Here is a 125,103-nt window from a genome sequence, read left to right on the forward strand (position 1 = left end):
TGAGGGAGTTCATCACCACTAGACCTCCCTTACAAGAAATGAGGAAGGAAGTCCTCATACCTGAAACAAAAAGGCAGAGGTTTACAAAGCTTTGAGCAAGGAGATAAATAGACAGCAAAATCAGAAAACTGCAGCTATCTATCAGCACAGGTTAGCAAACACTTAATTATAGCATAAAAGATAAAGGGAAAGAAAGCATCAAAAATAACTATAAACACTTCAATTTGGTCACAAACTCACAACACAAAACAGAATAATTTGTGGCAATAATAACTCAGAGGGGGAAGAAGAAAGAGATGGAACCTGCTTAGGTTAATGGAGATAAGAGGCTATCAGAAAATGGACTATTTCACCTACGCGATCTTTTATACATATCTCCTGGTAACCCCTAAAAAAAAAACCTCAGAGCAGAGCCACAATTCATAAATAAAGAGAAAACTGAGAAAACCTCCACAGAAAACCAGCAAATGAAATGGCAGTCAGAAATACAAGGGAAGAGAAACAATGGAAATATACAACAACCAGAAAACAAGAAATAAAATGGCAGTATTAAGCCCTACTAGATCAATAATCACTCTAAATGTAAATGGATTGAATTCTCCGATCAAAAGACACAGAGTAGCTTCATAGCTTAAAAAAAAGATGCTACAATATGCTGCCTCCATGAAACACATCTCGGCTCTAAAGACAAACATAGGCTCAGAGTGAAGAGATGGAAGATGATACTCTAGCAAATGACAAAAAGAAGAATGCAGGTGTTGCCATACTTATATCAGACAAAGCAGACTTCAAGATAAAAAAGGCAATGAGACACAAAGAGAGGCAGTATATAATGATAAAAGGGACATTCCACCAAGAGGATATAACACTTATAAATATATATGCACCTAACACAGGAGAATCAAAGTATATAGAGCAACTATTAACAGACCTAAAGGTAGAAATTAACAGCAACACAATAATAGTAGGGGACCTCAACACCCCGCTTACATCAATGGATAGATCATCCAGATAGAAAGTCAATGAGGAAATAGTGGATTTAAATGAAATATTAGATCAGATGGACTTAATAGATATATATAGAACATTCCATCCAAAACAGCAGAATACACATTCTTCAGAAGTGCACATGGAACATTCTCAAAAATCAACCATATGTTGGGAAACAAGACAACCCTTGAGAAATTTAAGATTGAAATCATAACAAGCATCTTTTCTGACCACAGTGCTAAGAAACTAGAAATCAACTACAAGAAAAAAGCTGGGAAAGTCACAAATATGTAGAGACTAAACAATGTGTTACTGAACAACCATTGGATCAATGAAGAAATTCAAGGAGAAATCAAAAAATACCTGGAGACAAAGGAAAATGAAAATACAATGTACCAACTCAAAAGATGCAGCAAAAGCAGTTCTAAGAGGGAAATTCATAGCAATGCAGGCCCACCTCGACAAACAAGAAAAGTCTCAAATAAGTAATCTTAAACTACACCTAAAAGAACTAGAAAAAGAAGAATAAACAAAGCCCAAAGTCAGCTGAAGGAGAGAAATAATAAAAATTAGAGCAGAAATAAATGAAATAGAGACTTAAAAAACAGTAGAAAGGATCAGTGAAACTAAGAGCTGGTTCTTTAAGAAGATAAACAAAATTGACAAACCCTTAGCCAGACTCACTAAGAAAAAAAGAGAGAAGGCCCAAATAAATAAAATTAGAAATGAAAGAGGAGAAATTATAACAGATACCACAGGGATACAAAGGATTATAAGAGAATACTATGAAAAACTATATGCCAACAAATTGATAACCTAGAAGAAATGGATAAATTCTTAGACTCATACAACCTCCCAAAACTGAATTAAGAAGATATAGAGAATCTGAACAGACCAATCACAAGTAAAAAGATTGAAACAGTAATCAAAAATCTCCCAAAACACAAAAGTCCAGGACCAAATGGCTTCTCTGGAGAATTCTACCAAATATTCAAAGATTTAATACCTATCCTTCTCAAATTATTCCAAAAAATTGAAGAAGACAGAACAATTCCTAACACATTCTATGAGGCCAACATTACTCTGATACTGAAACCAGGCAAGGACAACACAAAGAAGGAAAATTACAAGCCTATATCACTGATGAACATAGATGCAAAAATCCTCAACAAAATATTGGCAAATCGAACACAGCAATACATTAAAAAGATCATACATCACGATCAAGTGAGATTTATACCAGGGACACAAGAAAATCAATCCACAAATCAATGTGGTACACCACATTAAAAAAATGAGGAATAAAAATCACATGATCATCTCAATAGATATAGAGAAAGCATTTGACAAGATCCAACATCCATTTATGATAAAAATTCTCAATAAAATAGGTATAGAAGGAAAGTACCTCAACATAATAAGGGTCATGTATGACAAACTCACAGCCAACATCATGCTTAATGGTGAACAACTGAAAGCTATCCCTCTGAGAACAGGAACAAGACAAGGTTCCCACTCTCACCACTCCTATTCAACATAGTACTGGAGGTTTTGACCAGAACAGTTAGACAAGAAAAAGAAATAAAAGGGATCCAAATTGGAAAGGAAGAAGTGAAACTCTCACTGTTTGCAGCTGACATGATTCTATATATAGAAAATCCTAAAGAATCCACCAGAAAACTGTTAGAAATAATCAACAACTATAGCAAAGTTGCAAGGTACAAAATCAACTTACAAAAATCAGTTGCATGTCTATACACTAATAACAAACTAGCAGAAAGAGAACTCAAGAATACAATCCCATTTACAATCACAACAAAAAGAATAAAATATCTAGGAATAAATTTAACCAAGGAAGTGAAATACCTATACAATGAAAACCATACGACATTATTGAAAGAAATCGAAGAAGTCATAAAGAAATGGAAACATACTCCATGCTCATGGATTGGAAGAAAAAACATCGTTAAAATGTCCATATTACCTAAAGCAATCTACAGATTCAATGCAATCTCAATCAGAATCCCAATGACATTCTTCCTGAAAATAAAACAAAGAATCCTAAAATTTTCATGGAACAAAAAAAGACCCCAAATAGCCAAAGAAAGCCTGAAAAAAAAAGAACAAAGCTGGAGGCATCACAATCCCCGACTTCAAAATATACTACAAAGCTATAGTAATCAAAACAGCATGATACTGGTATAAAAACAGACACACAGATCAACGGAACAGAATTGAAAGCCCAGAAATAAGATCACACATCTATGGACAGCTAGACAAGGGAGCCAAGAACATACAATGGAGAAAGGAAAGTCTCTGTAATAAATTGTATTGGGAAAACTGGACAGCCACTCACAAAAGAATGAAAGTAGACCATTGTCTTATACCATACACAAAAATTAGTTCAAAATGGATTAAAGACTTGAAGGTAAGACCTGAAGCCATAAAACTCCTAGAAGAAAATATAGGCAGTACACTCTTTGACATTGGTCTTAGCAGCATCTTTTCAAATGCCATGTCTACTCAGGCATGGGAAACAAGAGAAATAATAAACAAATGGGACTACACCAGACTGAAATGTTTCTGCAAGGCAAAGGAAATCATGAACAAAATAAAAAGAAAACCTTAACACCTGAGAGAAGATATTTGCAAATCATATACCTGACAAGGGTTTAATTTCCAAAATATACAAAGAACTCATACAACTCAGCAACAAAAAAACGAACAAGTCAATCAAAAAATGGGCAGAGGATATGAACAGACATTTTTCCAAAAAAGATATACAGATGGCCAACAGGCACATGAAAAGATATTCAACATCACTAATTATTAGGGAATGCAAGTGAAAACTACAATGAGATATCACCTTACAACTGTCAGAATGGCTATAATTATGAAAACAAAAAATAACAAATGTTGGAAAGGATGAGGAGAAAAGGGAACGCTCATACATTGTTTGTGGGAGTGAAACTGGTGCAGCTACTATGGAAAACAATATGGAGATTTCTCAAAAAATTAAAAATAGGAACACTATACGATCCAGATATCCCACTACTGGGTATTTATCTGAAGAACTTGAAATCAACAATTCAAAGAGATTTATTCACCCCAATGTTCATTGCAGCATTATTCACAACAGCCAAGATGTGGAAGCAACCCAAGTGCCCATCAACTGATGAATGGATAAAGAAGATGTAGTGTATATACATATATAGTGAAATACTCCTCAGCCATAAAAAAGACAAAATCGTCCTATTTGCAACAACATGGATGGATTGAGGGTATGATGTTAAGTGAAATTAGCCAGACAGAGAAAGACAAACGCCACATGATTTCACTCATATATAAAAGATAAGCAAACACATGGATAAAAAGAACAGAATAGTGGTTACCAGAGGAGAAGGGGGTTGGAGGGTGGGCAAAAGAGGTAAAGGGGCACAAATATATGGAGACAAATAAAACTTAGACCATTGGTGGTGAGCACAATGCAATCTATACAGAAACTGATAAATAATAACGTACACCTGAAATTACATAGTGTTATAAACCATTATGACTTCAATAAAATAATTGAAAAAATAAATAAAAGTTAGTTTGTGAAAACAAAATAATTCTGTGCATCAGCAATAACCAAATATAAAATCTTACAGGAAAATACTCAAAAAATACAAATACAGAGATATAAACTTCACAAAAGATGTATAAGAACTGAATGAAAGAAATTATAAAATGTTATTGAAGGACATAAAAAATGTGACAGTGCCATGGTTATGGATGAAAAGACTCAAAACTAGAAATATGTCAAATTTCCCCTTTATGCATCCATAAATGTAACACAATTCAAATAAAATTCTTAATAGCATTTTTTAAAATAAGAATATAAATGACAACTGAAGGGCTGTCTAATGCTCCAAGCACCAGAAGAAAGAGAAAATACATGTATTAGATGAGCTTCGTTCAGGCCTGAGGTGTAGTGCCGTTGGCTCTGAGTTCAGTGTTAATGAATCAACGGTACATATTAAATAAGGTGTCTTTAAACAGAAACACGCTGAAAACAAGGTTACGTATTGATCAGCTGACAAAAATGTTGTGACTACAGGCTCACAGGAACCTGTAATTCCCCTAGGAGCAAAGGTTCAATATTTGCTAATTCAGCATTCCTGGTGACTTTATAGAGCGCGACTACTGTGAATAACGAGAATTGACTGTAATCTCCCGAGTTCAAACCTTGTTTGTCACAAGACATGACTTGAGGTGCTAGTGAAATAAAACTATAGAGTCCAAGGTTTGAATTGGTCAAAATGGTCATTTCTTGCAGCATCCCTGCCGCTCCTCCCTCCTACACAGGTCTGCCACTTTGGTCCAAATCGAAACCCCTTGGAAACAGAGGTCTAGATGGGAACGCACTCATTTAACCAAACCACAACCCACGCTTTCTGGGGACCACATGTCTAGGAGAGCAGTCTTTTTTCCCTCCAATTAGAAAACAAAACAAAACTGAACTTGAAAGCTACAGCTCATCTATTCTACAGTATTAGTATGAAATGGGAAGAAGAAAACCACAGACAGCCCCTCCCAGAGTGGAAAGGAGGGTAGCCCTTGGCTAAGACTTTAATTGAGCCTTTATGTGGTAATTTCAAAGCTTTTCAAAGTCAGTCTTTGCAGACCTAAGGGAGCAGTTATTAGGAGGAAGTGCTGTTTCTTATTCCCAGTGGACCCAGGTGCACAGTCTGAAGGGGGAGGTTGAGACAAAAGAAGGGAGCCATTGATCTTCCACATAAAAATGTGGAGTTTAATTCCATTGAGGGGACACGGTTTTAAAAATTATGCGGCATGAAGGAAAATGTTATTCTGCCTCCTTCTGGGTTTTAACTGTCTCTGACAATTATCATTTGTCCTTGGAGAGAGAAAGAAAGAGGAGGGAGGGAGGAAGGGAGAGAGAGAGAAATATAGCCACATGCTTTCCGCATGATTCAACAGCCACTCACTGGAAAATGTGAAGGATGAAGAGGTGTGCCTGCAAAATATGCAGATGGGTAGAAGATCTGGAAGGAAGAGCTCATCCTGGGCTGTGCTGTGGGACCTGGAATGTCCAAAGCTACCTGTCACTGCCCTTCCGGAGCCCCCACGACATTCTCATAGATGGAGCTCCTCGGTAACAGGGAAAGTACTGCGAAGGGGAGAGGGGTAGATCCTGGGTGAGACAAATCTCTTGGGTAGACAATGAAGTTTCTAAAAAGGTGGGAGTCAGGGAGGGTCCCACAATGAGAATTTAAGAGAAGTTGGTGCTCCCTTTTAAGGCAAGAACAATGTCTGCTCTCGTTCCTTCCATTCAACCTATACTAGAAGTCAGCATAATAAGACAAAGAAAAAAGCATTATAAGAATTAAAAAAGAATGCCATTGTCATTATTTGCAGATAATATGATTATCTACACAGAAAGTCCAAAAGAATCTAGTAAAAACTAATAGAACTGGGGCCAGCCCCATGGCCAAGTGGTTAAGTTAGCACACTCTGCTTCAGTGGCCCAGGGATTCGCTAGTTCGGATCCTGGGCTCGAACCTAGCACCGCTCATCAGGCCATGCTGAGGCAGCGTCCCACATGCCGCAACTACAATGACCCACAACTAAAATACACAGCTATGTACTGGAGGACTTTGGGGAGAAGAAGGAAAAATAAAAAATTTTAAAAAAACTAAACTAAACTGATAGAACTAATAAGAGACTACGGCAAGATAGTTGCCTACAAGATCCAGAAACAAAAATCAATAGCAAACCTGACAGGTTTGTCCCAAAATTCAAGCCAAGTCTCCTTTTTGAAGAAAGAACTTATTCTACCAGAGAGTAATATTTATTACAAAGCCAGAGTAATTAAAAGAGTTAGGTATTCAGGGAAGGGATAGAAAAACAGACCGATGAAATAGAATATAAAGACCCAGATACATATATATATATATATATATATATATATATGGGAATTGGCAAAATCAAGTTTTCTTCAAAATGTGGAAGTTAAGGCTCAAGAGCTAATTTAATCTCAGTTGTAGAGGAAAAAATGACTTTTACACACTTGACTTTTTTCACTGAAGGCTTACACCTCCTACCTACCTCCTAGCACCTCTATTGTGGAGGCGCTGAAAGGGATAAAGGGACAAGACAGAAAAGGAAATGTGGCCTGACCCCCTTCAGCCCTGTGCTGATGCCTAGAGAGAGGCAGCAACATCCGGGAGGTGTGGGGAGTAGGGTGTCCAGACATTCCTGGGTCAGCAGCAGCAAAGGGAGCAGAGGTGGCAATGGGAGCCACGATGCCCTGGTTACTGCCAGGTGGATATTTCCTGAAGGACTGGAGAGAAACTCCCCTGACATGAGGCCCGGAGGCTGGGAGGCTGGCCCATGGATGACTCTACCCAAGTCCAGTCAAATATCATGTATTACAACAGAATTCCTCTACTGTGCATAACATGCCAGCAACTGACTTCCTAAGCATATTCTGCAATGGCCCTTCCTGTGCCAGAGACACTGCTTTTAAGTGTCTTTATCATAATAATCCTTTCCTTCCCCTACCAGCACTAATGAGCCAGCCAAAGCTGCATAGCTTGTAAGCTGTGATTCTGCCACCATACATTTATCACCAGCTGTTTTGTGCCCATCCCTGCCTACCCCTGGTCTCATCCTTCCTCAGGTTCCTCTAAGACCATGAGAGTAACCCTCAGCTTCCCTGCCTTCATCCATATTACCTACTCCAGTGTCTCTGGTGGAACTGGCTCTCTCTCATGACTCTCAGCTTATTGGCTGGTTCTGGTCTCATGCCCAGCTCTAAACACTCCACCCCATTGGGACTGAGCCTTGCTGGATCAGAAAGATTCCCTGGAGTGAAGATGCAACTTTGCCCCCAGTGTGAATATCTCTACTGCCCAAAGACCCCTGCCTCCTCCCCTCACCAGAGGATGTCTCCCAGGTTTCAGCACCAGCACAGACTAGTAACAATGACCTGTAATTTAGTCACACGTGACCCAGCTCTACTATTCATCTTGATCCCTGGGTCCTGCCCCCATATCTCCCAGGTTTATTCCACCTCCTTCTCCTCTCTAACCTGTACCCCTGCTGCCTCAAAAAACCAGTCCCAGGCCAGCCCCAGTGATCTAGTGGTTAAGTTCAACATGCTCCACTTTGGCGGCCCAGGTTTGCTTCCCAGGAACAGAACCACACCACTCGTCTATCAGTAGCCATGCTGTGGTGGTGACTCACATGGAGGAACTGGAAGGACTCACAACTAGAATATAGAGCTATGTAGTGGGGCTTTGGGGAGGGGGAAAAAAGAGAGAAGAAGATTGGCAACAGATGTTAGCTCAGGGCGAATCTTTCCCAGCAAAAGAAAAAAACTTATCCTACCCAAATTAGCATCCTTGGTGCCTTTACTCTTTCCCCCGGTGCCAGTCAGGGTCTTAGTAGGAAATGAATTCAACTCAGCTGGTTCAAATGAGAAGACTTTATGAAGGAGTTATTTACAGAGGTGTGGGTGGGGCTAAGGTAGCAACGAGAGGTGCCTGGACTCCCAGGGACTAACAGCAGTGGGCAGCTTTATGGCCCTTAGGACTGGAGAGCAAAGGAAGGAAATAGTGACGCAGGAGCCACCATGGAGGGGCCGCTCCTAGAGGGATGAAGCAACTGTCAAAGCAGGGGGCAGGGATAGTATTCTCTGAACTCTCTCTCCTGCTGCCCTCCAGTCTCAGGTGCCTCCCAAACATCAAACCCAACCAGAATCCAGCTGGCATGTGAGTTCAAAAAATTCCATCCATAGCATTACTCTCTGAGCACAGAGCACAGCAGAGAATACAAACAGCACAAGCAGCTTCTACCTCTCATGTCAGGCCCTTCATTTCTCCTGCAGCTGTGACAGCTTCAACTCTATCACACCCAGACTTGGCCTCTCATGGCCTCCTGGAAGGGGAGTTTCTCTGAAGTCCTCCACGAAGTTTCCACCTGACAGTAACCAAAGCATCATGGCTCCCACGATGCTATTCCAACTACCCAGCTGTGAGTGAGACCATGACTCTGACTTTCTCCCATTCCTGGCGGGGTAGAGGACCCCTGATACTTCTCTGATGTCAGGAGTTACGGGGAACTAATGGAGAGAAGACAGGGAGGTCATGTCTCCCACCAGGGAGCTCCCAGTAGAGATGCAGGCAGGCGGGACAGAAGCAAAAGGGAGGAAGACCACAGGACTAAAAAGCTCAAGCCAGGACCCTTTGGTCTGATCGCTTGGGACAGTAGATGGAGATGGTCCCTCCTCTCCTTCCAGGGGGTGCCCAACAAAGAACAGAATGGCTCAGGCAGCCCTGATTGGGGGGGGGGGGGCACTTCAGACCATATAACCAAGCCCATTCCAAGTTCAACCCTTCATGCTATCCAGACCAGGGACAGATTCCCAAGCCCGACTTGGACACATACAATTTTCCTGCCCTGACTTAGCATGTGTCTCCCTACCTGCTTCTCATATTCTTAGTTCCTTCCTCTCCTTTCTCTCCAGGTTTATTTATGTCCTCCTCATCACTTTTTGTTGTCACCTAGTCCCAATTTCATGTTCTTTGCCAACTTTTAGTGACTTTTAAAAATATGGTTGCCATAACAACTCTTGCAAAAATCATGGGCTGGCTGCATTATTTAGCGGTTGGCATGTCCCACCTTGGAACGACATCCTGGCAGAACAGGGTGTGGGCTTCTATTTTATATTAACACTGAGATTCAGGGACCAGAACCAGCACACTCACTGCCAGCAGGCAGGCACATACATTAGCTCATTTAACCCTTCAACTACCCTCTGAGGTATGAACCACTATCAGTCCCATTTTGTAGATGAAGAAACTAAGGCTCAGAGAGGTTAAGTAACTTGCCCCAGGTCATGCTGTTAGTGAGGGTCAGAAGTGGGACAGGAGCCCAGATCTGTCTGAGTCTAAAACACATGCTCTTAACCAGTAAGTTAAGAGTCTTCTGTATAAATCACTTCAAAGATCCCAAAGTGAAGACACAAACCCGGGAGACTGTGATGCCGGACCTCTAGGAGGCCCTGCTCCTGGCATCCACCCTCTCCCTCCATGAGAGCTCTGGGGTCCTTTCTACAGAATAATTCTGCTTCTGGGTCAGCGCTAGTTGAAGCTGATGTTCCCCTGATGCTCTTCCTTCCTGAGAACCTGGAGTGTTAACCAGAATGTCCTCCTGGGGTTCAATACCGAGTTGCCCCACTATTATAATCAGATCAGAATCTGACCCTGAGAGCAGAGTTCAGGTTAAATGGTCAATTAAAAAATAAGAAGTTCCTTAATGAGTTAGATGATTAATTAAGGAGAAACTAGCAAGAGAGTGGGGGAAGCAGGAAACTGAAGGGGAAGAAGCCAAGTAGGGGGATCATTTCAAGTGGGACCCCAGGATCAGCCGGATCCCATGGGCAGCTCTGAAGCATATATTTCACCTCAGACTTTGTCCACCTTGGGGACCTGTCCTTGGCTAGGTAGGGAGGAGTTTGGGGAAGAGCACGGAACTCCCAGGGCCCCTTAGCTCTATTTAGGGCAAGGCAGATCTACCACCCAAGACAATCTTCCAGAAGGCACAGGTGCCAGCATTCACAGCAAAGCACACAGCACCTAGGGGATGCACATGGAGAGCAGGGCAAAAGGGACCTCCAGGGACTTGGGCAGCACAAGAACAGTGTCCATGACACACACCAGTTCCTCTCCTAAAACCAAGAGCCAATAGTGTTCTACTTCTGGCAACAGACGTCTTCACCCTCCTGATGCCGTCGCTGTGTCCTTCCAGGCAGCTCTGAGGATGTGCTGCTTTGTTTTCCAGCCCTGGAGTGAGCTTTGTCTGCCCCCTCTCAGTTAGTTCTCTCTCTGTCCTGCCAAATGCTCATGACCCTAGAGTGAGGGACAAAAGAAGCATTTGAGGGGATGCACTTTTCTCTCCTCTTACTCCAGTCATTTTTCTGGCTTCCCCTCAGATTCTGTACAGATCTGCCCCTCCCCCTTGTCTTATGTTTCAGAACAAGACTGACTGACTGAATAGCTAGGGCTGTGCAGAGCAGCCTCTCAAATGGGGTGACCTGAGCCTCCAACAGCTCAGGGAGAATCCGGTCATGGCTGGGCCTATTCAAGTTCAACTCAATGGCCTCCCGTTGTGTCTTTGTTCCCTTGTGCCAGCCTGCTGTATTCAAGGAACAGAGGAAAGAACTTTTGCTGTCTCCAGGGAGTGAGGAGGGATGGGGCCAGGTCATTCTGAGAGAGGTAGACTGAGACAGAAATGGGGCAGGGCCTTGAACTATTCCTCATCCACCTGCTGTCACTGTCATTACAGAAGTTGTTTCCACACTACAAAATGGAAAAAGCATGGTAGTTAGTACTTAAGCTGTTTCTTGCATTATTTAGGGCAGTTTGGGATCTCTCATTCATCCCTCAACACACACACACACACATGGCCCTGACTGGGTACAGAATGGCCAAATGACCAGAGGCTCCTGTCCTGCTTGCAATCTGAAGCTAAACCCGTGATGTTGAATGGCCCATAGAACCCCCAGCCTCTCATTTTCTAAGTAGGGAAATCAGGCCCAGAGAGGGCAAATTGTCCTGTGCCAGGTCACTGAACCTGTTGGTAGCAGACTACAGTCTAGAACCCACGGCTCTTGGTCCCCAGTCTGAGGTCTTCATACTGGGCCCTCTGCCCTCCCACCTCTCCATGAGACTAGCTGCAGAAACTCAACAGCAGGATCCAGCTGGGTCCAGCCTGCTGGGGTGAGGAAAGATTGGTGAAGGAAGAGCCTCTTGAAAACCTGAGAGAAGTGTCTCATGGTCTTTCTTGGGCCAGAGAGATCCCGTCCCAGGTAGGGCTGCCAGATTTACAAATTAAAATACAGGATGACCAGTTAACTTTGAATTTCAGATAAACAATGAATAATATTTTGGAGTAATGATGTCCAAATATTCCAACTCTATCTGGCAACCCTATTCCCCAAGGTTTGGATGGGAGGCAGGAACACCGTAACTGCCATGGACCCTTCCTCATTTCCCTGTGGGTAAGAGCTCTCCATGCTCTGACCAGCAAATTGAATTTGTCCTGTTTTCTACATTTAGTTCTGGTCTGAATTCAACAGAGCACCAGGGAGCAAGACTGGGAAAGTCAGAAAATACAGATTCCAAAACATTTAACCCACACAACCTCTTTGCTATCTGAATTTCTGAGAATGAGAAATAGACTTGTCATACTGGAAGCTCTACCCATCAGGGGTGCCCCTCTAAGAAAGATGCCAGCAGATTACCCTAAAAGTAGGTAGATGCTCCATATATATTTCTTGAATAAGTGAATGAGCAAACTAGGCCCAGAGTAGGGTGTCAGGAAGCCCAACCTTTGAGAGACAGTGCCGCCATCTTGAACTGAGACCCCCTCTTCTCTTCCAACCCAGGCCTGAGCCATCTTTCAGGCGAGCTCCTGGATGTCAGGTGTCTGGCTCACTCATTCAGGACCCCTAGGGCCTATCTCAATGCTAGGCACAAAGTAAGAAGCCAACTAAAAGTTGAATGAATGAATGAAGGGCAGATCTGATCACAAGGATTTCAGGAATCCAAGAAACTAGCAGCTCTCTGGGATTTGGAGTGCGCAATGACAGGAATCCTTTATCACCAATCCTGAATCCATTCATTCATTCAATATTAAATATGCTGAGCTTGTTGAGATCCAAACAGGAAACAGCTTCATTTATCCATTTTCCTTTAAAATTGCTTGGTCTTTATACCTAGAAAACATCTCAGGCAGATCAACCACCTTCAGTAACAAGAACAGCCTCATTTTGATACTGACTCGTTTAGCTGTTGAAAAGCTAAGTCCAGTTTAGTACAAATCAAAACTCGAATCTCAGATGCAATTCTGAGCCTCAATTCTCCTGGCAGCTCCAACCTAAACTGTGGCTTGAGGCCTAGCAATGAGGAAAGGGTCCATCAGCTGTTCTGCCTGTCCTTCACTTCCTCCCTCTAATAGGACAAAGCAGGAGAAGGAGGGATTAGAGAAAATGGGAAAGCCTCCATTTACTTAACCAGTGCTGTTAATGGTTGTCCCTTGGTCATACAGGTCTTCTGTACATGGCAGACTCTCAATCTTGCACCTGGTGGAGTGCATTGGTGGGTTCTTTGGAAGTATCTACACAAGCCTCCATACTGTATAGTTCTTTGATGTGGACAATGTACTCTCTGCATAACCTGCATGCCTCCTCCTTTCTCCTTATGTGCCCAACCGGTTCATCCCAAACCTTCTTCCTGCTGGAGTCCCCTCAGCTCTTGGGAGCACTCCCATCAAGACTACTTAAACCTGGTGGTGTCCATAGTATCCATTCACCTGCCCTTGCTCCCTCAAATGCAGGGAGTGCCATCTGCCTGCTGAAGCCCTCGCTCCTCACCCTGCCATCAGAGGCAGTGCCAACTAACATTCCACCTTTAGCATGACCTGGTAAGACGTGGGCTCCAGTCCCTGTTTCACATAAGTCCCCCAGATCCATTTTCTCCCAAGAATTCTCACCTCTCTCCTTCTTCATAGCTTCTCCGAGATTGGACTACAAGATTCTGCATCTCAGTAGACCACCAGCAAGGAAGTAAGAGGCTTGGTGAGAAGAGTGTGGAAGAAACATGGAGAGAAGAGAGGAAACACCACAGAAGCTCCCACTAGGCTGAGCTCTCCTTTCCCAATGACTCCCCAATAATCATTTCAAATAGATAGTCTTCTCATAAAGACTAGAGGGAGACAAGGGTTTGATGGCCATTGGACTTGTTCCAATATTTTCCAGTAAGTCTGTCTAGCACCTCTCCTTGGAATGGAGGTGAACACATCTTGCATGGTCCATTTGGTACCTCTTTCTGGGAAATGAGGGTAAATTTCACCTACTATCCTCATCTTTAAGGCTTCACTAAAATTCCATGACATCAAGTAAATCTCCTTCCACTTTCTATTAAAGTCCATTCATTCATTCATCCATCCATCTATTTATTCATTCAACATAGTCTTAGAAAGTCCATTATTGAGTGTAGCAGGGAGAGACCTGACTTAAGGAATCTAAATGGAAGATCTTACTGGGAGAGGGCATCTGGTTCTGAGACCAAACTTAACCATCAGTAACAATGGGCTTTAAAAACAAAAATGAAACAAAACAGTGTGATCAATGGCCACTTTAATTTATGTAAAGTCTGACTCTAGGGGCATGAACACCACCCTATGTTCTAAAGTTCGCACACTCGGAGTATTGGGTTTCATTTGGAAGACCACATCTCCATGATTGATGTTGATAAACTAGAGTTGGTTGTCAGAAGTAGCTACACAGGAAGGGTCTGAAAACTGTGCTCTAGGAAGAAGGAGCAGGAGAGTTCACCCAAGAAAAGAGGAGGCCAAAGGGAGAAGTGAAAATAGCAGCTGAATTATATGAACAGTAACCACACATGTGGGGTGTAATCTCCAGGAGTAGAACTACAAAGAATGAGAGAAGATTCCCTGGAGTACAGATTTGAGTTATGCATATTAAATCACCTCCTAATATTCAGAATCATCTAATTATTTGCACAGCCTGCCCACGAAGTGTGAACTAAGAACCGGTTGACCATCTGTCAGGGAGTTGTGTAGGAAGTTTCTCTACTACAGTGGTCTTCAGACAGCACTTGTAGAACATGTTAAAAAATAGAGATCTCTGGGCCCCACTCCAGGCTTGAAATCAGAACTTCTGGCAGTGGGGCCTGGGTGTCTGTAAGCTTCAATAGGCTCCACTGGTGATTCTGACGGGCCGACTAGGACTGAGAACCAGAGCTCTGTGGTGTAGGGAGCCACACTACGGCCATTGCCAACTCCCAGATTGGACGGTTTTAAGAAATATTTGGTAAGAAGTAAATTGGGGTTTCCTAACTTAAAATAATGGACTGAACACACAAATTATCTCCTAACCCTCCCCAAATCCTACCCAAAGAACAACAAAAAGCCTTTTTAAAAAAGCATAAACCGGAGCTGGCCCAGTGGCACAGTGATTGTTTGCGCACTCCACTTCAGCAGATACCAGACATAGATGGGGGTAGGATGTACCATCTTGAAAACTGGAAAATAAGCAAAAATCTGTCTACTTCCTGAACGTTGACACCCCAACCCTCTTCTTCCTCTTGTCCCCTGAATTCTGCTGACTAGGGTTATATCCTTGGAGCTGGATAGATTTTCTTCTCTTGAAACTGGCCCAATCCAAAGAGGAAAGACCTAAAGACACCGACATGGAGTTCCCCTACCAAAACGGCCCAGCTGGATCACTCATCAGTGCGATCCAAAGGTAGACAAGTGCTACCCATGTGCACAGAGCTTCCTATTGATTTTAGTAAACAGCACTTCAAGGCAAGCAGACAACCAAACATCCGAGGAAAGCCACTGACAGAGACAAAAACAATAATTAGAAAAAAGTAACTTCGAAGGGAGAAATATATATATAATACATATTATAAATATATATACATTACATATTAAAATATATTATTTTATATAAATATATAACATAAATTAATATATAACATGCTACATATAAATATGATATATATGGCAATTCCATTCCTCCTATACATGTGCACCAGGAGACATAAATAGAAAGTTCAAAGTAAAATTGAGTAAGTCGCAGGGGACACACTTTTCACCTATAAGTCTTGCCTGTGAATTCCTCTGCCTGGAAGACAAGTAAGTTTTCAAGTTCTGGCTCTGCACTTCATGTTTCCATCTGAAGTGGTTTCTCACAACCAGGGTTCCAGTGGTCAGCCCATTCAACCACAAAAGGGGTTATATGGGGGGGTTGGGGTGGGGGCACTGGGGAGGGAAGCTTTTTTTTTTTTTTTTTATTAATGTTATGATAGATTACAAGCTTGTGAGATTTCAGTTGTACATTTTTGTTAGTCATGTTGTGGGTACACCACTTCCCCCTTCGTACCCTCCCCCCACCCCCCCTTTTCCCTGGTAACCACCGATCAGATCTCCTTCTCAATATACTAATTTCCACCTATGAGTGGAGTCATATAGAGATCGTCTTTCTCTGACTGACTTATTTCGCTTAACATAATGCCCTCGAGGTCCATCCACGTTGTTGTGAATGGGCCAATTTCGTCTTTTTTTATGGCTGAGTAGTATTCCATTGTGTATATATACCACATCTTCTTTACCCAGTCATCAGTTTCTGGGCATGTAGGCTGGTTCCACGTCTTGGCTATTGTAAATAATGCTGCGATGAACATAGGGGTGCAACGGACTCTTGAGATATCTGTTATCAGGTTCTTAGGATAGATACCCAGTAATGGGATGGCTGGGTCATAGGGTATTTCTATTTTTAACTTTTTGAGAAATCTCCATACTGTTTTCCATAGTGGCTGTACCAGTTTGCATTCCCACCAACAGTGTATGAGGGTTCCTCTTTCTCCACGGGAGGGAAGCTTTTAAAGCCAGCTTGTTAAAAGAGCACCTGGAAGCTTTACATGATGGGGTTCAGCTTTGTTTCCAAAAACAAACCAGAAGTTTAATCCAAAATTGCACTCTTGGGTGTTTATTTGTACCAGGTCTTTCACAAAGTTTTCAGGACCTCAACTGCTATATGGGGAGACAGTAATTCCAAGATATAAACAAGACCTCCCCTGTCCCCTTTCCCTCCATCGTACCTGTGACCTGTGCTCAGCCCTGTCAGGTGTACATCCCACCCTCGCTGCCCTCGCCAGCTCTGTGACACCACATAAGCACTCCCCCACCCCTATCCCTGCCAACCCCAAGCACCTAAATGCACGCATTAGGAGAATCTTCAGGTGGGTGGGAGTAGGGGTGGGGGAGGGAATCCTGAATTGACTCAGTGGAAATCTGAAATGACTAAAAAATTCTTCAAGTAACTACATTTGCCTGAAAATGACTGGATTAAGTTTTATGTATTCAGTTGGGAAGGGGGCCTGTCTTGGTTTGGGCTACCCCAGAAGCAGACCCCGAGGCAGAAATTTAAGTGCAAGAGGCTTATCTGGGCAGTGGTCTCAAGAAATGCTGGTAAGGGAGTGAGGCAGGGAGACAGAGAAGGGAAGGCCGCTCATAAAGAGTGTATTGAACAGGTTACTGCTGTGAGCAACTGAGCTTAACCTGAGAGACATCTGGGAGCCTGCGTGGAACACCCCTGGAGTTCTCACCCACCATTAATGGGAACGAGGAAGCGGGGTCAGTCATTGGTTGGATCTGCTCCCTGAGCAACTCCCTCATCCTCCTAGCCTGCTCTACCCTTCAGGAGTGACCAGAGAAAGCCCCCAGGGAAACAGATGCAGTAGGAAGCCATGAAGTTAGCCTGTACTGGAACAATGAATGCTAAGGGGATATGCGGGGGCCATCAACAGTGTCTGCTACAGAGGCTCAAGGTGACTAAGTTTATTTTTAGAAAGCAAATGAAATTGCAATTTTGCACTTCTGAGTTCTGTGGCCTTGAAAAATAGTTTTAGGTTCACAGCAAAATTCAGCACAAAATACAGCGAGTTCACATATACCTCCTGCCCCCACACATGGATAGCCTCTCCCATTATCAATACCCCTCACCAGGGCGGTACATTTGTTACAACTGATGAACCTACATTGATACATCATTATCACTCCAAGTTCATAGTTTATAATAAGGTTCATGCTTGTGTTGTACCTTCTGTGGGTTTGGACAAATGTATAATGACTTGTATCCACCATTATGGCATCATACAGAATAGTTTCACTGCCCTAAAAATCCTCTTACTCCTCTCTCCCTCTCCCCAACCCCTGGCAACCACCGATCTTTTTACTGTCTCCACAGTTTTGCCTTTTCCAGAATGTCATACAGTTGGAGCCATACAGTACATAGCCTTTTCAGATTAGCTTCTTTCACTTAGTAACATGCATTTAAGTTTCCTCCATGTCCTTTCATGACTTGATAGCTCATTTCTTTTTAGCGCTGAATAATATTCCGTTGTCTGGATGTACCACAGTTTATCTGTTCACCTACTGAAGAGCATCTAGGTTGCTTCTACATTTTAATAATTATGAATATTAAGCTGCTGTAAACATCCATGTGCAGATTTTTTGTGGATGTAAGTTTTCAACTCCTTTGGGTAAATATCAAGGAGCACAATTGCTAGACTCTATGGTAAGAGTGTGTTTAGTTTTGTAAGAAATCCCCAAAGTGTCTTTCAAAGTGGCTGTACCATTCTGCATTCCCACCAGCAATGCATGAGGGTTCCAGTTGCTCCACATCCTCACCAGCATTTGGTGTTGTCAGTGCTCTGGATTTGGGCCATTCTAATAGGTGTGGGGTGCTATTTAATTAATTTTGTAACAGTTTTTTAAAATTAATTTTTAATGTAATTACAATTAAAAAAATGTTTTCTGGCATTAAATGTCTCCTCCTTAAGGGAAGGAGAAAGTTGGCCTCTGTCCTGATGCTTCCGCATAAGAATCTAATTTCAGAAGGGCACGTTAAGCCTAAGGGGTCTGTGGGAAGGGGCAGGAAGCATACCCTCCTTCCACAGCAGTTGGCTCCACCTTCTGGCCTCACTCCCCTTTCTTCCTCCCCTCCATCCTTCCCTTCTCCAACTGCCACTCGGGGGTTAACATTTACAGAACACTGACTATGTGCCAGACTCAACAGACATTAGATGTACACTTATATTATTAACCCAGAACATTCAAAATGTTTGAAAACAACTTTAAATAGAAACTGAATATATTTTAAGTGTATCTGGGAAAGGGAATGGCTTCATAATGAGACAGTGAAAACAGATGCCATAGGGAGAGAGTGCCCAGCAGACAATTTAGCAACAGGATTCCATTCCACAGTCCTCTACTGTTTGTAAGCGACATCAAGCCACTGACACTAATGCGTTTGACCAACTAGGAAGTGGCAGTGTTAACACAAACAATCATCTACTGCCCAGGAAGCTTCCCTGACTCATGAATCCCAAAAGCCTGGAAAGTTCACTGGTGGGTAAGTGGGGTTAATTCACCAGCTCCCCAAATGGATATGCACAGTACAGGAAAGGGGAGCAAGATCAGATTAATCTTCAACTTGATAATTCTCTCAACTTTAACAATAATGAGTGTGAGAAAAGAAATTCAAGAATGTATACATGGGGGGCCGGCCCGGTGGCACAACGGTTAAGTGCACACGTTCTGCTTCTCGGCGGCCCAGGGTTCGCAGGTTCGGATCCCAGGTGTGGACATGGCACCGCTTGGTACGCCATGCTGTGGTAGGCATCCCACATATAAAGTAGAGGAAGATGGGCACGGATGTTAGCTCAGGGCCAGGCTTCCTCAGCAAAAAAGAGGAGGACTGGCAGTAGTTAGCTCAGGGCTAATCTTCCTCAAAAAAAAAGAACATATACGTGGTTATGCATATAGAAACAGACACATATATGGAGTGTTCTTCAGCAATGATTTTACAATACTAGGATCACATTATACATTTTCTACATCTAGATTTCCTCGCTCAACTATATTTCGGAAAATACCTTCAAGTAATCGATGTAACTCTGATATACTCTTTTAATGGCTGCAAAATATTCCATGGTGTAATTATACCATATTCAAGCATGCCTCCATTTGTGGGCACTTTCTTTATTCCCAATTTCTTTTAGTACAACAAACAATGTTGTCATAAACATCTCTGTACCAATGTCCTTTCGTACAGACTGCTGGTTTTAGTTCATAAGATGGATTTCTAGGAGGGAATTGCTGGGGCAAAGGTAGATATATTTCAGTAAAGTGCACAATTCTTAAGTGCATGGGCCAATGAATTTTTAAAGGATATGTATCTTTCTTTAATTGTAATACACAGACGTCGCCAGATTGCTGTTTAGAATTCACATTTCCGCAGTAACAAGTGAAGGTGCCTTTGCCCTCACATCCCTGCCAGTCATGTTTTCTTCCAACCTGATGGGTATAAGGTGATACTTGTTTCTTTAATTTGCATTTCCCTGGCTGTTGGTGACTTTGAGAGTCTTGTCCCATAGAAGTTGACCATTTGAATTTGCTCTTCTGTGAACCATCTCTTCAAATATTTTCCCATTTTTTTCTTTGGGTCATTGACCTTTTCCTTGTGAATTTGTATATTAACAATATTAACTCTGTCATCTGCATTACTGATACTTTTCCCAACCTACCATTTATCTACTAACTTTGTCTATGGTTCCTTTTTTCCATAGAAGGCTGTTAACAACAGTTAAGGATGTGGAGCGATGTGGGTAAAAACATGAGAAGGAAGAAGTTAAAAAGAAGCAAGTTAAAAAGAAGAAAAAAAGACAGACAGTGTCAAGATGGTGGCATAGGTAGACTCTGAACTCACCTTCTCCCATGGACACAATAAATTTACAACTACTCTTGGAACAATTACCCCTGAGAGAGAACTGAAAACTGGATAAAAAGAATCCCCACAACAAGGGACAGTGCTGACTGAGGTGGAAGAGGCAGAAATTCTTTTCAGGAGAAAAAAAGCCACCTTTAGCAATGACACTTCCTGGCTGGCTAGGAGCAATCTTAAGGTATGAAGCCTTCCCTGGAGGAGTAGGGGATCTGAGCAGGGGAGCATTACCACAATAAGCAGTTTTGGACTCAGCACAACTGAGATAAGTGTCATAATATCTGGCTTTGCTGGCTATTAACTACAATGGGGAATACCCCCAGAAAAACTATCAGACATAAGGAGGATAAAAGCCTGCTTTTAAAGGGCCCATACATAAAAAATTCACCTGTTTCAGAAAGCAACCTAAAATCACCAAAATTAAAGGTGCACAGTCCTTTGGTGAAAAGAGACTCACTTGATGGGCTCTGGGTGCTTCTCAGTGAGAGGTGAGACCTCCCCAGGAACTAAGACATTGATGGTAGCCATAATTGTGACCTAGTACAGGCATGCTGACACAGACACTGTCAGATGCCATTGGAGTTCCTCCCCTGGCCTGTTAGTGTGGGGGTCTAGAGCACTGATTTAATCCAGCTCAGACAGGGCACACACACAGCCCATTCTAGGGACTATCCCCACCCAACAGCAAGCCCTTGGGCAACTTGTGGGCCCCTATAGGCAGGGTGCCTGGAAACTCTGCAACTGGGCAAGTGGGTCCACCTCTGCAGGGCAGGGTATGTGCAAGGAGTGGGCCTACTTTGGCAGAGTGTGTGGGGCCTCTGCAGAGGGGCTACTGGGTCCACTTCAGTGGGTCAGGACACACACATGGGGCAGGATTGTGTTGTCAGGATGTGTGGCCCTGTGGGCAGTGGGGCTTGTCAGCTGCAGCAGACTTGTGCTTCTCTAACAGCCACATAGGGGATCAGCCTCACCTTCCAAATCCTGAAACAATTGGTTGCTCCCATGCCTGGGCCAGCCCCAATCAGCCCCAATACTGAGAGAGCTGACAACAGCCTTGCAGTCTGGAGGGCTACAGAAATTGTAAGCCTCTGAGTCTAGCAACCAGCCATGCTGGGGGCCTACTCACTTAACAGAAAAACTGCAACAGGAATGTGCTATTAGACCTTGCAGCCAACTGTGCTAGGGCTCCCCATGCCTGATAAAGTGACTGGAGGGACCGTAGCAGCCACACGCAGCTGAGCATTATAACCAGTTGGCCAGGGGGACAGCCTAGCCACCCTGGGCACCTGCAGCAAGAGCAACTCTACCACTACAGAAGGATACTCGTAGCCCACACAGGGGACACTCTTGGAACATTTGGAACTGGTGATGACAGGGAAGCACACTGCTGGCCCTCATAAGGCACCTCTTATATAAGGCCACCTCTCCAAGATCAGGAGATGTAGGTGACCTACCTGATACATAGATATAAGCACAGAGAAAGAGGAAAAATGAGGAGACAATGGAATACATTCCAGGTAAGAGAATAGGATGAAACCCCAGAAAAGGAACTAAATGAAACAGAGATAGACCATCTACCTAACAAAGAGTACAAATGACTAGTCATAAGGATGCTCACTGACCTTGGGAGAAGAATGGATGAACTCAGTGAGAACTTCAACAAAGAATTGGAAAATATAAGGAAGAACCAATAAGAAATGAATAATACAATACTAGAAGTGAAAAATTCTCTAGAGTGACTCAATAGCAGAGTAGATGATACAGAAGAATGAATCAGTGAGCTGGAAGACAAGAGTAAATCACCCAAGCTGAACAGATTAAAGAAAAAAGAATTAAAAAGAATGAGGACAGTCTAAAGGACCTCTGTGACAACATCAAGTGCACTAACATTCATATTATAGGTGTCCCAGAAGGAGAAGAGAGAAACAAAAGGGCAGAGAATCTACTTGAAGAAATAATAGCTGAAAACTTTCCTAACCTAGGGAAGGAAACAGACATCCAGATGCATGAAGTACAGAGAGCACCAAACAAGGTAAACCCAAAGAGGCCCACACCAAGGCACATTATAATTAAAATGTCAAGAATTAAAGATAGAGAGAATCCTAAAAGCAGCAAAAGAAAGGCAACAAGTTACATACAAAGGAAACGCCATAAGGCTTTCAGCTGACTTCTCAGTAGAAACCTTACAGGCTAGAAGGAAGTGGCATAATATAATTAAAGTGCTAAAAGGAAAAAACCTGCAGCCAAGGACACTCTACCTGGTAAGGTTAGCATTCAGAATGGAAGGAAAGATAGAGTTTCCAAGACAAGCAAAAACTTAAGGAGTTTAATACCAAGAAACCAGCCTTCTAAGAAATGCTGAAGGGACTTATTTAGGTGGAAAAGAGAAGACCACAAATAGGAATAATAAAATTGGAAGAAAAAAAAGGCAATAAAAGCACTGGTAAGGGCAAATATTCAGTAATGGTAGGAGATCAATCCCCTATGAAGCTAATATGAAGGTCAAAAGACAAAAGCACTGAAATTATCTATTTCTGTGATAAAATGGTAATGAATACACATACACACAAAAAAATAGGTTAGTTATGATACCAAAACCATAAAATGTGGTAGGAGGGAGTAAAAGAGTAGAGCTTTTATCAAAGGTCAAACTAAAGAGACCATCAATTTAGTATAGTTTGCTATATATATAGGTTATTATATATGAACCTCATGGTAATCACAAACCAGAAACCTATAACAAATACACAAAAAATTAAGAGAAAGGAACCCAAACATAATACTAAAGAAAGCCATCAAACCACAAGGCAAGAGAGCAAGAGAAGAAGAAAGGAACAGAGGAGAACTACTAAAACACTCAGAAAAAAAGAAACAAAATGGTAATAAGTACATTCTTATCAATAGCTACTTTAAATGTCAATGGACCAAACACTTCAATCAAAAGACATAGGATGGCTCACTGGATGACAAAAACCAAGACCCATATATATGCTGCATACAAGAGACACACTTTAGACCTAAAGACACTCACAAACTGAAAGTTAAGCGGTGGAAAAAGATACTCCATGCAAATAGCAATCAAAAGAAAGCTGGGGTAGCAATACTTATATCAGACAAAATAGACTTTAAAACAAAAACTGTAACAAGAGACAAAGAAGGGCACTACATAATGCTAAAGGGAACAATCCAACAAGAGGATATAACACTTATAAATATCTATGCACCCAATATAGCAGCACCTAAATATATAAAGCAATTATTAACAGACATAAAAGGAGAAATAGACAGTAATACAATAATAATAGGGGACTTTAACACTCCACTTGCACCAATGGATAGATCATCCAAACAGAAGATCAATGAGGAAACATTGACCTTAAATGACACATTAGACTAGATGGACTTAGTAGCTATATACAGAACATTCCATCCAAAAACTCAGAATACACATTCTTTTCAAATGCACATGGAACATTCTTCAAGATAGAGTACATACTAGGCTACAAAACAAGTCTCAATAAATTTAAGAAGATCGAAATAATACCAAACATCTTTTCTGATCACAATAGTATGAAACTAGAAATCAACTATAGAAAGAAAATTGGAAAAGCCACAAATACGTGGAGATTAGACAAAATGCTACTGAACAACGATTGGGCCAATGAAGAAATTAAAGGAGAAATCAAAAAATACCTAGATACAAATGAAAATCGAAAAACAACATGCCAAAATTTGTGGGATACAGCAAAAGCGGTTCTAAGAGGGAAGTTTATAGTAGTACAGGCCTACCTCAACACACAAAAAAATCTCAAATAAACAATCTAAGGGTGCACCTAAAGGAACTGGAAGAAGAAGAACAAACAAAGCCCAAAATCAGTAGAAGGAAGGAAATAATAAAAGAGCAGAAATAAATGAAATAGGGACTTTTATAAAAAAAATAGAGAAAATCAATGAAACTAAGAGCTGGTTCTTTGAAAAGATAAAACAAAAAACAGAAACCTTTAGCTAGACTCACCAAGAAAAAAAGAAAGATGACTCAAATAAATAAAGTCAGAAATGAAACAGGAGAAATTACAACAGACACCTCAGAAATACAAAATATTATAAAAGAATACTATGAAAAGCTATACACCAATAAATTGGATAATCTAGAAGAAATGGGTAAATTCTTAGAATCATACAACCCTCCAAAACTGAATCAAGAAGATATAGAGAATTTTCATAGAACAATCACCAGTAAGGAGACCAAAACAGTAATCAAAAACCTCCCAAAAAATCAAAGTCCATGGGGCTGGCCCCGTGGCTGAGTGGTTAAGTTCGCGCGCTCCGCTGCAGGCGGCCCAGTGTTTCGTTAGTTCGAATCCTGGGCACAGACAAGGCACTGCTCATCAGACCACGCTGAGGCAGCGTCCCACATGCCACAACTAGAAGAACCCACAACGAAGAATACACAACTATGTACCGGGGGGCTTTGGGGAGAAAAAGGAAAAAATAAAATCTTTAAAAAAAAAAAAATCGGAGAAGATCCAAGATGGCGCCGTGAGTAGTCCTCTTTGTCTCTCCCCCTTCGAGTCTACAATTATTTGGACACTTATCGCTTGACAAAGGATATCCAGACAGCATCTCAGGACGTCTGAGAGACCCACGTGACTATACATCGGAAGGCGGATGGACTTTCCTCCGGGAGGATGTGGAAATAGGTGAAAACTCTCCAACCCCGACGAGCAGCCTAGTACCCGCAAGCGGCTTTCTTCCAACGGACGCCCCCAGAGGATCTACACACATCTAGGGCAGGAGCGAGCACACAACAGAGGAGCGACGGTGGAAACAGGTGACCAGAACCCTACCTAAACCCCCCGCAATTACTCCTAAACGCAGAGGGAAACTTTGGAGTTGCACACCTGAGCCCGCGGGGAGAGTCTCTCCCCGCCATTGGCGGGGAGTCCCCGCCGGGGGTTCGCGGTGCCCGGAGGGTCCCAGAGAGAGTCGCTGAGGGTACGGAGGTCTCCCAGCTGCCGTTGCCCGCCCCGTGGGACTAGGGATTGTTGGAGATCTCGGAGAGGACCGGGGCTGGGGGAAGTTTCAAAGGCCGGCTCTGTGACCTGGACGGGAAGCGCCAAAGTTCTGCCCAGGCAGCAGACAAAACTCTCTGTCTGCCATTAGCAGAGGGGCCATGCCGAGCATTCACGGCTCCGGGAGAGGCCCGGAGAGAATCCCAGAGGGCGGGGCGACCCCCAGCTGCCGTTGCCCGCCCCGTGGGACTAGGGATAGCTGGAGATCTCGGAGAGGACTGGGGCTGGGGGAAGTTTCAAAGGCCAGCTCTGCGACCCGGACGGGAAGCGCCGGAGTTCCGCCCGGGAAGCAGACAAAACTCTCTGTCTGCCATTAGCAGAGGGGTCACGCCGAGCATTCACGGCTCCGGGAGAGGCCTGGAGAGAATCCCAGAGGGCGGGGCAACCCCCAGCTCCCGTTGCCCACCCCGTGGGTCTAGGGATAGCCGGAGATCTCGGAGAGGACTGGGGCTGGGGGGAGTTCCAGAGACCCAGCTTCGTAGCCTAGGGGGAAACCCTACAGGCTCACAGCAGCCTTAGGGAAAGCCTCTGCACAGCACCAGTAGAAGGCACCCAGCCGCCAGCCACAAGGCTGGAAGACCCCAGGGCAAAAGCAGCATAGCTAGGTGAACTAACCACAGACTGTAGAAGATGCCAATAGCTCTCCTGCGACCCATAGAGGACAAGTGAGATTTGGTGGGTGCCGACAGCAACGGAGCGACAAATATAAGTGATCCCACCCCTGGCCGCTGGAAAAGCCCATAACACCATTGCAGACCCCAAGGAGAGAGCACATCTAGGTGGGCTGCAACAGTAGGCACCAGCAGCCTGAAGCCCCCCTGTGACGGCCCCCACAGCAGAGGAGGGAATCCAAAGGGCCACTGTGGCTACGAGGAGGGGCCCAGGCCCAGTTAGCAACTGCGGACAGGGTTCCTGGTTGGTGCAGTATAAACAGCTGCTCCCCCACCACAGCAGCTGAAACAAGTGAAAGGAGCAACTAAACTCTATCTCCATGCGGAGGCACAAATCAACAACATCAAGCAATATGAAAAAATACATTAAATCTCCAGAACAGAAAGAAAGTAACAAATACACAGAAAACAATCCCAAAGAAAATGAGATATATAACCTAAATGATGATGACTTCAAAACAGCCATCATTAAAATTCTCAATGAGTTAAGAGAGAGTTCTGACCGTCAACTCAACGAGTTCAGGAGCTATGTCACAAAAGAGTTTGATACGATAAAGAAGAACCAAACAGAAATATTGGAAATGAAGAACACAATAGAGGAGATTAAGAAAAATCTAGATGCTCTGAACAGTAGGGCCGATAATATGGAGGAAAGAATTAGCAATTTGGAAGATGGCAATATAGAATTGCTGCAGGCAGAGGAGGAGAGAGAAGCAAGACTAAAAAGAAATGAAGAAACTCTCCGAGAATTATCAGACACAATTAGGAGATGTAACATAAGGATTATAGGTATACCAGAGGGAGAAGAGAAGGGGAAAGGGGCAGAAAACCTATTCAAAGAAATAATGGCTGAGAACTTCCCAAATCTGGTGAGGGAGATGGATCTTCAGGTGACAGAAGCCAATAGATCTCCAAACTTTATCAATGCAAGAAGACCAACTCCACGCCATATAGTAGTGAAGCTAGCAAAAGTCAACGACAAGGAGAAAATACTAAGGACAGCCAGGCAAAAGAAACTAACCTACAAAGGAACCCCCATCAGGCTATCAGCAGATTTCTCAGCAGAAACTTTACAGGCTAGAAGAGAGTGGAATGATATATTCAAAAATCTGAAGGACAAAAATCTACAGCCGAGAATTCTCTACCCAGCGAAAATATCCTTCAAATACGATGGAGAAATAAAAACTTTCGCAGATAGACAAAAATTAAGGGAGTTCATTGCCACAAAACCTCCTCTTCAGGAAATCCTCAGGAAAACCCTCATTCCTGAAAAATCCAAAAAAGGAAAGGGGCTACAAAACCAAGAGCAAAGGAGATAAGTAGAAGGACAACAACAGAGAGTAGCAGCTCTACATCAGAACAGATTAAACCATGGGACGAGAAACAAAGGAAACTGAAGAAAAGCGGAAAACAAGACACAAAATGGTAGTGGTAGGCCCCCACATCTCAATAATCACTCTAAATGTAAATGGATTGAACTCCCCAATCAAAAGACACAGAGTGGCAGGATGGATCAAAGAACAAGATCCAACAATATGCTGCCTCCAGGAAACACACCTCAGCCCCAAAGACAAACACAGACTCAGAGTGAAGGGATGGAGAACAATACTCCAAGCTAATAATGAACAAAAGAAAGCAGGTGTCACTATACTAATATCAGACAAGGTAGATTTCAAAGCAAAACAGATAAAGAAAGATAAAGAGGGACAGTATATAATGATAAAAGGGACTCTCCACCAAGAAGACATAACACTTATAAATATATACGCACCCAACACAGGAGCACCAAAATTTGTAAAGCAACTCTTAATAGAACTAAAAGAAGACATCAACAACAATACAATAATAGTAGGGGACCTCAACACACCATTAACACCAATGGACAGAACATCCAGACAGAAAATCAACAAGGAAATAATAGAATTAAATGAAAAAATAGACCAGATGGACTTAATAGATATATATAGAACACTTCATCCAAAAACAGCAGGTTACACATTCTTCTCAAGTGCACATGGAACATTCTCAAGGATTGACCATATTTTGGGAACCAAAGCAAACATCAATAAATACAAGAGAGTTGAAATAATATCAAGCATCTTTTCTGATCATAATGCTATTAAACTAGAAATCAACTACAAGAAAAAAGCAGAGAAAGGTGCAAAAATGTGGAGACTAAACAACACGCTTCTCAACAAACAATGGATCATTGAAGAAATTAAAGAAGAAATCAAATTTTATCTGGAGACTAATGAAAATGAGAACACGACATACCAAAACATTTGGGATGCAGCAAAAGCAGTCCTAAGAGGGAAATTCATCGCAATACAGGCCCACCTCACTAAACAAGAAAAAGCTCACATAAGCAACCTCAAACGACACCTAACAGAACTAGAAAAAGAAGAACAAACAAAGCCCAGAGTCAGTAGAAGGAGGGAAATAATAAAAATAAGAGCAGAAATAAACGATATTGAAACAAAAAAGACAATAGAAAGGATCAATGAAACAAAGAGTTGGTTCTTCGAAAGAATTAACAAAATTGACAAACCCCTAGCCAGACTCACCAAGAAAAGAAGAGAGAAATCGCAAATTAATAAAATTAGGAATGACAGAGGAGAAATCACAACAGATACCAATGAAATACAAGAGATCATAAAAGAATACTATGAAAAACTATATGCCAACAAATTGAACAACCTGGAAGAAATGGACAAATTCCTAGACTCCTACAATCTCCCCAAACTGAATCAGGAAGAAATGGAGAATCTGAATAGGCCAATCACAAGTAAGGAAAAAGAAACGGTAATCAAAAACCTCCCCAAAAATAAGAGTCCAGGACCAGACGGCTTCTCTGGAGAATTCTACCAAACATTCAAAGAAGACTTAATACCTATTCTCCTCAAACTGTTCCAGAAAATTGAGAAAGATGGAGAACTCCCTAACACATTCTATGAAGCCAACATCACCCTGATCCCCAAACCTGACAAGGACAACACAAAGAAGGAGAACTACAGGCCGATATCACTGATGAACATAGATGCAAAAATCCTCAACAAAATTTTGGCAAACCGATTACAGCAATACATCAAAAAGATTATACACCATGATCAAGTGGGATTTATACCAGGGACACAGGGATGGTTCAACATCCGCAAGTCAATCAACGTGATACACTATATCAACAAAATGAAAAACAAAAACCACATGATCATCTCAATAGATGCAGAGAAAGCATTCGACAAGATCCAACACCCATTTATGATAAAAACCCTCAGTAAAATGGGTATAGAAGGAAAGTACCTCAACATAATAAAGGCCATATATGATAGACCCGCAGCCAACATCATACTCAATGGACAAAAACTGAAAGCCATCCCTCTGAGGACAGGAACAAGACAAGGGTGCCCACTTTCACCACTCGTATTCAACATAGTACTGGAGGTGCTGGCCAGAGCAATTCGGCAGGAAAAAGAAATAAAAGGAATCCAAATAGGTAATGAAGAAGTAAAGCTCTCGTTGTTTGCAGACGACATGATCTTATATATAGAAAACCCCAAAGAATCCACAGAAAAACTATTAGAAATAATCAACAACTACAGCAAAGTAGCAGGGTATAAAATTAACGTGCATAAATCAGTAGCATTTCTATACACTAACAATGAACTAACAGAAAAAGAACTCAAGAACTCAATCCCATTCACAATCACAACGAAAAGAATAAAATACCTTGGGATAAACTTAACCAAGGAAGTGAAGGATCTATACAATGAAAACTACAAGACTTTCTTGAAAGAAATTGACGATGACATAAAGAGATGGAAAGACATTCCTTGCACATGGATTGGAAGAATAAACATAGTTAAAATGTCCATACTACCTAAAGCAATCTACAGATTCAATGCTATCCCAATCAGAATCCCAAGAACATTCTTCACAGATATTGAACAAACAATCCTAAAATTCATATGGGGCAACAAAAGACCGCAAATTGCTAAAGCAATCCTGAGCAAGAAAAACAAAGCCAGCGGAATCACAATCCCCGATTTCAAAACATACTACAAAGCTACAGTGATCAAAACAGCATGGTACTGGTACAAAAACAGGTCCACAGATCAATGGAACAGAATTGAAAGCCCAGAGATAAAACCACACATCTATGGACAGCTAATCTTCGACAAAGGAGCAGAGGGCCTACAATGGAGAAAAGAAAGTCTCTTCAACAAATGGTGCTGGGAAAACTGGACAGCCACATGCAAAAGATTGAAAATTGACCAGTCTTTTTCACCACACACCAAAATAAACTCAAAATGGATCAAAGACCTAAAGATTAGGCCTGAGACAATAATTCTTTTGGAAGAGAATATAGGCAGTACACTCTTTGACATCAGTTTCAAAAGAATCTTTTAGGATACTGTAACTCCTCAGTTGAGGGAAACAATAGAAAGAATAAACAAATGGGACTTCATCAGACTAAAGAGCTTCTTCAAGGCAAGGGAAAACAGGATTGAAACAAAAAAACAGCTCACTAATTGGGAAAAAATATTCACAAGCCACTTATCCAACAAAGGGTTAATCTCCATAATATACAAAGAACTCACACGGCTTAACAGCAAAAAAACAAACAACCCGATCAAAAAATGGGCAGAGGACATGAACAGACATTTCTCAAAAGAAGATATGAATATGGCCAATAGACACATGAAAAGATGTTCATCATTGCTAATCATCAGGGAAATGCAAATCAAAACTACACTAAGATATCACCTTACACCCGTTAGATTGGCAAAAACATCCAAAACCAAGAGTGACAAATGTTGGAGAGGTTGTGGAGAAAAAGGAACCCTCATACACTGTTGGTGGGAATGCAAACTGGTACAACCACTATGGAAAACAGTATGGAGATTTCCGAAAAAGTTAAAAATAGAAATACCCTATGACCCAGCCATCCCATTACTGGGTATCTATCCTAAGAACCTGATATCAGAAATCTCAAGAGTCCGTTGCACCCCTATGTTCATCGCAGCATTATTTACAATAGCCAAGACGTGGAACCAGCCTACATGCCCAGAAACTGATGATTGGATAAAGAAGATGTGGTATATATACACAATGGAATACTACTCAGCCATAAAAAAAGACAAAATTGGCCCATTCACAACAACGTGGATGGACCTCGAGGGTATTATGTTAAGCGAAATAAGCCAGTCAGACAAAGACGAACTCTATATGACTCCACTCATAGGTGGAACTTAGTATATTGATATGGAGATCTGATCGGTGGTTACCAGGGAAAAGGGGGAGTGGGGGGAGGGCACAGAGGGGGAAGTGGTGTACCCACAACATGACTAACAAAAATGTACAACTGAAATCTCACAAGGTTGTAATATATCATAACATCAATAAAAAAAAAAAATCAAAGTCCAGGACAAGATGGCTTCCCTGGTGAATTCTACCAAACATTCAAAGCAGACTTAATAACTATACTTCTCAAACTCTTCCAAAAAATTAAAGAGGAGAGGAAACTTCCTAACTCATTCTACAAAGCCAAAATTACCCTGATACCAAAACCAGACAAGGACAACACAAAAAAAGAAAATTACAGGCCAATATCACCGATGAACATTGATGCAAAAATCCTCAACGAAGTACTAGCAAATCGAATATAACAATACCTTAAAAAGATCATACACCAACATCAAATGTGATTTATTCCAGGATGTAGGGATGGTTCAACATCCCCAAATCAATCAATGTGATACACCACATTAACAAAATGAAGAGGGGCCAGCCCTGTGGCTGTGTGGTTAAGTTCATATGCTCTGCTTTGGCGGCCCAGGGTTCACCAGTTCAGATCCTGGGCATGGACCTACACACCGCTCATCAAGCTATGCCATGGGAGCATCCCACACAGAAGAACTAGAATGACTTACAACTAGGATAGACAACTACGTATTGGGGTTTGGGTGAGAAAAAAAAGGAGAAAGATTGGCAACAGATGTTAGTTCAGGGCCAATCTTCCTCACCCCCCCCCCCCGCCCCCCAAAAAAACCCATAAAACAAATGGTCTTGGCTGGTAGCAGTTAAGTTCATGCACCCTGCTTCAGCCACCCAGAGTTTGCCAGTTCAGATCCCAGGCACAGACCTATGCACTGCCTATCAAGCCACGCTGTGGCAGACATCCCACTTATAAAGTAGAGGAAGATGGGCATGGATGTTAGTTCAGGGGAAGATTGGTGGCAGATGTTAGCTCAGAGCTAATCTTCCTCAAAAAAAATTACTTTGCAATTGATTTAAAAAAAACAAAATGAAGAATAAAAATCACATGATCATCTCAATAGATGCAGAGAAAGCATTTGACAAGATACAGCATCCATTTATGATAGAAACTCTGAATGAAATGGGTGTAGAAGGAAAGTACCTCAACATAATAAAGGCCATATATAACAAACCCTCAGCTAATATCATTCCCAGTGGAGAAAAACTAAAAGCTATCCCTCTAAGAAGAGGAACCAGACGGGATGCCCACTGTCACCACTCTTATTTAACATAGGCTTGGAAGTCCTAACCAGAGGAATCAGGCAAGAAAAAGAAAGAAAAGAGATCCAAATTAGAAAGGAAGCAGTGAAACTGTCACTATTTGCAGATGACATGATTTTATATATAGAAAACCCTAAAGAATCCACCAAAAATCTTCCAGAAAATATAAATGAATTCAGTAAAGTTGCAGCATATAAAATCAACATACAAAAATCAGTAGCGTTTCTATACGCTAACAATGAAGTAGCGGAGAGAGAAATTAAGAATACGATCCCATTTACAATCGCAACAAAAAAAAATAAAATACCTAGGAATAAACTTAACCAAAGAGGTGAAAGATCTGTACACTGAACAGTATAAAACATTGTTGAAAGAAATTGAAGACACAAAGAAATGAAAAGATACTCTGTGTTCTTCAATTGGAAGAATTAACATAGTTAAAATGTCCATACTTCCTAAAGTAATCTACAGATTCAATGCAATCCCTATCAAATTTCCAATGACATTTTTCACAGAAATAGAATAAAGAATCCTAAAAAGTATATGGAACAACAAAAGACCCCAAATAGGGGGTCAGAGTTTTTATCATAAATGCATAAAAGACTGCATTTGAAGTAAACTCTGTGCATTTATGTAAAATTATGTATAGGTTTAAAGAAATTAAATACAAAGATAAAAATATTTTATAAAGAGATATTGGATCTTTTTTCTTTTTAATTAAACTTTTTATTTTGAGATCATTGTAAGATTCACATGCACTTTCAAGAAATAATATAGAGAGATTCAATACACCTTTTATCCTGTTTACTCCAATAATAACATTTTGCAAAACTATAGTAAAATGTCACAAACAGGATATTAACATTGATACAGTCAACATACGGAACATTTCCATCACCACAAGGATCCCTCATGCTGCGCTTTTATAACCACACCCACTTCCCTCCCAACCTCACCCCCTTGTTAATCCCTGGCAGCCACTAATCTGTTCTCCACTTCCATAATTTTCTCATTTCAAGAATGTTATATAAATGGAATTATACAGTGTGTAACTTTTTAGACCTGGTTTTTTTCACTTGGCATAATTTTCTGGAGATCCTTCCAGGTTGTTGCATGCATTGATTGTCATCCCTTTTTAGTGCTGAGTAGTGCTCCATGGTGTGGATGCCCCATGGCTTGTTTAGCTAGTCACCCATTGAAGGACATCTGGGTTGTTTCCAGTGTTGGACTATTACAAATAAAGCTGCTATGAACATTCGTGTACAGGTTCTTGTGTGAACATGCTTTCATTTCTCTGAGATAAATGCCCAGGAGTGCAATTGCTGGGTCATATGGTAGTCACATATTTACATTTTAAGAAACTGCCAAACTGTTTTCCAGAGTGGCTGTACCATTTTACGTTCCCAACAGCAATGTCTGAGCGATCTAATTTTTCTGAATCCTCAGCAGTAAAATTTGGTGTCATCACAATTTATTTTAAGCATTCTGACAGGTGTACAGTGATCTCTATTGTGGTTTAGGCATAATTTGGGAGTTAGAGTCCCAAGCCATCATGGGCTCATGCAGCTCCATCCCCATCTAGCCTCCCTGATCAGCCCGGCATTCACACAGGGGCCCAGCCAGGCCAGGGACACAGCTGCTCCCTACAGCACGGTGGCTAGGAATTGCAGGTGCCTGTCTTGTCTCTCTGTAGGGGGCTGGAGGTGGGGTGGGGAGTGTTGTCACTCCTTAACACCTTCTTTCTCCTGTGTACTTGAAGACGAGGTGGATCACACTCGTTACACTTCCAGTTAACCAGAGCTCCTTCAAGATTAAAGAAAACGAAAATCTGAAAAATACATTACACGTTTCCCTGATTCTCGACATTTTATTGAGGACTCAAGATCACACGTGCTCATGTATGCCATAAATATTTCTTGTGGTCTTTTGTACAAAACTAAGGCACTAGTATGAAGCATAGTATAGTGTAATGGTTAAGATAACAGTGGAGGGAGTCTGACCCCATGGCACAGCGATTAAGTTTGGCACATTCTGCTGCAGTGGCCCAGGTTCACGGGCTCAGATTCCGCGTGCGGACCTACATCACTCGTCAGCCGCACTCTGGCAGCGACCCACATATAAAGTAGAGGAAGACTGGCACAGATGTTAGTTCAGGGCTAATCTCCCTCACCGAAAAAAATAAATAAATAACCTTGGAGTGCCAATGGAGGCCAGACTGCTTAGGTTTAAAGCCTTAATTCCGACCTTCCAGCATATGGCCTTGGACAAAGTACCTAACCTCTCAGTGCCTCAGTTTCCCCTTGGCTCATGGCATGGAGGCAAGGATTACATTGGGATAATTCTTATGAAGAATCTAGTACAGTGCCTGGCACGTAGTAGGACTCAGCAAATATTAACTACTATGATCACCATTTTTTGGGCGCTTACTCTGTGCAAAGTATGGTTTTAGCAGATTTACTTAGTTTATCTCTTTTAATTCTCACATTGAATCCAAGGAGTAGATGCCAAATTTTCATAAAAGATGGAACTGAATCTTAGGGAGATTCCTCTATGTGCTGGACGTTGTGTTAGGTGATGCAAAGAGGGGGAATAAGATACTCTCAATGCTGACAAGTTTGCGGATGAGACAGAAAGAGAAAAAAGCAATGATCATCAGAGTCATGGGTGAGTGGGACTGAAAGTATAGAGCACAAAGTCTATTAAGAGGTCACGGAGCCATTTATCAACCAACCCATCCCTTCCTCCTCTTGCAAAGGCCCCCAATGACACATCTTAAGTTTGCTTTAGAGAAACAGACCTGTGCTTCTGTTTCTGGCCCTTCTAGTCTGTTCCATCAGTCTAGTTTTCTCTCCTTGTGGCAATACCACACTACCTTAATGACTCCCACCTTTTAATAAGTCTTGATATCTAGTAAAGCAGGACCTCACCACTACCTTGATCTTCTCTGTCAAAAGTATCTTGGCTATTCTTGGCTCTTTACTCTTCTGTATAAATTTTCAAATCAGCTTGTTGGGTTCCAGGATAACTTTTTTGAAATTTTACCTGGAATTACATTGTATTTATAGCTTGATTCAGGAGAAATTGACACCTTTATGGTATTGCATCTCCCTCGTCATAAACATGGCAATTCTCTGCATTTATTTAAATATTCCTTAATATCTTTCAATAAAATGTTATCACTTTTCCCATAGTAAATCTTGCTCTGACAAGTGAAAATTCTGAGTTTACATGGAAAGTCTCATCGTAATTTCCAAAGTGCTTATACAGTTAGCACTGATTTTTATTAGTAATTGGCTGCTGCTATAGGACTTGCAGAAGAGCTCTTCAGTCTAAGTTCTCATCGGTGAGGAGCAAAGGCTGGGAGGAAACATCACCCTCAAGAGGTTTTTTAATTAGTTAATTTTCTCATCCACTAGCTTAAGAGGAAAAGAAAACGCTCACTGTTTAGGCACTGCTCCAGGATTTAAATAGTTCTTAAAAGTTATATTCTTCCACTTTTCCAACAGACGCTTAGACTCCACATGCTTGGCGCCATGCTGGAGGCTACCAGGGAGCAGGTGAGAAGTATATTGTAGTTGGTCCCTGTCCTTCTAGAACTTATAATGACCCTATAGAGACAAGTCACTACTTATGCTAAATTCCACAGCCCAGAGCTTCAAGCATCCCAACCACTGATTTCAATTTGTTCTTCCCATTTGACCCAAGGCAAAGTGATGACAAAGCCTAAAAATATGGTTTTTCTTTGGTAAAGGAAATCATGAACAAAATGAAAAGACAACCCACCAACTGGGAGAAAATATTTGCAAGTATATCTGACAAGGAGTTAATATATATACATATATATATATATATATATCTGACAAGGAGTTAATTTCTAAAATATATAAAGAACTCATACAACTCAACAACAACAAAATGAACAACCTGATCAAAAAATGAGCAGAGGATATGAACAGACATTTTCCCAAAGAAGATAAACACATGGCCAACAGGCACATGAAAAGGTGTTAAACATCACTAATTGTTGGGGAAATGCAAATCAAAACTACAATGAGATATCACCTCCCACCCATCAGAATGGCTATAATTAGCAAGACAAGAAATAACAAGTGTTGCAGAGGATGTGGAGAAAAGGAAATCCTCATACTCTGCTGGTGGGAATGCACACTGGTGCAGCCCCTATGGAAAACAGTGATCCAGCTATTCCATCACTGAGTATTTGTCCAAAGAACATGAAATCACTAATTCAAAAAGATATATGCACCCCTATGTTCATCACAGCATTATTCACAATAGCCAAGATATGGAAGCAACTCAAGTGCCCAAGAAAGGATGAAGGGAAAAAGAAGATATGGTATATATATACAATGGAATACCACTCAGTCATAAAAAAAAAAAAAGATGAAATTGTGCCACTTGAGACAACATGGATGGACCTTGAGGGTATTATGCTAAACGAAATAAATCAGACAGAGAAGGCAATTACTGTATGATTTCACTTATATGTGGAAGATAAACAGACAAACACATAGATAAGGAAAACAGATTAGTGGTTACCAGAGGAGAAGGGGGTGGGGTAGGAAGAAAGGGGTAAAGGGGTGATGGTTAAAAACTGGACTGTTGGTGGTGAACACAATGCAGTCTATATAGAAACTGAAATATAGTGATGTACACCTGAAATTTATACAAGGTTGTAATCCAGTATGACCTCAATAAAATAATTTAAATATATATATATATATGGTTCTTCTTTATCTCCACAATGTACTTTCAAAGAAACTTTTGCTGTCTGCACTTCTTTTTCATGGAACCAGTGGTTTCCCTTCTTCAATCATCCTCTCCATCATAGAGAAGGAGATGAGGATCTCCTCAATTTACTGATTGCTTTTTTCCTTAGCATGGATGAGTTTCTTGTTTTATGTCAGGTAGTATTTCTATCATAGGCCTTTTATCTCTAATTGGGGAACAGAAGAATTTGTTTGCTGTTAAAAGAATTTTATGCCAGCATTTGAGGAGACATTTTTTGAAGGAAGGGGTTTAACAAAGGAGAAGAGAGAACATGAAATCTAGCAGCCATGTGCAGCCCTGAGGAGGAAAAGAATGAAGCTATCCCACTGGCACTGAAGAAATAATAAGCCTAGAGGATGGGCTCAAGGAAGAGGGACGCACATCCCCCTGCCTGCAACTTCTCAAAGGAAAAATAATCTGAAACTATGAGATATGATAAAACAGATGAAAAGTATATTGCATACACATTTTGTAGGCAGGTAAATTGTGAAACATAACGGAAACTTACATTTCCATTCTGCAATAAAATAGAACTTATAAACTTTCCACCAAGGTAGAAAAGAAAATGTGAGACCTCAGCCACCTACATTCTTCAGATTATGCCATCTCTACATTCTGCACCAACTTACTTCTCCATATTGACACATGAGCAGTTCATTGCTAGGATCACACATCTCATATTTCCCTTCTGTCACTAGACATTTTAGGCATGTTTGGCTGTCTTTCTTTCTAGTGCTGCACTGCCAAGACAGTAGCCATTAGCCACATGTGCCTAATTAAATTTTATTTAATTTAAATTAAGCAAAATTTAAAATTCATTTCCTCAGTCACACTAGCCACTTTGCAATTGCTCAGCAGCTACGTGTGGCCAGTGTCTACTTATCGGCACAGATATAGAACATTTCCTTCATCACAGAAAGCTCTACTGTACAGTGTTGCTCTTGATAATTGGAAAAACTTGACAATTGGATTAGAAAGTCTTATCTTTCCTCCCTGACTCCTCTCCTCCCTCCCTGCACCCTCCCTTTCTTCCACAGCCTCTTCTTACCTCTGGCTCAGAATTCCTGGCAGAGATCGGACACGATTCTCCAGAGTTTGAGTGTGAAGCAACTCCTGACCTCTACAGCAATGACATCAAACTTGATATACAAGCACCCCATCAGTAAAAATACTTGAACTGCGGGGGCCGGCCCTGTGGCAGAGTGGCTAAGTTCGCACTCTCCGCTTCGGCAGCCCAGGGTTTCGCAGGTTCGGATCCTGGGCGCGGACATGGCACTGCTCACTTAGGCCATGTTGAGACGGCATCCCATATACCACAACTAGAAGGACCCACAACTAAGATATACAACTGGTACTTGGGGAATTTGGGGAGAAAAAGCAGAAAAAAAATACTTGAGCTCCAATCAAAGGAAATTTTAAAAGGATGAATTAAATATGAAATAAATATTTGATAAACATTTTTATAAATTTACTCATTAATAGGTCGATAGTTTATTATAAGGAATAGTTCTCATTAAGATAGCATCATATACGTTTATTATTGGTATTTTGAATTAAACATAATTCAATCTACTTTAATTTTTTTTCAATCTTGATTTAACATTTGGGATAATACAACTTGAAGGTCTGTTTCTTTCAACACCTGCTTTTGATTACTGTCGTAACTGAATACGACTTCTCACAAAAAGCAGATGTGGGAAGGACACCATTGGATGTGCTCTCCTAAAGCCTGAGACTCATTTTTCCACCTCTTCCACCACCAACTATGCAAAGATTCTTGTTGACACGTGGTGAGTGAACCACTGTGTTCCCTGACGTTCTTGCAGACTCAGCTGTGTTCTTATCTATTTAACAGTGTTTCAGTTCAACACCTACTGAAATATTTCATTTGGAAGCTTTTAAAGAGCTTGACAGTTCTGTTCCTAAGGTTTCCCCCCCCCCATTTTTTATTGTGGTAAAAAACACAAAACATAAAAATTACCATCTTAATCATTTTCAAGCATATAGTTCAGTAGTGTTAAGTATTTCATTGTGTGAACAGATCTCCAGAACTTTTTCATCTTGCCAGTATGAAACTCTAGACCCATTAAACAACTCCACTCCTCTTTTCCCCCTCTCCCCTGCCCTTGATAATCACCATTCTACTTTCTGTCTCTACAAATTTTACTACTTTATTTATTTATATTTTTTTTTGCTGAGGAAGATTTGCTCTGAGCTAACATCTGCTACCAGGCTTCCTCTTTTAGTATGTGAGCCACCACCACAGCACGGCCACTGACAGACAAGTGGTGTAGGTCGTGCCTGGGAACCAAACCTGGGCTGCTGAAGCAGAGAGAGCCGAACTTAACCACTAGGCCACCAGGGCTAGCCCAAATTTTACTACTTTACATACCTCATATAAGTGGAATCATACAATATTTTTCTTTTGGTCACTTGCTTATTTTACTTAGCATAAGTCCTCGAGGTTCATCCATGTTGTAATATGTGTCAGGATTTCCTTCCTTTTCAAGGCTGAATAATATTCCATTGTATGTGTATACCACATTTTGTTTATCCATTCAACTGTTGATGGATATTTGGGTGTGCAAATATCTATTGGAGATTCTGGTTTCAATTCTTTTGGATATACACTCAGAAGTCGGATTGCTGGATCATATGATAATTCTATTTTTAATTTTTTGAAGAAAGTCCATGTTGTTTTTGATAGCAGTTGCATTAGTTTACAATCCCACCAACAGTGCACTAAGGTTCTAATTTCTCCACATTCTTACCAATACTTGTTATTTTCTGTTGTTGTCGTTGTTATTGTTTTTAAAGGTTGGCCCTGAGCTAACATCTGTTGCCAATCTTCTTTCTTTTTTCTTCTTCTCCCCAAAGCCCCCCAGTACATAATTGTATACTCTAACTGTAGGTCCTTCTAGTTCTACTATGTGGGACACCGCCCCAGCATGGCTTGATGAGTGGTGCTAAGACTGCACCCAGGATCCAAACCAACAAAACCCTGGGCCACCAAAGCAGAGCACGTGAACTTAACCACTGGGCCATGGGGCCGGCCCTGTTCTTGTTGTTTTTATAGTAGCCATCCTAATGAGTGTGAGGTGATTTCTCATTGTGGTTTTGATTTGCATTTATCTGATGATTCGTGATGTTGAGCATCTTTGAATACACTTGTGGGCCATTACTATATCATCTTTAGAGAGATATCTATTCAAGTCCTTTGCCCATTTTTTAATTGGGTTATTTGAATTTTTGTTGTTGAGTTGTAGGAGTTCTTTATATATTCTGCATATTAACCCTTTATCAGATATATGATTTGCAGATATTTTCTCCCATTCCGTAGGTTGCCTTTTCACTCTGTCAATTGTGTCCTTTGATGCACAAAAGTTTTTAAGTTTGATGTAGTCTCATTTGTCTATTTTTGCTTTTGTTGCCTGTGCTTTTGCTGTCATATCCAAGAAATCATTGCCAAGTCCAATGTCATGAGCTTTTCCCCTGTGTTTTCTTCTAGGAAAGTTTTATAGTTTTAGATCTTAAGTTTAGATCATTAATCAATTTTGGGTTAACTTTTGTATATGGTGTAACTAAGGGTCCAACTTCATTCTCTTGCCTATGGAAATTCAGTTTTCCCAACACCATTATTGAAGAGCCTATCCTTTCCCCAAGGTCTTGACATCCTTTTTGAACATCATTTGACCATATACACAAGGGTTTGTTTCTGGGCTGTCTATGCTATTCTATTGTTCTATTTGTCTGTGTTTATGTCAGAACCACACTCTTTTGATTACTGTAGCTCTGTAATATGTTTTGGGGTTTTTTTGGGGGGGGGCAGAGATCAGCCCTGAGCTAACATCTGCTGCCATTCCTCCTCTTTTTGCTGAAGAAAAGTCGCCCTGAGCTAACATCCATGCTCATCTTCCTCTACATTTTTTTTTTTATATGTGGGATGCCTACTACAGCATGGCTTGCCAAGCAGTGCCATGTCCACACCCGGGATCTGAACCGGCGAACCCCAGGCCACCAAAGCGAGACATGAGCACTTAACCTCTGCACCACTGGACCAGCCCCTGTAATATGTTTTGAAGTTTGTAATATGTTTTGAAATCAAGAAGTGTGAGTTCTCCAACTTTGTTCTTTTTCAAAACTGTTTCAGTTAATTGGGGTCTTTTGAGATCCTATATGAATTGAGGGTAAATTTTTCTATTTCTACAATAAATGCCATTGAGATTTTGACAGGGATTGCACTGAATCTTTAGATTGCATTGGGTAGCATTGACATCTTAACAATGTTAAATCTTCCAATCCATGAACACAAGATCTCTTTCCACTTATTTCTGTCTTCCTTAATTTCTTTCAATAATGTTTTATAGTTTTAAGCATAGAAATCTTTCACTTCCTTGGTTAAGTTTATTCCTAAGTATTTTATTACTTTTAATGCTATTGTAAATGGAATTGTTTTCTTAATTTCCTTTTCAGATTATTTATTGTTTTTCCCAATTTTTTTTTCCTTTTTCTCCCTAAAGTCCCCCAGCACATAGTTGTGTATTCTAGTTGTGGGTCCTTCTAGTTGTAGCACGTGGGACACTGCCTCAGCGTGGCCTGAGGAGCAGTGCCAGGTCCACAGGCAGGATCCGAACCGGCGAAACCCTGGGCTGCCAAAGTAGAGCACGCAAACTTAAACCACTCCGCCACGGGGCCGGCCCCCTCAATTTTTTTTTAACTATGGCAGGAGGAAAGTTGGCAGGTGACCCACTTGTGTTTCTTTTGTCAATAAAATGATATAACAATTGAAACTTTCAAAATGTTCTCTCCATATATTCCATTCCAAAAAATATTTGCTTTCTTCCTCAACGCTGAAACATCGTTCGTTTCCAACTTGATGATACAGATTGTGTTTGTTTATTGATTTTCATTTATTATAAAAATTTTTATTATGAACATTTTCATACACACAGAAAAGTAGAAAGAAATGGTATAATGCTCTGCATTACACCCATTACCTAGACTTAACCATTCTTAACATTTTGCCAGATTTGCTTCATATAACTTCTTGCCAAAGTATTTGTAATAAATTACAGGCCATGACATTTTACCTCATAATATTTTCATATGCATCTCTAAGAATAAGGATTTTTCCTACATAACCACTATGCCATTATCATACCTAACAAAATGAACAGTAATTCCTTTATATCATCTAGTACCCACTTCATATTCAAATTTCCCCCTTTGTCACCAAAATGTCTTTTGCAGTTGGTCCATCTGAGCCAAGATCCACACAAGGACCATACATTGCATTTGGCTGTTAGGTCTCTCAAGTCTCTTAATCCAAAGGCAGCTGGGCAGCACTGAGGTCAGGAACATGTCTGGACAAGGCTGTGTGAGCCTCGGGAGGCAGAGGGGACACGGAAGGCTGTGTTCAGGGCTGAGGGTACTGAGACCTGTAATATTGCATATCATGAACTCCCAGAGTGAGGAGGTGCTCCTGTCTCTAGTGCAGAACTTATTACGCAAGTCTGGAGCCAGAGAGACAGTTAGGCTTCCAGAAGCTCCAATAGGTTCCTCATTCAGTCTGATGCTGTCACCTGACACTGTGTAGCTCTGGGAGGTTTAGTGCGCAAGTTTATACCTCTGCACGGCTCAGTTAATGTTCCTAATCTCTTTGCAGTGAATTCTGGCTATGCCAACCTCCTTCCCCATCCACGAGATCAGAGAATCTTGCTGATTTACCTGTCCAAGTTTGTTTCTTGGCTTTCTGCCAACCTGAGCCCTCCACTGTCCTTTGTCAATTTTGTTGATAGTCATTTGCCTTCTCAGGAGAGGCTCCCAAATTTGAAACATTTATCTTGTTTTAAAGGAAAACTATGCAATTTGTCTTTAAGTTAGAAGCTCTTTTACAGACTTTGCCACCAGATAACCAGTGAACTCCTGTGTCGCCAAATGATTTTCATGCTCATCCTTTTAAAAATATCCTCATTCGGCGAGCTACGTCAACGGGGCATTTCTGATTGCCACCTCTTTTCTGCAACATGTAGGCACTGATACAAGGGAGGATGCATTTTTTTTATGGGATGCTCAATGTCCTCACCCCCAAATCCCTTCTGTTCCCCTCCGACATCAAAGCAGATAATTCTTGGTGGCTACAGGTTTTTAACTTTTACTTCCTATCAAACTCCGGATTTCTTCAAAAAGCTGTTACTGTTGATATTATTATCTAGTTCATCTTTCCTTTCATGGCTCATTTAAAAATAGCTCTTGCATTTTCTTACTTACAGAGTCTAACAAGCGTAAGCTGAGACACATTAGGAACATCTATCTGCACTTTTATCAAACTGTATTGCAAATTTCCCACCTGTGTAATTTGTTTTGCTGCTTTCCAAATCTCCAGATATATTTTCTAGGTCTCTTCCACACATTTTCTGACCAAGGACTGCATTTTAATTTTGCGACCGTATTGTTTCCATATAGAAACAATCATTCTTTCAATCATTTTTATTCTGGTTGGATGAGACAATGTTTTACACAATGGCATATAGCTTTTCTTTTACTCTTTTTTTTTTTTTGGTGAGGAAGATTGACCCTGAGCTAACATCTGTTGCCAATCTTCTTTTTGCTTGAGAAAGATTGTCCCTGAGCTCACGTCCATGCCAGTCTTCCTCTACTTTGTATGTGGGATGCCACCACAGCATGGCTTGATGAGCAGTGTGTAGGTCCACGCCCAGGATCCAAACTCACGAACCCCAGGCGGTGGAAGTGGAGCATGCAAATGTAACCAGTACACCACGGGGCGACACCTTCATCTTCTACTCTTAAATAAGAAATATCAAAAGAGGTTTTCTAAGTAATCATCACTAATTTTAATGAAATTCTGTCAAGTGCTGAATGAGGTTTCCCATGACTTCGAAAACAAAACAATGAAAAAGTGTAAAGCTTTGGATTAGAGCCCACCCTGTTCCAGTATGACCTCATCCTAATTACATCTGCAAAGACCCTATTTCCAAGTAAGGTCATCTACTGAGGTGCCAGAGGTTGGGACTTCAATATATCTTTGAGGGACACAATTCAACCTATCACAGAGCTCTAAATAGTTGTCAGAGGAATGACTCCCAGTTCTAAAGTCCTATATGTCTATAAATGAGATGAACGATGTGAAATGCTGTCAGAGCAAGAAGCTACACATGTGAGAGCCCAGTGGCTATGCCTTGGGACCGTTGGTGCAAACAAAGTCAACTGGAGATATCATTCTGACATCTGGCTCTGCCGTCAGATTTGACTCCATTTGGACCCAAACAGGCTGGGTTCTGGCTACTGTTAAATCCAAATGTGGACTCGCATCCTCTAGCCACCGGAGTGCTCTGTTCAAGGAGATTTCCTCCCACCTATAAAAAGAACCGATGTTCATCATAAAAGCCCAGCGCCCCTGCAGAGTCAGGGGGTATCTTCCGAATCATCCAAGAACAACTGAATTATCTTCTGAAGAGTGTTCTTGTTAAGTGCATTTGAGTGATTTCTTTGAAATTCATAGTCTCAGGTTAAGTTCCTTCAAAGTGGAGGATGAGACAGGATTTGGGTGCACAAGATTGATTGAGGCTGACTCTCAGGAGAAGGGGCATGACAGCAACCGGAAGAGGCAGGGGAAGGAGCAGAGCAAGATGTGGTCTCAGCTGGAGTCTAGCATCAGCCGAGTCCACGGGGAGCTCTGGAGCATGAACTGTACCACAGAGGTGGTCTCATCTTAAGGCACTGGGCTTGGCCCTTTGTACCCCCATATCAGTCAGTCGTTAGCTGTGGGCTGCCAAAGGAGAGGGGGGATAACTTCCCAGGCAAGGAAGCTCCTGGACAAGGAAAATTCTGCACAGGAGGGGGCAACTGTGAGCCATTAGCTGCCAACACTCCTAACAGCTAAAAGATGAGTCCCCTGGATCATAAAGGGCATCTGACATTCTGTACAGTTGGTGATGGACACAGGGAAGATAAAGAATATGTGCCTGGCTATAGTGACTGTTACGGGCTGAATTGTGTCTCCCCTCTGCCCACCAAACTCGTATGTTAAAGTCCTAACCCCTACTACCTCAGAATGTGACGGTATTTGGAAATCGAGTCTTTAAAGAGGTAATTAAGGTTGACTGACATCATTGAGTGGGCCTTAATCCGATACGACTGGTGTCCTTATAGGAAGAGGAGATTAGGACACAGACATGCAGAGGAAAGGCCATATGAAGACACAGGGAGAAGACAGCTATCTACAAGCCAAGGAGAAAGGCCTGGGAAGATACCAACCCTGCTGACACCTTGATCTTAGACTTCTAGTCTACAGAACTGTGAGAAAACAAACTTCTGTTGTTTAAACGACCCAGTCTGCGGTACTTTGTTATGGTAAATTAATACAGTCACCTATATTCATTAGCTCTCCAAAGGCCAGGATATCTGGTTGGCCTGGAAATCTCATCTCCCAATCCTGCTAGAAAACACTGACCATGGTGTTTCATTATTCCCAACGTCCAGAGGCCACCAATAAAAACAAATTCATCTAATACTCTACATCTGTGGAACCATACTTACATTCAAGCATCTCATTGGTGTATTTCCCACACCCAGATCAGCGTGGTTTATACAGCCAGGAGCAGGTTTTGTTTTGCTAAGAATTATAAATGTGAGAACTCCTGCATTAGGGTGGGTTGGATAACAGAGGGAGAGAAAAGCTATTAGACCAGGCGTGCTCATTGTCTTCTGTTTATAGAACATCTTTACCCTGCAATGGTGTCAGGGGATACTAAAACATCATGGATGGATGAGGCTTTATAACAACACAATCTTACCCAGAGACTTATTGATGGTTGGATTATGATGGAGAAGCACTCAAACAGCTATGCATCTCTGCTGTGTTGTGTGGGGGAAACGTATAGTGCTCTGGTTTTACCATCTTCTTCTAAACGACTGGCAATGAGCTGCACTGTGGTAAGGGAATGCTGTAGGTTTGGGTACGTGTCACCGTTTATGGAAATAAAGCTAATTCTTAACTACCTTTTCCATAATGGGAACAAAGAGCTGAGGAGACTGGAATTCCCACAGAGGCAATTTCAATTCCTTTCCTCTCCCTTCCCCAGACCCTTAAAGTAAAAAACAATGTTAGCTCCCAGAGTTTCTTCAGTTTTGTATCTTCTGTCCATTGACTGGTGGAAATGCCAATGAAGAGGTAGGGTGGCAGGCTCCAGAGGATGCAGGAGAGAATGGGGAGTTATGTATCACAAATTAGATCGTTCAATTCTCATTTCACCCTAAGCCTGAGCTTCAGAGCTTGATTAGGGCCAGTGGCTCAATGACTCTGGCATTCAGCCCCAGAAGCCTCAGCCAGACTTCCTGACCTCTCCGTCCTGTTCATGGGTCCTTGGATACAGCCTTCTGAAGCAGCTGCTCTACTGTCACCCGGATGTAATCCCTATAGCTGTTCAGTCTTCTCCCTTAACTCAGCGGGATTTAGGGGGTGGTTTTGCTTCCCAAGGGACATCTGACAATGTGTGGAGACATTATTGATTGTCACACTGTGGGGAACAGGTGTGTTGTTACTAGTATCTAGTGTATATAGGCCAGGAGTGCTGCTAAATATCCTACAATGCATAAGACAGCTCCACACACACATAACAGAATTATCTGGACCAAAATGTCAGTAGTGTTGAGGTTGAGAAACCCCCTGCTCCAGCCTCTTATCCTGCCTGGACATACAACATCCATTGATGTGTCTATCCACCCAGTTTATAAATACTCAACCAAACACCTCGTCTATGCCTGGAACTATACCATGTGCTTTCAAACACATGTGGAGCAAGAATGAAAAAGTTTTAAACCATAGCTTGGTAATGAATAAGGGCAATAATTCAGAGACTGATTTTACTTGTAGATGTGGAGGAATGCTGTGTGAGACAGATGGGCTGGGCTAGCTGGGACGGCTGCTCAACATGTGTTGGCTGGGCTCTCTCGTGCGTTGCAGTCAGCTCATGGTCAATGATCTCACTTGAATTTCTGCCAGATGACTGACTATTGGCAGGGACAATAAAGGTCTCTTTATCAGAGCATGTGTTGCTCATCCTTTAGTAAGCTCATTCACACAGTGGTGGTCATAGGATTCCCAAGAGCAAGTTTCATCGTGCAAGCACTTTTCAAGCTTCTGTTTACAATGCAAAGCAAGTCACATGGCCAAGCCCAATTTCAAGGTGTAAGAAATGAACTCCACCTCCTGACAGGAGAAGCTACAAAGTCACATTGCCAAGGAGCGTGGATACAAGGAGAGGAAGAATTGGAGTTATTTTTGCAATCAATCCACAGAGAGTGACTCATTAATCTTCCCTTTGGTTCCTCTCCAAGACCAAACACTGGGTTCTTCCCACTGGTCTTGGTTAATAACCATTTCTCAATTTCACCTTACTTAAACCTCACCCCAGTCCCATGTGGGGCGCCCAGGCAAGCTTGGTTTTGTTGTTGTCATTTTTACTTTATAAATGCAAAACTTGAGGCTCAGCAAGATAGAGCTGTAGCCCAAGGTCAAAAACTAGTAAGTGACAGAAGTAGACATTAATAATAACCATCATGTGTTAAGTGACCACCAGACGTTAGGCACTGGACCATGGACTTTCTTAATCCTCACAACAATCCTCTCATGGATCTTACTTTATAGATGAGTAAAGCAAAGCTCAGAGAGTTTCAGTAACTTGCTCAAAGTTACGCAATACATAGGCCTGAGACTCTAATCTAGGACTTAAATGCAGAATTTTCTGATGCCTAAACAAGTGATATCTCAATGTAACAGGGTCATTGTAAAAACTGGCTGAGCTCTTGTTGGACCATTAAGTGGTTCCATCTCTGTGGTAGTGTCACCGGTGCATGCCGTAAGCAGCCCTAAGGAAGTTTAAAAGTGCTTACCACTTCCCCAAGGTTGTTCTCCAGAACTATGTTGCAAAGAGAAACCAGCGTCAATCGGCCTGAACCAGATCGAGCCCCACCACAAGGGCAGCGCTGGCACAGACGGCCCAGAGGTGACCAAGAGATGCCCTTTACTTCATTTTAATACTATAAGCTCTGCCCTAGGAGAAGCCTAGGCCTTATTGGCATAACATGCAATGTATGCGAGAGCATGTCTTCAGACCCACCTCTACACGTGAGGATAAAACTTCCCTTTTAAATATTCATTCCCGAACCGAAGTAAAAGACACCTGCTTCCCTCTGTTAGGAGAGCCACGGCTTTGGAAACGATTCCACTTGGTCTCACCCTGCTTTGTGTGATAACTACTTCCGGTGGAAGCTCTGATTTTTAACTCGCCAGGAAGCAAACCCACTTCAGTTCGGTAACAGGAGAGCAGGGCAATGCTGTAGTTAGCTGGGGCTATCTCTGAACGGAAAGCCGTTTCCCCACTGTCTAAGCTGACACACAGGACAGTGAAGAGCAAGGCCCACCACAACCGTGGCCAGTGATGTGGTCTGACAGGACACCCAGGGCACACTGCTGTGTCTTTGTGGGGACAGAGGCTCAGAGGGAGGAGCCTAGGCCTCGGGCCTACCGACCTTTCAGGAGCACCCCGCCCTTTGACCAGCACCCCCAGCTTAGGTGAAGCATGTTAGTATGAACGGTGGAGCCCCACCTGAGGTTGAAGGAGAGGCAGCTGGGAGAAGGAGGAGTTTTACTCAAACTGTGTCAATACTCACAGAAACAGGAGGAAAGACAGTATTATTTTTCTTGATAAAGTTTCTATTTACAAAAAAACATATGGTCAGTGTAAAACACTGTGAAAACACATAAATAGTATCTTTCCCAAAATTCCAAATTATCCTTCTTCTAATGTGCCTATTAGAATATGGCCATGTCTACTCTCCCCGTGTGTTTGTATATATGATTTAAATATGTAAATAATTTACATGCATGTGCAATACAAGCATGTGTCATGTATATGGGAGTAGTTTACAAATGCATTTATAATGTATATCTGCCTACATAATTTCTCAAAATGAGGACCTCTTGTACATTCTGCTTTGCAGTCTGCAATCTATCGTGAGCACTTACCCCTGTAAATCAATATTCTTTAGAACATGACCGTAAGGGCCATGAAGTAATCCATCATAGGGTCACAATTTGATCGCCTGGCTGGATCCCAGGGTTGTTTATTTAAGTGGACAGACTTACAGTTAGTTGAGGTTTGGGGTTTTCCTTCCTTCTCTTTGAGGCAGAGAGTTGGTCTGGGGTGGCCAAACGGAGATGAGGACTGAGAAGGAAAGCAGACACCTCTCCAGTTTGCACCCCTTCCCTGTGCCTTCTTCTCCTTCGGCTCCACCGGGGGCCTGTGGTCCCTGACTTCATGAGAAACGCTTGGGGAAGCACGGAGTGGTGGTAGCGCCTTACATCTCTCAAGGCTCTGTAGAGCACGATGTTGCGTGAGATTGCGGAATGCATTATTTATTTTCAAATCCGCCTTCTCCCCAGGCAGGCAATTCAGCATCTCCACAGTCTGTCCATGCTGCTAGTCCAGCCAAGGACATGGAAGCTAACATTTGTATGCTAGATATTCAAGAATAATTATACCTTCAAGTGTATGCTTGTGGGGGATTGGCAATTTGAGGCTATATGTCAATTTTTTAAATAATAAGACCTAGAGTCCTCATCCTTTCTCTTTTAGAGAAAGTCCAGGAAGAAGGAACATTATTTTCTTGTACAATTTGTCTGTATCTCTGCTTGTCATTCCTGTGGCCACAGAGGCTGTCTTACCCCAAATTCTCTGTGAATGAACAGCGCTTGGCAGTTGTGGTTTCCAGTCTTCTTAGTATACCTCGAGCTCACTTTTTCTCATAGTGTCAGGAGTAATGAGGAAAATGCATTTTTTAACCACTTGCAGTTTGAGCAAGAGCTCAAACTCAAAGAAGTAAGCAAAATGTGCAGGAGGAGACCTATTGTTTTTTTAGTGAAGCATCTTGATAGGTGGGGTTGGTAGAGAGAGTAAAGATCCCCAGGGGCATAACTTAGGTGAGAGGGGAGAGGATAAAGAACAGTTAAATCACTCTGCATAATAATGTCAGAGTTGCTTGCTGAGGCCCGGGGGAAAAAAAGACTGGAGATTGTGGGAGGATGGGGTCTGTACCACAATGACTCGAGAGGGAGGCGGACCCATGGAGGAAATGCATGAAGTACTGAGTTCCCTTAAGACAGCAGGTGCAGTGGGTGACTGAGCAGAAGTCAGGGCACAGCGTCTCAGGTGGCTTCCCCAGAAGCTGACCCTGGGACAAGGAGTTGAATACAAGCAGGTTCTTAGGGAGGTGATCCCAGGAAACACTGGTAAGGGGAATAGGGTGACGGATATAGGGATGACAAGAAGTGGTAATGAGCAGGACACCACTGTGGGCTCAGTCTTGCTGGGAGACAGCTCAGAACACACCTCAGAGTTAGCACACCAGAGGGGCAGCCGGACCAAGTTATCTATCCACCAGCTCTCATTCAACATCGGCTGAGGGCCACTCGGGGACACCTCCTCCCCAGAACTTCCAACCTCCATCACTGTGGCGAGAAAACCCTCAGGCAGAAAGGCACAGGAGGCTGCAGCGGAATGCAGTCAGCATGTCCTGGAATGGTGAGTGCCAGGAGTTAGGCTATATGGTGTCTGCGGTAGGCAGCTGAGACTAGGATTCACCAGATAGAGGCTTTAATTACCCTGATAATATAGTCTGTGTGAAGATTGGCCACATGAAGGTGAAAATTTAAAAGAAAAATCTAAGATTTAGGAGACTAAATTTAGGATTTAGAAAGCTCAGATCATCCAGTTCAAACCCATTACTTTACAGGAAACCATAGCCCAGAGGATCTCACGGCATATTTTGCCCACACAGGGAGATAGAGGCAGGAAATTAGGCAGGAGACCAAAACATCTAGCCTTCCACGCATCTGGGAATCTAAGAGAGAGGTGATCCCAGTGGCCACTTAGGGTGACTGTTGATAAATTCATAGAATGAGCACTTCCAGGTCCCCATTCTTCACATGTATTCACTTAATGAGTATTTGCAGGGGGACTAAGTGTGGCCCAGGCACTGCTCTAAGTGATGGGGACACAACAGTGAACAAAGCAGGCAAAATCCTTGCCCTCAGGAATTGTACCTTCAAGAGGGAGAGACAGACAACAATTGAAGACATAAGTAAAATATGTAGTATGTTAGATAGGGACAAACACTAAGGGAAAAAAATAAAGCAGGAAAGGGAGTGGGAGTGACTGGGGGTGTAGGTGTATGCATTGTTAGATGGGTAGCCTGATAGATCCTGCTAAGAAGGAGACATTTGAGAAAAGACCTGAAGGAGGTGAAAGGGCCATGTAGACATCTGGGGTAAGGGCAATCCAGGCAGAGGGAAGAGCGTGTGCAAAGGCCCTGAGGTGGGACATGCTTGGAAAAGCATGCTATTCCAGGGGGCAGCATGGTTGGTACAGAGTGAATGAAGGGGACATGAGGAGGAAATGAAGCCAGATCATACAGACATTGTAAGGACTCTGGCTTTTACTGGGTGAGATGAGAGCCCTGCTCTGGGCTGAAGAGGGACAGGATCTGAGTGAGCTGGGTCACTCTGGCAGCTATGTTGAAAGTAGACTGAAGACAGGGACAGGGACAGAAGAAGAGAAACCAGTTAGGAAGGTGGCACCATAATCTAGGTGTCAGAGGATAGCAAGGGGTAAGAAGAGATCAAATGAAAAGTATATCATTTGTGCCAGCAGTGATGTTACAAATATCCATGTCATAAAACCTAAATGATAAAAGAGAGCTGGACATGGACACTGCCTGTGTGAGGTGTGGGCTTGGAGAGGCAGGAGTGTCCAGTCACTCGGCCAGCACCTCACTCCTTCCTCCTGGTTCCTTTTCTCATGGCAAAGACCCTCTTTGAACTTTCACTGTTTTCCCCAAGGAGGGTCCATTCCCATTACGTGCCTAAAGCTGAGTTCAGGCTGCAACTTTCCCCTAACTTTCCTTTGCTATTGCTATTTTGAAGTAGAAGATGTTCTTAAAGACAACAGATGTGACTTCCCACTTAGTTCTTCTTATGTTAACAGTTAAATGTCCTCAAAAGGGCCAGTGTGTATTTGGACTGATGAGGGAAGAAACAGCTCCCAGAACTAATTATGACTCATCATTCTATCCACACTGAATGCCAATGCACTGCCTTTATTATACCTGACGGTTTCCCTAATGACATACTATGGACATAAATCTAAATTCACTTTTCCTATTTAGCACTTCCATTAAGTCATGTTAGAAAGAGAGACATCCATCAGAAAAAGACACTTCCTCCAGAAATGGCTCCTTGCAGGACGCAGGACTTGGTGAATGTTAACTGTTCTGTATCTTGGCACCCATCATCTGGCACCCTTGTGTAACACACAATCTGTGCCATAGCACTCAGCAGGCTGAGCCCACATGAGCCAGGTATCAATAAATCAATGTCAGCCAATTATCCAGACACCTCATGCATGAATTCCTGGAAAAGATTGCCACCCCCAATCCATACCTTCTGCAGGAGTTGCATGAGCTAGGTACAAGCTATTTAAAATGACAGAATAGTTGAATGAAATATCAGGAATTAGTGGAATATTTTGGAGCTTGAACTACCATGGAAATTCTTTTGCTATTGTTTATAAGTTGTTGTGAGGCTCTCAAACCGTGAACTCCCACAAGCAGCAATGGCATCCTTTATGTCAAGACTGTCTTCGTGGCCTCCCAGTCATTGCCTTGGGTCCAGTGGCCCATGTCTTCCCTAAAAGCTGTTGTAGCAGATGATGTGAGTGCCCCACCCACATCCCCTTGGCCCTCACCATTCCTGCGCATGCAACGGCTTCCTTTAGCAAGTGCTTGTGACTCATTGCCCGAGAGCTACCTCTGGGTGCAGGAATGTTCTCAGCCCACTGGTGGGATGTGCTGGAGGATTTTATGCCCCCAGAAGCTCTCCTCAGCCAGTGACAAAGCAGGTTAGAGGAATTTCCTCACCTCTCAATGCTGACAACTCTGAGGAATGTGCTCTTTATAGTCTCCCAAGTTTCTGCAAGGGGATTAATACCCAGTTGTCCCCAGCTGCAACCTGCTCATTAACACACACTTCTCTGTCTTACCTTGCCACGCCACTGCAGGGTTGTCCTGAGCTCACTTCCAAATAAACTCCTTGTCTCAGGGTCTGCTTCCGGAGAACCACAAGCTAAAGCAGCTGCTTAATGGATTAGTTAAGTTGATTCTTCCTTTAATTTTTCAACTCTAATTCTTCAGACTCCAGTGTAGACAGGAAGTAATTTTCACAGAGGAATTTAACATATGCAAATGACATTCAAATCAATCCCACTCAGTGGGCAGAATAAGAACTACTGTTATTTCTACAAACCTAATTATGCTGACACCCACCAAATGCCAGAAAAAGAGAGACTGTCAAAACAAAGATAACAGAAACAAACCCAGCAAAGGAATTATCCTTGGCCAGTGTAATCAACTCCCAGATGAATAAGACGACGAAGTGTTCATTTCCAAAGTGGGGAGAGAGAAAGAGATGTTTCAGCTGTTTTCCCTCTGAAACATCCTCCACGACCTTCGCCCAGTTCTGTTCCCATTCCCTGGAATCTTTCCCCATCTCCCTAACAACCTCTGTCCTATACTAAAGAGTGAGATTCTTAGGAGGAAGCAATGGCACCCTGTCTATCTTTTGGGCAAGGCTCACATCTAAGACTTCTTCTTGATTCCTTTCCCTCACTACCCTGCATCCAATTCATCAGCAATTCCATGGGTCCCACCTACAAAATATATCCCAAGGGTCCAACACCTCTCCCTTTCCAGCCCAACCACCCTGGTCCAAGCCGCCATCAGCACTCCCACCTGGACTACTGCAGTAGCCGCTTACCTGGCCACGTCTGCTTTGGCAGTTTTGATAGTTTGTGTCTTTCTAGGAATTTGTCCATTTCATTTATTTAATTTGCTAGCATACAGTTATTCATAATTTTCTTTTATAGCCCTTTTATTTCTGTAAAGTTGGTAGTGATATCCCCTCTTTCATTCCTGATTTTAGTAATTTGAGTCTTCTCTCCTTTTTCTTGGTCAATCTATCTAAAGGTTTGTCAATTCTGCTGATCTTTTCAAAGAACAAAACTTTTGGGTTAGTGATTTTTTCCATTGTTCTTCTGTTCTCTATTTCATTAATTTCCTCTCTAATCTTCATTATTTCCTTCCTTCTACATGTTTTTGCTCTAGTTTGCTCTTCTTTTGCTAGTATCTTAAGGTGGAATTCTTTTTTTTTTTTGAGGAACATTGGCCCTGAGCTAATATCTGCTGCCAATCCTCCTCTTTTTGCTAAGGAAGACTGGCCCTGAGCTAACATCCGTGCCCATCTCCCTCTACTTTATATGTGGGACAACTGCCACAGCATGGCTTGCCAAGCAGTGCCGTGTCTGCACCCGGGATCCGAAGCAGTGAACCCCGGGCCGCCAAAGCGAAACGTGTGAACTTAACCGCTGTGCCACCAGGCTGGCCCCTGTAATTTTTTTTTTTTTTTTTTGAGGAAGATTAGCCCTGAGCTAACTGCTGCCAATCCTCCTCTTTTTGGTAAGGAAGACTGGCCCTAAGCTAACATCACGCCCATCTTCCTCTACTTTTTTATATGTGGGACACCTACCACAGCATGGTGTGCCAAGTGGTACCATGTCCACACCCAGGATCCAAACCGGTGAACCCCAGGCCACCGAAGCAGAATGTGCGCACTTAACCACTGTGCCACTGGGCCAGGCCTGGAATTCTTTTTTAATGTACGCATTTACAGCTATAAATTTTCCTCTAAGCACTGCTTTACCTTCATCCCTCACATTTTGGTTTGTCATGTTTTCATTTTCATTAATCTCAAACTATTTTCTAATCTCCTTTGTGGTTTCCTCTCTAAATAACACATTGGTTATTTAGGAGTGTGTTGTGTAATTTTCACATATTTGTGAACTTGCCAAATTTCCTTCTGTTACATTGTGGTTAGAGAACATACTTTGTGTAATTTCAATTCCCTTAAATTTATTGAGACTTGTTTTATTCCTAGTACCTTGTCTGACCTGGAGCACATTCCATGTATACTTGAAAAGAATGTGTACTCTGCCGTTTCTGGGTGGAATATACATGTCTGTTGAGTCTAGCTGGTTTATGGTGTTGTTCAAGTCTTTTATTTCCTTGTGGATCTTGTGCCTAGCTGTTCTATCCCTTATTGAAAATGGAGTATTGAAGTCTCCAACTAGTAGTGTTCAATTGTCTATTTTCTCCCTTCAATTATGTCAGTTTTTGCTTTATGTAATTTTGGGCTCTAGTGTTAGGTGAATACATATTATCATTGTTATACCTTCCTGATGCGTTGACTCTCTTATCATTATAAAATGGTCCCCTTTATCTAACATTTTTTATTTTAAAGTATTTTGAGTGATATTAATATCACCACTCCAACTTTCTTAGGGTTGCTGTCTCCATGATATATTTTTTCCCATCCTTTCACGTTTAACCTATTGTATCTTTGAATCTAAAGTTTGTCTCCTGTAGAGAACATATATTTGGATCATGTTTTTTAATCCAGTCTGACAATTGCTGTCTTTTTATTCGATTTTATAATCCATCCATATTTAATGTTATTATTGATATAGATGGATTTACATTTGCCATTTTATTTTGTGCGTGTGTGTGTGACAGGAAAATCTGCCCTGAACTAATATCTGTTGCCAATCCTCTTTTTTTTTTTGGCTTGAGGAAGATTAGCCCTGAGCTAACATCTGTGCCAATCTTCCTCTGCTTTGTATGTGGGATGCCTCCACAGAATGGCTGATGAGTGGAGCAGGCTCACATCTGGGATCCAAACTCATGAACCCCAGGCCACCAAAGCAAAGCACATGGAACTTTAACCACTTGGCCATGAGGCCAGTCCCCCATTTTACCTTTTCTTTTCTATATGTCCCATATCTTTTTTATCTTCTGTTCCTCCTTTCCTGCTCTCTTTTATATTATGTAAATATTTTCAGAGTAATATCATAATTCCTTTATTTCTTTCACTATATTTTTGAGTTACTTTCTTAGCAGTTGCTCTAGGGCTTACAATAGATATCTTAACTTGTCAGAGGTACTCACTCTTTAGCACACCAGGTATTGGATTTCTTTTCTTCTGTCTCAAACTTCCTCATCCCCTTCTAGCTTTAAAGGACCACCTCCCAAATAAACTGCATGCACTCAGATCCCCTTAGAACCTAAGAGAAATCCAACCTAAGATGAAAGGTTAAGCTCAAGAAGGTTGATGCCACCTCTCACCCTCCCGCAAACTAACGGGAAAGAAGAAAGTTAGGAGTTTCTATTTTTCCCGACTTCAGGTGGGGCCACAGCACATGCTGAACATGGAGAAAGCAGACAGAGTTATTTTCACATGCTAAACATTTCTGAAAGAACTGGATCATTCCATATCTTGTTATGGGAAGACAGACTTCTGCTGCTGTGTCTCGGCAGGTGCAATACTTGTGCATGGACAGGTTTGTATCCTGTGCCTCAGGCCACGCCAGAAAAATAACTATTGAGTTTTCTATATTTGGGGCCAGCCAGCTATAGCCCTAACCCTTCTCGGAGAGGCTGGGCATCAAAGGGGTGCTGCCCTGAGACACAAGTAGCCACCATCACTCCTTTTTAAATATATAGCTAAAAATGAATCACGCTCTGACTTTCAAACATAGCATCAGCACTCTGCCACCTTATAATCAAGTGCCACTGGCCAGATTTTTAATTGAGGCCTCAGGCTTCAAATAATTTTGGAGACAGTTTGATAACAAAGCAAGAAAGAGTTCTTGCCAAGTGGCATCTGATTTAGGGGCCAGGACCTGTGATTTATTGGGATCCTTGACAATACACTTGACCAACTGAGTAAACCCTTATGAGCCTCAAATTCATAATCTATGAAACAGGTAGAATAATATTTAGCTCACAGGGAAGTTATGAGGATTAAAGGAAATGATGCAAATAAAGGGTCAGGCACAACACTTGTTCCATGGAAAGCTTCCCTAAATGTCATTGACGATTAGCTAGTAATAACCCTTCCCACGTTGTTGTAATGGTCCGTTTTAAGTGTCTGCCTCTCCTACTACCTAGGGCAGAGAATGATTTATTTGTCCTTGCATATTTTTTTTGGTGAATAAATGAAAGAATAATCCCAGGCCACTGAGTTTTTTCTGACTCCTTTCAATACTTGAGGCCCAAGGCCCACAGTATAAAGAAAGGGAAGGGAAAGGAGAGAAGGGCGGGGAGGGGAGGGAAAGAAGGAGAAAGAACTATCTCCGAGCCCAGTGGATGATTAGGCTGAGGCTCTGGACAGCAACTTGTCCATTCCCTAACTGCCGCTGGTTATGTCCACAGGTGCCACCACCCCTCTCGTACCCACAGGACCCCAAAAGAATCTCAATCGTCACCAATTGACAGTTTCACAATCTAAGCACTTTGGTAACAGAAATCAGTTGTCAGTGACACAGAGAAGACCTGTTTTTCCTCTCCCACTCCATCCCCATTCCCCAACCTCCAAACCTCCTCTCCTAATCAAGGCTGATGTCAGCAAGGCAAAGGAGAAATATCAATTATTACAGGGGAGACAGGCTTTCTGGGGATATTCAGCAAGATAACAGCAGGGCGACTGAGGGAGGTAACCCACCACCCAGGGAAAGCCTACGGCCAGGTTTAAAAGCTCTTCTCTTAAAAAAAGAAAGAAAGAGAAAACAATATGCAGGCTTAATTATAAACTTCATTAGAACTAGAACCAGGTCTGGCTATCATCGTATCCCTCAAGGTACCTAATACAGTAGCCTTTTAGTCTAATTTGCCAATTTTTTCTTTTATAGTTAGCGCTTTTGTATCCTGTTCAAGAATCTTCGCCTACTCCAAGTCATGAAGGTGGTCTCCTATGTTTTCTTCAAAAGCTTTATTGTTTTATCTTTCACATTTAGACCTACAATCCATGTGGAATTGATTTTTTTGGTATGGTGTACAGTAATCTTTTCACATGGATATCTAATTGATGCAGCACATTTACTGAAAAGACCACCCATTCCCCAAGGCACTATCACCTTTGTCATAAATCAAGTGGCCATGTACGTAGGTCAGTTTCCCTGCTCTTAATTCTTTCACTTTATTTATCAGTTTTAAAATTACCACAGAGGTTGCTGGTTGGTTCATCTTTATGTAACTGGTATTTAATATCAAGATACTGTTTCTTTAGAAAAGACCGGGTAAATGCTTGATTCTTTCTCTTTATTTACTAGTGATAGAAATAAACTTGGTTTACTAGCATCCTCCCGTGGTGATCAATTGAGTTTTTTAAGTATCACTATGAATTCATGTATTTAAACAAAATTGATATGTTTCAATCAATTGCAGTTATTATCCCTATTGATGTTCAAAATGTCCCATCTTTGGGAGCCTCTTCTTGCTGGATCTGAGGCCTTTTGATATGACTCTCTTGTCTTTTTTAGCCCCCTTGCTCTCTGGTATGTTTGCAGCAGTAGATAACAGACAGGTAGAGAGCCCTTGGTCAGAGGAAAATTCCACAAGGTTGACTGGTGGCTAGAGAGAGTTTAGTGTGAGCAGCAGCTTATGTACAACAGATATGTTCTGGACAGGGAGGGCCAGACCCAAGACTAACTCCCACCCGCAACGGGACCATCTTGGGGATGACACAGGCGAAGCACACAGATGAGGAAGAAAAGGTGGGGACACGGAAACAATAATAGCTAATATTTATGAAAACTTACTGTGTGCCAGAAGCCAAGCTAAGCTCTTTACAATACTAACTCATTTAATCCTTACACCAACACCACGAGTGGGCACTGTTACTATCCCTACTTTTCAGATGAGGAAACTGAAGCATGGAGAGGCTAAATAACTTGCCCAAAGCTGCAAGGTCACCTAGCCAGTAAATGATGGAGTCAAGAATCAAATTCAAGCACCCTCCAAACCAAAAGGGAAAAGAAGACAAGCCACTCCTCCTCCTTCATGGATTTGCTACGGATGGCTGTGGAGGGCGATTCCAGCACCAGGTGGGAATCTGCACAATGCCGTGACATGCTCAGCCAGCATTCCAGTGTGAAGTTTAGTCCCAACTGGCCTTGGGGTGCCAAGGTAAGTAAACAGCTCAGTTATAACTTCAGTTTCACACCCCTTCATTCCCAATAGCACCCTCCCTTCTCTGTGACGCAGCCTCACTGGCCAGCCCTGCCTCTACCTTCACTGCAGCATCAGTGCCAGCTCCTTACCCTGCATCCCCCAGAAGTTCACTGTCAGACTAAGGGGTAATATCACAAAGAAAAGTTTCTGACAAGTGATTGGCAGGTGCTGGACAAGTGCTTTGCTTATCTTCTCAATTATCCGCATTTTAGACAGACCTGGAGAGTATGATGCTAAGTAAGCCAGACAGAGACAAATACCACATGATCTCATTTATACATGGAATCTAAAAAGAATCAAGCTCACAGATACAGAGAACAGATTGATGATTGCCAGAGGTGGGGCTGGGGATCAGGCAGAAAGGGTGAAATGGGTCAAAAGGTACAAACTCCCAGCTATAAAATAAATAAGTCATGGGGATGCAATGTACAGCATGATGACTACAGTTAATAATACTGTATTGTATATTTGAAAGCTGCTGAGATAATAGATCTTAAAAGTTCTCATCACAAGAAAGAAAGGATTCTGTTACTATGTGTGGTGACGGGTGTTAACCAGACTTATAGTGGTGATTGTTTCACAATATATACAAATATCAAATCATTAGGTTGTATACCTGAAACAAATATAACATTGTATGTCAATTACACCTCAATAAAAAAAAATCATCCCCATTTTTAGAGGAGGCAACCGAGCAGTTGAGTGTTTTGTTCAATGTCACAAAGCTAATGACCACTGGGCCAGGATTCCACCCAAGCATGTCACGCCAAAGCCCTGTGTCTCGCTTTGTGACCCACTGCTGCCCTCTGCTGGGCACGTAACAGCATTGCCCTGCAGTGCTGGGTACCACATTTTACATGGGCTTCCAGCACACAGCATGCTGAGCGATTCCATCTGATGAGGGATGGGTCAGGGGGAGGAGGTAGGGAGGGTAGTTCTGGTTCCCAAATCCACTGCAGAGCCCCTTAAATTGCGTCAGACAAAAGTATATGTATTATTTTGTTATGTAGGGCATTATTGGGATAATCGGTGAAATTTGAGTAAGATTACATAACTGTAAAGGGACATCATGTCTACAACTTTCAAACTCAGAAAAAAAGTGTGTTTGTGTATAGAGAAATTAAATTTAGTAAAATGCTAACATCTGTGGAATTTGAAGTTTGTGGAGGATTCTTTATATTATTTTTATAATTTTTTTCTAAATATGAAATTATTTCAAATAAAAAGTTAAACAATTGCACTTTCAGGACGCCACATACCACGGCTCTCCTGGGACACTCTCTGGTAACCAGTGGAGTCCCTAGGAGACTGTAGATTTATTATCCATGGGGCTCCCTCCTTGGCTTTTCTTCATGACAACAATCACAACCACCATAGTAGGTACCTGGACCCTTGAGACAACAGGAGGAAGAAGCTACCTCGTGGGCAGTAACTACTAGGGGTCTTCAGTTCCCATAGGACCCCATGTGCACCCCTCCAATGAATACACATATTCACAACTACAGGCAATGATGGGGCCCCCCAGGAAGGATAAACTTGTGTGTGTCCAGACACTGGTCGGCATAGCGAAAGGGCTGGAAGGCATTCCTCACGAGGAAGAGTGAAGAGAACAAGATGAAGAGCTGGGGAAGACAAGGCTAGGTGGCGAGGAGAGGAGCTAGCGTGGGGCGCCTGAGAAACACTATAGACATTCATCAGGCAAAAGAGAAGCAGACTGTGAGATGTGGGAAGACAAACACTGGATGGAGGTCCTGGGAGGCACACGTCCTTCTACACCGTGGCCTGAGGTGTGGAGCATCACTCGACTGACTACACCAGAAGGCTCACCTCAGGACACCGAGGCTCCCCAATGGGGACGCTCTAGCAGAGCACAGTGACCACTTGTGGGGTGGGGAGAGGGAGTTGAGGGAGGCGCAGTGTCTGAGAAGAGATGGACTCACTGGAGGGAATCTGAACCACTGGTTCTCAACCTTGGCTGCATGTTGGAACCACCCAGGAAATATTTTTTAAAACACCAGTGCCTGAGTCCCACTCCCAGAGATTTTGATGCGCCTGGTCCGGGTGCTGCCTGGGCACTGAGATGTTTCTTAAGTTCCTCAGGTGATTCTAACATCCAGCCAAGTTTGAGAATCACTGACTTAGAACGCACTGCCTCAGCGGCTCTTTGAATCTCAGAGAAATCGGGACCACGTGGACAAGATCAGAGGGCCCCTCTTTGCTGCAGGAACACCTACCATTCTCGGTCAGAGATCCGAGTTTACTCTGAACCTGTCCTCCGTCTGATGGACGTGCTTTTGACCCTAACAATGTGCGGAAGCTTCTTGTTAAAATAGAGAAGAGACATTAGGGAAGCAGTGGCACAGTTTTACTCCATTTGGAGTCCCCTGGGTTTTGGTTGATTTTGGAACTGGTGATGTCCTTTGGTAAATATGAGAAGGTGATGGGGTCTTTTTGGTTTTTTGGTGAGGAAGATTATCACTGAGCTAACACCTGTGCCAATCTTCCTTTATTTATAACAAATCTGAACTTTGACCTAAGGCCACGGGAAGACACTGAAGGGTTCCAAGCAGAGAAGGCTCACCCCAGCTATAGTGTAAGGAGTGGACAAACAGAGGTGGCCCAGCTCAGGGAGATGACAGGCAGTCGGGACGAATCTGAAGGGTATTTAGAAGGTAGAACAGGCAGGCCTTGGTTACAGAACACGGGGCTGGGGCAAGGGTAGGAAAAGGGCCGGGGTTTGGATTTGCCCATGCAAAGTCCACATGAAGAGGCCTCGCAGGCCCGTGTGGATTAGGGACATGGATTTGGGAATCATGGAGGTACATGTGGTAACCGGAGCCCTGACAGTGGTGAGAACGCCCAAGAGAGAATTCAACGGGGGAAAGAGGGCCTTGGGCAGAATGACACCACCTCAGGGCCGGGCCAGAGAAAGGCAGCTGAGGAGGAGCAGCCAAGGAAGCAGGAGGAAGGTCAGGAGGGCAGGCTGCGAAGGCCAAGGGCAGAGGGTGCCTCTAGGAGCAGGGAGTAGTTGGCAGCATCCTGGGCAGTGACGCTGATTCCACACCACCCACCTGCACATCTCACCCCAAGTGAGCACTCCCATCAAAAACCACACGGGATCTAGAATTTCATAGATGTTTATTTGTGTAGTGGGCACATTCAGGTATATAAATAAGGTGAGTACTTGCCAATGTACAGTATACCATGTTCTGACACTGCATTGAAGAAGAATCTATATGTATTGCTCAACACCAATCAGACAATGAACAGAGAAAGGCCAGCTGTGGCAAAAACACATGGATTTAGTGAGACGCCAAGTCGGATAAAGGACAGAGCAGTAGCACACAGGCACACACATTTCTGGGGAGGCCCCAAGGACTGTCACAGGGGCTCCACACACACCCAACAGCTGCTCCATGGTCAGCGACGTCCGAGGGTGGGAAAACTGAATATCAATACCCAGCTTATCAGTGAGAGGCTACAGTCACGTGATACATTCTGAGAAATGTGTCATTGGGCGATTTCATCGTTGTGCGAACATCACAGAGTGTACTTACACAAACCTAGATGGTAAGGCCTACTACGCACCTAGGCTATATGGTACTAATCTCATGGGACGGCCATCATATATGCAGTCTGTCGTTGACCAAAATGTTATGCAGGACATGACTGTACTGAATCTCACTGTGTCCATCCACACGGAGGGAGAGCACAGAAACTGACCTGGGCCTGCCCATCACAGAGGGGACAGGGCAAACACAGGGCTGACCTCTGGGCGGCACAAACACTGGCAGCGATGGGCTACATGTGACACCTGGCACTCCCCACGGGGGACAGGGAGGCCATTTTTATGTCTGGGGAACTTTCCCATTAAACAGATCCTGAGAGTGGACAGAATTGAGGAGGAAGTTAACAGCTGTGCCTGACTCACCCACCACCACCAGTGTCCCCAAGAATCTTCAGCAGAGGGGCCTCCTATCCGTTTGATCTTCCCCTCCTGTTTTGGAAAGTATTAAACATCAATAAAAATTAAAACCTGGTATCAGCATCAAGTCTAGAAGATAATTCATAATCCAGGAGCTTTGAGTCTCCATGATGGGCTTCTGAGCCCAACTGCTGGTCCCCACACCCACGAGAGACACAGGCTGGCCTCTGGCAATTGGCCCCCACCTGCAGGACTCCTGGCACCTCCCTTCCCATGTTTCTCCCGCTGCTGCCCCCACAGCTTCTTGACAGTCCTCTGGCTGGACAATAAATCACTGCATCCTGCCCCTGCCTTGTTCTCTTGGCTCCAAATCCTTTGGTTTTCTTGACCTTGACGTCTGCTCAGCTCTTCCCTTCTGTAAACGGTCCCCAGATACCCAGCCAGTGTGACGGGAGGCAGCCACCAGGTGCTGTGTGTGGAGGATTTAAATGAAACAGCACACGAAGGACACCCTTATAAGAACATGTGTGCACGTTCTGCCCGCTAGAAAACATTCTTAACCCCTTTCCAGGCTGGTGTTCCTTGGCACAAAGCCAGCAAAACCAGCACATGAACCTGATGGAGGTAGGAAACAGGTGTTCCAGCAGCCAAGACAGAGAGAGTAATGTGTCACCGGGTGGCTAAACCCTCTGGGCGCTAGACAGGGAAGCCCTCAGGAGGCTCCAAAGAGCCAGGCGGGGCCCAACGCCTGGGAGAGCAGGAAAGGGCATTTTCAGCCCCATGCCCAGAGGGCCCGCGCCCTGAGTTTGGAGCCTTTCTCTCCACAGTTAAAAAGCTGCCTGGTCCATTAGGTGCAACAATGAGGGAGGAAGTCCAGGCCTGGCACACGCTGACTCCAGAAGGGCGAGAGGGCAAGCCCAGGGTCGGTCACAGTGGCTGCACAACCATGTGCTCCTGATCCTGCCACTGTCACTCATCCATTAACTGAAGGGGAGACCACTATTGAAACACAAAGGGCCCTAGGTCTGGTCATCACTCCCCACTAACACCCAGGAAACAGTCCACAGTCAAGCCGGTAGCCCTAAGTTATTATGATTCCACTGGCTTGAGTCTCAGGGATCCTCTCTGTCAACACCATTCCTTCAAAGTGACGAACGCTCCACCTCACACACACCCCCCATCTCCATTTGGAAAACCAAGACATTTCCCATGGAATCCCACACCCATTCTCCCTTCCTTCGTGAGTCACCCGTGATCTTTTCCTCTCCTAGAAGCCAACAGAGACGCCCCACATCATCTTTCCTCCAGTGCTCACTCGCCTGTCTCCTGGTAATACTTTCAGGAAGGCATGAAACACAGGCCCCTGACCTGTTTGGCTGGAAGGGTGTGGGCGGAGCTCTTAGGCGTGCTGTCCATATAATCTAGCAAAGGCTCCTCGTCCCCACTCTGCTCGGCCGCTGAGATGTCCACCTGTCAGGGAACTGCTGCGGGTTCCTGAGCTGTGTGCATAGAGCACACAGCCCTTGGCCAGAGGGGGAAGTGGGGTCCAGAGCGAGTCACAGATAGGCCCTCACTGCCCACGGAGTGGAGGCACCACCGGGCAAGAGGTCAGGGCTGCCGTCCCCACGGAAAGTGCAAACCAGGGGTGGCAGGAAGTGTGCAAGACATCAGGCAAACCATTCCCACTAAGAACGGAGAATTTCACAACATCCTCACGTCCTCTTTCCTTCTGCCAGGCTGGTCTTCTCAACCAAGTTCAAGCACCCAGACACTGCAGGTGGGTGCTAAGGTTGGGCTGCTCCTCTCAGGAGGGTGGTGTGGTCACCTTCTAGACCCTGAACCCCAGGCTGTGTGCAGGGCAGGTGGCAGTGCCGTGGCTGAGAACCTGGTCTCCAACATTACACCAACTTGGGTTCAAACCATCAGCTGAGATCAACCAAAATAACTCCATTTATTAAGCGCTTACTGTGTGCCAGGCACTGTGCTAACTGCTTACGTGTGTTATCTCATAAAACCCTCACAATGTTCCTTTGGGGAAGTGCTATTATCCGACTCAACTGGGCCTAAGTTGCACATGGTAACCTGCCCAGACCTTGGACTATTTGAGCCTAACGTCATCTTCTTAACCACAGTGCTCAGCCTGTCATGGTGCCTCAGTTTCCTCATCTATAAAATGGAGATGATAATACCTAATCAAAGATTGTTTTCCATGGGCCAGCCCCGTGGCTAAGTGGTTAGGTTAGCGCACTCTGCTTCAGCGGCCCGGGGTTTCACTGGTTCGAATCCTGGGTGGAGACATGGCACCATGTCCATGTCCACTCATCGAGCCATGCTGAGGTGACATCCCACATGCCACAACTAGAGGGACCCACAACTAAAAATACACACAGTTACGTACCAGGGGGCTTTGGGAGAAAAAGGAAAAATTAAAAATCTTTAAAAAAAAAAGATTGTTTTCCGGATTAAAAGAAATAATGTATATAAACCCTTAGCACTGTGCCTAGCACATATTAAGCACTATTACTATTACTGCAATTATTAATAAACACACTGCTGGTAACTTACTGGCTCAAGAATGAAAAGGAAAGGAGCCTCAGCAGATAGGCCATCGGTGGAGGTGGGTGGGAGAGGGGACAGGATTTTCAAACAGCCAACAGATTTGAAACACACTGGCCATAAAATCCTAGATGTCACATGTCTCTCCCTCTATTCTCATACATCATCCACATGCTCTAAAAACCCCAACACGTTAGCATCCAAAGTATGTCTCCCAAACTACCCTCGCAGCTGAGATCTCTTTGCCTTTGAAAACATACAAACAGGTAAAGCCTTACTCAATGGAGAGGCAGCCCCCTGTAAGAACAGCAGCCTACCCACCTGAGAGCCCAGTAAGGTCACTGTTGGTCAACCTGAAGGGGGTGGGACAGTACTGGGAGGAACAGAAAGACGGGGCCATTTTCAACTGATACAGGCAGTCGGCAGCTGGGACTCTGTTCCTCACTGAGAATGGGGCCCACCTTCTGTAGGGGAATGTGGATGAGCTGAGGAGATGAGCCTAGAAGAGGCCTTTAAATTAGCCTCTTTCATCACCATTGGTCCAAACCCCAGCACCCTACGTAGGTCATGCCACAAGGCCCCCACCCAACAAGGGAAACCAGATGAGGAAGTGGGAGCTGTTAATCTCTTTAAAAACTGGAAGCTGGGGCAACTCTGTGGAGGGTGATCAAGGGAAAAGGAAGGATGTTTTGGCCAAGACAAGGAGAGAGAAAGGCTCTGCCCAAGAATCAGCCCCTCTCTTCAGGGAGCTGCTGGTCTGTTCCACTGCTCTTCTGGAGCCCCTGCTACAGAGAAGCACAGGGAGAGTCTGCCCACGGTTCGCTGTCTCGTGACATATCTCCGACAGCCACTTGGACATGCCCCTCTTCACCTTTCCTCCCCACCCTGACTACGGAAGAACGGGAACCCTGGGTCCAAGGATGCCACCCTCCCCACTCCACTCCACCCTTTTCTCAGCACATGATCACAAGGTGGGCACAGATGGGAGTTACCCCAAAAGACAAAAGGCAAGAATGCCTAAGGTATTAGCGACACAGGAAGAAGTTTCAGCAATGACCTAACACATTTGGTAGAATAATGAAAATCTACTCCCTTGGAAACTGACCCTGGGCAGGCTTCTTGTGGAGAAAGGCCACTGCTGTAGTTTTGGGAGAAGGTTTGCTGTTTGCCCTGAGTCACTCACAGTCTCCCCCAACCACCTGCATCCACAGCAGGGCTGCTCCTAAGCCTGCTGGGGACTCACTGACAGCCTGAGGATCTGAACTCAAGGATCCACTCACATCAGCCTTGAGCCAACTCAGCAACTAGCTTAGACTCAAATCACAGAGTCTGTTTAGTCTCACTTATAATATACTTTTGGAATCTTCTTGCATAATATAAATCAAGTTACAGGCTAAGAAGCGCAGCAGGAAAAAGTACATACCATAAAAATGGTTTCAAAGTCCACCTGTGTAAGGTTAAAAGTTACATTTCACCGCTTCTGAAACACTAGCCTCAAACATACATTATAGAATTGTACAACACTAAGAGTAAATACATTTTAAATGTAGTTATATTACAGCTACTAAAATGCTCAGAATATGAAACAGGCAAAAAATAATAAACATAAAGCCCAGGCTGCCCTAGGGGGTTTCACTTTCAGGAGTAAAACACAAATGTACTTTTTCAATGCTGAGAGCAGTTAAGGGGGTGGCCTGCGCACACCAAGGGAAAAGACTGGGGTGCCCTCTGAGCAGTCATGAGCAGGGCCCACAGAGAGGATACCTTGGCTCAGCCCACTGCAGACACTCCCTGGTTTCTGTGACACTCTCGCTCATCAGCTCCTTATGTCACCAGTTATGAGCTAATGGCAACTTAAGCTCCAGCCTGGTACCCAGGTCAGGCCTCCTAAGCTTGAGGGAAGGAACGCTGCAAAATTCCAGGAGCGCTCACGCCACTTCCTCAAAGGCGAGTGGGCGTGGGGACGATCCAGTCCCTGTCCTGGTGTGTGGAGCACAAGACAGAGTCGGTCTTGACTGCACCACGTGACCCTGGGGAAGCTCTCTACCCTCGCTGGCCCTCAGCTTCCTCACCGGGAAGGTGCTGAGGACTCTCACCCGAGGTACCTCAGAAGGCTGTTGTGAGAACGGATAGGATTCAAATTGGAAAACACAACAAAAATCTCTAATTCAGGACTGCATGGTATTTAGGAACACAAAAACAAGCGGGAAACAAAACCACGCGTGGCAGTGAGAAACTGAATTCACGACAAGTTTCAGTTTCAGTCGCATTTTATTGCTCACACAAAAAAAATGGATCTGAAGCCAGTTATGCTGTTCATTGAGATCTGCACAGGCGTATGTTCACACAGTCGCTTGAATCTTATCTGTATGGTGAAATATCTTCAGTAAATGGGAGAAAGAAAACCATTGTGCTATAGAGACAACAGGTGGTGTGCCCTCCGGGCTACTCAACGAGGAAATTCCTTATTTCACCAGAAAGCATGTGGGGAAATCAGAAGAAAATAAACTCAAGCTGACCCTCTGGGCTTCTTGCTAGCAGCTCTGATGCGCACCCAGCTGCAGTTTCCCAGGACCCCCATCAGTGACCACTTCTACAAAGGGATGCGCCAGGTTCCCTGATCCCAAAGGCAGCCCTATTCAAGAGTGGCTCTCTGCTGCTGGGCCCTAGCAACCAAGGACCCCACCATATGCCCACAATGGGGCACCAGAGAAATGAGGCACCCTTCTGTCTCTGGTTTGGGGAACCAATCATTCTTTAACAAGAAAACTAAATGCGTTCATATTCACCTTCACTGTGGCTGAGATTCTCACTCACCTTAAGGACAAGCATATAGAAAAGGCCTGAAAGCGCCTGCTTTTTGGGTGCCCAGGACACAACTCAACACCCACAGCAGCCTCTGCTGACATGAACTTGCTCAGCCAGAATCACAGAATCCTGGAATTCGAAAACGGCTCAGAACGTGAGGACCCAGAGAGTGATGCGTCCTGCCCAGGGTCACACAGCCATGACTAAAACCCCCGTGCAAAAACAGGTTTTGTTTTTAAAGGGGCCTTGGGCCTGAAAAAGAAAACGCATGTGCTAAAATGGAAGGAAAAGCTCAGAAGGTGCCTCAGTGCTGCCTGCACGTGGAGGTCCCACAGTCACTGTCAGCTGAAACGTCGAGAGGGGTCTGCCTTGCGCTGGACGCTCGGTGGTCTGTGCTGACCGCGGGCTTTCAGGGTGGCGGGAAGGCTGATATAAACAGACACAAAGCAAACCAGCACCACACCGAGATGCTGAAGCAAACCATTACCCCCTCATTTGGCAACAAGAACCACCATGGCACAGAATAATTTAACACATTTGGGCACCAAGTTCTCTCTCCCGTCCTCCCTGACTTGTCCCGACAAAGAACTTGTCTTCCCACAGTCAACCTCACTCCTGTAATTAGGAAGGGAAAAAAATAAATCACAGTTTAAAAGAAAAAAGGTCCCCTAGTAAAATACAAACTACATTGAAACTGGTCACATTATATAAAAAGTATGCATTTAATCTTTATAATAGTCAAATCTCTAGCTGGGTTAGGATTTCCAGAGTTTAAAGCAGGACTTTGTGGTTTCAGTGAAGAAGTCATGGTACACTTGAAATCACTATAAGAAATAAGTGATTTTTAACACACACAGAGACACACTTGCCTTAACAGTAATATATATACAACACAGCAGCTACACGGGTGGTCGGTCAGGCAAGGGGTGCGGGAACCAGAAGCCCTCTGCTCGCCGCCTAATGGGAAAGCCCCCAGGAGGGATTCAGCAGCAACAAGTGTACAGCACAAACGTGAACAGCACTGTCCCTGAAAAGACATGGTGAGCTGGACTGCCCTGTAGGAGCCACCTGAGCCTAAAACCCGCGGGAAAGGGCTTGGTCACAGTACGTGCTACTGCATACACTTCTAATAATACAGTGTGGGCTTTTTTTCCCCAGACTATTATAAATAACTTTTCGTGCTTTCTGAAGAAAATAAAAACTGAAACCTTCTCTCAGTGTGTGATGAAGTAAGGTGAACCACATCATAAAACCGAGCTTGTGCTCCACAGGATTCCATGTGGGTAGGATGCTTATCTGATTAACAAGCCTTGTCATTCCAGCCGGGAGAAGGCAACCCTCCTGCAGCTCCAAGGCAGGGATGACCGAGAAACCCAGGTGGAAGCTCTCCAGCAGTAAAGACATCCAAGCCATACTCCTCTTCCCTGCTGGGGGCGGTCACAGAGACAGGCGGGGCCCCTGAACTGGACGGACACAGAAGCACGACCACTCTCTGCTCGAGCCCAGAAACAGTTCACTTGATGGCAGCTAGAAGCGCCAAGCAGATGCTCCCGAGCTGGGCAACACTGTCTTCTAGGCTGTCAAAAACTTCTGTTTAAAAAACCCAACGGTTTTACTGCCATGACTTCTTTCCAACTCAAAGCTATAGTTTACTCACAACCCAAATCATAAGCACATAGACTGTATATACAGATTTTTTTTAAACCCACAAATAAAGGGAAAAAAAAAAAGACAGTGAGTTGAAGCCTTGTCATTGTCTAGTCACACCAGCTGGGCTTGCCTTGGAGCCCTGCCCCTCGCTCGGTCCTGCTCTCCCGGCCCGGGGTGGCCCCTACTCATCCTCGGCAGCAGCCGTCAGCATCCCCTTGTCGGTCAGGTGGGACTTAAGCGTGTTGAAGATGTGGAGCTGCTGATCTGGCCGCAAGGTCAGGAACTGCTGAATGAGCTTGCTCGGATTCGGGCCCCTGGAAGAGAATATGAAGAAACAGCACTGAGTGGGGGACTTCTAGGACCTGGTTATCCAAGAGGCTGCTCCCCCTCTGGATTCTCTACTAACAGAGGGCAGGGGGCCCTCAGAGAATCCATAAACAGTAGCAAGTGAAAACTGCATTCTTATTTGGGACGGTTTTCACTCAAACAGAGAAAGCTAAAATTCTAGATTTTCACCATACTTAAAACTCCACCTACTTGGTTCAGATGGAAAGGCACTGTACCTGATAAAACTGGCGATGTACACATTGACAAAGGTGGCCATTAGATACTGGCAGTCAAAGCGATCCATGATGCCCCCATGGCCAGGAATGGTGTTGGCAAAGTCCTGTTAGAGGTAGGGAGGGACTGGTGAACCTGGGCTCAGCCAAGACCAAACCCTGACCTGTGGTCCCAACTCACATCCAGCTACTATCCTGAGTAGCTGAGGGCAACAGAAAGAGAGAAGTAAGCACTGGCCCAAATGATAAGCCTATAATAGGACACAATCCTACTAAATTATAAAATCTTTCTCTGGAAGAAAGATGCAAGATATATTAACAAACTGAAAATCCAACTATTGAATTTTCTTGAAACATGGTATTTTCATTTAACCTGCCTCCATTACTTGCATGGAAGAAAAGCACACGTTAATAGTCAGGGTTTATAGCCTGGTATTTTGAAGCAGGTGGTGGCTGATGGGGCAGGACAGGAAGAAGGCAGAAGATGGGTGAAGAGGCGCCTGGCTGGGAGACAATGAGAGGAACAGAGAAAAGGGTTTTCCTACTTTGATTTTAAAGGCTCGTTTGAATCCACTTGCGAAGAATCCTCCAAAAGGGCCGATGAGGGAGGCAAAGGTGGAGAGGGCAATACTGTGAATCTGGAAGGGGTACATCCGGACTATTTTCTGAGAACAAAGGAAGGAAAAGTCAAGATGCCTACAAGCCAAGCCTCATTACTTGTTAACATAAATAGCTCTTTAAGAACTATATTTTCCCCAAGAAAACAAAATTAGTAAGAAGACTGGATTTTTTATTTTACAAATCTCTAATGTCTGGCTTAAGAGAAGACATTAAGATATTCTGCCTTCTTGGGGGGACAGCCCCATGGCCAAGTGGTTAAGTTCGTGTACTCTGCTTTGGCAGCCCCGGGTTCGCCAGGTTTGGATCCTGGGTGCAGACCTACACACCGCTCATCAAGCCATGCTGTGGTGGCTTCCCACATATAAGAGCTGGAATGACTTAAAACTAGGATATACAACTATGTACTAGGGATTTGGGGAGAAAAAAAGCGGGGGAAGATTGGCAACAGATGTTAGCTCAGGGCCAATCTTCCTCACTGAAAACGAAAAAAAAGCATGTTAAAAAAAGATATTTTGCATTCAGTCTGCTGTGATATGTTGCTTTAGCTGAAGTCTATGAATAAACTCCAGCCTTATATAGATATATCACTGAAAAAAAAGACTATCTTAGTGCTGTCTCTTCAGAGAATTGTGGGTATTATTCTTTGACACAACACCAGAACTTGACAAGTGGTAGTTTCTTAAAAATCTGGTGCAATGTGGAATCTGAAATCCCATCAATAAACTTTTTGTACTCTTACATTAAACCCCATTGGTCTATCTTGGACTTGGAATGGATCTTTTACCCATGCACAACTGTGCAACACCATGCATATTTAGAAAATACCAGTTCACTGAGTTATGTAAATCTTCCAAATGTAGACACATTTCGCTCTACAATGTCAAAACATCCTATGTTAAAATCACCACAGATCTCCTCCGAAAAGCCTGTGGGTGTTAGGAAGCTGTCAAGCTCACAGCGGCAGGTGTATGCTTTCCAAAATTCTAATTTTCATTTGAAAGTCCAATTCCTCACTGATAACAATTACTGTCAGTTGTTTTCCTTGAAGTGACAAGCTCACTTTGTTCATTTTCAAGAAAAATGTCTGCCAAATATCCAAGTCTGAAAAACTACAGTTTGTCAGTTCTTTTCAAGCAAAAATTATGTTCCTGCAAAAAAGCAGCTAGTTCAGCTCGAAACTAAAACAAGTGTACGTACGCTCTCCCTTTAGGGGATACTGGACTTCAGTATTTAGCACAAGCATTTTAAGCATACTTTCCATTTTGGTACACAGAGTATTAGAAAGGTGTGTATTCAAGAGTCAAGATTCAGTAAAATTAATAATAGTACTATTTTATCAAAGATACTCTTAAGAGGAACTGGCTGATTTTACTGCATGTGTGTGGCACAAAGAATCCAATGACTTAGTCCACTTTGGTGCCACTGTCCTCACTCACACCAAGGTGCCAGCAGGTTTACCCACCACAGCTTTTGCACCATTGTGGCAAATGTTGACAAAGTGGAAAAGGCAAATGACATCACCGGGGAGGGAAGAACGTAGTCTTTTGAGGGAAAGCAGTGGGGGGTGCGGGACTCTTTCTTTGTAGTCATTATCCAACTAAGGACAGTTCACCCCATGTGAGTGGCACATACCCAGCCAATGATTGACTGAATCACCCCAGGAATGACATACTCCTGCAGGCGAAACAGGTCCGAGGGCTCACAGTCCACAGTGAAGCTGTTGGTGTCATTGTTGTACTCCACGGGGCAGACAAAGCATCTGTACCCAGACATCACATAGGAGAGCTGAGGATGAAGAACACAGAGATGCATGAGGGAGAAAAGTTCCAGCCATCCTGCCTGGGTGGCAGACACCTGGGTTGGCCACATCCCTATGCACTAAATCAGAGGCTTAGCTTCACCACATGTGTATTTTCCCTGACTTTGGGGGGAAAAAATACAGAGGTTCATAGCCCACTGAGGTCTCAGACATACTTGCCCCAACACCCAGGTCCTGAATAAATCTAGGAAAGACCTGAAGGAACTTGAGCAAAGAACTACAAGAAGTTTCCCCCATTTGGGGGAGCTAGGGTCCGATTTTCTGGGATCTCTTAACTTAGTGCTAACTGGAGGCAGGTGGGGAGAGTGGTAGACTGAGAGGCAGACAGCCGGGAGGAAGAAGGCTGAAGAGCAATCAAGTAGGGGGGTCAGCAATGAAGGACAGCTGGACAACGCTGAGGCAGGAGAGGCTGGCCTGAGGGTCAGAAGCAGGGAATGGTACTCTAGAAAAGGCTGGAAGATCATCCACCTCCAGGAAGGGCACACATAGGAGAAAATCTCAGCTGAGTGGCAAATCTCACCTCGCCTCTTACTCTCAGGTGCCAATCACCCAGACCTTGAAATATGAAATGCCTGGACAAGAATGCTACCTGTGAGTGTCGCCAGGACTTGGCATGAGAGGAGTGGAAGGTGCACACAGCCCCTGCTCCTCAACTGCCAAGACCTGCTTGAAAACTGGCAGATAAAGGACAGGTGGTGCTGCCTGTGCCAGTTACAGAGCACACCATGCTCATGCCCCTGTGCAGGGCAAGAGTACCATTCAGCAGGACAGAGTCCTTGGCCTCGGGCGACATGCTCTCTAGCCCTGGACAGGCTTTGAAGGGGGGTGTGAGGCCTCTGTCCACTCCCCCACCCACCAGGAGCCACCACCTACCAGAAGGCCAAAGACCACAGTAGCAAAGAAGCCCCCAATGAAGCCTTCCCAAGTCTTCTTCGGGGACAGCTGTGGACAGAGAGCAAGCTCTTAGCAAAGTGCATTTTGATAACGCTGGTTTTGGGAACAATGATTGCTTGTTAAAAACCTTTCTACTATTAAAAACAACCTCATTCTGTTAACTACTTCACCTTCTAAAAGACCCCATGCTTGGTTTCCTTGTTCCCTGCCTGATACCCCTCAGTGTCCTCTCTCTTTCAATTGGTATTCATGTAATTTAATAATGTTATGAAACAGTATCCTAATCAAATGACAACACCCAAATTCAGATCAAAGCCCCAAAAGTGTGCCTGTACAACCTATAAAAATATTTTCTCTATTAGCTCTTTTTTTCCTATTAGTAGGTGTCAACGTCTCCCTTTGGCTTTTCTCTTGAAACTGATTTACCGCCAGCCTTTCTCCAGGATGACATGAAGATGTACACACCAGCTAGATCTCCTCTCTGCTCCCAAGATGCTCTCCTCGTACCAAATGCACCACCCTTCCCTCACGGTGCTACTTCATCGTAGGGGACCCATTTACCTTGATGAGTGGGGTCCGACCAAAGAAGAAGCCAAACATATAGGCCATGATGTCATTACAGATGACACAAGAAATGGGGACAATGAACCTAGGAAATAAACCAAGTAAGAATCAACTCTACCATGATGCTAATGCCTCAGAAGTCCACAAAACAATGCCATTCATAAATTCTAGTACCAACATAACCCACAGAGTACTCATTACCCACTAAAGAATAAAAGAAATGAAATACCATATGAGCCATACCTAGTACCTGGCACACAGCAGGCCTTCAAATGTTTACTGAATGACTACTGAATAAATGGAGGTGTATTTTATAAAATGTCATTTGTCCTTTTTACATTATAAAGCAATATATGCACACGATAATACAAATTTAAACTGTAAAGGAAAGAAAAAAATTAAGTTTTTCTTGTTTTTCCCATCCCTATCTCTCCATTCTCCAAAATAACTATTTTTAATTATTTCTGACTTTTCTTCTTCTAGTAGTTATGGCCATAACTGTAAATGATATATTTTATGTCTATTTCATGGTTTACCTCCTTTTTTTTTTTTTTTTTTACTGTTTATTACTAGCTCAAGTGAGCCCTGCCTTTTGCCAGGATCACACTGAGAGCAAACCCATCATACACACAGCTAGATTTCTACTCTGCACCCCCCTGCTGGTCTGCTCATCCCCACCACGCAAAGGGTAACAGTTCCCACATTTGGACCATCTCTCTCCTCTCCTCACACTCCACTCTGGGACAGTCACTTGTTTTGTAATTTCCTCTATTACGGTTTAACACCATATACATGAATTTCGATTTCCTGCCCCATCAAGGATAGGCAATATTTTCTGACTTCCTGTTTGCTCAGGGAGAAATTTAGAGCAGTTGTATCTCCCAAGCCCTTCACGATATTTCTTCGTTGAGGCTTCTAGCACATCTTGTCTACTCTGCAACTATAATTAAGTCTTGTAGGTTGAGTCTGAAAACCAATAACTAGAGATTTTAATACGATTCACTGTAGAACCAAGTCGTTCGTCCGGCCCTCTGGATAAGGCCTTCTTTAACATGAGCTCCTTTAGAATTACCTAATAAAAACTCTGAAAGAAAGGGAAGGAGCTGTGTGCCTCCCAGACCTGGATCATTGTTTTAAACAGTAATAATGCCTAAGGCTAACATTTATAGAGCTAGCCTCTGTTCTAAGCACTTTGCATACATTTTTTTTACATAAAAATTTATCGTAATTTACATACATAATCTATTCCTCAGGAGGATATCTGGAAACACAGGCACAGTCTGAGGGTCTCAACTACAATATTTTAGTATGTCTCCCTTATACACACTAGGCTATGCCTTCACATTTTCACTAAGATCATCCCGCTTCTTCAGTCAGCCTGCCGACTTCTATTAATGCTGACAGATTTCCTGTTGAAACCTGCATTTCTGGAATAAAATCTACTAAGTAACAGTATATCACTCTTTTGACTCATTGCCAGATTCTATTTTCTAATTCTTTATTTAGAATGGTTTACCTATAATCGTAAAAGAAATCAGTTTATCACTCTTGTTTCTCCTTCCCTATGCCTATCGGCTTTAGTATTAAGGGTGAGATAAAACTGAGCTATTATCTCTGGTCATTTCTTTCACCAGGTGTGGATTCTTATGTAATTTTCAAAGTTCTTGTACAGTTACTGATCTATTCAAGTTTTCTTCTTCATAACTTTTAGCAGTTTACATTTTGCCAGGAAATCATGACTCTTCCTCTAGGTTTGCAAATTTGTTGCCACACAGTTGCCTGTCTTTGATTCTTTAAATATCCCTGGATCTATTAGTCTAAAACAGTGGTTCTCAAAGTTTAGGTCCTGCCCAGCAGGAGCAGCTGAGAATGTACTAGAAATTCAAACCCTCAGGCACCACCCCAGATCTAAAGAAGCAGAAACTTCAGTAGTGGGGCATGGCAATCTGTGTTGTAACCAGCCCTGCAGGGGATTCTGATGTGGCTCAAAGGGAGAAGCACTGTCTCAGAAGGTAAGGCAAGTGTTCTCAGGCCCTCTGTACGTGAGACACACCCACAAAATAAAAGGGAAAACCCCCCTCACTGACATCACTCACCAGATCATTCCTTCAAATAGGTTGTGGATGACAAGATGGGACTGGGTTACAACGATCAGTAATGTCACATGGGTCCAGCCAAACTGCAAAAGAAAAAGAAGAAACTTTACCTATCAGTTTACCTTGAAAGGAACTTCAAATAACAGTCAATACCAAATACAAAACTGCTGAGAAACAGATAGGAAAGCTATCTGCTTCTGGACCTGTCTTCTTGGAAGTGAAAAGATACATAACAGGCCCCTGGGAGTAACTCTGTCCCCCAGCTACAGTTCCCATCAAAAGTAGGGCGCACATGGCCCAGCCATGAGTGAGTGAGTCTTTCTGTGCTCTGAGAGCCTGGGTACTTCTCATTTTTTAGTAAGTATGTACAGAGTGCTTAGGGCACTCAGCGAGTGAATGTTTTCCAGTTGAGGGGACGATGTAGCAAGTTGGGTATCTGCGGGCAATGCCTGAAGCTGCACCTGGAGCCTTACCTGGAGGGCACCTTCAGGTCCCAGTGGAGAGACTGCTTATGGTGTAAATGAAGCAACAGTGATTGGGGAGGCGGAGGCAGAGCCACCAAACTCAAACGGGCCCTCCTCCTTCCTGCTCTAGGCTCTAGATGCACACAGAGCAGACTGCATTCCGGAAGTCTTAATTTATCACGAAAAGGACGAGAGCCCTGTTGAGCTTCGGCAGAACCACTTTTAAGGCAAGAACCCCGGCGCGCGTGGCTTCCCTTACCATGTAGAACTGCAGGCGGTAATGCTTCTTGACCAGGCTCAGTACGAACATGCAGAACCCTAGTTCGAGGAGGGCGGGGGAGAAAGAGCCAAATGAATCACATTCTGCCTGAGTGTCTGTCCTAGTCATTTCCTTTAGCTGTGCTAAGTTGTCCTTTGGCTAATTTCCTGGCAGCAGTTAACCAGGGCACAATTCCAAAGCCAGGGGGAGAAAAACCAGTAGTTGCTCAGATAGCAGTCAGAAGGAAACAAGGACTCCTTCAAGACAATCAGAGGAATGCAGTATTTTAAACTCTTGCAGATGACACTCAGTTTAGGCCACTGTTCACCACAGAGGAATGTTTTGACCCTGGAGCAGAGGCCAGCAAACAATGGTCAGGCCAGCTGCCTGCTTTTATAAATAAAATTTTACTGGAACATAGCCATGCCCATTTGTTTACAGATTGTCTAGGGTTCCTCTTGTGCTACAAGGGCAGAATTGAGGAGTTGCAACAGAGGCCCTATGGCCCCCAAAGCCTAAGATATTTATTACCTGTACTTTTAGGAAAATGTCTGCCGGCCCCTGTACGCCTGTCCTAGAGAATAGGTCTGGTGGAATGGGGAGCTGCCTGGTATGGGGTCAAGGCCACCCTTGCATCTCTCTCATACTGACCCAGATGGTGACAAATCTGCAGGGCCCCCACTTCTCCAGGAGGAAAGGGACTTTTACCCAGAAGCATGTGGGGCCCCTCAAAAGCAGTCCTTCCAGAAGAGAGTACGTCGCCGATCCAGACCCCCCACCTCCCTCTGTTGGGGGCTGCTCTCAGGGTCTGAAGCAAGCTCTCTGAATATCCTCAATGGCAGCAGGCCCCTGGCAGTGGATTTTGTATTTTAATAGCCAGGTGGCATTCACAGAGCCAAGTACTGCCATCAAGCTTACCAAAAGTAGGCCAGACAAATTTAGGTCAGAATAAATTTCTCCCGTGCCTCAAACTGGCTTTGAATGCAATTTGAAAAACACCAGCACTGCTAAAACTAGTGTACAGTCTTCACTGAGCCTAGACGGACACAGCACCTTACTGTGTCTGATTTAATCCTCATAGTGACTCTGCAATTTTAGCTCCAGATTACAAAAGAGCTAACTGAGACTCAGAAAGATCAAGCTCCCAGCCCCTCTGAGGTCAGACTCTTTAAACCCAAATCAGGAAAATTTCCACCACACTGCAGTGACCCCTCAAAGATGGCCACTTGTTTTTATACATAAATTCAGGGGTGGTTTTTGTTTCGGTCACACCGCAGAATCTCTGCCAACAGGAGAGTCAGGACAGGGCCATGCTGCGCTGTCCTCCAACGGAGGCTGGAACACAGGGCTGGTGGCACAGACTGTAGTCCCTACACTCACAAAGCCCCTCAGGCTCATTTCTCTTAGCAAAGAGCTGCTACAGCTCACATTAGGCAGAGCCCTCAGCTCTGCTCCCCTGCAAGGTCGGAGTTCAACACCATCAAAACTTTACATTAACCAAGAAATCCCCCCGCGCCTACTCAGCAGACACACAAAAACAAGACAGACGGAAGAACTGGTGAACCGCTGAACGCGTACCTGTTAAATAGAGAGTAAAGGAAATGAACCGGTGGTATTTACTGAGAATCCGCAAGGGCTCCTCTCTCTGGACCAGAGTGAAGAAGTAATCCGTCACTGTTTCACCATAGAAGAAGTAATTTACACACAGTAGAAAGTACCTGTAAATGAGCACACGTCACTGCCAGGTAAGCACACGTGGCCTCTTTACAGCGAGGCCGTCAGAAAACCCCGAGGGAAGGGTCAGAGAAGCAGTCCACTTGACCCCCGAGACCCCCGGAGCAGCTTGCAGAGAGACAAGCAGACCCGGCTCCCTGTTCTTTGGTGACACTGTAGGTGAGAACTTTATCCAGAACCTTGTGGCAGCTTTCACTCACTCCATTTATCACGAACTTGGGACTCAGTTTTTGCCACTGTTGTAGAGTTTCCATACTTAACCTAAGAATGCCCAAACCATAAGATAACCCTGCAAAATACGCCATGTCCTGCCTCCCCGGTCTTATTTCCACTCACCCCAACAGGAACCCTGCACACCTATCAAAATCTCTTACTCCGGCTTTGCCGCCTGTCTGCTTCGCTCCTGTCGTCTCCCTGCCTGGAGCATCTTCTACGCTCACCCACTTCTTCCCACATGGCTCTGACACATAAATCTTCCACTAGCACTAACTCCTCACTGTTCATATCCTCTCTCCTCACCTGGAGCTCAGGGAAGGGAGAAGCCACAGCTCACAGACCTTTGTGGCCTCCGTGGTGCTTCGGCATATAGGGCAAGCAGCAGCCACGCCAACACTCACCAAGGGTCCCGAGATAGGGAAGAGAGTGGAGACCTTGTCTCTCTGTCTCTTTTTTGTTTTGATTGTGGAAGTTCAAGAACCCCCATACTTCCTGTTACATAAAAACACTTCCTTTGGACACTGACCACGGTCAGGGTTCAGACACCGTGAGCGTGTTAACAAAATCTGAAACACTGCTTTCAAGCTATGGAACAGCCACAAGAGAGCCCTACATTTAACCCAGGTGGCAAGCACAGGCCCATGAGGAGATGCGAGGCAGTTTGTGCCACTGGGCAATGGGGAAGCACCTCTGGAAAGGATGTGTCCAGCCCAAATCTGAGCACATCAGCTCCCTTCGCCACGACCAAGTTGCTGGGGCCCAAAACATTACTCTCCAGCCTAGTGAGCCATGGAATCAAGCCCCAAGTCCTGGCACAGCAGGTGAGAAGGGGCCATATTTGCCCCAAGACGCCCCAGCACTGGGCTGAGCTCTGCTCACGCATCACCACCTGAGGACAGTGTGGCCAATAAAGCAGAGTCTCAGATCGGGAAGGGGTCTCAGACACCATCTGCGCTACGGGTTTTGATTTTGTTTTTGCTTTAAGACAACCAAGCCCTTTCCCAGGGGCGGGAAAAAGCAGAGCTTCCCTCAGGAGCTGGGATCTTACATGTTCAGTCGCACTCCTGCCCACTCAGGCACCCGAGGCACCTCCAAGGAGCTAGGGCTCCAACATCACAGTTTGAAAACAACTAAGTCTTAACCATCTGTTTAAGGATGAGGAAACCAAGTTCCAGAGATAGCAACACCAGCACTGACAACTCCCAGACAACTGCCGTGGGATGTTGGGATATGAAAAATATGCTCATCTAGAAAAGGGGGGCCACTGTGCAAAGTCTAAGGAATTCAAATACCGAGGCAAACATGGTCACAGATGCAGCCAGTCTGGCCTATGAAATACTCACGTCTCAAAGGTGCTGTGCAAGTCTGTGGCCATCACTCCGCCCGACCCACCACCACTGTAAATACCTACCACAAACACTTAACATCCAAATCTGTTAAGGGTCCCGGTGGGGCTAGAGAGCTTACCAGCTGAGGGTCCTGAACCAGGGCAGGTCATAGGAGTGGTAGACATTGTAGCCAATAGTGATAATCTCATGGAAACACTTAATCTGAACACACATCACCTGCAGGACACAAAAGAATTAGAACACTTGCTAACGCCCCACTTCTTACGATCTTTGGGAACAGAAACCAAGAGGCCTGGGCCCTCAAGAAAAACTATTATATTTAAGAAAAATGTCAGTGCTACAATGATTCTGCTCTCTTTCTCCTATCTCTCTCACACCATCCCACAATGGCAATGTAGCCCTGTGTGTCACATGGAATAGATCCAATTTTTCACAATAAATATACACTCCCAAAGTTTCAATTAACTTTTTATTCTAGAACCTCCCAGGACTCGATCAGTCTCTTCCCCTTTTGACTTTGAACAGAAATACCTGAAAAGCCCCAAATTACTTTGCTCAGCAGTCAGCTGTCAGTCATCTGGCCCTGTCCACAACAGTGGGAAGACTGCGAGAGAGCACGGCAGGCTGGGACTGCTTAATCAAAGTCCTAAGCCCATGAGTGAGGCCCCAGGAAAACAAGATGCAAAACTCAGAGTCACAAAGAGTCATGGCCCGGGTCACAGTTTAATCAAACAGTTGAAATAATAAAATCAGTTTTTAAAATGAAGAGAAATCTTTAACCACACAGAATGGCTATAGAAACATCCCTCCAGTCGGCTAATGAAAGGTGAGAAGTCACAGATATTCTAAGGCGGAAGTATTCTGAGGAGCCTGGACCCCAAATGATTCCCAGAACCAATCCAATAGCTGGCACTCAAGATGACCAATCCTGCAGGAAAAACCGAAGGCAGAACTAAAATAGCATGCAAACGGCACTTACGATTATCATTAAAACCAATGGTCCCAGGTAGATGATGACGAAGAAAAATGCAATCATGGCCAAAGTCAGGATGCCTCTCACCCACCAGTTCTTCCATCTAAGTTAGAGAGAGAGGAGGGGAAGGAGAGAACACGTTAAGGGCCCAGAAAGAACGGACGCACAAATCCCGAGGGGCAGGGCTCTTCCTGGGATGAGAAGAGCCCTGAGGTCGACCCTTCCCACAGCACCTCCTTCACCCTGACGCAGGCACTAGTCACACGCTGGCGGGAGTGGGGTCACTACAGCCATCACCTCACCCACACAAAACTCAGCAGCTGCTCCAAGGCCTACAGAAAAAGATACCCAGCTTATGTCTTAATGAAGGAATCAGGCAACAAACCCCAAGGGAAATGTAGCACCATCTACATGGATGGCTTCTGTGGCCATCTCTATCTGAAGAAAAACGGATGCACATTCTTCCTGCAGCAGAATCCCACACTCTCTTCCTCTGCATCGTTATGGTGATAAGAATATTAGACAATAATAATAACAGCTATCACAAATATGCACCAGGCACTTTTATAAGGACTTCACGTCTATTAATTCCTTCAACTCTCAACACCACCAGCTTGCACAGATAAGGCAATGGACACACAGGTCATAGAGAAGTGGTGAAGCTGGGATCTGAACGCTAGGAGTCTGGATCCAGAACCCACACCCTCAATCACTGCACAACACAGCTTTTCAAAGGGACACATGTGTGTGGAAGGCACACATAAGAATGCTTTTAGATAGCGTGTTCAGGTCTTTTAGTTTGTATTTTTAATCTACCCACATAGCTGGTATTGGAGGCACCAGAGTCTCAAGGGACCAAAATTTTAACCCTAGAGTCACCCAAGCTGAAATGATTCTCAATTCTTCCAGAAGAATTTAAGGAATGTTCACAATGGATGTGTGTGGGAGAGGGAAAACTAAACTTTGAACTAGAAAGTTGGGCTCGTCAGTGAGAAGCAGCCCACTCATTAGTCACAAACCCCAAGGACCATTTCTCTTCACGACTGTGTCAGTGACTTCACCCAGCACACCTTCGTCCACACTTTCATCCTCCTTGGCCCGCGCCTCTCGGCCCAGCCTAGAGCCCCTCAAGGGCCAGATCCTCGCAGGCTGTGCTCGTAGTTGCTGTCAAGCATTAGGTGACACTCAGTGGAGCCCGGGCGGAGGCAGGGGAGACAGCGGCTGCTGCTGCAAGTGGGCAGGTCTGCCCCGCACACTTTAAGAGACCGCGGGCTCTCCGAGGGCTCTGGGTCTCCCGCGGCACTTGGTCCCACTGCAAGACCCCCAACAAGTACCTGCATCATTAAGCCAGGTTACCTTGAAGACAAGCTGGAGAAGGCCCTGTTGAGGACCTCTGGGGTATCGTCTGCAGGGATTAGTGGGGGAGAAGCTTCTGCTCGGCTCTCACTGTCTGATGCAGTCTCTCCATCTACCTTTGCTTCTGACTCCGACTCCTACACCGCAGAAAAACAGAAGAGGAAGAGGTCAAAAATGCTGAGCAGGTTACTGTACATGCCTGCCACAAGAGATCTGTGAGAAAAGACTCCAAACAGGCCTGAGGACCTGGCACAGTCAGGTGACAGAACAGATGGGACTCACAGTGGTCCAACACTGTTCTGACTTGTGCCACAGTGGCCAGCTCTCCCGTGTGCATCTGCACCACGGGAGGATGAGGACCAGCCATGATCTGCTCAATCCTCCTTGCCTTACAAGGGAGCCAAGGAGGCAACAGTCCAGAAGAGTAAGAAAGGGTCTGCTCTGTATCCAAAGAATGGAAAAGGGGGCTGTGGCTGGATTTCATCGGGGGCTCATTCCTGACCCTGCCCTTGCTGCAGGTATCCCAGGCTTATAGCCTATAAAGGTTCGCCTGTAGGCACCCAGGAAGATTCATCCACCTCTGAAAACCCCTTTCCACCAGCACCTAAAGCATACAGCAAGCAGTCCCTGCTCTGCCACAACCTGCCGTGGACTCAGAGCCACCAGTAGCTCTGGCCAGGCTCTCTCAGGGAAAGCTGGGTGTACAGACTATTGCCCCCCAGTGGACTCCCCAAAGTCTACAGTGTCACTTCCAGACCTTACAAGAGCACCCCATGAGGAGGCCAGCCCCAGTTAGTGTGGGAGCCACATAGTACCGCTCACTCAAGTCAATGCTTCACCAGCACTGGGGTGCCTCTATCCTTTCCTTGCCACCAGGCCTGGGCGTTAGCAGACCCTGCGATATCACTCACAGGGCTGCCATCCAGGCCCCAGCCAGGTAAGGATGCCTGCAGGAACTCACCCTGCTCCCCAGCCTGTGTGAGGGGACCAGAGACACACCAGCCACAGGCTCTCGATCTGAAGTACCAAGGAGCAGGCTGCTCTGAATCCTAGGGACCATCCTACTACTCAGTGTTTGTTTACTTCCCAGGAGAATTTAGAATAGTTGCTGTGAGAAGAGGTAGAGGAGAAATCAAATCACTCAGAATTAGACAGAGTAACAGTAACAGTATTTGCGGAGCCCCTCACAGTTTTAAGAGCATCTCCCATAACCGTGAACCGCAGAGCAGTTCTGGGAGGAAGACAGGAAGATAGATCCCTGTTTACATCAGTGAGCAAACAGGGGCTCTGACAAGCGCAGTGGTTGGCCCCAAATCCCCTGTTCACCCAGGTCTTCTGACTTCATTGTGTTCATCCCACTACATTTCCTTTTAGTTAAGTATCCTGGAAACCATTTTACTTTCAGTAAGAAATTGAGAAGGAAATAAACTAGAAATGGCAAAAGGATGTTTTACCACATCTTTAAAGATTTATCTATGTGTGCAAACACAGAAACAGTTATATCTTTTAAGTTGAACTAACAATTTGAATTTCCATAACAAATATATGAAATTGAGCACCTTTTGATACGTTTATTGGCCATCTGGATATCTTCTTCTTCGGTGAAGTGTCTGTCAAGTCCCTGGCCAGTTTTCTACTGAGTTTTCTGCCTTCCTTTTTATTATTTGAGGGAGTTTTCATACCTTCCAGATGCAAGTACTTCGTGTCACGAATACGTCCCCCCAGCCTTCTCTAACCCCACCCCTACCCTAGTCATTCCCTCTCCTAACACTCAGATCTTCTTCTCAACACTGGCCACAGTGAGGACTTAGGGGCAGATTTTTAAAATTGTCTGCTGCTCCCTAAAGACGGGAACCATGACACCTTGTTCTCATGACATCCCCATGCCTACCATACAGCAAAATACTTACTAATGGATGGAAGGATGGATGGAGGGAGGAAGTGAGGAATTAATTCCAGGTGTGGTAAAGAGATACCCAGCCCTGCCCTCATGGAGACAGCAATTTCTAAATTAACTCACCACTGTGATAACACCACAAACAGAGGGTCTTAACTAGCGCAAGATTGCTGATACAAAGAGAGAGGAGGCTTTAGTAAAGAACCTAAAGAGCTGGCCTCGTCAGTCTGATCTGAGGGAAAGATGATGGGTCACTGCTCCTTACTTTGCCACAGCTGAGCCAGGGGGCTGTGGACAAGTCACCAAGTGCCAGAAAGGGTCCTCTTTACCTGTGGGGGTTCCCTGAACAGACCCAACCAAACTCCCACCCAGGGCTGTGTCCTATTCCACAGCCCCAAGAGGTTCTGAAACACAGCAACGCCTCCAGGACTATCCCTCTCCACTGAGACTGAATGAAGACCCAGGCATGCAGAACGGCTTTCCATTCTTTAACAGCAATACCCGCACTCCATCAGCAACCATCAGTGACCCGAGGTAACGATGCTGCGAGATTATCTAGATCTGACCCTAAACCACATGGCTGCAACATGCAAGCACCTGGGCCCTACGGAGGCCTCCTACAGCTGCTCTCCAGGAGCATCTAGAAGCCACAGGGACTGAGATGGAGCACAGCAGGAGGGAGGGCACCTGCACGCACGAGCACACACATACACACCACACACAGAAGGCCCAGCACCAGGTTATTTTTAACTTATCCATCCTGTCGTCAAGGAGACTCACAAAGGTTGCTGGTTCCCCAGGCAGAGAAGGACAGGAAGGAGCCCAGGCAGAGCCCCCGCAGAGGACAGGGAGCTCAGCTCTGTCCTGAGTCTCTGCACCTTCTTGGCCTTTTACGAATCATAGCCCAGCACTATCTGGCTCCTCTCCTTCCTTGCTAGGAAACAGGGAAGTGAAGAGAGGTATCCTGAAGCAGAAAGCAGCAAAAGAGAACTGTCACAAAGACACTGTGACTGTTGCTACCAAAACATCAGGGGACCTGGGATGAAAAACTAAGAAATGAAGTAAACACCCTGAAGGAACAAGCCTGAAGGAGCTTAACCAAAAGTCAGAGGGGCCAAGCCTGTTCATTGGTGTGCTCCTCCAGGGGATGGCGGGACAGGCAGATGTCAAGGAAGACTTTCTGCAGGAGGAGGCAGCAGCCAGTCAGGGAAGGCAGGGCCCAGGTCCCCACTCTCATCACACTCAGCGCAGGCCTCCATTCTCTGGCCTTCCAGTGGAGAAAGGATCCCTTCTCTCTGATGGTTGGTGGGACGACCAAATGCAACCTCAAAGAAAGTCTATGAAAACATTAAAGGGACTACACACCCCTACCCCTCAGAAGCCTGACCACAGCACACAGGACAGGAGCATGAGAACCTTAAGGCACCCTCCCAAGGAAGATGGAGTGGGGAAAGAAGGGTGGTCATCAGGCCTTGTTGGGCCTGTGTGCTGACCAATTATGGGAGCTCAGCATCTGCCTACCTTGCTTCCTCTTTCACACCTTCCGTTCATCCAACGGGCAGCCCCAACTCAAAATGATCACTTACCAAAACTACATGAAAAGTGGAGGTCTGAAACATGAAGGCAACAGCACAAACCAGTGCTCTCTGAAGTGGGATGTATGCAATGCAAATCACTGAGGTGTGGGAGAAATATTAGAACTTATTTCTATTTCTCTCATTCATATGTTCTTTCTTGTGCATGCTTTATAATGGACCTATCAGTACGTGTGAACTGACAGTACATGTAAATTTATAAATTAGTAAATTTGTGCAAGCTGGGGCACATGGTTAAAACATCACATACCTGTCGGACATGGTGTTGTGTCAGCAGCCGTGGGCTTCTTGTTTCCCACTGCACTGAGCAGTGCCTGGATTACAGCAGGCACCCAAAGATTTGTTGCACTAACGAGCTAATTAATTCCATGGACCTACCATGGACCAAAGTGTCTGGACTGCACCGAGAGTATGACAGAGCCCACTCTGATTTCCAGCTCATGTGCAAGGACCCATGTCCCTGCCTCCACAGTGGCCCTCGAAGCAGGACCAGACTAGTGCCCACTCCAGCGCCCTCCCTGCTGGGTGGTGAGTGTGAGGGCCCAGCTTAGAAGCTCTAGGACCAGCTCAGGGCAGAGGGAAGAGGCTGCCTTTCCTCTTCAAGCCATCTCAGCCCAGCTCCCAGGCATCTTTCCTTCCTTCCGTTTCAAGTCGAGGGCCCAGATCAGAGATTGAGTGGAGCAGACTCTGTCTCTCAGATTCTCTCTCAGTCACCGCCCATCCTCTCACAGTCCCTTAGCCATTTCCCAAGGGAGCTGTCACGCTGCTATAAACAGGAAACAAGAGTGTTGCTTTAAAAGGAAGGAAAAATAAAAGCTCCCTCTGAGGCTTCCTTCCTTCTGGTTCCCTTAGACCCTATCGGGGAAGGCGAAGCACTTAGGGTGATGGACAGTGTCCTGGGTTACCAAGGGCTCAGGTAAGACCTGTGGACATTTCTGGAGAAACTTCTGCTCGAAAGGCTTCCCCTAACAGCCTTCAGGGCCCCTCGCCTCACCAAAACTCCCCAGAAGCCAACCCCAGCACCAAGCTGGGGCTGAGAACAGCACGGAAGCCTCCCTTCAACAGAAGCAAGAGAAGGCAGCGAGGGAGGGCCAAAGTGAGCAGCAGCGTGGGAGGGGAAGGTCCCTGTGGTCGAGGCCTGGCTCCTCATGGCCTGGGGAGGGGCCTGGCTCTGTCAGAATAGCAGCTGTAGAACTTATTTTCACTGTGATTCTCTGAGTGGAAAACTCAACCTCTTCCCACTCCTTAATCTCAGCATTTCCTGAAGGCCTGACTTGGGCTTACAAAAGTTCACTGGACAGCATCTGTTTGAGGCTCCCTTTCAGTCACCAGTTGGTGTCAGGGGCCCACCCTCTGACCTCAATATTTCTTAAGACTCTGCAGTGACATTCACAGGTGACAATGTCAGAACTTGACCAAAAAAAGTGTGGCCGTGGCCTGACTGGACAGGAGCACTTAGCACTGTGTCAACCTGGCTCCAGGCAGATAGGGCTCACCCCACAACCCATTTCTTTACCAGATGCCAAGTCACTTTTGTACCTCGCTAAAGAAAATATAGTAATACAATCATGCATCACTTAATGATGGGGATACATTCTGAGAAATGCGTTGTTAGGAAATTTCGTTGTTGTGCGAACTTCACAGACTGTACTTACACAAACCTAGATGGTACAGCCCACTACACACCTAGGCTATAAGGTACTAATTTTACGGGACCACCATCATACATGCAGTTGTAGGGGAGGAAGACATTTCCTCTATCCAAAGTGGGTTCGTCTGGCCGGAGAACGAATTAAATTCACATGAGACAGAATAGCAAGAGAAAATTAAACAAAGCTTTATGAGGAACCATGGCCCGGGGCCTTTCTTCCCGAAGGAGGCAAGGGCACCGAAGAAGTGGGGTGCACAGAGTGGTTATATACCCCCAAACAGGGTGTTTCACATGTGATCGAAATGTCCCTCCCACAATAGTCACAAGATTGCCCTGTGGCACAGCGCTTGATGGACACAGCAGATTGTGGGTCTGCTATCTCGGAGGGCGAAGCAGGAGGCAATTCTATTGTCTGGAGCTGGGCGGTCAAAGGTGAGCACAGCAATCAGTTCCTAGCCTAAGGAAAGATGCTTAATCCTGAAGGAAATGCCAACGTTGAGAGGGGAGGGAAGTCAGTTACAGGAGGTTACCAGACAAGACAATAAACAAATGCAGATTTAAGTCCTTGCCTTACCCATTCATTAAGAGTTTCTAGAGATATCTTTACAGATGGAGAGTTTCCTTACAATGTAAATGTCTCTTACAAAGGGTAAGTAAATTCTATTTTTCAGAGCCTCCTTCCCTGTCCCAGTTTATCAAAAGCAATCAGCCTCAAATAATCCTCATGACAAAGAGACATACCTTGGGGTGGCCAATTCCAGGCCCCGACACAGTCCATTGTTGACCAAAACATCCTTATGATGTTTTGCGCATGACCGTATCTGTTCATGTTTGCCTCAGAGGAGCTAAAAACTAGGCAAAGAAAAGAAGTGGTACCAACTACTAGGCTTTTCTTCTCTTTCTCATTACCAAGGAAATTTCATTAAAAGGTAGTGCTCAATGCACTGGCTGGTCATGCTTCCAAGAACTGTCCTTCCCACTGGCACTCAGATTCAAAAGTTTCATTTACTGAGTGACTCCATAACTTGCACAAACTATTTTTTGCACTGCTTTAGATGCAAATTACAAACCTGTCCTGGAGGAAAGTCATTAGACTGAGTACCTTTCTGGTACATATGGTGCCTGCCATCTTTTTAATCAAGTCCTGTGGCAACTGTGAGGGCAATCGACTCCCCCACTGACAGACACATCCCCAGGAGAGAAATTACCAGTGACAGGCTTATCCTGTCAGGGACTTATGTGTTCCCCTCACTGAAAAAGCCAAGTAGGCTGTCATCTAAGTTCCTAGTGAGAAAAGACACACATGTATGTATATATGTTTATACGTCCGTGTGCAGTGTTAGGAATAACAAAGAAAATATTTCTAGCTTTTTCTAATGCTAACCCCATTTGACAAGGTCAATCGTCTGAACAAAGGATCAAATAGGAGGAGGAGCCCTACTCTGAAAGTTTAGAATCATCCTCAATATGACCACACCCTGTCTTCAAAAGTTTCCTACCAATAATGCGACCTACAGAAAATGTGTTCAGCTCCACTGGAGGTGGACTGTTTCCTTAAAGCACCCCCACAGGTGACTGCACTCCACACCAAAGTGCTCCAGAGAAAAGGTACAAAGAGGGGCATATATATGTGTGCGTGTGTGGTAGATTCCACTTTTTAGAACCTAACTCTGGCCATGAGCAATTTCACCTCCAGACGATATTTACAAAGGGCCACAGGGGCCTTTGCAGCTGAAAGGACAACCATTCCCAAGACAGGGCACTGGGAGACAACCGTGTGCTCGCCATCCCCTTTCCTCCCACCTCCTCTGAAACCTCACTCCACTGATCTCTCTCCTCCTCTCCGTCCTCCCACCTTCCCCACACCACAGGCCCTTCTTACAACCATTTAAGCAGGCTCAACAATAAAAAGCTTTTGACAGCCCATCCAACCAATGCACTTTCTTCCCCACTGCACGGGTGAACCTTTGGGAAGAGCTGTGGACACCCCATCCCCCTCCCTGACTGTGCAACATTCTTCAAGCCACAGCAGGCCACTTTCACGCCCAGCCATTCCACTAAAGCGCTCTCCTGGGTCAACAATGACCTAATCACTAAACCTGTGACTCTCAGTTCTCATCTCGCTCAGCCTCATAGCAGCTTTTGATGCTTTATCGGGAAACACTCTTCCTTTGGTTTCCGAGAAGCACATCCTCCTGCGTCTCTGGCCAGCCCTTCTTTCGCCTGCCTTCTCCTTGGCAACTTCTTTCTCGACCTGTCCTTTGGGGGTTGTGCAGGGTTTCATCCTAGGCTCTTTTGTTTCTCTACTACCCACTCTCCTTGAGTAATCTCATTCACTCTGATGCCTCTAACTCCCTCTTCTTGAGCTTCAGACCCATCTAGCCAATTGTACTAGATGTCTCCCCTTGGATGTCCCATATACATCCGAAATTCTCCATGTGTCCAAAACCAACTTCACTCCCTTTCCCCTGAATTCTCCAGAGAGAAATGTGGCCATCACCCTCACTGGCTCCTCCCCCAGAACTATCTATCATCATGTCTGTTCATGCGACCTCCAAAATGGCTTTCAGCTCCATCTACTCATTCCCATTAATTCCAGCCAACATCACCCCTCCTCCTCTGGGTAACTGCAACAGCCCAACCCGACACCTCGCCTCCAGCCTTGAGTCACTCCTACCTCCACTCTACTCCTTACACTGCACCAAGAAGGACCTTCCAGAAAGAAAATCCGACCACATCACTCCCTGTCCTGAACTCCTTCCAGAGCTCCATGGACTACATGAAGACCATTTTCCCACCTCTGGTAATCTGAAGGAGAGACTACACTCCAGGATAGGTCTAAACTTTTTTAAATCGTGTACAAGCCCTTCTGGGATCAGGGTCTTGTCTACCCTTCCAGCCTCATCTCTCACAGCCGTTCTGAACTACAGTCAGTTCCTAGAATGAGTTGGATTTTCTCACCTTTAAGCCTTTTGCTCATTCTGTTCCTACCTAAAACAGTCTTCTCAGACACAACTCTCTTCTGGCCAATTCTAATTTATCCCTTGAATCTCCGCTAAGAGATCCCTTTCTCTCCAAACCTTCTACCACTGCCTGTGTGTCCAAGTGGCCCCCTGTCCTTCCCCAAGTGTTCCCCACACTGTATGAGCTCCTCCTGAAGACCACATCTGTCAGGGGCAGGGGGAATGGGGAACCATGTCGACTTCCTCATGTTCTAGCATGGTGCCTAGAACAGAGAAGACAGTAAGTAGGTCTCACCACATCCGCATAAGCAGCCACAGCCCACCATTCCAAGAGGATCCAGGATTTACTGGATTGGTAGAAAGCTGGGCAACACAGAGCTTAGTTCAGCAGTTCGACATTTTCTGCACTCTTAAGACCACTATACAATGCATCCAGGGTTGAAGCTGGTTGTCCACTGTCCACCTCCTCTTCTTTCTCAGACATTGTAACAGAAGCCCTGATTTTTATTTACTTATTTTTTTTGAGGAAAATTGGCTATGAGCTAACGACTGCCAATCCTCTTCTTTTTGCTGAGGAAGACTGGCCCTGAGCTAACATCCGTGCCCACCTTCCTCTACTTTATATGTGGGACACCTACCACAGCATGGTTTGCCGAGTGGTGTCATGTCCGCACCCGCGATCCGAACCGGTGAACCCCGGGCCGCAGAGAAGCAGAACGTGCAAACTTAACCACTGCGCCACCAGGCAGGCTCCAGAGCCCTGATTTTTATCTGGGCTTAGAACCAAGACTACATTTTCCAATTCTGGCTGATGAGACGTTAGCAGAAGCGTTGTGTGCAATTCTACCATTCTTCCTTCCTGCTGACTGGAATATGGACAAGCTAGCTGGAGTTCCAACAACCATCTTGGCCTTGCGGTGAAAAACCACCTATTAAGAATGACTAAGCAACAAGAAGGAAGGAGTAGACCATGAGGCAGAAACTACCTACAGAGGAGGACTCCACAAGACAAAAGCAGTATGGGCCCTGGACTGCCTATTACATGAGAAAGAAAAGTGCTTCTGTTTTGGAGGGACACTGTATTTCTGGGTTTTCTGTCATTTGTGGCCAAATGTATCCTAAATGATACAAGGGATTCCAAAAAGCACAGGATTTGTGGTAAAGGTATGTCTGAGAAAGAGTTCAGAAAAGAGGAAGGCTGCCTGAATACAAGGCTCTCTAATTCATACAGACCCCACTGGATTGGGTCGCAAGCTCCTTGAAACTGCCAATGTCATACACTAAACCAAGAGTTCGGGTGACACAGAATAAACAGGAATTCTCCTTTCTCTCAACACTCTCTCCCATCTTCCCTGTTAAGGCCTCCCTCTGGACTCAATGCATCTGTTTACTAAAAGAACAAGTGTACCACTCTAATCTAGTACCAGCCATCATCACAAGACATTATTTAATTCGGGATAGAGACTACCAGAGGTGGAAAAATCACCTCTGTCTCTTGGGAGGCTCTGCCCACGGTCCAGATCTTCTGAACCATGTTCTGATGATTTCACTTGTTTTTCCATTGTCCTCCAGGGTCAGAGCCAAGACACCAAAAATTAGAAGCCATGCTGCAATCCAACAGGTCCTCGTATCATGAGGCATCTCTTTCTAGGGAAAATGAGTCATCAGCCTTACTGGAACAGAAAGCAATTTTTTTTTTTAAGTTTCCTCTTTACTAGAATAAGCTTCTTCCAAAAAACAGAGTATGTCAAATATTGCCAAAAGATCTAAAAAGACGGGAAAGAAAAATATATTTGCAATCTCAAAACTGAGCTCAAGGGTGCTCCCTAGACCTCTGCCAGGAAGTGGAACCAGGACCAGCTGCTGGGTTCCCTTATCTGATGAGCCCCTCAATCAGAAATCACCACCCAGTACCTGCCTCAGTGTCACCCATCTCCGACAGTGCTTTCTACAGATTTTACTAGACAAGGGAAGTGAACAGGAGAACTGACGTGCCCGGGTCTCACGCCCCAATCTCCCTGCCCCTGTAGATGAAGAAGCAACCCGAGCTGGCTACTGTGCAGGAAGATTATACTGTCACTTTTTCGGTATTCCTGGTTCATAAAATAGATTCTAATATTTCTTCCTTGAGGAACAGGAAATTAACAGTGTTCTCAATTGTAAAACTGGCATATTAGCTGGAAAAGTTATGAGAGCAACAATGCAAAATAGCTTTCCTTTCCTTGATAAATTAAGCATGCCTGGGAAAAGATGAAATAGGAAAATGAGAAAGCCATTTAAGAAATAAAAGACTCCTATTGACCAAAGATAGGTCAATTTCAGCACTAAAATAAATAATAAACTAAAAGTAATTTAAACACAAGTATATGAAAGTCTGTGAATTCATAATGGTAACTGTAAGAAGCCACATGGGCCACCTTTGAAGGTTTCTGGGATACAAGAGCATTTTTTTGAAAATCAATAATTAAGAGGAAAGAGTGTTTATCACACCCTTTCTGTACAATGAGTACAAGAGAATTAATTAAACTATTCCCCGTGTTTGAAAACTTCCTTTAATAAAACCTTTTTTTTAAAAAAAAAAAAAGGAGGGCATGGTCAGCTGAACTGCAAATGACTTTCAGATATCCAGTACCTCAGAGGGGAAAAATCAGTGCGATGTCCCAGGCTCTGGGGACAACAATGAAGCTAAAACTTGTAACACATGAAGTAAGTAACACAGCCTCCATGCTGCCAAATCAGATGGACTTTCCACTCTTCATCTTAGAGGACCTCTTGGCAATATCAGACCTAGTTAACCGTTTCCTCCTTGAAACATTCTTCTCTCAGCTTCACGATACATACTTTCTTTCCAGGTTCTCATTCGACCTGACTGACTGCTCTTTCTCAATCTCCTGTGCTATTTTCACTCTACCTGACCTCGACATGTTGGAATGGCCCTGGGCTCAATTCTGGACCCAATATGCTCTCTCCCTAAGTATTACCATCCAGCCCCTTGGCTTCAGTTACCAATTCCATGCCAATGACTCCGACATTTCTATCTCCAACTCCAACCTCTTCTCCAGTGTCAAACCCTTATTTCCAACTACTTCTGACATCTCCACCAGAAAGTTCTCACAGGTATCTCAAATATAATGTATCTACACAGAACTTCTGATGTTACCCACAAAACTATTGGTCCTAAAGTCTTGCCTACCTGGCCAGTTGATGGCACCACAATCTGTATCCCACATAAGCCCAAAATCTGGGAGTCATGCTTAATTGCTCTCTTGTTTTCCCCCAGGCACTGGACACTGCAGTTGCCTCCTCCTGAAAGCCATTCCACTCCTCCTCCATGGTGTGCAGGAGCCTGCACAGGCTAATTATTTTAACCCCACCCCCTTTCCACAGTGACAGGTTCACAAACAGGCATTAAACCCCAGCCTAAGACCATGGGCACCATGACTGTTCGAAGTAGGCACTTGGCATAAGATGGTCCAATGAAATGAGAGCTCCAGCATGTGGTTAGATGGCTGCAGAGAGAGACACTTGAGCTCTCTTTCCCCCATGAGCCTGAGGAGAAAGGGAACAATGGGAGCAGCACAGCCCCAGGTGCTACTGGCACTGAGGTGGACCTCGATGGGAGTGTAGGATGACACCAACGCCTGAAAGCAGAGTGGAGGGATGACAGAGAATGGTTTAAGCCAATCTATCTTCTCAATCACTAGGCACCTCCCACCCCCCATCATCTCTCACCTGCATTGGTCTCCTAATTGCTCCTTCCACCTGCCATTCTCCTCAAAAATAGCCAGTGATCTTTCTAAAATGTCTATCAGTCCACGCATCTCCCCCATTTAAAACCCTTTAATGACCTTTCACTGCCTTAGGATGACTTAGCAAGTCCCAGCTTACCTCTCCCCTCATTCTCCACACCCCAGGGATCTCCAGGGAGGACAGACCCACAGCCACAGTGGCCTTTCTGCTGTCCCTCAATACACTGAGCTCACTCCTGACTCAGGAAAGTTTTCACTGCTCAACCAGCCACCTCCCTCAGTCTCCACGCAGACATCCTCTCCTCAGAGGGTTTTTCCGACCACCCTACTTAAAAGAACGGCCCAAGTCCACCTCCATCATTCCCTCTCCCCTTAGGCTGCTTTCTTTTCTTTATCGCGCTTACCAACGCCTGAAACTTATTATCAATATCAACTTTGAAGGAGGGTGCTAGGGGAATTCATACGGCTCCACCCTCATCTGGTCCTGATAAACATTTTTCTTAAAATAATACACATTCCTTAATGACAACTGGGACATGCATCTTTAAAACCTCCTACAGTCCCACTACCCGAAATAGTTAACCTTCTGATGTATTTCACGCCAGTCTTTTTCTACGTATCCATGTTTTTTTGTGGGGGGATAACAGTTGTTACCACACTGCACACCCAATTCCTGTGTTGCTTCCTATTCACCTCTATCATCAATGACTTAAGATGAAGCTACTGACGGCACACTAATAAAACACGCAGGTGACACATAGCTCACAAAGATAAAGACAGAAAAATAAAAAAATGTCAATGTGCTAGAAAGATGGGCCAATTACACAGATATAAAATTAGACAGCAGTTAACACAAGATTTTAACCACCAGTTCAGAAGCACAAATTAAGGGAGACATAGCTTAACAGTAAAATACACACACAGAGACTTAGGACTTTAGTTGATAATCATAGTTCACAGTTCGAATAACAGAAAAAACTAGCACAATTTGGGGGCCGGTCTGGTGGCGCAGCAGTTAAGTTTGCACATTCCACTTTGGCGGCCTGGGGTTCGCCAGTTCGAAGCCCGGGTGTGGACACGGCTCTGCTTGGCAAACCATGCTGTGGTAGGCACCCCACATATAAAGTAGAGGAAGATGGGCAGGGACCTTAGCTCAGGGCCAGTCTTCCCCAGCAAAAATAGGAGGATTGGCAGCAGATGTTAGCTCAGGGCTAATCTTCCTCAAAAAAAAAAAAAAACCCTAACACAATCTGTTCAAAACAAGACAACATGCCCAAAATGGAGTCATTTATGCTAAGCCCCACGTCACCAACCACAACTTGATTTAATTACAGTTTCGGCTCTCCCAGAAATGGAATATTAAACCAGTCAGTCAGGAGTAAGTAACTTGATCTGCACTAGTTAGGTGATCTGCCTGATAGACCCGTCATCCCCCCTAAAGAAAAGTAATCTTGCAATAACCAACGCACATGACCTTGTTCCGGCTCCCTTCAGCCTATAAAAGCCTTTCATTTTGTACATTTCCTCAGAGCTCCTTTCTATCTGCTAAATTAGATGCTGCCCAATTCATGAATTGTTGAATAAAGCCAAGGAAACATTTGAATTTTACCTGCTGAATTTATTTTTTCAAATCTTAGGCTATATTAACACAGGTATGGTCCTGCTCTAGTTAGCACTGGTCAGACCTCACCTAGGGGCAAATATGGCCACAACAGTGCTTAAAATAGGAAAGACAAAAAGAGCAAGATCTTACTTAACAGAAACAGATGAAAAAGCCAGAGGGGCTGAGCCTGGGGACACCCAGGGAGTGAACCTGCATCGCTGCAGTGCTAAAAAAGTAAAAAACAAGTTTATGTCCCTAACCAGGGGAAATTATTAGGCAAATTATGGTAAATCGACTTTCTGTGCAGCTATTAACAAGACAAGTATAAAGACCACGCAGCAACATGAAAAAGGCAGAATACAAAACCACGGCCGTACTGGGTTTCAGCTACAAAAAGCACGAAGACAGCTGACGTGCGTGTCAGTTATCAGTGTCAGTTATCAATCTACTGCCTCTGGGACTGCTTCCTTGGTGACACTGCCGGGCTGGGTCAATCCTGATCTGCTAGACATCTAGTATTTTATTACCCAGCTTCAGTTCCCCTTTCTGTGATAAAAGTGCCTTAAAGTTGCTTTTGGGTAATCCTCTCCTCCCCTACCAGGAGCAGGCAGGTAATTTAGACCTAATTAGTCAGAGCACTGTACTCCCTTGACCACAACCACGGGGTCAGAGGTGGACATACCTCCCAGTTACAGCAATTCCCCGTACGTCTTCTGGAGCCCCCAGGAATAAGGCATGACCTTACCCACGGGCCTTTCACCTGCTGAAGAACATCTTGCTACCAGGTGAAGCCTAGAAATGAAGCCAACATGAAGGAGATCCAAGAGATGGAGGGAGACCAAGGCTTGGTGCCATTTGAGCCCCTAGATTAAACTAGGCCTGAAGCTAGAATTCTCTTGCTCTTTAAGTTACCTGCGCTAATGGATTCCTTTCTCCCTTTTAATCAAGTTTGAATAGCTTCCTGCATTTACAACTAAAATAGTCTTAGTTTTCTTCCTCTCCCGGCACATATTCTGTCTTCTTCCTCTGCTCACGTCCTAAATGCCAGAGCTCCCCAAGGTTGTTATTTCTACACTGCACTCGTTGATGAGTGATCCACTGCCATCAGCCTCTATTCTATGGACCCACCTGCTCTATGTCCTCTCCCCCAAGCTACAGCACTACATTGCAACCTGCCAACAAGACACCTCGATGTCCAACCAGCACCTCAAACTCAGCAGGTCCAAAACTAATCACCTCCTTTCCCACCCACACCAGCTCTTCCTCCTGTTTTCCTTCAAGACCCTAATCTACAAGAGATGTGTCCCATGGGGAACACTGATCCTCATCACCGTCTCCAAATCCCCAGCCCTATACGTCATCAGTTCTCACAGTGTGATCCTGTCACTACAGCGTCTCTCCTTATGCCCATTCTCACTGCCAGCAGCCTTGCTGGAGTCTGCACATCAACCCTTCTCTACTACAAGAGCCTCTCAATTGGTTCCTCCACTAATTACTCCCCTCTCTAACTTACTCCTCACAAAGGTGCAGACTAATCTTCATAAAGCACAGCTCGGATTACACTCCTCTTCCCCCCATTTTTGTCTAGTGAATTAAAGACAAAGTGCCTCCCACTGCAGGTCCTCCACACTCTGCACACACTATACACTCCAGCCAAGCACAACCACCCACTGGCCCTGATTATACCCACCCTTCCCTCTTCTCCCCCTTGGCTCTCAGCCTTTTCTCCTCCCTGTTCCTCCTCCTTAGAAGCACTAAGACTCCTCAAGGAAAGTCTCCCCTGATTCCCGTCTATAGCAGATAGGAAAAAAAAAAAAAGCCCCCTCCCCAAAATAAATTAACTTCCTAGGAATCTGTGAATACTACATTATGTGGCAAAAGACATATTACCTTATACGGCAAAGATGTAAGTTAAGGATCTTGAAAGGAGGAGTTTATTCTGGATTTCCACTCAGGCCATAAATGTAATCACATGTATCTTAGTCCTTATAAGAGAAAGGCAGAGGGAGATCTGAGACAGCCAGACACAGAAGAAGGCAACGTGAAGACAGAGCAGAGACGCAGCTACAAGTCAAGGAATGCCAAGTCACCAGAAGCTGGAAAGAGGCAAGGCATGGATTCTCTCCTAGGGCCTCTGAAAGGAGGGCAGTCCTGCCAGCTCCTGGACTTCAGCCCTCCAGCCTCCAAAGCTATGAGAGGAATTTTCTGTTGTTTTAAGCCAGCCAGTTTGTGACAATTTGTTAGAACAGCCCCAGGAAACTCACACGCCCTCCTGTTCCCCAACTTCAGCTCTCTTCCAAGAAATCTCCCACAGCACGTTACATGTCCCCACACCCACTGCCACCATTTGCTGTGCTTTGTATTTACGTGAAGAGGGCACAATCTAATTTAGATTTAGATTTCAAACTCATCAAAAGCGAAGACTGTCCTAATCATCTTTGTTTACCTTCAGAGCTCCTTGTCTAGAATCTGGTAAAAGCTCAATGAGAGTTTTTTAACTCACTGAATTTTAATCAACTTCATCAACCTTTATCTACAAGGCCTAGAAAAATGGTTGCCAGCATTTGTGTGGGGAAGACATCCTAGAACTACAATCATTCAAACGCAACTAATGACTAAAAGGCTGCATCTTCAGCCCTTCCCAATGGTGAAAATGACTGGGGGGCGGGGAGCCCCTAGGAGACACCCATAAAACCCAGAGTGGTAATGAGCTTATTTCCGGACAGCAACTAATGTGTTGCCATGAATAATGGAATAAGTAGACAGAAACCTTTTAGAGCCCTAAATGATTCAATCCTGCCCTACAGAATGTGTAGATCTGTGCAATTTCCATTCATTTCCTGTGAATAATGGGAAATGCTCCAGGCAGAGTCAGAACACATCTGTCCTTTGGGCCAATTGGACTGCAAACCGGAAGACCCCTTCCAATGCTAACACTGCAAATGCTACCCTCATATTTAAAAACCCCTGCTCTAGTCCTCTCCATAACATCACTGCCACCTGAAATTATTACACACTTGTCTGTCTCCCACACTGGAACATAAACCCCATGTGGAAGGGATTTGATTCACTGCTGTATCCCTCAGCCTCCAACAATGCCTGGCATATAGATGAGCCTCAATGTTTTTCACAAAGGGAGGGAGGGAGGGAGGGAAGACGACAAGGAATTCAGTCAAGCAGTTCTCCACTTCTGAGTCTGTAGGTTAAAATGTTAGGCATAAATATCACATCACAAAAGCCAGCCACTTTGCACAAAATGTCCCCATCTCACCACGTTTAACATGGATGTGCAGGTTCCATACGAGGAATGAATGTGAAATTCTTCCTCAGAATGTCATAAAGATGAGCCTTCAAGCATCCAGGAGAAAAGAGGTAGATAGTAGAATGAGAAGAAATTTCAAGCAGTTTTGGACTGCTTTCACCTCCAGCATTCTTGCAAAAAAGGAAATACTTGCCTCTTGCATCTTGGACTCTAGAAGCTGAGCTCCCTGACAAATTGGATTCTGCTCCAAGGAAAGAGAGGCAGATGCATCAACCAAAAAAGAAATTACAGGACTGGCCCGGTGGTGCAGCAGTTAAGTTTGCACGTTCTGCTTGTCAGCGGCCCAGGATTTGCCGGTTCGGATCCCGGGTGTGGACATGGTACCACTTGGCAAACCATGCTGTGGTAGGCATCCCACATATAAAGTAGAGGAAGATGGGCATGGATGTTAGCTCAAGGCCAGTCTTCCTCAGCAAAAAGAGAAGGATTGGCAGTAGTTAGTGATGCATGGTCGGTGAGCCGAGGAGTCAAAAGAAAGATTTCTTGGACTCTCAAGATGTGGCAGTAGTGCTCTTTTATTTTGAGAATAGTGTGGAATAGCATGGGGACAGGACCCACGGGCAGGAGGAGCTGCTGCTGCCCCGGCTACTGCTGCAAACATGGGTGGAGAGTAAGGCTAAATTTAAGGCATAGGTATGTGAGCCATCTCTTCACAAGACAAAGGAAAGAACATGTAAAAAGGTTAAAATGGTATCAGTGCAGGTGGGGTCTGCCCATTGGGTGGTCCCACAACTTTTAGATAAGAATCAAATGGGATTAAGTAAAGGCCAGAAGCCACCACCCTAAATCAGTTACATGAGGTTGCCAGACAGTAACCAATTTAAGTTCTTGCCTTCCCCATTAAGAGTTTCTAGAGATAAGGCCAGCCCCCTTCTTCCTGGCACAGAGAGGGAGGCATCCTTACAGATAGAGGCTTCCCTTACAAATGTAAATGTTTCTCAGCAAAGGGCAAGCAAACTCCGGTCCTCGGAGCCTGCTTCTCATCTGCAGTTTTAAAATTAACCAGCCTAAAATCCTCATCAGTTAGCTCTGGGCTAATTTTCCTCAAAATAAAAAAAAAAGAAGAAATTACTCACCATCTTAATAACAAATCCAACAGTCATGGCCACTCAATCTTCACGTTCAACAGCCTGGCTATTGTCTTCACCCAACTCCGTCAGAGCTGAGGGTTGAGGTTTAATGAATCGAATAAACTCAAACACCTCCGTTATCTGGTATCAACAAAAAACCCACTAATCCATAGTGAAATTTCTAGGTAACCAAAACTTAGCTGCTTCAGCTATAAAAAACAGCTTCTTTTAAACATTTGGGGTAGCAAATCTTCCACCCAAATATTACTACGCACCTCTGCAACAAGGACACTTAAACAAGATATTACCCTATATTTTTGCTGTTGTTAAAAAACAAAGTTCAAGTAAGTAAATTTTAAAGCTCTTATTGGCTTTATTCGATGACTCATGAATCGTGGAGCATCCAATCTAGCAGACAAAACAGAGCTCAGAGGAACTGTACCAAACGAAAGACTTTTATAGGCAGAAGAAAGCAAGAACAAGGAAGTTCCATGAGGCTAAAAATAAAGCAGATTGGTTACTGCAAGGTTGTTTTCCTTTAGGGGATGACAGGAGTCTATCAGGCAGATTACCTGCTTAGTGCTGATCATGTGATTCCTGGTTGACTAGTTTCAGATTCCATTTCTGGAAGAGTCTCAGTTTGGTGCCGTAGGGCTTAGCATAAGCAACTCCATTCTGGGCCTGTTGTCCCATTGGTAACATCTTGAATTTCCACTGCTCTTCTGCAGGTGCAGGCCTCAGCAGCGAAGGAGTGAGGAGGCTGTCTGCCCCAATAATACAGACCCTGTGCTTCAGTGCTCAGGTTTGACTCCTCGAGTTTATCCTCCCTCACTGTCAGGCCACTTGCTATGGGTATACCTGCCTCAAGGGCATTTCCAAGTACCTCTCTCCCAGAGAACTCTATCAAGGGTGGAGAACTCAGGAGGCCAAGGCTCTTTGAACTAGGCCTGAGCTAGGGATGGACAGAGCCAGTGAACAGTTCACAGCCCGAGAGGGCTCTCAGGCTGAACGCCCAGTCAAGGACGTCTGGACGTGGACTGCAGGACATCGGCCCCAGCATTCTCAGAACATTTACTTCGAGAGGTCCTGGCTAGGAGCAACAACCTCTCAACCAGAAAGGCTTGAGGATGGCGAGGCAGCTCAGCACTTGGGTCCTGCAGGTAGGTACTCCGGAGCCTGAGGGAGACACGAGGTGGGAAGAAATCTATCCACAGGCAAAGCCTACGGGCAGGGAAAGGCATGCAAGTCAGCACAGTGCTTTGTGGGATGAGGGTGGGGAGCTATGCATGGCAGTCCAAGTCCTTTGTTACATCTACAGGCCATCTATGCCTCTGCAGAGTTTCATTCTATTGCGGGGTGGGGGCAGAGGATGACTGCCACAAAAGCCTCCAAACCACACAGCCTCCAAAGCAGTGAGCAAGTCTACAGAACTCATATTCACAAAAACATTCTCAGTACTTAAGAATGGCAATAGCGGAATTCACTAAAGCTATATGAATAATGAATGTCAATCCTGTAAACACAAGAGGGAGTGAGAAACTAGACATAAAACAGAAAAGGCTGCCGCTGACTTTCCAAAGAAGCAAGCCCCTCCTTCTCTTGGGGGAGAGGGCCTCAGAGGCACGGGGAAGGGGCGCGAGGACCAGCTATGCGACGCTCAGAGGAATCACATCACCACCTGGACCTCAGCCTCTTCACCTATAAAATAGAAACAATTCCCATCTCAAGGGTATTGCGGAGTTAGAATAAGGTGAGGCTATGTTTTTCAAACTGTGGGACGAGACCCACTGGGTCTTAAAATCAATTCAGTGGATCCCAACTAGCAAGGAAGAAAATAAACCACAGTGCCGGAAGTCAGGCAAGTGGCCGCCCTGAGAAGGCAGTGATTAGAAGGGATCGTGAGGGAGCTTCCCAGGTCCTGGTAATGATTTGTTTGATCTGGGGACCGGCTGCAGAGATGTGCTCACTTTACAAAAAATCACCCCACTGTATAATCATGATAGGGACCTATTCCTGCATGTACATTACACTTCAATAAAAAGTTTACACAAAAAGTAGAATAAGAATCAAACAGAACAGAAACTTCCGAATGTATCACAGATAGTAAAAGTACTGCTTCATGAAACTTTTGTTGCAAAGTGACATATACATACAAGCTTGGACTGGGACAAAGTGTAAAATGTATTTATCCCTGTGGCTCGAGGTCCAAAAAAGCCTGAAAGGCCCTGAGGCAATGCAGAGAAACGTTATAAACTAAATCATCACACAAATGCTGGTTGTTACTTGGGGGCAGGAATAAGGGGCAGACACAGCACTGCTGAACTTTTACAGACGAAAAACTAAAACACAGCGCCTGTGTGGTACAAAGGCACTCTAAATGACGTGCTCTCCCATCGCCCCACATACATCTGAGACTTACCCACACTTGCAGATCCCCACTTAGAAGTCTTTTTCTTTCTCTCCATAACCCTCAGGAGGAGGAAGAAAATCAACCAATAAAGCAAAACTTCTGCCTTAAGACTAATTCCTACCCCAACTCGAAGAATTTCCAAAGTAATGATGAGACGAAAGAACCCCAAGACAAACAGGAAATGCTGTCTTGGAACCAAAAACCACAGCACACTCGCAATTAAAAGGCTACAGTCTGCTCCGAAAAAACAAAGAATCCTCAAAGTTTGAGAACAACAGGTGGGATTCTTGGGAGCTGAAAGATGAAGATGAAAAGGGCTGCAGTGGTCTCGTCATTTCCCTACCGCCAGAGTCAGTTCCTCAGCACAGAGGGAAAGTCAAACAGAAATGCTATGCCTAAATCAATGTCACCACTGATGTATATTTTAAAAGAGCATTGCATTTTAAATTTTAGTAAGCTTTAATTTTAGATTTAGCACATTTTAGCAAATTTTAATTTTGAACAAAATGTAAATTTTACTTACTTTATTGAATAACCTATATAGGAATAGTAATTTTTATGTTTAGCATTTTAATTTTTATGAATTTAAGTTTTTACTTGATGTTCTGTAGTGTGTTCAAACTTTGTGCATCTGAATCACTTTGTCTTTTTCATTTCACAAATTCTAACCACTTTTTAACAAAATGTTGGGGTTGATACTAAGCACATCATACGTTAACATCAGCATGGTACTGCAATGCTAACAGTAAATAAACTGACATGCCAGTATTTTCTTTTTGCTCCACAATGCTAGTCACTAAGCTCAACAAATTCCTCCTGAAACCAGAGGCCTGGTTCACTGCTCAGCCAGATGCTAATCTTCACAGCTGACTTAGCATCACTCAAACTCCTGACCACCTTATGTGCTAAGAACAGCCAAGTCTGACAGCAACCAGGAGTTTGACAAAGCCAGCAGGAGAGCTGAGCCTTTGAGCTCTGCCTACTCTCTGCTCCCTGGGACATTCAGCTTTGCCACTCCGCCAGGAACCCCATGACAGATCATTATGCCTTTACTGAATCACGTGGGAGCTACAGAAATCCAAGACAAGGAGCCCAACTCCAGAGACTTCACCTGCTGAGGAAACAACATCTAACCAGGACTTGGACAGTCAATTTCCACAGAAGCCTGGAGAAAAGAGGGTGATGAAGAAATGGGGTGCAGGAGTCGAGAGGGTTCCATAGAGGAGGATGCAGCCTGAGCTGGGCCTCAGGGGATAAGGGCTCCTTGCCACGCAGGCCTCACCCTGGTGTAGCCCCTAGCCTGCCTGCACCCTGCAGGGTCTGCGCCGAGATGCCGCTGCTGCCAGCTTGCAGACACCAAGAAACTCAGTGGCCACTGTCACCATCTCCTCTCTCTGAGACCATGCAGCGAGGCAAGGGCTCCCCCACCACCATGGCCCTGCTGGCTCACCCTGAGATGCTTACAGGTCCTCCTGTGTGAGCAGCTCTGCCCAAACCATGGAAGAAAAATGATTGGGGAGACCAGGAGGCCAGGGAGGCAGAATGACTACAGCAAGGAGCATGGCACTCAGGTTCAGCCTACCTGGGTTCACATTCTAACTTGAAGTTCAAGGCTTTTTGCTCATCCCTATAACATAGGAGCCAATACTTCTGATAATCCAGCAAGCCCACCTCTAGAAATATATACGAATGGCCAGCTAGTCACTGCATGGTCAGGCCTTGTAATAACATCACAGCCCTGTTGAGAAGCCCCCCTGCCCCAAATCCGCCCTAGGCTACCACAGTGGCATGCTTGTGAAAAATGGATGATCATTTTTGAAAATCCTTTAAGAACAATACCAGTTTAGATCTTTCAACTTCTTTAACTATTAAAAAAACTCTTACAAATCAATGAGAAAAATGTAAACATGCCAACCAAAAAAAAAAATTAGCAAAAAGGACAACTTCCCAAATACCAATAACCTGTATCCCTTATTTAACCTAATAATCAGTGACATAAAAAATAAAAAGGCCATGAAAAACCATTTTTCTCACATCAGACTGAATGAAAAGAATATTCATTGGGGAATAGAGTTGGTGAAAACCAGTACACTCATATAGTACTCAAAGAAATGTAAATTAGTACCACCTTTCTGAAAGGCAATTTGAAAATATGCAGTAAGAGACTTTAAACGGGGGCGGGGGCTGGCCCCGTGGCCAAGTGGTTAAGTTTGCATGCTCAGCTTTGGCAGCCCAGATCCTGGGTGTGGACATGGCACTGCTCATCAGCCACGCTGAGGCGGCGTCGCACACAGCACAACCAGAAGGACCTACAGCTAGAACATACAACTATGTACTGGAGGGCTTTGGGGAGAAGAAGAAAAAAAGAAAGAAGATTGGCAACAGATGTTAGCTCAGGTGCCAATCTTTAAAAAAAAACCAACAAGATTCTGCCATGATCTATTTAACAAAGATGGGGGGAACGCCAAACAGACATTTTAAAACTGTAGAAAAAAGATTAGCAGGACATGATGAACGTGTTAACACAATTACATTCTGGGTAATAAAATTAAAGGTAAGTTAAATGTATACATTCCTGTCACCTTCGTATTTTCACCAAACAAGTATTGCTTCCATAATTTAGAAAAGTACAAAATGGATATATCTCAGCCTCTCACTCCTCTGTGCCAGCACCTTTACTGGCTTCCCCCTAAACTCCCTGGCATGGCCCTTAAGGGCCTTCCAGTCGGGACCCTTGTCTCATTCTCTGTCCACCTTTCCAGGCACATTCCTGTTTTTCCAGCTCAAATGTCACCACCCCCATCAAGCTCCATCCTCCACCCCTCCCCAGGCCATGCTAAATACCTCAGAAGTTTGAGCAAGCCCTAAAGTCACATACATGACCTCGTGAGGCAATATGACATTCTTCAAAGCAACCCAAAGAACCAGCACCCAGGGTCGGCTTCCACAACCACATTACCTACACGGAACCCATCAAAGCTGAGATTACTGGTCAGTGAAGGCCAGAAGGCCTGGGCCAAACTTTCCTGAAAAGGAAGGGCCCTGAAAAATCTCAAACCGTCCTAGTTTCCCTTTCCCTTTTTGATCCTCTGGACACCAGAAGTCTTGGTTTCTTCAACTTCAAATAGTGGCTCATTCTAGCATTTTGGATGTTATAAGACCAATGAGAAATGTAAGAGTCACGCGTTAGAACACCAAACCCAATAACTGAAGTAATTGTTCCCTGAGATCTAGGAAACAAGACATCTGACCACAGCTCCCAGGACTCAAGCGAGATTCTCCAGAACGATGAGACATCACTTGTCTGACAAAAAGCCCCTAGGAAAGGCGGAAGAAATGGTTCTTTGTCAGAAGTTCTCAAAATAGCTACTCTCGAGTGGCACGTTTTCAATATACCAGTATGTGCAAACTGAAAATTCTCTGAGAATTCTGTGGAACAGATAAGAGACAGAAACGGCAACTGCTAAGAGAAAACTGGATGTTTGGCTGACGTTCCTGTGAGAAAACAAAGCTCACATGGCTCTAGCTCTCCCAAATCCATAGGAAGGGACAGATACCAGCTCAACACAGCGCAGACTGGATTGTAGTGAGGGATTCTATTCACAGTCACCAAAGATCAGCAGTGAAGGGGGTCCCTGCGCTTCTACGAGCACCCTCACACTCAGAGCAGGATGGGACACCATAAACCTACAGTGGAAGGCAACAGAGAAGACTTATAGTCTATGCCTTTGGAGCAAAGCCCATGGGAAAAAACAGCCAGAGGTAATCAGAACTCCGGCCAGCCGGCAGTCTCCCTGGACCACATGGGACATAATGGGGCTATTTCCCAACCTCACCCTTCACTTGCTCTTGCAAGGACCTCTCATTTAGAAGACTCTATTATTATTTTGAAGACTGCATGTATTAATAACTGATTCATTTCTCCAAAGAGAACTGCCACATGGTGCTAATAAGAGCCTAACCTTCAGGCAGCAGGACACCTGAGTCTCAACGCCACCTGCCAGGACCTGTGCCACACCTAGCAAGGGCCAACATCTAGGGAACATACACTTCTGTTGCAAGGGCAGGAAGGGAGTGCATGTGTGATGAAAACTTTTATCCACAGTCATCTGGTTAAAGCAGCACCATTTCTGGCTGCCTTCAACAGGTCATTTCCACACAATTTCCTAAGAATTCAAGACCATTTTAGGTAGCAATTACTGCTCTGTCCTATGAGAGATCAAAAGACAGAAATGAAATGAGGAGGGACACTGAACTGAGGGCCTGGGTTTTCCTCTACTTCTAGAAAAGTGGTGCTGGACGTACTTGGGAGCTCCTGGGATGCAGGGAGTTTTCTCCGCATTATGTTTGTCAGACATCTAGGGACCACACACCAAAAGATCCTCAAGGCCTGTGCCTTGAGAGTTCTCCCACTGAGGAGCAGGCAGCTGCCTGTGCTTGACCCCCGGCCCTTCTTTCCCATCCTCAAACCTGAAACAGTCCCCCTTTTGTCTTTGCCTGTCAGTGACTCATCTGCCTGCCACCACTGGAGGAGACCCTCAGCCACCAAAACCAGTCTCAGCTACTCTCCACCTGCATCTTCCCACAGTTTTTCTTCTTCGTTGCTTCGTAGATCTCCTGCCAATTTTTAACAGGCATCTTCAGGCCTTTGGAAGTGCTCAGAGATCACTGGTTGTCCCAACATCCATTCTCCTTTTCTTCCATTGTAATAGGAACCCCAACGCTTAGCCAAGCACATGGCCTCCTAGAAGGGACGTTTCCCAGCTTCCCTTGCAGTCACGCAAGGACACATGACAGAGTTCTGGCAAATGGGATGTAAGCAGAAACAGTGAGTGCATTTTCTAGGAAGTGTCCTTACAGGAAAGGGGCAGGCCTCTTTCTCTTTCCCTTCTTCCTGCTTGCTGAAAAATGGATGTGATGGTTGAAATTCCAGCAGCCTTCCTGTACTAGAGATGGAAGTCACACACTCAGGATGGTCCAACAGCAAGACAGAAGGAACCTGAATCCTTGACACTGTGAAGCTGCTGGAATGCCAGCCTCCAGACTTCTTTTATGTGAGAGAGATATATATACTTCTACCTTGTTTAAGCCACTGTCATTTTTGGTTTTCAGTCACTTACAGTTAAACAGGGCAGGGACTACTTTTTGGCATAGAAGTCTGAGATTTTGCTGTAACGTTTAAAGAAATGGGTTATAAAACACACAGTGCTAGTTATTTCATAAGGTAACAGAGGCTTAAAAATATCATAAGAGCTTAGAAAAGTCCATAAAATGGCAAATATATGGATAAAGGTTTACTGTTCAAAAAAACTTGGGTCCCCTCACCTTCTGAGATGTCATCTTCCATAAAATGATTTTTGGGCCATTGTGGGAAATAATGTGGCCAGCATAAAACATGTCTACTTCTCATTCTACTTGCCTTCTCTGTGGTACTTGACACTGACCTCAAAAACTGGTTCTTTCAGGCTTTGGTAGCAAACCACACTCTCCTGACTCGCTGGTCTCCGACCCTGTCTCCTCTCCTCCATCAGCCGACTCCAACCAAACACAGGCACTTTCCAGGGTCAGCATCAGCTCTTGCCCTTCTTAATGTCAAGAGCAGAAGCCCAGAATTCACAGGTGTCATCAGTCAAGAGGAGCCATTTTTATCCTTCGCCACACAAACAAAACACACAGAAGTGTTGCAACTACCTGTTTTTAATGTTGTAAGATCAGCTCATCTCTCAAAACTCAAAACTTCCTGTTGAGGAGGGCAGAGAAAGCCATGCCTTTTGAGCTCAATATCCCCCTGAAATGAATGGCAACGAGTACACTAAGGAATGAAACCACAGTCTTAGACAGAAATAAGAGGGAACAGGGATCATCAGTGGATATGAGATGTCAACGAATTTCTGGATGACTAAGTAGATTGAGAGCTAAAATAGATGAAACAAAACAGAAAATGCAGTCAAGAGTATACACTTCAGGAAGAATCCAGGAAAAGTAGGAGCCCTCTGCCCTCTGAAACCCTGGAGAAGCTCTGCACTGAGATCTGACACACGGAATGGTAGATGAGATTTAGGGGGTTCTGCTCCCAACCCACTCAACCTAAAATGAAGCCTTCAGGCAACAGGTCCCGTCTGCAGCTTAGAGGTCTCAGTCAAATTCCCAGTCAGGAGAGAGGTGAGCCAAGACATTGCTGCGTAACTCCCCTATTCTCTCCCTTGTCTGAATGGGAAAGCTTATTTGGGTTATCCTGCCCCACTTCATCCTGTCCCTCTTCCACAATTGTACTTGGTGGGATGACAGATAACCCTTTAGTGCATGGTCATCAGACCCAATGAGCAGATTACTGGACATCAAATGTCAATGCAGAACTCTGAGGCACATGCAATGACCAGTAACTGGATGGGGCTTTGTGCTGCCCGCCTCAGGAGGAAGTGATGTGTTCTGCAAGCCAGAAGAGGAGGAGACTAAACCAAGCGCGCACGCTCTGCAACTTTCCTCGGATAACATTTTCCTGGGAAGACATACATGGATGGTTAACAGACAAACTTCACAGAATGCACATGATCCTCAACATGATGTTTTCAGTCAATGTTTATACAGAAAAAAATGTTTATTTATGTCTCAAAAATCCATCAACGTTTTTAAGAAAACAACGCATGGGAACATTTTTGAGTTACATTTCAAGTAACACTGGGAGAAGGTCAGAATCATGAGACAAATTTCAAAGCACTAGGTGAATTTCCAAAGAGACGTATGGTCTCCAAAGGTACTGGTATTCTGAGAGGCAGGGTGGCAACAAACGCTTTGTGAACACACGAGGAGCTTTCTTTTAAAAAACAGCCTGATGTCTTATAGCACCACACAAAGACATTTTTAATGTAACAAGGAATGTAACAAAGCTTTGCTCTGCAGTTTTTTCATTCTAAAGCATGGTCCACAGTAGTCCACAGGAAGATGAAAGCTTGCCAGTTCAGGAAGCTCTACAACACCACAAAAACAAAGGTAACAAGGTTACCAAGTCTGACGAGCCATCTCATGTGGACCCCATTATTACAGTGACCATACAATGTATCCTCCAAACTGGGACACTGGAGAGCAAAAGAGTGTCATCCTACTCATCACCCACCTCATTCACACAGATTAACGACTGCTTCAACCCTTTTCTTCCTTAATGAGTAGTACAGTTCATTAAAGCAGCAGTCCTTGAATGTTTTTATCTCAGGACCTCTTTACACTCCTAATTATTGATGACCTCGATAGTTGTTTATGTGGGTTATACCTAGCCATACCTGCCATTTTTAGAAATTAAAAGTGAGACATTCCTAAAATACAAGAATACGCAAGTATAGTAGTTCCCCCAAAAAATTAAAACATAGAATTATCACATGATCCAGCAATCCCACTTCAGCGTATATGCCCAAAGTAACAAAGCAGGGACTCCAAGAGATATCTGTACACCCATGTTCATAGAAGCATTATTCACAATTTGGGTTGTTTGCAGTTTGAGGCTACTACAGAGAACACAGCTTTCAATATTCTAGAACTTGTCTTTCAGTGAATATATGTACAGATTTCTACTGTGTAATCAGGAATAAAACTACTAGATCACAAGGTTTGTGTATATTTTATCTTTAGTAAATATTGACAGTTTTCCAGAGTGACTGTACCCATTTATCTTCCCACAAGCAGTAAATGAAAGTTCCATATGCGCCACATACTTGCCAACCCTTAGTATTTTCAGTCTTGTTAATTTTAGCCATTCTAGTGGGTGTGTAGTGGTATCTTATTGTGGGTTTCAATTTGCATTTCCATGATGACTAATGATGGGAAAATTTTTATTGACCATCTGAAGGGCCCATTTTTCTACTGAGTTGTCTTTTTTTATATATTCCCTTTGTAGAAATTCTTTATAGACTCTGGATATGAGTCCTGTGTCAGATATATTTTTTATAAATATCGTCTCATTGTCTGTGGCCTTTCTCTTCATTTTCTCAACAGTTCAATAAATAGAAGTTCTTAATTTTAACATAGTTCAATTTATCAATTTGTTTTTTTTAACAGGGATTTTTAAACATCACTATACCATTATCACACCTAAAAAAAATTAACAGTTCCCTTATAGTAAATATCCAATACTCAAATCTACTTGATAATTTTAATCTTTTTCTCTTTACCGCAGTTTGATTGAATGAGAATCCGACTAAGATCCAGAAATCATTAATAGGCCTTAAGTCTTTTAATCTGAAGGTTTTACTCTCTGTATCTATCTCTACTGTTCCCGTCGCTTCCCTCACTCTTTATTTTTATGTATGGGGGCCGTGTCTCCTCGCCAGCTACTTCTAAAGCAAGCAAGTCATTTGTCCAGTGCTGTTTCTCGACGTGTTCCTCTGTTCCTTCAATTTCCTGTAAACTAGCACTCAGAACCAGAGTCGTGATTAGGCTCGAGCATGATTTTTGGACAGGATGCCTCCATCAGTAGTGCTGTGTACTTCCATCAGGAGGTACACAACATCTGGTTGTCTCTGTGATGGTAGCAGCATGGATGGTTACTGCCTTGTTCTATTAATCCAATGGTGGGTGAAAATGTTAATATTCTAATTCTATCACTCCTTTTCTATTTATTCCATAAAGAAAAACTCATAATCAACTATTTGGTTACTCTAAGGTACAGTTCCTGTAGGAAAGGCATGATAATGCCTCAGAACTACCCACACTCTAAGCCTCATTGTTAGATGAGAAAACTAAAGGAAATTAGTGGTGGAACCAAGTTATAAACCAGATAGTCCAACTCCAGCGTCTGCTTGTAACCACTAAGCTATAATGCCTCTCCTAAGACAAAGAAACAAGTGAATATGTACTCAGTATTCCTGTGAGGGGAAGAGAGACCACAAGGTCAATCACTCATGAAGTTATGGCGGCTACAAATTTACGGTGGGAAGAAAATATACTTGTATCAAAAGCTTAAACAATGTACATCCCTGTTTGAGTAGGCAGTTCTAAACATAGAACTTATCTAAGGATATCATGCACGTGCAGAAAGGTTTTTTGTACAAAGATATTTCCTGCAGCTTGCTTACAATAGCAAAAAATTTAAAACAACTTAAATGGCTGACTGGTTCAATAAGTTAAGGTACAACCACACAACAAAATGACACACAGCCATTAACAATTATGCTGGGTTAAAATGTTTAAAAACCTGAACAATGTTTCGGGCATATTCTTAAGTAAAAAATGAGTTCTAAAACAATAATATACATAGTGCAGGAATGTGTAGTGTGTATAAAAAGAAAGGATGTACACCAAAACATTACCAGTGGTTATCTCTGAGTGGTAGGATTAAGATGATTCCTTTTCTTTTTGGTGCTTCTACAATGACTATCTTTTATTTTCACCTGTTTCTTTCATAAAATTAAAAAAAAAGTTTGAAATACTCTCTGCAAAGCACCCAAGGATTTAGGAAAATGCTTCTGGCAGCATAAAAAGACAAGCTATCAGATCATGCATGGTAACTATTATTACAGCCACAGGTAGCAATATGCCTGGGAGAGAGAAGGCATTTGAACAATGGGTATTTCTCTGAATGACAGGATTGCAGACGGATTCCATTTTCCCATGTACACATTTCCGTGATTTCTACAATAAATCCATGCCTGCTGAAACAGTATTGAGATGGGGAAGATCTGAAATGGACATGGAGAAAATGGGATCTAAATAGGTAGAGGAGGCGAGAGGGTGACAGAAAATGAGCACATTTCAAGGGTTGGAAATAGCAAGAGCCAAGATCCATGTCACAGAGGCACCAAGCAGGAGAAAAGGCTGGTTAGGAGAGACAGCTATAAAGGACCAAATTTAAGAGATACAAAAAAGGGGCCGGAATTCTTTTTTTTTTCTTTTCTAGAATTCATAAGGTGGTTTCAGAGCTGTTAAAAGATAAAAAGGACAGATACTAGAAGGGGCTGTGAGCAAATTTTGAAGAGAGGGAGCTCAATTAGAAGTGTTTACAACAGTGTAGTCATCAATTCCCGAAGTATGTGAAATATGCAATAGCAACAGATAAGAAATCAGTGTAACACCTGGTTAGAACCTGTGACCTGGACTGGATGAGGCAACAGACACAGGGACTGATGGATTTCAAGCTGAGCAACTCAGAAACCTGATTCTACTTGCACAGGAGACAGAAGAAGGAAGATCAACGTCCAAGACAAGAAAAGTCAGATCTAAGACAGAGTAAGTCTGCAATGACTGAGGGACATGCACCTAGGAATGTCCTCCAGACCACTGAAACCACAGGACTAGCAGGACACAGACTGTGGGGACAAGGTTCTGAGAGTCATCCACTGAGGGATCCAGAGCCAATGACAGACATCCTCTCAATGTCAGAGACCCAGGAGCAGAGAATGTTGCCAGTAACTCCTAGGTCTCAAGGGCTCTTTCAAAACCACAACAAAGTCTTCAGAGAAGCCCCTGAGGTGACCTTAATACAAAGGAGCTGCTGCCAAAGGGCAACAAAGCAAAAGAACATCTGATTTGGGAAGGCCAGCTCAGGTCCTTCCACATGGAGGGCAGGCACTCGCGAACACTACAACCTGGCACCAGTGGCTGCCTCCAGGGAGGAGAACTAGGTAGGCAAGAAGGAGGCGTTCACAGTGTACCCTTTGCACCTTTCAAATTCTGAACCACTCATTGCCTAGCCAAAATAACAGAATAAAGTTTAACTTCCTTTTAAAGGTCACTCAGCTAAGTGGGCCCTATGCCATCCCCACTGTTGAGGCAAACAGCATGAGAACAAAGATCAGGGACTGGCAGGACAAGCCGCCTAATGTGGACCAGGTCTGCCCTCGCTGGCGCTGCACCACCACCCCAACCAGGCAATCACCACGTGACAAGGTTTGGAAGGCAAGAACTCTGTCCAACGTCAGGAACAAATCAGGATTCCTCCAACAAGACCCCGGCAAAATTTAATAATCAAGAGACATGGTCTCTTGATCTCTTTTACAAACTAGAGGCAGAATATGTACAAGGCTGTGCTTTCTCACCCCTGGCACTAGTCAGGAAGGCTGGGGAGACAGGTAACAGGTTAAGAAGCTGTGTGCAAGAGAGTTACTGTGCATGCCCGCTGGACCACTAACGAGTTCACCTATACTCCACCTATGTGGATCCCAGAAAAGAGGGAAGAGTGGGCAAATCAGAAACACTGATGCTCACATTTTTTCAAACAGTTTAAAGGATGATTATTTGCCCTATGAAATTAGTTACAAAATTCATTTCAAAAGTTTCCCAGATGCATTCAAAGGTTATATGATTTCTTCAAATCACTGGAGAAAGAATGGATTTAGAGCCAAAACTGGTATAAAATCCTGGACATTTTCCTCATGAACACAAATACCAGCGCTCCCTCAGAGGTAACAGAGACCGTAGACAGCAGACACTGGACCCAGAGAATGTTCTAAGGAGAAGGTGTGTTGAATATTCAATGAATGGTTATTGCTAGAACAAACAGTTCTGATACTAAGAGTCATCAACTGGAAAGCACGTATTGCGAGCAGGCTTACAAGGAGAAGCCCGCACGTCATTGGGCATTTCTCTCAAGGATACCCAAGGGGCTGCTCCCAGGGATGCGCTTAAAATATATAAATCACTAGGCATCCAATAACTGGGAAAACTGAACCTAGTCAACTTTTTCTACCAAAAAAAACCTTTTTCCCCAGAATCTCCACATTTACTGAGAATTTACTTTTTTTAATATATTTGACATTTTGAAAGATGTATTTTCCTATTTTTGTAGCCACATAACAAAAATAGGTGATATTTGGGCATCTTTTCTATTAACATCAATCAATGCAGAGCTTGTAAAGTCTGTAAGTTAATTCTGTACCTTGAAGGCAGCATTATGCAACATGAGGAAAAAAACAGGAATTAAGAAAACCTTCGTACTATTAACCATTCTGCATCTAACCAGCTGTGTGAGCTTCAACGAGTTAAACTCTCTGGCCTACGGCATCCTCTTGTATAAAATAAAGACCTCTAAAGTGCCTTCTAGATCTAACAACCAATGAGAGCAATTTCACATTTTTGTTTTTTTTTGGAGGAAGATTAGCCCTGAGCTAACTACTGTCAGCCCTCCTCTTTTTGCTGAGGAAGCTTGGCCCTGAGCTAACATGCCCATTTTCCTCTACTTGTTTATATGTGGGACGCCTACCACAGCATGGCGTGCCAAGCAGTGCCATGTCCGCAGCCAGGATCCGAACCAGCGAACCCTGGGCCACTGAGAAGTGGAACGTGTGCACTTAACCACTGCACCACCAGGCCGGCCCAATTTAACATTTTTAAAAGATATAAATTCTTCTAATGAAATATCACGAATCTGTGCAAACACAAAACATTTTAAACAAAATTAGCTTTTTAAAAAAGTTAATTTTAAGTAGTCATAAATTGGGAAGTAATTGAGTTTTTAAAATAAAATTAAACTGTTTGATCAACCTAAAGAAGAAACTTAAAATGGTGGGTCATATGACAAATCAACCTTTCACCTGCTCTCCCTATTTAAGTCTGAGAACCACAGTTAAGGTTTACTGATTGTTCAATGCCCGAAGTATTTCTCAACGTAAAAAAAAAGTTGGAAAGAAATAAAGCATTTCTCCTACATCTGAAGTAGTTACAGCTCTTAAGATTTTATCATTTCAGCAGTTCCCTCTTAAAAGTCTATTAGAAAACAATTTGCAATTATTCACCACTGTCCTCAAATATATTATAGTTAGTGCTACGAAGGAAAGATAATTGCAGACAGCAAGGCTCCTTCTACAGCTAAAGCTCGACTGTGATTCTGAGCACTGAAAAATTCAGCAAGAGAAGAACTGAAAAGATAGGTCCTAGAAGGCCAAGCCTTGTTTACAACACTTTCCTTAAAAGGGCGAGAACAGGAAAAGACTACTCTCAACACTTATAACTTGAAGATTTAATCATCTGCCAAGACTGGAAGGTGAATATTAAGTTTTTTTCCCTACGAAACTATATTTCAACAACAGCTAACACATCATTACAATGTGACAATTCCTGCCCTACCTATGTAATATGAATACTCATTTAATGCACATAAATATCCTCTGAAGCATATGCTACTTTACCACCTCCATTTTAGAGATGGACAAACAGGCTTTTATACAAGTGATTTGCTCAGTTACACAACCGCTAAGTGGCAGGCTAGATGGATCCAGCTGACTCTTCAGTGCCTGCTCTTTAACACTGTCTTCAGTTAAAATGTCAACTCCCATTTCTAAATGATGTCACTATTTCCTCCCATACTGCTTTCATTGATCTAGAAAGGAAGCCTCCAAAGGAGTAAAGCTCTAATTTAAATCACACTCCAGTAGCTAAGCACGGCAGAAAACCCCAGAATCATCACTCTAACCTCCAAAACGAAGTCTCCTGAACTGCCAACCCAATCATAAATCTTACCATGCCAATCTTTTGGCTCATGTTTCATCATTTTCTTTCCTAAATTCCACTGGAAAAGCATGGTTAGACAGGAAGAGGATTATTCCCAAAGCTTAAATTCCAAGTTTCTTAGTTTGGCAACAATACCGTGCTTTGGGACTTTAAAATCATAAGCATGATTCCCAGAGGAAAACATTTCCTTTATTAGCAACTGGCTTTGAAAATTCCATTCTAGGATGCTAAATAGAACAAAATATCTTCTGACCTTCATAATAAACATGTTTTCCAGATTATTTTGAAACTAACGATTGTCTGCTTATTTACAAGACAATTTTGCCACAGCAGTTAAGCAAACGTAACGTTTTAAAGTAACCTTTCAAATTTGTTCCAGTCCTTTTAACGAATTGACTTGATAGTGTTTTCTGAATTCCTCTACTATGAAATAAGCTCTCATTTCACAATTCATTTCCCTCTCAAGATATGCTTGTTTTGTTATTTCTAATTTTCTTAAGTTCTAACACAAGAATATCAGCAAAGTCAGAATCATGGAAGTAAGTTTCTTCAAACTATGAAATAGAATAAATCAAGATTTTTAAAAACAATACTATAGACATTCATCAAAGGCAGATAAAGCATTTCACAGTTCTTAAAATGTTATCTTTATTATTAAAAATCCCATACGTGATAACTCAGAAATACTGAGTGATGGGGTGAGGGGCTGATTGCCTTGTTCTGGGCTAATGGACTGCATCAGGCTTTTAGCAGAACACAGCAGCTACTGCGCTTTAGGGAGCAATGGGCACTTAGTGGAACTCGCAGCTCCAGGCAGTCTGTCACCGTATAAGTGGCTGAAGTGCAGTTGTAAAAAATTAAGGCACCTTCAGCTGGACAGCTCCTCCTGCCCTCCCTATCTAAAACATGGAATGGGAAAGAACCTGGAAGAGGGACCCAATGAGTTGGGTAAGGAGGGTAGAAATTTTGTTTCATTTCATAATCCTGTGCGGTTTTGTGTGTGTGGTTTTGTTTTGTTTTGTTTTGACAAGTATGTCTTACTTATTACAAATAATTACCTTTCAAAAATATAGCCCACTGGTTATCATGCCGTCTTTTTTCTCCCTCTTCTAACACCTTCTAGGTCCACAAAGTCTCATTAACATCAAGTCTGATCTGTCATCCTTAAACAGAGCTACCCAGCCTCCAAACACCTGAATACTCACCAACCAGTGTATGCAAGGTGGGGACAGAGTTCTTGCAGGCCCCACCAGGATATTTAATGGGAAGATTAGAGATTTCAAAGTATCTTAGCTCTGCAAGCAGCTCCTAAACTTGCACTGAAGCCCTAAATTTTCTCCAAAATATATTCTAAAAATCACCACGGAGAGTTCTCTTTGGATGACCCACTGTCGACAGCAACAACAAAAATGTTGTTTACAACCTCATTATCGTTCACCCAAAACATTTCTCCTCGTATAACTGCTCTGTTGACACTCTGTCACCAAATCCTGTGCTTTCTCCCTTCCTGATGTCTCCCCTAATGTCCCTTTCCTCCAGTTATCAAAACCTGCAAGCTATATACGTGGGTGCTGTGGGCCCGGTGTATGGCAACAGGGATTGGTGGAAACAGCTATCCCTCAGCTCCAGCCAGACATTAACCAGGTGGGAATATGATGGCAGATCGTCCAATTACCCAAGACAGGCAAGAAATTCAGACTTTTAGGAGAAATCTCCTGGTTTTCAAAGCAACATGTGGACCAAAGAAAACATCTGCAGGTCACCAAAGCCTCGAGTTAACCAGTCACTTTCACTCTGGTCCAGGCTCCCTCAATCCACTGTACACATCACTGCCAGATCCATTTACCAAATACACTGTTCCTGACCACTGCTACCTCGAGACTCGAAATGCCAAGCCTTATGCTGCCATTCAACGTCCACAGCAACATAGCCACTCTCCACCTTCCTCAAGTCCCCTACACAACCCTTTCACTTCAAGGAAAGCAGTCTACTCCTCTCATCCCTCACCCCTCAACAAGCTGCATCCCCGCCAAGATGGCCTCTTTTTCATCCTCTTCCTCTACCCCATCAATGCCCACACTTGAAGCAGGAAACAAGCCCATCTACTGGGAGTATCCTTTCAACACCTGCTGACTATGTGAGTTAAGAAACTTCTCTGCTTAAAGCGAACAGATTTAATTTTCAAGAAGGCATCTAAATCCCCTAAAAGGCTAATCCCCTGGCCTTGTCTTGATAAACTCCCCGCCAAAAAGATAACATTTTAAAGGGGAGCGGAGACCCTAAGTCGGGCTCAGAGGAGTCGCCTGCCAGACGAGGCTTTGCCAGGTCTCGACGTCTTCACAAAGAAGAAGGCCTCGGGGAGGTGGGGGACAAGGAGGGGACCCCCAACCTCAGCAAGAGGCAGGCGGCCGTGCGCAACGCCCCGCGCCCTCCTTCCTACGCCCCGGAGATGCCACCCCCAACTGGACCCAGAACTGTGTTCCCAGAGCCCCCACCTGCTGACCCGCGACGCGCGCTCCGCGGGGTCCCCGCACCCCAGGACCCTCCGCGCTGCCCAGGCCCGCTGCCACTGTTGGCCGAGACAAAGGGTCAGAGGGCGAGAGGACCCTTCTGCACCGCCCCCTGCGCATCTCCCGGGGGCGCCGCTGCCCCGGCCGCGCCCACCCCGACGCCGCCGCTACCTTGTCCTCGGGCGGACCGTCCGGCTCGCGGGCAGTCCTCTGCCGCAGCTCGGTCATGCTGGCGATACGGGCGCGACGTCGCCGCGGGCGAGCAGCGCAGCCGCCGGAGAGGGCAGCTCAGCGGGGACGCGCGCGGACTCCGCTCGCCCGGCCCCGCCCCGCCTGAGCGGCACTCAACTCCGCAGCGGCTCGCAGGCCCCACCGCAGCCAGCCGCCAGTCCTGGAGCTCGGCCCCGCCCAGCTCCGCCACCGCCCTTTCACTCGGGCGGAGAATGATAGCCCCGGCCCCACTTGCTCCTTTTTCGGGAGGAGGACTGCGGAGCGAGCGCGCACGCGCACCGCCGCCATGACGGCCCCGGAAATCCACCAATGGCGCGAACCCGCCGGGGGGCGGGGCGGTGAGGGCGGGGCGGAGCGAAGTGGAGAGGCGTGCATTGGACAGCAGCGCCACGGAGCGGAAAAAGGCGTGCGTTTCCGAGGGAGACTAGCCAATGGGAGCTCGGGCCTCACCGCGGATGGCAGGCGCTGGCGCCCTGAGTTGACCGGCGGGAGAAGCGGCAACCCTGAGCCTCTGTCCTGGCTAGCTATCCTCGTTCTCTCGGCTTCGCCAGGGCTCTTCTCTCACACGTATAAATAGACACTTGTTAGGCCTTGCGTGGAAATGCCTGGGAGCCCACCTGTGTAAGAGAAAGGGATCACGTGATAAGGAAGTGAAACCCAAACTTCAATCTGCGTTGCTTTGCGAAGCTGTCCCTAGTACTTATTGAACTTTAATTATGTGCTGGGCTGAACTAAGTAATCGCTTTATGTCATTTAATCCGCACAACTCTTAGAAGTGGATATGATTTTCATTTTACAGATCTTCCGCAGTTTTTCAGATTGTTTTTCTGTCTTCTGGACTGTTGAAAGACCTTTTTTTGGACAGGCGCTTGCCTACTTTGTTCACAACCGGATGATCCTCTATTTGACACATCCATGTATTTATTAAATGGGTTTAAAATTTCTCCTAAAGGAAAATGATTTACCCCAGATCTCACGGCTAGAAAGTGCCAGCTAAGAATTAGAACACAGATCTCTTACCAAAGTCCACACTAACCAGTGTACATACTGCCTACCTTCCTAAATTTAATACCCTTATGTTCAAGCATCGCCTTTAGCGGTTCCTATTTGATGCTTTGTGAGTGATGTAAAACAAGTATAAAATAGGGTCCCTTCCCTTAAGCATATTGTAATTTAACAAAGAGAGAAACTTGCATACTTAGAAGTTTCATATTAGCGATTTTGACTTCAGCTGCGCGGGTTTGGGAAAGTATTGAGAATTCTGAGAAGGGCATTATATGTTTTTTATTTCTGTCGGATTATCTTCCCAAATTCCTGTAACAGTGCTTCAAAGTGACAGTAAAATAGGGTGGAGGAACACTGAACTAGGAGAATGCTTTGTTTCCTATTAATCACATTGCAAAAATACTTGTGGGGTGTTTTTAGAGAAACAGACCACTCCCTTCAGACCGTATTTTAAATTTTAGAGAAAGCTTTGTTTTTGTGTTTTGTTTTGTCTTTCAATGTTATTTATAAAAGTAAATAACATGCTGATGGGAATTTTAAAACTCTTTTAATCTGCTGAGGACTGTGTGACCACCATTTTGACTAATGTCAGTGGTCATCTCTTGATCTAAAGACCAGACACCCCTTGGGTAAATTAAGCAAAGTTTATTATCTAAAGGACCTAGAAGGACATCAACACAGAGAGAGCCACAAGGTCATCCTCTGAGAGAGGCAGAGGTGTTAGTATCCAGATCCTCGCCTTTAGGGTACATAATTGCCAAATCTGCGTGAGTAAGCATCACATCAGTCCTTCCCAGAAGCTCAGCTGTTCCCTTTCAAATCCAGCCTAATGTAAAGGAGGCTGGAGAACCAGTGCACCTAGATGGGAGTTTCAGAATGCATGGTGTGATTACCAAGGTAGATAATGCCCTCCAATTTGACATGAACTTCTTTTCCATCACACTCAGCCTTCCCAGGCTAACTGAGTTCAGACCAAGTACTTTCCCGAAGTCAGTGCTGTGCAGAACAGGGATCAGGTACTCTGACTTCTGGAAGCCATGCTAACAGGCCTTTGGGCCAGCTTTAGGGCCTCTCCCTCAATTGCAGAAAGAAATTAAAGCAAAAATCTCCCCCCACCTCCAGCCCAAAAAGGAATTTTGTTCCTTTACATTACTTTACACCTCCTCCTCTATCCCTGATTTTTCTCTATTCCTCATATTAGCTCTTTGCTCTAGGGTCATTTCTTCCAGGCTTGTGGCATATCTTGTATACAGTGATTTCTTTTCATTGTACTCCTTGGCTAGTTCCATTATTTTCAGATGTTATTTTGATTAGTAGAAGTAACTAGCTGAGCCAGCCCTGATGGTCTAGCTGACTAAAGTTTGGCACTTTCCTGGTGGTAGAACCACACCACCTGTCTGTCAGTTGCCATGCTGTGGTGGTGGCTCACACAGAAGAACAGTGACGACTTACAGCTAGGATTTACAACCATGCACTAGCGCTTGGGGGAGGAGAAATAAAAGTGGAAGACTGGCAACAGATGTTAGCTCAGGGTGAATCTTGCCCTACAAAAGAAAAAGTAACTAGCATAAGATTTAGTCCCCCAAATTGTGAAGGCTGCCTGTGAGTTCAGTATAAGTGGGCAGCTATCGCTGTAATTATCATTCTATAATAAAAACACCTCCCACTTTTTTGATATTTGAAAACTGCATTGGTACAAGTGACAAGAAATTCCTCAGTTCCCTGAATAGTGTTTTTCCTCTTAGAGGGGAAGAGTTGTCAGTAAACAATTGTGTTTTTCTTTCTTTATTTTTTTTAAGATTGGCACCTGAGCTAACAACTGTTGCCAATCTTTTTTTTTAATTCTTCTCCCCCCAGTACATAGTTGTATGTTCTAGTTGTGAGTGCCTCTGGTTGTGCTATGTGGGTCGCTGCCTCAGCATGGCCTGACAAGCAGTGCCATGTCCGCCCCCAGGATCCGAACCTGCTAAACCCTGGGCCGCCCAAGTGGAGCGTGCTAACTTAACCACTTGGCCACCGGGCCAGCCCCAGTAAACAATTCTTTAAACAATGAATTATTGAAAGAATTGTCAATAAACAAAAATGGGCTTTATCTGCTCTTTGTCTTACCCTTCCTATTGCCTCTACTTCTTAGTCTGACTAGTGTTCCCAGCTAAAATTTCATATTCAGTTTAATGAGATGACATGCAAAAAGCAAGTGAGAATGGGCTATGCAGAATTGGCAAACCTCGTAAAGCTTCAAAACTGCAAATCCTGCACTCTCTCAAACTAACAGGCCTGTTAGATTATTAGACAGTCCATCTGAACTATAATGTCAGTCTCCTCTCTGACAAACCGTAGGTCTTACTTTTTCAAACCAATCGTCTACATGGGGATGCAGGTGGCTTTAAGCACAAATATTAATCTATTGATCACACATGCTGAAATAGTACTACTCAGCCCTGATTATTCATTTGAATTACCTAGGGAGCTTCCAAAATATACCAATGGAGGGCCCACCCTAGACCAACTAAATAAGAATCTCTGGAGATAGAACCTAGAGGAAATGGGCTCTTTTGTTGTTGTTAAGCTCCCCAGGTGAGTCTGATGTGCAACCAGGATTGAGAATCACTCTAATACATGTTATCACCTTGTAAAGAAGTTTGCCAGAAATTATATAAAATAGTTTACAGTATTTTTCTCTCCCAACCTTCATTAACATTTTTCCATCAACAATACATGTTTGATGAAGAAAGTGTGGAAAATACAGAAAAGTATAATGAAAAATATTAAAATTATTTGTGGTATCATCAGCCATGGATAGTTACTGTTAATATTCTCATCTTTTCTTTCTATTCTCTGTGTACTTACACTCAGATATAACAATTTTAGAAAACTGGAATACTGTTGTTTAAACTGTTTCATAAGCTGACTCTTCTCTTTATCAAGTGCCCTTTGAGAATAGTATGTGAAAGGCTGCATAGTATTCCATCTTACGTATTTACCATAATTTGCCTTACAAATACCATAGTTAGACCTCAAGGTTATTTCCAGTTTCAGGGGAATTGTTAAGAATTCTTTAAGAGGGGCTGGCCCCGTGGCCGTGGCTGAGTGGTTGTTTGCACGCTCCCGTGCAGGCGGCCCAGTGTTTCATTGGTTCGAATCCTGGGCACGGACATGGCACTGCTCATTAAACCACGCTGAGGCGGCGTCCCACATGCCACAACTAGAAGGACCCACAACAAAGTATATACAGCTATGTACCAGGGGGCTTTGGGGAGAAAAAGGAAAAAAATAAAATCTAAAAAAAAATATTAAACAAAAAGAATTCTATAAGAAACAAACATGCTTCATCTTAGTAAGTACCTCTGATTACTTCTTTAGAAAAAAGTCCTAGAGATTGAACTTCTGTGTCAAAGAATAAACAAAATTCTAAGGCTTTCCATACATGTTTCCAAATTACCACCAGAAAAGTTATATGAATTTATACTCCCATCTTCAATGCAGGACAGTGCCTACTTCTTTGAATACTTCCTAATAAATGAGTGTTAACACAATTTTTATTATACAGTATGTTAAAATTCTATCTCCCTTAAATATATATTTCTTTGCTTATTATTATGACCAACCATTATTTCATACATTTACTAAGACTAGGCCTTGGACACTGGAAGCCAGATGCCTCTGGCTTTTGTTTAGATGTATAAATTCCCCTTTTCTCTTAATCAGTTTGAATTTGGTTCTCTGTTGTGAAAATTTGAAGTGTACTGACCAACACAGTGCGTTTAGGCATACTGAAGTTTTAAAACTTATGTACGTCATTCCTTACGTTTTATGGGGTTTTTCCTTTTATGTTTAGATGTCCACAGAAAGATGTCACATATTTTTTTTAAAGATTGGCACCTAAGCTAACACCTGTTGCCAATATTTTTTCTTCTTCTTCTTCTCCCCAAAGCCCCCCAGTACATACTTGTATATTCTAGCTGTAGGTCCTTCTGGTTGTACTATGTGGGACGTGCACCTCAGCATGGCCTGATGGGCTGTGCCATGTCCGCACCCAGGATCCAAAGCACGAACCCCTGGCCGCAGAAGTGGAACATGGGAACCTAACCACTCAGCCATGGGGTTGGCTCCAAGATGTCATAAATATTTTCCAAAATACTTTTCTATTTCTTGCTGGGTTTACATTTATTTGAATCTTAAT

General features: G+C 44.0%; 1 protein-coding gene and 1 long non-coding RNA gene across 4 annotated transcripts; one reads left to right on the top strand and one right to left on the bottom strand.

The window, feature by feature from the left end:
• Positions 1-62,757: 62,757 nt before the first annotated feature.
• Positions 62,758-120,291, bottom strand: CDS2 (CDP-diacylglycerol synthase 2). Of its 3 annotated transcripts, none has more exons than XM_070588846.1 (13): positions 119,856-120,291; positions 83,481-83,617; positions 82,131-82,227; positions 81,270-81,367; positions 79,431-79,570; positions 77,853-77,911; positions 77,130-77,212; positions 75,031-75,118; positions 74,449-74,517; positions 73,389-73,541; positions 71,681-71,800; positions 71,139-71,242; positions 62,758-70,889 (listed from the first exon to the last, which is right to left on the bottom strand). In XM_070588846.1, the coding sequence occupies exons 1-13, from the start codon at positions 119,910-119,912 to the stop codon at positions 70,757-70,759; spliced, it is 1,338 nt and encodes a 445-aa protein (XP_070444947.1). In that variant the 5' UTR covers positions 119,913-120,291; the 3' UTR covers positions 62,758-70,756. The 3 variants fall into 3 exon arrangements, with proteins under 3 accessions (XP_070444947.1, XP_008518026.1, XP_070444948.1); XM_008519804.2 differs by lacking the exon at positions 119,856-120,291 and adding an exon at positions 101,337-101,867; XM_070588847.1 differs by lacking the exon at positions 119,856-120,291 and adding an exon at positions 98,829-99,106.
• Positions 102,362-105,762, top strand: LOC139078171 (uncharacterized). The gene is made up of 2 exons (XR_011530993.1): positions 102,362-102,490; positions 103,805-105,762. It is a non-coding gene; the product is annotated as an uncharacterized lncRNA (long non-coding RNA).
• Positions 120,292-125,103: the final 4,812 nt, after the last annotated feature.

This window comes from Equus przewalskii, chromosome 21, assembly GCF_037783145.1.
Source record: "Equus przewalskii isolate Varuska chromosome 21, EquPr2, whole genome shotgun sequence".
Taxonomy (NCBI): Eukaryota; Metazoa; Chordata; class Mammalia; order Perissodactyla; family Equidae; genus Equus; species Equus przewalskii.

Excerpts from the sequence above, each read along its gene's own strand:
- CDS2 (XM_070588846.1), bottom strand. The coding sequence starts at position 119,912 with ATGACCGAGCTGCGGCAGAGGACTGCCCGCGAGCCGGACGGTCCGCCC. Across the intron at positions 79,571-81,269 it reads TGGTTCAGGACCCTCAGCTG|GTACTTTCTACTGTGTGTAA; the intron begins GTAAGCTCTCTA and ends GCTCATTTACAG. Across the intron at positions 73,542-74,448 it reads CTGTGGTCTTTGGCCTTCTG|CTCTCCTATGTGATGTCTGG; the intron begins GTAGGTGGTGGC and ends CTTCATCCTCAG.